General features: G+C 39.9%; 5 protein-coding genes and 1 long non-coding RNA gene across 8 annotated transcripts; 2 read left to right on the top strand and 4 right to left on the bottom strand.

Moving 5' to 3' along the window:
• Positions 1-22: 22 nt before the first annotated feature.
• enc1 (ectodermal-neural cortex 1) lies at positions 23-15984 on the bottom strand. Its single transcript, XM_033647119.2, has 3 exons — positions 15660-15984; positions 6691-8506; positions 23-1884 (listed from the first exon to the last, which is right to left on the bottom strand). The coding sequence occupies exons 1-2, from the start codon at positions 15864-15866 to the stop codon at positions 6725-6727; spliced, it is 1989 nt and encodes a 662-aa protein (XP_033503010.1). The 5' UTR covers positions 15867-15984; the 3' UTR covers positions 23-1884; positions 6691-6724.
• An 11948-nt stretch (positions 15985-27932) lies between these two features.
• Positions 27933-45698, top strand: hexb (hexosaminidase B (beta polypeptide)). 2 transcript variants are annotated; one of them, XM_033646941.2, is made up of 14 exons: positions 27933-28268; positions 28431-28582; positions 32874-32939; positions 34497-34543; positions 34660-34770; positions 34858-34959; positions 35056-35188; positions 36910-37090; positions 37184-37270; positions 37417-37489; positions 42488-42668; positions 43100-43190; positions 43315-43419; positions 45363-45698. In XM_033646941.2, exons 1-14 carry the CDS (start codon positions 28000-28002, stop codon positions 45424-45426), a joined length of 1662 nt encoding a protein of 553 aa, XP_033502832.2. In that variant the 5' UTR covers positions 27933-27999; the 3' UTR covers positions 45427-45698. The 2 variants fall into 2 exon arrangements, with proteins under 2 accessions (XP_033502832.2, XP_033502833.1); XM_033646942.2 differs by lacking the exon at positions 42488-42668 and adding an exon at positions 41726-41900 and having other exon boundaries at positions 27935-28268.
• Positions 45699-45738: 40 nt separating this feature from the next.
• gfm2 (GTP dependent ribosome recycling factor mitochondrial 2) lies at positions 45739-63207 on the bottom strand. Its single transcript, XM_033646940.2, has 20 exons — positions 62802-63207; positions 62627-62711; positions 60460-60505; positions 60269-60366; positions 60035-60160; positions 59830-59918; positions 59634-59722; positions 59477-59537; positions 59126-59314; positions 58950-59030; positions 58713-58861; positions 49202-49342; positions 49022-49121; positions 48757-48946; positions 48597-48673; positions 48379-48517; positions 46636-46818; positions 46420-46535; positions 46159-46341; positions 45739-46062 (listed from the first exon to the last, which is right to left on the bottom strand). The coding sequence occupies exons 1-20, from the start codon at positions 62808-62810 to the stop codon at positions 45934-45936; spliced, it is 2280 nt and encodes a 759-aa protein (XP_033502831.2). The 5' UTR covers positions 62811-63207; the 3' UTR covers positions 45739-45933.
• Positions 63208-63334: 127 nt separating this feature from the next.
• nsa2 (NSA2 ribosome biogenesis homolog (S. cerevisiae)) lies at positions 63335-66644 on the top strand. The gene is made up of 6 exons (XM_033647042.2): positions 63335-63494; positions 64310-64497; positions 64583-64733; positions 64915-65094; positions 65264-65456; positions 66344-66644. Exons 1-6 carry the CDS (start codon positions 63492-63494, stop codon positions 66409-66411), a joined length of 783 nt encoding a protein of 260 aa, XP_033502933.1. The 5' UTR covers positions 63335-63491; the 3' UTR covers positions 66412-66644.
• Positions 66645-68773: 2129 nt separating this feature from the next.
• On the bottom strand, positions 68774-75635 carry LOC117269755 (torsin-1A-like). 2 transcript variants are annotated; one of them, XM_033647040.2, is made up of 5 exons: positions 75287-75635; positions 72864-73129; positions 72587-72762; positions 70378-70505; positions 68774-70246 (listed from the first exon to the last, which is right to left on the bottom strand). In XM_033647040.2, the coding sequence occupies exons 1-5, from the start codon at positions 75483-75485 to the stop codon at positions 70002-70004; spliced, it is 1014 nt and encodes a 337-aa protein (XP_033502931.1). In that variant the 5' UTR covers positions 75486-75635; the 3' UTR covers positions 68774-70001. The 2 variants fall into 2 exon arrangements, with proteins under 2 accessions (XP_033502931.1, XP_033502932.1); XM_033647041.2 differs by lacking the exon at positions 75287-75635 and adding an exon at positions 74695-75006.
• A 2439-nt stretch (positions 75636-78074) lies between these two features.
• Positions 78075-81196, bottom strand: LOC144458733 (uncharacterized). The gene is made up of 3 exons (XR_013488119.1): positions 80980-81196; positions 78743-78834; positions 78075-78492 (listed from the first exon to the last, which is right to left on the bottom strand). It is a non-coding gene; the product is annotated as an uncharacterized LOC144458733 (long non-coding RNA).
• Positions 81197-103495: the final 22299 nt, after the last annotated feature.

Raw genomic sequence — 103495 nt, forward strand, 5'->3', positions numbered from 1 at the left:
GAAACGCGGTGTTAAGACATTCTTTCTTTTTGGTCTTTAGGAACTTGCAATGTTTTTTTTCTTCTATTTTTTGTGCATCATTGACACTATGGTGAAAAGCACTGCGGTGTCTGCCCTTATCAATGCACAGCTTACCGGATTCAACTCTCTCTCAACCTAATGGTGAAGAAGACTGAGTTTAAGCCCCAAAGAAGAGCCAAGTTAGCACATGTGACAGTCCTCCAGCTGTCTCAAGGACAGCTGCAAAGACTGTCGCATTCTTTAACCATGTCAGGGTTAGTTACTGGGTCACACACTGCACCATTTGTAGCAGCCTTATCTGTTTTATAGTTTATATATCTTCTTGTTTTGTTGGTACAGGTTGGGCCCCAATGGGACCATTTAAGACAAGTTTGGACCCTGGTTAGAGCTTAAACCTAACAGAAGTAAAAAATGAAAACCCCATTCAGTCTTCTTATTTGGGCAGTGACCCTGTGGCCTAAACTGCGTCACACCATCAGTAATGTGAGACATTCTCCCTCTCCCATCCACACTCTGTGTCTCTTTTCAAAGAAGTTCCTCCTGGGAAAGACTGAATTGTGCAAAATGCAGCCCAACTGAGATCAAATAAAACACAAACACCTGGCCATGCATGACATAACCTGAACATACATTCACATAAGAATGCAGGCAGAGAAGAAATAAATAGGATTAAACATATTAACATAACAGAGTAATCATTGTCATATAAATTAAGACTACATTGCAGTGAGTTTAAAAAGAAACAGATTAATTCTCAGTTTAGGTTAAGGTGACAAGATTTCTGGGACCACAGAGAAGAGTTCATGCCAGTTTTACTGAATCACTATGAGTGGACATGCTCTAGAAAGGGTTCAGCTATGACTCAGCAAGCGAACTGCCGCTTTCATCAGAACATCAGAAGCACAGACGGTCTTTTACAGCAATAAGTGTACAGCTGAATGTGACAGTGTTCTTTCTGAAGCGCTGAATCCAAACACTGAATACCACCCCTGTGTACAGTGGGCCAGTTAACCAGCGCTCAACGTATAGCTGCGAAACAGCAAACATGTAAGGTCGTGACCCCGAGGCACCTTGACCCCCGTCGTGCATGCACAGATCCCCTCCGTCCTCCTCAACCTCAGCTGGTGTTGGTCGTCAACACCTGGTGGCTTGCAGTGACAGCAAACTGCTTCATAAGAGGAACACTCGGGAGGTTTGTTTGTGTCAGTGCTGTTAGAAGCATGTCTTTGAAAGAAGAAGAAAAAACATACAAGGGGCCAAACAAAAGAGCTTATTAGAGAAGAGAAGGGGGAGATTTGCTCCTTCATTGTGCCTTTTATAAATCAGTTATATTCAGTCGAACTGTTCTTTAGCACACCAATCATTGCATTCTCCCTCCCTCAGTCTAAATAGAACATCCATCATGCTATACAGTGCAGCCTTGATGAAAAGAGCATTTTTTTCTTCTTTTTTTATCACAGAGAAAAACATCAATACAGATCCTCACAAGCCTGTCAAGACTAAATGGGGGAAAATACAGGTTGTGTGATATGTTTGCAGTCCTCTTATGGCAGCATGAAAGCACGAGCCTGATATGACTGATGTACACAAGGTTGGAAGTTTGTACCTCACATAACAAGCAGCAGTTTGTTTGGTTTGTTTGCGTGAACTACTGCACCGCACGCCTCAGCTTCTGTCTCGGAAACCAGAGATGCCGTCATTCCAGTAAAGTGTCCAGCTTTGTCCAGTTTCTGCTTTCTGCATCTTTGCAACATCAAGATGAATGCGGGTGTCTGTACATCACTGCTCAGTGTCTCTTTTAAAGGAAGATAATGTGTGCTTGTTCACAGTTGGAGTCCAGTAGATGATGCAAAATAGGGAAATCTGAGGGAGACAAAAGAATAACTCGTTAAACGGGTATATAAGATGCCTGAGAGCAAAAAACGCTAAACAGTTTAAAGGTGACTTTTTAATTATTCAAAGTACAAAGTAGGCCCGAAAACAGATAATTATGCATATCTAGGAAAACAAGGCTCAGGCATAAAGATCGTGGATAACCTCACAACCCTCTTCAAGTTTTAGTTCCTGCTTTCTTACTTTTCATTGTAAAAGTATTGCCCTTGTATCCACTCTGTATCTCCTGCTAGACTAATACATTTGTTGAATCCACCTACTCTGTTTCCTCAGCGCAGTCCTTCGCCAAACTTCTTATCGCGCCCTCAGCCCACTACACTTTGCACATCTGAATGTGTTTTACTCTCAGAATTTCACCCTGACCTTTCCGTTTTTAAAGCTGAATATGTACTTATCGGTACGGCATGGAGTCCTACAAGCTTGGCAGCCCTCTATAGGTCCAATGTGAAAGTATTATCATCAGCTTTCTCTGTTTGGACGTGGGTCCTTTCCCTTGCTGTTGCTGCCAGAGGACGTACTTGTGATGAGTGAGTAAGTAAACCTTGAAGAGCACTTTCCACCCAGTAGCAGTTTGGGTAGGATATAAATGTTTTGTTGCTGTTGAAGCCTAGATCTGCCTTGAGTTTACAATGATCATCACTTATAACTTTACCTGAAATCCAGAAACCTGGCTAAGCACTGGATTCCAGTTACTATAATGTTAGCATTTACCTAAATGCATGTATGAATTTATTTATCACTCTCTCTCTCACACTTACACTTTGCAAACATTACAGAAAATGTTTTTAGGGAACAGTTTGGCATTTTGGGAAATGCGATAATTCGATTCTAGCCGAGATTTAGATGAAAAGATTGATACCACTCTCATGTTCGTACCTTAAATATGAAGCGACAGCCAGCAGTCGGATAACTTAGCATAAAGACGGGAAATAAGCATGTATGTTTCAAGAGAACTGGATGCAATGTGGAGGCAAGTCTACGTTCATTCCTATGAAAGTTGCTCAGTGGTGCATGAAGCATAAAAAGGTCCACTTCCTGGATGTAAAACTACCAAGATCTTCCGCATCATTGGGCCCAAACTTTGCCAGCCGAGCAGGTAACCTCTGCCAGTCAAAGTGGCTACTTCCAGTTTAGCGCTCCGTTAACTTGAATGTGGGTAAAATTATTTAAATGTGCAGCTCTGCTAGACTTTCCAAGTGTTACCTGACCAAACTGATTAAATCCCGATAGTGAAAGAAGTAATTTTGGACTGTAGTGACACACAAAAAAAACGTTTCTTTCTCAGTGTACGTCTATGGGAAAATGATTTTTTGGGCCAAATGGCATTACAAGATGGACCTGAACATTGGGGTTGAAAAATAAAGCCAACCCTCAAGTGCCAAAAACTGCAGTTCCTTGAATGGCCACTTGAGGCTGGCTCCAAAAGCCAGTCAATCCCCATCGACCCTCATGTTAAAATGGTACAAAAAACTGTTTTGATCTCTATAGCTAATTTCTCCATTCATTACGCATAATTTAAGACGTGGCTGCTTTGAGTGACAGGCTGCGAGACATCATCTTGGGTTCCCAATCCGATCCACCCCTCCCTCCACCAAATATGGTCATTTCTGGCTCCAAATAGTGACATCCTAAATGCAGAACTTGAGTCTTTGAAACGGGAGTCCACAAACCAGTGGTGACGTCATGGTAGCTACGTCCATTATTTTAATGATTTTGGGGGGGGGGGGGGGGGGTAACTGGATGTTGGCTGCAGGTTCATATTTAGCTGCTGTCAGAGTTGTATTGATCTTCTCAGCAAGAAAGCAAATAATCAAATTTACCAAAATGTCAAATTAACCCCATAACACTGAGCACGTCATAGACTATACTTTATTCTTTTAACTGGAAACCATTTATACTGCCATGGGAACTGGAAACCAAATGAGGCTGATCAGGTTACTTCAGTGTATGTAATGACTGACTCATTTGTTGTGATGCCACATTTAGTCACATTCCCGGATTATCTGCAAAACATACTTTATGTGGTCATGCTGTATTGATATGGGGATATTACACACATACTTGTAATTGTTATATTCTTATACAGCTTAACAGTTACATTTCCTTGATGGCCTCGATGCTGCATCTCAGTTCAATTTCTTAGACCATTCTAGCTGAGTAAAGTACAACAATGAATGTCTGTATTTGATTTATGTTACTTTTTTGTGTGTAAGAACCTTGTAAATATCTAAAATCACCAAAAGTCATCCTGAAAATATGGCTACATTTTCAGCATAAAGGAAGTCAGTCAAAACTACTGCAATATTTGATTTTGTCAGTACCATTCATCTCTACTAAAAGCTTTCCAAGGGAAAAAAATCTAAAAAGAAGGAACCTCAGACAAGTCAGAATTGTTCCCTTGGGAAAAACTGAGAGAGAACTTCTTCTTTCTCTCACAGCTACAGTCTCCTTCTGTGAGGTCTAACATACTTCCTTCCCTTTCATTCCTAAATAGTCAGCCTTCTTTTCCATTCCTCCACATTTCGTCTTTTCACCGTGTTCAGTGAGTAGACTGTCAGTTGCCATGACAGGCAGGCGCACCAAAAAACAAATTCTGTATTAAATTAGTGGCAGGATTATATCCTTCACTGAGCACTGTGTTACATTGGCTTAGAGATAGTTCAAACCTTCAGTCTAGTCCTTCCTTTTCAGAGATGAGTCACTGAAAAGAAAGCGAATAATAAGTCTTAACAAATATTTCATCCTGCTGAGAGGACGAACATCACAGTACCGCAGCAGTGAAGCTGCTCTGAGCTGCTTCCTGGCATTATCAAATGGGAAACTGTGCTCTGCTGGACAGCTGGGGAGTCACTCTACTTCTCTCCTTGGCTTTCTCAAGAGCTGAGGGCCCACAGCCATTTCAATAAATACAGCAAAATGAAAAGGACTGCCTGCATGGGTATGTGTGGGGGCATCAGTGTAGGGTGTAGCAATTGTGTGATGTGATGTGATGGTGAGCTTGCAGTGGGCAGAAAGATCAGCTTTGCTGACTACCCATGCTCCACATACGTCTGGCCTGTTTATCGTTAGAGCAGGAGAGCAGGGTTAGAATGAGGTAAAGAAGATATAGATGGAAGCAGAGGCCGAGTTCAACAGGAAGTTTTCAGAGCAAGACCACCACTATCAAGAATGATGTGTGTCTGACTGCGCAGAGGGGTAGGGGGGTTGGTGCGGGTGGGAATCCTCTCTAGCCCTACAACTCTCCCTCCTCACTTCCCCTGCTGCCACTTCTCTCAGCCACCTCCACTTGTGACTCGTGATGAATGGTTTCCGACACTGCGTGAGTTGCTGGCTGCCTTCCCTCTCACCCTGCGTAAAGACCATAACCTCGTCAAAGGAAGGCGACTGAGAGTGGATTAGCCTCGCCGGGGTGTTGTAGCCTGCTGGTGTGTGGCTTGTCTAATTGGCAAACCCCCACAGGAGCAATAAAAGTATCCTATTCTCTTTCAATTACCCTCTCTGTCCTTCAGCCCATCCCCACAGCCACATAACTCACTTAACTAACACACACAAGCCCCTATCACCCCCCCCCCACCAATACCACCCTACCCTCCCTCCTCTGTTCTTCTGAGAAGACTCTACTTATCCTGCCAGTATTTGTCTTACTCTGAAAATCTGAAAGTCTGAGACTCCACAAATACGTATCAGAACCAGATCAATACTTTGTATCACAGATTGTCAGTATGGTCATAAAGTATGTTGACAGATTTGCAAATATAAATTGCAGTACATTATGTTTTATCGGTTGCATTTTCTATATTTCTTAACCTCTTTATCTCTGTATCTTTGCCAGATTTTGAAGCATCACTGCCAAAATGATTTTATGTGAAGTGCCTGTGTGAAAATGGAATGTCAGCCAATTAACAGTTATATATATATATATATATATATATATATATATGTATATACATAGTTTTATATATATATATATATATATATATATATATATATATGTGTGTGTGTGTGTGTGTGTGTGTTAAACTTGCCAAAAATAATCAAATACCCGATATGGCATTTCTCTCTTTCAGTGTTGTCAGGCTCACTATCAATCTTAATGCATTCTTTTTCCTTGTCAAAATCTGTTGCCTACATTACCCACAGTGCAACCTGACTGCCAACAGTTTGGTCAGGCATTTGAACATGTTATGCTAGTGTCAACTATTTTTGCCTTGAGCTGTGCACCTCAAGCAGAGATCAGGAGCAGGTTACAGAGGGAGATTTTTTTCATTTTCAAACATCGCTGCAATGATTAGTTGATTAGTCGATTAGTCGATCAAAAGGAAGTTGAATGCAACTATTTTAATATTTGATTAATCGTTTCAGTCATTTTTTAAGCAAACATTAGCTGGTTCCTGCTTCTTAAATGTGAGAATTTGCTGCTTTTCTTTCTCATTTATGATAGTAAATGAAGAGTCTTTGGGATTTGGACTGTTTGTGGATAAAAGAAGCAAACTGAAGAAGTCACTATGGGTTCTGGGAAATTATGATAAGCATATTTGATAATTTTTTTGACATTTCATAGACTACACAATTAATTGATTAACTGAAAAAAATCAGCAGATTAATCTGATTAAAAAATAAATTGGTCGCAGCCTTATTTTCAAACTTGTAGTCTTAATTCCCAACTTTGTACAACTTCTTCCACATATGCAGTAGACCTGAAAACGGACTTCGATGTGTAAAATCGTAAAATCGGTGGAGTTCCCCTTATAAAGAGACATGAGAGGTCAAACCTACCTCATGGAAAGTGTGTAGGTAGAAGGTTTGGGGCTCAAGCAGGCAAATGTTTCCAGGTGCTGACGAAAGCAGTAGGAATGAGCGAGTATGGCACAGTAGTGATGCTGTTCCAAGCATCCAGTGTGGGGTCATAGCAGTCAAGAGTTTTACACCGCTGCGTGCCAAAGTACCCGCCAACCACATACAGTTTGTTCCCCGACGCCACAGCCTGGCAGCTCATTCGCTTGGCTGTCACATCCCCCACTTTAGTCCACTGGTAGCTCTCGCTGCTGAACTTATAAGCTGAGCATGCTGAGAACTCTGTATCCCCGCCCATGACAAAGATCTGGTTTCCCAGCACAGCAGCGGCTGTGTAGCGCCACGGCTGCGGGCAGGATGCGGGCACAGACCATCGGTTCTCCTGCGGATCATAGCACTGCACCTTCGGCAGCTTGTCGTGGGTCACACTGGTTCCTCCAAATGCAAAGAGCTTGAGCTTGACGCTGACCACTGCTGCATTGCTCACACCCTCTCTCAAAGGAGCCACCATGGTCCACTTGTTTGCCACTGGGTCAAACTGCTCCACCTGTTTGAGTGATACAGACGGAGAGGCTGGGAGGCAGCCAGTTGCTGCTGTGTGACCTCCTACCACGTAGAGGCAGTGTTTCAGCTCCGCAGAGCCATGGCCAAACCTGGCAATAAGCATGGGTGCCGCCTTCGACCATTCCTCGTGGACGGTGTCATAGACCCACACATCTTTGGACACACCATTCTCTGAGCCTCTCCCACCAGTGATGTATACCTTACAGCCGATAGCGCAGGCGCTGAACTCCTTCCTGGGACTGGGAATGTCGGCCTTGGGGATGATCTCTTTGGCTTTCTGGTCCACCAGGTACAACTTGTCACACATGAACGTCTGCCCTCCCAGCAGAAAGAGGGCATGGCTGGTCTTTCTTGGCCGAGCACATGGGCTGTTAACGACGCCATCATTCTGCAGGATCTTCAGCTTACAACGGATAGCTTCATCCACCAGTTCCTTGCTCTTGGGTTGGGCGTTGATCAGCTCTTCGGTAGAAACATTCTCCATCAGAAAGATGGCAGGCAGCAGGGCCAGACGGACCGTTCTCAGGAGCTCTGGAAGGTGGCAGTGCCTCTTTTCCAGGTCATAGTTGATCCAGTTAAGGGCAGCTTCATAAACCAGTCTCTCATCTTCTGTCTCTAGCTCCTCATGTGACAAAAGCTGCACCACCATATCTTTGGGCAGTTGGAGGAAGTCCTCTGTCTTGCAAATAGCTGGAAAGTTGCTGAGGCACATACCCCAGGAGAGCTCTGACAGCTTGGTGCACTGGTGAGCATCAGACAGCAACAGCATGCCAAGGCAGTTAGATGGGTGAAGGTTTCTCTCCAGGAATTCAGCACAAGCATCCCGGATGTCCTGAAACTCCAGCATGTCCCCAGCCTCCAAAAGCGACTCTGCGTTCTCCTCGTTAATGACTACACGTGACGAGTACGCGTAATCCAGCAGGAGCTCTAAAACCTCGGGGTGGATGGAGTCACGGAAGTCGACCTCGCTAGCCTGGCTCTCCCTCAGTCCGCCACTGAACATGGCCTCAAAGTAACGGCTGCAGGCGGCCAGCACGGCACGATGGCAGGGGAAGGAGCGGCTACCGGCATGAAGCAGGACATCTGTGAAAAGCCGTTGCTGTCGCAGTGAGTTGAGGTGCATGAGGACGCTGTCAGCATAGGAGGACTTGTGGAACAGGTAGATGTTCATTGAGCCAGTGCTGGCTCGTGATTTCCGGTTCTCATGGACGCACACGGACATTTTCATTGAATCCTGAAAAAGAAAAGACAAGAAGAGTCTCTTTTTAATGCATTTCAAATTGAAAGTCCATCATTATACAAGGTTCTGCAATGTTTCGTAGAGGAAACAGTCGGTGAGTCACAGTGCAGGTGGATTTTTGTTTATGCATTTTTGTCTTCTAATTTGCATCCATGAGTGATTCATGGTGTATTTCAGTCCATAAATTCATAATCATCTACAACATTTTTCTGCTTGAAGTTCCTAACATCATAAAGCTGAGACAGCCATCAAAAGAGGCATTCTCACTGTGACTCAAAGTGAACAGCCCAATCCCCCCCTCAACATCAACTAAAGAATTTCAAATAGTTTTGAAATTCAATAAAAGGGTGCCTTTGATGTGCCAGTAAGACAAGAGAAAGGTCCTCTATTAAAAAATGACTCAATTATATCTGCTAGTTAGAGAACATTTTGTGAGAAGACCCAAGAGTTAAGCATCATAGTAATGAGCTTCCTGTAAAGAGGAGGCAGGCTTCCAGCCTGTTGCTGTCAAGACAGTATAAGGAAAGAAATTAGGTCATTACTGTTACAAGATTTTATCTTCTATCATTTAATACATCTAAATTAAATGAAGACAAAGTAATATGGTGTGCCTGATGGTTTGCTTTTTAAAAGGACAGTTAACCCCAAAATCAAAAATACATATTTTTCCTTGTTCCTGTAGTGCTATTTATCAGTCTAGATTGTTTCGGTGTGAGTTGCTGAGTGTTGGAGATAATGGCCGTAGAGATGTCTCCCTTCTCTCCAGTATAATGAAACTAGATGACACTCGCGCCAAAAAATACCTTCAACAAAATCCAACAGCAATGTCTCTTTCCAGAAATCATGACCTGGTTAGTCAAGATAATCCACAGATCTTGTTGTGAGCAGTTTCACATAGAAACTTTTTTCTTCCTGCCAAACTACACCCCCCAAACCGTATCCCTGCACAGAAGGAAGCGTGTATCTACGCATTGACAAGAGGCTTGTGCTTGTGATAGTGCAAGATTTTCATGGCGTCCTTTGTGGCTGATCTGTAACGTTGGCTAGCTCAATGGTGCTAAGTGAGCCAGCAATAGATGCATGCTTCCTTTTGCACTGTAATACAATTGGCAGGTATAGTTCAGTGGAAAGAAAGTAGTTCCTACATGAAACTGCTCACAACAAGGTCTATTGATTATCTTGAGGAACCAGGTCATGATTTCTGGAAAGAGACATTGCTGTTATAATGTATTTTTTGGCACTTTGAGCAAGTGCCATCTAGTGTCATTAACCTGGAGAGAAGGCAGACATCTCTATAGGTGATATCTTCACACTCGGCAACTCACATCAGAACAATCTACATTGATATGTAGCACAACAGGAAAGAGGGGTGAATTGTCCCTTTAAATTGCATTCTCAGCCCAGACTACTGAATAGACAATCACTGTGATATTTTGCAGCTCTTGCATCCATAATATGATGAATGATGTGCATTTTTTAGTGAGACTGCAGTCCTTCCCAAGAGATAGAGAGACATTAAGCAAGAGATCCAGTGATTACAAGTTGCAAAACAGCATACGCCTGGGAGTTATGAAGGTCAAGTAGATAACAATTGTCTTCTCACAGAGACCACGAGGCTTTTCTGCTTTCAACCCCTAGCAGCACTAATCCCCCTCTTTTAAAGATACCATGATTTACAAGTAAGAGTCCCTTTGCAGGGCTCTTAAAGAAAACAGGAAAGAAAGAGACAGCAGGACTCTATTTAAGCCTCTGAGAAATGCACAGAATTTACTCCACACCCCTCCAGAAAGTCCCAGCTCCCATCTTCACTGTCCTTGCCCTGTCCTCGCTCAGAGCTCACATTCATTCCACCCAATTTCTCGACGTGTCAAGTGCCTCCTGCACTCTGTTTCCAGAGGTACTGAGACCCTGTCGGACCTAGAAAATCCACAGCTGTCAGAGTCTTTGACCAGACATTTTAGATTGGTCTCTCAAAAATAATTTAAGGAGTGATAGAAGACAGCTTTTAAGAGTAAACCTTGAGACCAATTTTATTTAATTAAACTAATTAAAGCTAAAATCTGTCTTTTGAGTATAAAAACATGAATGAATGGGTTGTAGCACGTTTGTAGTTTCTCTCACTGACAGCAAACAGCTGTGTATTTGTCTATATTTTTTGCGGGGAAGAACTATGAGCATTTTGATACTTTTTTCTTTTCCAACATGAAAGCTTGGCACAGTTGTAATCCATTGTAACTGACTGGAGTCCAGCTGACCACAGCAGCCATTGTTTCTCTGTCAGTGAGAATATGTTTTACAAATCTGCAGGTGGTGCATGTTTGATTCTCAAAAGAAAGATTTTGGTAAATTACCACTTCAAGACCTGAAGAGTTCAAAAGTTCCCCAGTGTCAAAAATGATTCCTCTACAACCAGAGACAAGACGACAGTTTCCATTTTCCTTAAGTTGCATCATCTGCAGTTTCATGAATAGACAATCAGGTGTGAACCCAGCTTATACAAATGAAAGTCCAATGTGGCTTTCTGATGAACTGTGTCACTCAAGCCTCAGGCTTCGACAGAACAGTATTGCTTCTTGTTAAAACTTCCCGAGACATGATTGAATTCCAGTTAAACTAACTCCCCAAACCAGCTGCTACCCAGACAACCAGGTTGGCTGTTTTGATGCAGCTGTCAATGGGGAAAACACAACCTGTGTGAGCATAAGGTATTTAAACGACTTGCACTGCGTTCCAAGCTAAGCCTTCAAAACAGGAAACTGAAACCAGATGAGAAAGCTTGCAAGGATGGGAGATAACCTACTGTCATGCTATGTGATCCACACTGAGTGGAAAATACTTATGCGACTGCTTCATAAACAAACTGTGTTAATTTGTTTTCAGGTACTTTTTGTTTCATGTTTTTAGCCATGTTAGCAACATGGATTGTTTGGAATTTAGTCCAGGAATTCATGGTGCCCAGAGGATGACCGTGATTCCTGGACTTTTTGTCTGGTGCCATCATGAGGTTACTGTTTGGGGGTTTGAATGAAGTATCTCAACAACTATTGTATGGATTGCCATTAAATTTAGTCCAGATATTCATGTCCTCCTCAGGATAAATTATCACTTTGATGATCCTCTAAATTTTCATATAGCACCATCGTCAGGTCAAATACATTGCTTTGTGACCAGATACTTGCTAAATTAATGAAATTCCCATCACCTTTTGTTGTAGGCCCACTTTGTGTTTAGCACTAATTAGCTAATCCGCTAACATGCTAAACTAAGATGATAAACATAGCTTAACATAAGAACATTTGCTGTGCCTGCTGTGCCTAAGTACAGCCTCACAGAGCTGCTAGCATGACTTGTCCTATTCTCAATGACATACTGTAGATAAATCTGCTAAAATAATGAAACTAAAACACTCATATCAATGTGACATGCCTGAAAGAACCAAAAGAATAAGCAGTCACTGTACACTCTTCGTAGTGTATTGAGAGGGGACCTTTATTAACTGTTACAAGGCTGAACAGCATGTTGGACACAGCTCGCTCTCTATTGCTTGCTACAGCACATTCAACAACAGATGAAGAAAGAGACTGGAGATGTTACACTGTAGCAAAGCTAAACATTTCAAGCATCAGCAATGTTACTTCCCAATTGAAAGCTTTATATTCTCGAAATAGCCTGGTCCCAGATAGCTTGCTGTTAGCAAATGACACGTATACTTTAGCATTGCTACAGAACACGGCCATGTCATGGCGGGTGTATTGCTTAGGACTCAAGAAGTGCAGTGTTAAGTGTGAACTTGTGATGAGCACTTCTTAAGCAAGCTGATCTGGAGGCCAAGCAATCGGCTCTTTCCGAACAGACACATTTTGAGCGGGTACTGCTGCAGTAATAATAATAGAAGGAAGACTATTATTTATCACAACTTGATTACATAGAAAACCAACCACAACCTTGGATCGACAGGATTTATTGCACTGACAAAACTGGCAACCCGTCATCTTGTGGCCTCTGGCTCAGCTATAATGAGAATATCTTTGCCTGCTCTTTTACCTGCACGTCACCTCCCACACACACACACAACACACACACACACACATACACACACATAGTGCTGATACTGCACCTCATGTTTTCTAATTGGACGTTGTAAGTGGCTTGATATGAATAAGTGGCTCTAATAAATCAGGCACTTTTCAGTCAGAGGTTTTGCAGATACTTATAATTAGCTTGTTAATATATATAATCTTCAGTAGTCCAGGTCTGAGGCACAGTAGCTGACAGGCAGATAAACACTTCAGTTAATTCGACCGGGACTCAGTAAACAGTTGATAACAAATCAATAGTTGTTTTTATTTTAGATAACACAGTGTGATAATTTTAGTAGGGATAGTGAAAATGCAATGGCTAAAATTAAAAAAAAAAAAAAATTAAAAAACAATTTTACATCACTGAAGGTGTTTTGCTTGCGTAATCCAAATTTTGCATTTAATCAAACAGTAAACAAAGTTGTCCTTAGATGAACGAGCTCACTCATACATACAGCGTATGCAGGAGAGCTGAACAAAGGGAAGTGCAGTAAACCGGATACTTATACTGTTTGCATATTTAAGGATAAAGCCTGGATTACCGACTGAACCTGCAGGTTCTGAAAACCACATGTTCATATATTTGTAATTTAAATGGAAATTTATTACAAGTTTGCTTGCCTCCACCATCTCTCCAGTAAGGATGTTTTATTTCTGTGTGGTAAACCTACTGAATCAAATAACAGCTTGGATGGTATCAGAGTTTAAAATGATAGCTCTTGTAGATTTTGTATTCCAGTTCACCTTGATTATAATAACCACTTTAGACTATTGGCTGTGTGTAATGTAAAAATGTTTTGTGCAAACTACCACAGATCCCTCTGGACATTAATCCAACACATGTAAACACAGATTATTGGGGAAAGATTACTGCAACCCATATAACTTTAATCTTGGTTGTTCACAGTAAACATGGTTACAGTGTGTGTAAAAAGATCCTGAGGGGAGCAAGCTGCTGTAAAATTCCTGACGACTGTCTGAAGCTTATTTTGCTAAAACAATGAATCAATCAGTCAATTGTCAGAAAATAAGTCAGTAATTTGATCATTGGATAACTGTCCTATTGATTTTATTCAACATTCACTGATTCCATCTTTTTAAACTTGAGGCTTTGCAGCTTATATTGGTCTGTGAATGTAGACTGAATAAAATCAAGCACGTTTTTCTCAACCATCGAGGAAAACTTAAAAACTTTTGACAACTATGAACCAGCTGGTTGTCACCGACTGTCAGTCTTATTTCTGCTCTAAATGAGAACAAACAAATGGTTTATGATCTTGCCTGAGGAAAGGTAATAAACACTTGGCTGCCTCCCCTGATTTACAGCGGATTTTTGAGTATCTGTTTTCTGATGCAGCAAGTAACTGACAATTTGTTTATGTGTACCTAAAGCTACAGTTGGTAACTTTCATAAAAACATTTGAAACTGTCACTATATTCACACAGCACTAAATGGCACGGATAACCTGTAAAAAAAAAAAAAAAAGTAAAAAAAGTCAATTATTTCTTTGCTGACTCTTAATGCCTTGCAGAGCTTCTAATGGCCTTACTGCATGTGAAAGAAAACAACCAATCCTCAGCTCTGAGTGGTTGTTTTGCTAGATTCTACCAAATGCCATTAGAGGAGGAGAAGCACATTTTCCCATTTTCTGTCTTAATCTGTTTATATGTGTCACAAGTTATTTTCATAAAAGTTACCAACTCTATAGCATCAGTAAGCTTGTGTGTTTACTTTGACTTCCACTGGAGATAATTAGGTTTTATGGTGAGAAGTTTGTTACATGACTGTTTATTTAACATAATGAAAGGTTATTTGAATATTTATTGTGAGTACAACTTCACTAAATCCATCAAATAAAAACAAGCAATCGACCAACTGTAGCTGAAACATTAATCTATGAATTGATAGACAGAAAAGTGATCAACTGTTTTAATAACTGATTACTCGTTTGATTGGTTTTCTTAACAAAGATAATTCCTCATTCCAACTTCTAGACTGTTGGTCAGACATAAGCAGTCTGAAGACATCTGTGTGTGCTGTTGGAAGTTGTCATGGGCCAATTGATAATAAATAAATAAATAAATAAATCACCCGATTAAGTGTTAATTGCTAATTAAATGTAGTTGCAGCCCTGAAACTAATTACTAATTAATAATAATAACTATTATCACTATTATTGTTATTTACAATCAGTGCTGATGGTAATGTAACTTGTCCTTGGTCTCGCAGCCTATTTTCTGTGCACTCACACCAGCGTGCCCTGAGAGGATGAAAATATGCCAGCAGTGTGAGAGTGAGCGCTTGGCTGGACGGCTGTGAGAGTTGTCATCCTCATCCCCTCCACAGAAAACAGATCCACAGGCACATGAACAGGAAAGCACATACATGCACACGCCGCCTCTGGACTCCATATCTGAGGCCTGGCTGGCTGCTGGTCTGTTTAAAATCATTGCCAGGTGTTCACAGTCAACCATAGACTCAGGAAGAGGGATTGGTGGGAGAGACTTCAAAAGTAAACACCAGGCTTATATGAGCCAGTTCTGTACATCTGCCACTTGGAAAGAAACAAGATGCAAAACAAGAGGACACAGCAGCAGATACTGCTCTGCATGTGTGCATCAATCTTGATCTCACCCCAGCTGTCCACACAAACACACACACACACACACACAACAAACCAAAAGCTCTGCCACTTAGAAAATAGTTCTCATCACCAAGAAGAGTGTGTCACACCTGATGTCGCCTTTTAAACATGTAAAACATCTCGAGCATGCATGAGAATGCAGGGACAGGATGCCGAGGAGAGCACAAAGGACTGAGAGGAGATCTCATTAAAATAAAGAAATAGTGCAATCAGTATGCTGGGTAAATGATAATCTCACACAATACTGACATAATCAACAACATTATATCTATTAGTCTGTTTTCTGTTGCGCTTTTGTCAGCCACAGCGCCGGAGTTTCCTATCATCAGGTGATCAAAGAGACTCGCTGTTACAATCTAACAATCTGTTGATAAGCCATACTGCTAAATGTGATGTAAGGATGTGATTTATTATTAGATTTACCTCTTTGGGTGAAAGCAGGAGTTCAATTGTGTCCGCAGTATCCCTCGAACATGCCACTTCTGAAAGAGCCACGATGCAAGCCTTGCGCTCGGGGAGTGTAACAACTCCTTGGTTATTCCCGGTCAGGATGAGGCCGTTTCCCTCGGATAAAACACTACAATGATTTGCCTGCAAATTCCGGAAATTATCTATATAAAGGCGACGCATAAAATCAACGGGCTTTAACGTAAAGGATGAGATGTTTGGAGGCGTTCCTCCGGCGCTGCTGCTCTGTTCCTTTGTGACGGTCCTCCTCCTGCGCTCCCAGTCCTCTCTGGCTGAAATCAATGGGTGTGTTTACACTGAGAGAGAGGGGGAGGACCGCCACTGCGCGCAGGAAATGGAGAGAAAGACAGAGAGAATGCAAGGAGAGTTGGTCTCCCAAGGCAGGAGTTTCCTCCCTTCACACACAAACACTTCACAATTTGATTTAGATCCTTATGGTTGAAGTACTTCCGTGAGCTTCTCCATTTTAAACTACTTTATATGCTTACCTCTTCTCCACTATATTTTAAAGGGAAATGTGGTGCTTTCTACTTCAGTACTACTACTTCACTATGCCTATTTGACAACTATAGTTACTAGTTACTCTCAAACAGTGGTGCATAAGAACTCAGATCCTTAATCTAAGTGTAAAATGTAAAATACTCCCTCACAAGCGACAGTCCTGTATTCAAATTCCTTGAAGTATTAGCAGCAAAAGTAGGCTACTAAAAGTATCAATTTAAAGGAGCAGTGTTCAGGATTTAGTGACATCTAGTGGTGAGGATTCTAGATTGCAACCAGCTGAAACTTTTCCAGTGTGCCAAGCATAAACTCTTTCTGTGTTCATTGTTCATGAGGTTTTACTGGGATCTTAATTATTTTCCTCTCATAAACAAACAGACCAGGTGATTAAAACGGGTATGAACAATGAATGAAGCAGTTTCATGTTAAAAATCGCTCAGTGCGTTTACATGCACAGTTAAGTGACTCTTCAGTTACAGTTTGACTAGGCCATTTAATTGGATTACTGTCCTTGTCCCATTGTACAAGCATGCAAGGGGAATCAATTTATTAACCAAAGTATATCCGACTATGCAACAATAAGTGGTGATGCACCCCCTTTTAGCTTGCTAGTATTGGACCTTTTTCCATTGACCTATTACGTCACAGACCAAACGTCATGGTTAGCTAGTGGCAAACTGGTACCATGGACATCTTTGGCTGTCCAGAATTGCACAATTCTGGATGTATATGTCGCCATGTTGTTTCCGGCTTCTTCTTCTGTTATGTATTAAATGCTTTTTGACTTGTGGGTCAAAGCCCAGGGCAGAAACTGCAGAGCATTTGTAGAGCTCCTAGGCCAGTTTGACCAGTTGACTGAATACACGCATGAGTAATACGACTCCCGATCGTATTTTCTTGGTGTGTTTGTTGAACTTTGAGAAATTCAATTTAGAACAATTTCAGTCAGACTAACATGTTAAAATGTATTTTAAAAGTCCAGTTTAAGTTGTACTAACACAATAAATCAGTTTTCTTAAATGTCATGTAAATGTACTCACAGGGGAGTAAAGAAACCAGAAAATATTCAAAATTAAGAATGTGGAATCAGAAAAGTTTGACTTTTTTGTAATTAAAAAAATACTCAAACCAATTATTTGATTATGAAATGAGTTGGTAATTAATTTACTAACTAACTGATTAATAGATTAAACGTTGCAGCTGTAGTGAGAGGCATTTACTGCTGTATCTGGTCAGGATTTTTTTATTTTAACCTGCTTTATATACAGTTTGGTAGTTTAGTGTGGTGGTTCCCAACCTAGGGGTCGGGCCCCTTCCAAAGGGTCACAAGATAACATTTAGGCAATGTTTGTCTAATGACTCAATCATATAGAAATATAACACTACCTGAGGCCATGCTGTAGGATGAGCACTTTTGGTTTTGACACACTTTAATTTTAATATTTATGGAATTTTACTAGAATATTGTATGCATAACTTTTATTTATAATGGAGTATGTTCTTGCTACTTTTACTGCATATGAAAACTCCTTCCACTACTGCTTTTTTGGAGGAAAGAAAATTAACATTATCTCATAGCTCATGTGTACACACTTGATATGAAATGCTGTGTGAAGTAGGTTTGTATATGTGATCATTATCATCCCCATTAATCTCCTTTCTTGTTATTCTTCTATGTGACTTTAAAGGTTGAATATGTGTCATCACTCTAACAACAAATCACAATAAAATTATCTACTCCAGTTTGACTGTTGTTTACACACTGTAAAAATCACTGGGCCAAATATAAAATTGACCCATTTTGGGTTAATGTACCACAGATGCAATTCTGGGTTAACTTCATCATGTAACCATGGATTGTTTTGACCCAGTGTTAGTGTTGTTTTAATGTTATCCTCGGGTCATCTACCCAAATGAAGAGTCTGGGGTTTTGACCATAAGCTCAAGTTTTACCTTAATTGTTACAAATTTATTTTCTGTTTTACAAAACTATGTTCATATGACATTCATAGGATATATGTAACAATCAGTAACAAATGATGTAAGTTTAAACACTTTAGAGTTTGCAACCATATCATATGTTTAGTTTGATACCCCACCCATAGTACAGAATAAGGCTAACACAGAATTGCATTTGATACATTTTGTTCCAATGATTTTTAGAGTGTAACTTTAGGGTTAGGCTGCATTTGTTATTCTTAATCCAGCTAAAAAAAAATATGAGGTAGATTTTAAATCAAAACATGGGATGGATGCATCACTATGGTACAGGAGGTGATGGTCACACTGTTATAGTCCAGGCTATCCAATTATTCCCAACAGGATCCAGCATTGTGATCAGGGTCCAAAAAAAACAACAGCGATACATTTGAAAACAATACCATGTAGAAAATACCATAAAGTTTGACTGAGTCACAGCAAACACACCACTTAACATCACAGGCACAGTATAAATCCTATAGGATTATAAAGACATTGTGGTTTTTGGTTGGGGTAGCTGGGAACAGGAAGTCCAATTATAACCCTGGACATCTTGTGTGAGTCACATCTGTGGTCCCTGTTGACGGGACTTTTGGCTGTGAGTAAATTCTTCACCAGACCCTCGAGGCTATAATGTTATTATTTTGTTTGTTTTCATGCACTCGTGTTGTGGTGATTAGAGCTGTTATGTACTCACATCTGCTTTCTTTTCCCATCAACTGTTTTTATGAGGACAGAAATTACACTATTACTGTAGCTTCATATCAAGGCTAGTACAGCAAAGTGTTCCTTAGAGAGGTGTGTTTTGTTGTGAAGGAAAACTCATTATGGCAGCAAATGTTTCATATATATGACAAGAGAGACATCTAGTGGGCAAAATGTTCCTGGGTCCAATAGTGCCAAAGACAGCACTTGAACAGACAGAGGAAAACAGACTAACACAGTTATGAGAATAAAAAGACACAGAAGATAGTCTATTTGATTATTAACCTTCTTGTCTGGTTGACATTAACTTTACTTCCTCATTGTCTGGGCTCTCACAGACACCACTGCTGTACTGTATGTGTGAAAATAACAATATCTGCAATTCAGCTCCTTTTTTTGTCTCTTTACTCCAACAAGTTTGATGAAGGTGACAAGGTGGCACTGTACTTCATAAGGGCATATATAATGTAACATGGGCTATGCATGAATTAACATATGATGTTTCCATAAAGTCAATTACAGACAAAGAAATACATGTTACGCTGATGTTTATTTGAGCACATTTTGAGTCACTATATTGTATTTGAAAATATGTTGAACCTTTTACTTAACCTGATTGAGCCATTTCTACCAATCGGTGTAGACACATAATGCAAAAAAATCCATATATATATATATATATATATATATATATATATATATATATATATATATTATAAAATATTACAGTTTCAGAGGTTTACTGAGCAGAACTATGTACCTTATGTAATTATGTAACTTATTAAAATTGAACATATACAAAATTGAATATATATATAAAATATTTTAGAAAGCAAAAAGTCACACTTAAAAAAAATGTATATATACGCTGAAATAATTTTTAAGTGTGACTTTTTGCTTTCTAAAAACATGCCCTATCAAATGGTTCAATTGTCATTTTAAAGTAAAGGTAGTGAGGCTATGCTGATGTTATTAAAATTGACTATTTGTTACTCATTCATTGTTGTTAATATGATACATTTAATGTTTATAATTATAATATATATTTAATTCCAATATATATACAAAAATAATGTTATAAGTGTGTTTTTTTTACTGTCTTTAAACTAATCTACCAAACAGTTTGTTTGTAATTATATGGTAAAGGTGGTGATGATAAGATAATACATTCACAGTTAAATGTTAATTAAATGTTTTCATTCTTTTTTAAAATAAAACATATGAACAGTTATTGTTGTTCATCATTATTCCATTTTAGATAGATAGATACATAGATAGATAGATAGATAGATAGATAGATAGATAGATGTACTTAATGAGGTTCACCTGTTCAACTGCTTGTTAACACAGCCAATCACGTGGCAAGAACTCAATGCATTTAGTCATGTAGACATGGTCAAGACGACCTGCTGAATTTCAAACTGAGCATCAGAATTGTTGAGTATTTACTGGGATTTTCATATACAACCATCTCTAGGGTTTACAGAGGATGGTCAGTAAAAAAAGAAAATATCCAGTGAGCGTCAGTTCTCTGGGCCATAATGCCTTGTTGATGTCAGGGGTCAGAGGAGAATGGCCAGACTGGTTCAAGATGATAGAAAGGCAACAGTAACTCAAATAACAACTCTTTACAACCAAGGTATGCAGAAGACCATCTCTGATGAGGAGGTCGCCTCAACAAGCTCATTTTCTAAACCACTGCCCAGAACAGGAAAAAAAACTCAGATTTCTTGACAGAGCCAGAGGACACCTCTGACCTTAGTTCACCCTCAGGCCCAAACACAGGCACTGAGAGAATCTGGAATCTATTTTGATACTTTTACCATGAAGCAACGTCTCAACTGGTAAGTTGAGGGCTGCATTTAAAAAACTATAGGGTCTGTAAAAGAAAAAAACATTGACTCTTGTCATTGTGCCCTAACGAAATAAAAAATGTAAATAAAACAAATTCCTTTGCTTTTTTTTTGTCTTAGTGAGGACATAAAAGGTTTGCAAATGTTCTAAATCCCTGTTAGACTTCTTATGAACAAACTGTTTTCAAATTTTAATAAGAGAAACTCACTCATCATTTGGTCATTTTGGATTTTATAGGGGTCTTTTTTTATGTGATCAACTTTTTATGAACACCATTTATTCAGTACAGGTATTTAATGGATACAGAGAAGGTAACAAATGGTGTGAACATTCCCTCCCACTCACAACACACATACTCAAAACCAAAAACACCCACCCACATAATGCCTTTACGAACACCCCTGCACACCCACCCCTACGGTCTCTAGTCACATTAACATCTCACACTTTACTACTGGAGCACTGGTTCTTGAGGCATTGAGATCATTTAGATAGAAATCTGCAACGCTGCATCTTTCCAAAAGCTGAGGGTTGAGGACTTTGTTGATCCTTGCTGTGGATAATTCAAGCATCACTATATCACTAAAATAAGCTAACCACTGAGAAATGCTGAGTGAGTGAGGAGGGAGTCAATGTTGGGCAATCTTGTTGCAAACCTTGTTGCAGTTGAGCCAGCAAGCCAAATTTTCCTCTGTTTTTCAAACAAGTTCAGTTTAGAGTCATTATTATCTAAGAGAACAACTGGGTCTATAGGGGTTTGGTGACCAGTCGTGTCAGATATCACTGTATCATTCTAACCCAAAATTCATACACTTTTTTCACATTCCCAAACCACATGTAAGAAAGTTCCAATTTGTTCAGACTGGCAAAAAGAACAGTAAGAATTAGGAATGGCTTTGGTGATGTATTTCCTCTGGGGAGTCCAATATGTCCCACGGCATATGTTGAAATGGATCAACTGATGATTTTGGTTCTTTGAACATTTGAAAATATTACTCCAAACTCTGTTCTCCAACCAATTGGATTTTCTTCAGAGGTCAAATCTTCTTCCCATTTTCTGACTATTGGGAGTTCTCCCACAAGAGAATCTGTTAGATTGGCATAAATCCTAGACACTAGTCCTCTAGAGGGGTAATCAGAGAGCCAATTGATGACTGGGTGTGCCTCCAGACCCTTTGCCCATGGGGCTCCATAACATTTAAGGGCAGAACGTAAACACAGGTTAAGGAAAAAGGACATTTTGGGGACGTTAAAGCAGGATCTTAGGTTCTCAAAGGTGGAGTAATAAAACTTTTCTAACTCCATTGCTTACAAACAAAGGGCTTATTCCAGATAGTGTGTGCATGTTATGCCATAATGGGGTTTAAAGATAACAATTATTGGTATAAAATAAATGCTTCTCCATTGTAGGGATGTTTTTTTTTAAATTTAACAGTTCATTAATCAAGTTTATGATGTTTTATCGCTCACTTAATTTACTTGTTTTTCAGAGTTGCTTGTATACTCCCTGTTGAAAAGCTTTTAAACAGTGAGAATAACTGTTTTTTTTCCTTGTGTAAAGTCATTTAATATATGACGGATAGAGGTGTGGAAAAACATCTCTTTATGGCCGTATATGCTCCATATACATGACAAGAGAGACACCTACTGGACAAAATATTTCTGGGACAAATACTATTCATTGACACAGTGTGAGCAGATCTGGAAAGACAACATGAGAAGGTGTATTTGTTAGATTAGGAGTAGGGGAGACCGGGGTAGCCTGGTACGGCCAGCCTTATGATGTGAGCTCAACATTCTGTTTTGCATCAGTCTGGACTAAGTGCCACCCCGAACACTTTAAGTGGGCGTCCTATAGCCTTGACAGATAAAGTCCTGCAGCCAATCAGCCAGCATATTTTGCCATTTCTCATACAGCAACCAGGCCTCTGGACTGCCAAATACCAGCTGGCAACGTCCTTGTTGTACATCTGAAACATTGTTAACACCGATCTGCATGGCCCTGGTCCCCAGCTTTGAAGCCTCTCATTTCTGGTCCTCCATTAGCACTTACAGTGGCGAATTAACAATGAACACTGGATTTGTACTGGGGAATATCTTCTTCATCACCAACAGACCCGGCTGCCAGATCAAGTTCTTGCCAAATCCAGTCAGAAGAAGGACAAAAACATATTTGCATACTCTTGATCTTGACTATTTCTGCAATAACTTCACTTATTGCTGTGTTTACTAACCTCAGTGCTTGTTGCTATGGGAGCTGCCATTAATGTTCTGCAAGTGGCGGTCTGCATTTTGCAACACCAATTACAATGCAATCCCCAATTTGCTGCTTACATTGTAGTGCAGATCACTGATTGGCCCCAATAGATTTTAATTGCCTGATACGAGGCAGGGTGGTACAGTGTCCAGACTGATACAGAGAGTGAAACAGAATGTTGAGCTCACATCATCAGGAAGGTCTTACCAGGCTAAGAATGGGGTTGGCTGGCACAAATTTCAGTCCCTGCCATATGTCATAATACTCTAACCAGCAGCAAATGAAAGGTTAAGGTCTCAGCTATAATAATAATAATAATTTAAATTTTAATGTGCACGTGTTTTCCTAAACAAGGTGATTTGTGATTAAAGTCATGTTGTGTATTTGTGCTAACCAGCCCATTACAGGGTTGGTTGGCACACATTATGTGGTTGGTTGGCATAATGTTAAAATGCTATAGTTATAAAAAATGAAGCAACAGTAGGAACAATTTCAACATCTAAATTAAACAAGAGTCAGAAAACATGAACATTTAATAGAATATCTGATGATTTTTAAAGCCAAACGGCATTTTTAGGCCATACATCAATATGATTGTCTAATCACTTTTGCCATTGACCATTCAAAATATTAAGTATTAACTAGCAATAGAAACATTGTTTATAAACTTTTAAAATACTTTTAATCTCTGAAAATGCAGTTACAGTAATAACTGGTACAGATTGCTTACATTGACCCAACTTTGTGATAAACCATCACTCCTCATAGACTTTCAAATCTTATATAATCTTATACTTAACTTTTGACACAGTAGAACTGAAATGTTACCCTCACCTAAAAAGTGTGTGCTTTTCAGATGTTTAAACATAGTAGATGAGTGAGGGTGGAAAAAGAAAAAAAAGCAAACATTTTGATGTTACTCTTTTGTTTCTGTGACCTTCAAAGGACTAGAAAGTTGCTGTGTGCCAACCAACCCCGATCTCCCCTACTTTAGAAGAAAATTATTATGAATTTGCAAACTGCACAAACCATTTTGTCCTTGTCTCTGTTTGTTGAAGCCTATCAAGATATACCTACGTTATGCTTAGCTTGTGTCCATTTGTAGCATTGTTTCAGTTTTCTTACTTATCATATAATTTTGTTAATTCTGTCTCATGGGGAAAACAAACTTCAAGGATGACTATTTGTTTTAGATCAAGTATAGAACATGCAATTAAATATGAGTCAAAAAGGAGTGAGTAAACACACCCTGTACTAAAGAAAAGGTTACATTTGCTCTAGTCACACAATGTAACAGGAAGTGATAGCTGGTTTTGTGCATCCTCTAGTGATAAGGCAGCTGTGAGAAGTGACACAGATGCTGCATATCACAAACTAAAACTTGTGAATCCATGCAGCATATTATTTTGCATTATTGTTTATACATACCTCAAGTATGTTATGTATACTTCTGATTCTCATGAATGTAAAAATATGCTGATTAACCGGTTGGTTTTATAATGTGAGCGGGAAAATTATATATTATAGATGCAGCATACTGTGGTATATTACAGAAATGACATGATAAAGATCCTTAAGCTCTCTCACTTACTGTCCGGTTTATCCTGCCCTGAGCTTTTACCGTACACCACATACCACGCAACACCCTCAGAAACAGGTCAAGCAGAGTTACACACAAAAGAAAAATGCAAGAGGTTCTCTACTGGTTCCTCAGCTTAGTTCAGTTTACTGGGGAAAGAACAAAAATATTACATTAAAATAAAAATATAAACAAACTGTATTTCCACAGGATAACTCATTAAAGCAGTGGCTCTCAACCTTTTAGCTTCCATGTGCCCGAAATATTCCAGTGCCCCCACAGAGGACATGATAATGTTTCTGTCATCATCGTGGACCTGTACTCACACCAGTGCAGATAGCACAGCTAATTGTATCTGAACTCACTCGAAGTGGTTGAGGGTTTGTGAGCAGTCTATTGTAACATCTGTGTACCAATATATGCAATAATTAAGTTTTAATCACACATAAATTATGCATGGACTATAACATATATTCAGAGAATATGAACAGGTGCTATGATTTTGTCCATTCTGAGCTACTGGCGGTGCACCTTGGCTCGCTCCTTGAAGTAGGACCCGCTTCCTCTGTCTATATAAAGGGCTTATTCTAAAGTAACAAAAACACAGCAACAATTATTTTCATGATTCATGCATCTTGCAGCAATGAAGCCATCATTTTTTGTTGTTCCGCCTATGATAAGATCTTCATATCTATCCTCATATTTATGCACACTTTGTAGAATGTGGTTTTCTTTCCAGCTCAGCAGGAATAATCCCTTCGTAAAGATTCTGATGGTCCAGACAATTATGAGACTTTAAACAAGGATGCCCAAACCAAAGGTTTTAGCCTGAAAACTGGAGCAGTCACTAGATACTATCTTACTTAAGAAAACAGAAGTCAGTGTCTGAGGCAACTCAGGGACATGACAGGCAGTGAGTTTCTGCATCGTTTCAGTTATCAAGATCTACAGTAGCCCAGGATAGAGATGAATAGTGATGAATAGGGAAGATGTACCTTTGTATTGTGTCGTGCGAAACCCAAACAGGTTCCCATATGAACCACTTCTAGGTACTGTTTAGCACCTTTTGTCTTTGAAGCATGTTGCATGCTAGGACATAATGAAAATAATTGTTTCATTGTTTCAATGTTTCATTTGTTTATTTATTATGCGACATCTGAAGACAAACCTTTTAACATCAGTTTCTTCAGAGGGTCTTAAAGTATTTTTATCTACCACATATTTTACTATGTCTTTTTAAAATTTAATGTATCTTATTTATGGTATTTATCCTTGTTTTTTATTTTTATGATTATATGCTTTCATTTAAAGCCATTACTGTTGCATTTCATGTATGAATTGTCATTTCATGTATGAATTGTCATAAATGAAATCAATAGAAAATAAAAAAGATAAATAGAAAATAAATTTCACTATTGATTTCATTTATTTACTTTTTTATTTCCTGCAGATAACATCAAGATTAAAAAGCATTTATACATACATAAAAATATGATCAAATTACTACTTTAAAGGTCCAGTGTGTAGGTTTTAGGGGGAAATATTGGCAGAAATGGAATATAATATTCAATTCATTCTTTATTTCAGACCCAGGGGGATCCATGTCACAGTAAAAAAAACCCAACAACTTATAACATTAACCAACTGGTCATATTTTTTATTCCACATTGTGGCTACTCCCCCTGGTATCCTCCCCTAGACAACTTTAGCACTTAGGTCAGTTGCTGATTCACCCGCCCCATGAAAGTCCCTATGAAAAGAATTTAGTCCTTCCAGGTCTTGTTTAGCCAGGAACGTCTCCTGGACACCCAAAATGTCACATCTCTCCATCAATTTGTCCACAACGACCCGGCGTGATTTATCAGTTTCACTGTGGCCAACATGCAGCCCACGCGCATTGTAAGACACGACACAGATGTTCATAGAGAGGTTAATTCATATCATAGCAGCTACTATGCAGACTGACTCTCGTGTGGAGCTGCAGGTGTACCATGGCAATTCAGTTCACTCCCCCCCTCATTACCAAAAACCTTGGGACCACGGGCCTCATAATAGCGGCGAACATAAGTCCCGGGGGGCCAGAGTTTTGGATCGTACATATCAGCAACACTGTTACATTCAGAGGTGATGTGAAATGAGCCGTACTTACAGCGGGCTGACTCGATCTTTCGACACGTCACTGTTTCATTCTCTAATTTCTCAGATAAATAGTCACGTAGCGTGTCTGCATCCAGAGTGGGAGAAAACCTAGTGGCAAACACATTCACCAGTTTTGTTTTCACCACTCCAATGTTGCTCTCAGTACCGGTTCCAATTATTCCCACATTCCTCTGCTCACGTTTCAAGTGAGCATAATATTTATAGCTATGTCTATGTTTTCGTTAGTGTTTAATTGCCTGAAACTAAAAATCGTTGTGTTTTCGTTACCTGTTTATATCTACATATGGAGCAGGTACTCTTCATGGATATATAAAGAGAGCTGGATACAGCGTTGGAGGTGGAGCCCCGTTCATTATCACTTACAAAAGTCGCTCTGTGACGCATGAAGCCAAAAATGTAAAACTGCTGTGTACAAAATTATCAGCACTGCTTTCACACTGTGTGGCTCATAGAGCAGGCGCATTATAGAGACTTCTGTCAGCATCGGCCAAGCGGGCTACTTTGAGTTGAGCTTTCCACTGTCTTGAATGGGGATGAAATGATTCAGTCGTGCTACTCCTCTAGACTTTCTAAATGTTTTCAGACTGAATGAATCATGAGTCATTTTGTGAGAGTTGTGATGCATAACAGAATGGGATTTACAAACTCTTTGACCATGTAAGTCAGATGGAAAAAGTCTTTTTGGGCCACAAGGCATCACGTGACGGATGTAATTACAGGGTTTGGCCATTACGAAAATTGGCCTCAAAGCCCGACACACTTCCTGGGGGCATGGTGCTCTACCACAGAATTCGCCATGTTGTTTCTACAGTAACCCCGATCGGACAAGCCAAACACTGCCTCTAGATGGGGCCATTTGCACGTTTGCATTTTTGTGTTCGCCATCGTAATTCTCCTACATGCTTAGCACAGGGGAGAACTTTCAGTTGGTTGCAATCTGCAACTTCACTACTAGACGGCACTAAATTCTACATACCAGACCTTTAAAGTTTAAATTAATTTTATGAATAATTACATATAGCTAATTTCAGATGTATTGTCTTCTGTTGTCTTGTATTCTTTTGCACTTCACATTTAACTTCATATGTTAAATAACGAAATATTGAATACAGTGGTTTTTAAAGCAGTAAGGTTTGTGGTAGTTCCCCTTTAAATCTTTGCACAACCTGTACTTCCGCATGAGAAGCCCCGCCCAGCTCCCGCCACATAATGCTGCTGTGTGATCACTCGGTCTTGTGACTCTGCTGTCTACGACTAACATGAGCACTATTCTGAAGTTTACATTATTATTGCTGGCCCTTGCCTTGTCCCAGGGGCTGCAGCACAACTACATCGATGAAGTTGACGAAGAGGCCGAGACTGAACGCGCCAATGAGGCCTCAAAATACGGCTCTCTGTGGCCTCTGCCGCAGAAAGTGCAAATCTCCGATGTTTCATTCAAGTTAACCAGTATCAGCTTCAAAATAGTTGACGCCAAAGAGTCATCCGCCGGGCCGAGTTGCAGCCTCCTGCAGGATGCGTACAGAAGGTAAGAAGATCTATTGTATGCTGTTGGTATGTTATTTTCAGCTCTGTACTGTACGTGACGTTTTCAGTTTCTCTTTCCAAATTCGTTATGAGAAAATTAAGCACCGTGCTGCGTTCAGGGAAAAGTCACAATATGATAAACATTCTCTGCCCCACTCAACAGGTATTACGAGTACATATTTGGCAGTTTTAAAAGGCAGGAGCTGAGCAAAGGCAGGCGAGCAGGTCCCTCTGAGCTGACAGAGCTGCAGGTATGGATCACATCACCTGACTCTGAATGTGACGGATACCCCACTGTGGCTTCTGACGAGTCATGTGAGTCTCATCTCTTCCTCATTGATATCACATGGAATCATCATATTCACTGTGGTGCTTTTCCGCAGTGGTGACAAGAATATTTAACTATGAATTTACAGAAGTATTTCTATTTATGCAACTTTACTTATGTACTGTACTACATTTCAGAGGGAATGTACTGTTTACTCCACTGCATTTATTAAACTGCTGTAGTTAGCCTTCTGGTTACTTAGTTTACAGATCAGGACAAAAATATGATGCAATGTTAAAAATGAAACTACCCAATGACATATAAAGTTGTTCAAATTAGCATCACAGGGACTATTTTCCATGCAAGACCTTATTTGTAATGGAGTATTTTTATATTGCAGTAGTGCTACTTTTACTTGACTGAGGGGCTGTTCTTTACTTATCAGAGGAAAGGGTTGCTGGGGTGTGACTACTTTTTTTTTTTGTATTTTGTATTTTTTACAACAGCAGTTAAAACAAAACATAAATCATGATAAACACAAAATAAATATTTTTGGCTTTTTTTTCAATGAGACATGTAGAATAAAGTGATTTTGATGAAATGCACTATTCTAAGCCCAGAGTTGGTGATGTTTTTTTTCTGACGGGGGCATTCGTCCCACATTATGTGTACAAGGATTGTCAGAAATTTTAAAATGCACCTATAATTCCTGTGTTTACAGTTTCCTTCTATGATAAATGGTGGAATTTTTATGATTTTCTTTTAAGGAAACATGCCTACCAACATGCTTTCTTTAAAAGTCGGCATTAAAAAAAATACAAAATATAACCATTTAAAGTTGCTTGCCCCTGCCCTAACATAAAATAAAAAGTTCCTCCCCAGTGCTTAAAAATTATTTGACATGCCTCACCCTTTTTGCACCACATCCTCCCCTCTCATAAATAATGGACAGTCCCTGATTGATCAGAATATTTTTTCCACCATTGCTTCTACAGATATGAAAGTTGCATACTGTTATCCCCAGGCTTCTGCAGAATGATTATAATGTGTATCTGTTACTGTTAAAGTTATAACCAAAAAACAGTACACTTCATACAGTGGTGGGAAGTAACTAATAAGTGTTTACTCTGTACTTGGGTACAGTTTTGAGGTGCTGCTTAATGCATCTCCACTACATTTCAGAGGGAGACATTTTACTTTTACTCAAATACATTTATTCAACAGCTTCAGTTACTTCACAGATTAAGATTTTATAGACAAAACATATAAGGCACTGTTAAAAGTTAAACTGCCCAACAGCTTATTAAGTAGTTAAATTTAGCTCCACCTCAAACAACATCTAACAATACTTACATGCTTCTTCTGAAGGGACATTTGTCATGTGGAGTATTTTGATAATGCAGCATTGCCACTTTTACTTGACTAATTTATCTGAACACTTCCTCAAACCACTTCTTCTGTGGAAATGGTTGCGTACTGTTATCTACAGGCCACTGCTGATTAATTATCACATTCATCTGTTGCAATTTCTAGTTTATTAGCTGTTAACAGTACAACTGCAAAAATCAAAAAGTCTGCTTTATACAAGATATGTGCCGGTCAATACTCAGGGCAAAAGAAAATTATAATCCAATTCATCCCATTAGCCCAAACCAGGGATACTCAACTTGTTTTATTTGGGGGCCACATCCATAAAATAACAGTAAGCTAAGAGCCAGTTAATGAACATTGATAGTATTTATCAGTATAAATGAATGCCCTGTTTTTAACCTGTCAATGTTTGCTGTCCTCACTCACTCAGGTCAGGTGTACGCAGGGATTTTCTAGGATTTGAGGACATTTAGGGCTTAGCCTGGACCTCTGTTGGGGATTTCCTCTCCTCGCGCTTTTTTGATAAACAAGCACTATTTTGATGCCTTTTTTATGCATTCTGGCACCTTATTTACAGTCAGAGTACAAAAAAAAGTGAATCAATGTGTTTTTATTGTGAATTAGAAAATGGTTGGTGGGCCACCCAGCAACCCATCGTGGGTAGGTTGAGTATCACTGACCTAAATTTTAATATAAATGGTTAACTAAACTTTGTGCGACATGCCATAAAGAGATGTGTGACATGATGAGTAACACAGATCAGCGGCATATGTCATGTGAACAGTAGTTACTTTAGAGCTTGCACTGTCTACATATACATGCATTTCCTTTTCTCAGTGATAATAATAAAAGTAATAATAGCCAAGAGTTAGTTGTGAGTGACTTAGGCTGCTCTGTCTACCATATTGTGTTCCACTGTACATTTTATACTGGAGATGCTGTCATTTTTATATTAAGTTGTAATGATTATTTAAGTACAGGTCTACCCCTGTTTTGTTTTTCTACATCATGGTATAGGCTACATTGAATCTTGACTTCTATCCAGTAATTTAAACTGGTATTGTAGCTCCTTTGTCATTTCAAATACTCAGGTTTAAACTTTTGCACACAGTTAAACCTTTAAATTTCATTTTGAGTTCTTGAATGATGCTTACCACTCAAAAATACTGCTTAAAGTTCTCTGTGTGAAAAAATTTGAATCAAAAGCATCAGCAGTAGTTCATAACTGAGCCATGTGGGCTATATAGTTCTTTTTTGGGGGTAATAAAATATTTGTTTCACGGTTTGAGCAGGATGTTTTCAGATGGCTAGGTTAAGCAAGGTGCATCCATACAAAAGTATTATTAACAGTGTTGCTGTTTAAGAAAGGGGAGAAAGACAATATTGGATTGGTTTTGGTATTGGCAGATAAACAAGGTTACAGTATCGACTTGATATGGGCATTTTTACTAACTTCCACATTCAAGTACTTGCATTAAATTATTAAAGAGTACTCAAGTCCTCGTAAAAAAATAATTAAAAATCTAACTTGATAATAGGAATGTAAATTGGCCAACAACAAAAAACAAGTGCAATTTGAAATTAATTTATTGAACAACCAGGCTTCAATTAGCCTATTAAACCATAAATTCAAAGTCAACATAAGAGAAATGACTTTATGTTGCTGCCATTACATAAATTAAACGCAGCGCTGAGGGACTGTCTCCGGTCATTAAAACTTTTAATAATTGTTAGGTGCCATTAGCCACGTGATGCTAACATTTAGCTCTGTCACTGCGTATGTAGCCATTCTAGAAAGTAAAAAAGAATTGTATAAAAGTCATGTTCACATGGGGGAGGTTGGGCGGTGATTACTGTATGTGTTGAACAGATACTGACATCCAAATTGAGTACTCCAAAACTCATGCCCATCCCTAGTATCAGTATCGGACATGAAAAAGTAGTATCGAGCCATCCGTACTTTATACAATGGTAGAAAGTAACTAGTAACTCCATTTACTGAAGCACTGTACTTCAGGGCAATTTTGAAGTGTTACTTAACACTTCTTCTCCGCTACATTTTAAAGGGAAATGTTTTACATTTTACTCCACTATAGTTGTTATATTTCAAATGAAGTTTTTACATTACAGAAACATATAAGCTTCTAAAATACAACAGTAGTGTTAAGCCAGGGTTCTTTGTCACATTTCAGAGGTCTATGATTGTTTGTAGTTTCATCAAAGAGAAATTTCCTCTCTGTACTTCTCGTATAGTGTAATTTAAATTTAGTTTAAAACTGTTTGAGGCTCAGAGGTAAAATTATCCAAAATGTCATTAAAAAAAAACAGAACAGCAAAGAGTCCAAAAATTGAAGATAAATCTGTGTAGATGAAACTGCAAAATCTGCCAAAGAGTAGTTAAAACCAGCTCCACCTCAGCCAGCTATGACAGCAAAATGCTGTCATTGAGGTATTAATAATGTAATTATATCTAGTGTTGTCAAAAATGTCAATTTATTGAGACATATCGATTTTGTATATTTGAAACGGTTTCAGTACTAATTTTCCACAGTATTGATACACCAGCACCAGCTGCACTTTCTCTTATTGTTGATGTTTACCACAGTCATTCTGCTCTTGTCTGTTACTCACCAAGAAAAGAAAAGTCATTGTTATGTTATAGCCTTGTCATATTTATTATATATATATGTGTTTTTACATTGTTGTATTGATACTTTTACTGATCTGAATACTTATGTCACATTTATCTGATTGTACATACAACATTTTACAACCACAGACAGGGTGATTACTTATGACTAAATTTAGAATTAGAGATTACCTGGATGGTAGATACTAGGATTAACACGGTCAGTATAGACTAAATGTTTAAAGCCCCCCCCTAAGCATTTAAGACTATGACTTTAGTATCTTAACCACCTGCCAAGCTCTGACAACACTGACTGTGCACATGTCCACTGTCCACAGATGAACTGTCAGTGGATCAGCCATATGCTGTCCTGAAAGCACCAAAGGTCTGGGGAGCCCTGCATGGTAGGTTTTTCACATTATTTCACCTTTTCAAAGCAAACAATACAGCTGTAATCCACAGCCAGGAAACGGTTAGTTTAGTTCAGCATAAAAACTGGAAACAAGGGAAACAACTAGTCTGGCTCTGTTCAAAGGTAACAAAATCCACCAGCAAAACTCAATGATTAACACATTATATCTTGCTTGTTTAATCTGTTTTTTGGTGTTACGCAAAGCTCAGATAAAGTCTCCTCTCTTTAGCTTTATATTTAACAGACACACCTGAAAGTGATATCCATGTTCTTATCTAAGCCTCAGCAAGAATCAGAGGTGTGGACTCGTGTCACATGATATGAACTCAAGTAGATGCGAGTCACATATTTGATGACTTTAGACATGACAAAATCAAAAAAGACTTGCAACTTGACTTGGAATTTAACATCAACGACTTCACTCGGACATGAGCCTTTGACTTGAAAATACTTGACACCTCTCCCCAAAAGCCCAAAGATTGTGTCTTATTTTAAAAGTGTGCCACAAGTCAATTCATTTCCTTAATCATCCAACATTAACGCTATTCATTCCAAGCACGTAGACACAATTCCCCAGATCCACTTTGTTTGAAGACAAAGACACAAGAACTTTCTTTTTTGTACAATATTTGAAGTTGCACAAAGCACAGTCAGTCAAGGCTCATGTAAACATAGTCAGTGAGCTAATGCTTAGCAAATGTTAGCTTAACAGCTAATTACCTTTGTAACAAGCTTTTTTAAACAAATAAATACAAATTTTAAAAAGCACTTATGATATTGTAAATTTCATGTATTATTCTGTTGTTAAAATGGCATTGCATTTGCCTAAGAGTGCATTATGACTTGGAACTGCAATTGGACGTTGAATCTTCCCTTTTATTAGTTATTTTTAAAGGGGAGACTTTTTACAAGTACTTCCATTACCAAATTGGTTTCAAGTTTGGTAAAAAAGTTTGTTCAACCAACAATAACCCTTCCATTTTCATTCCTTTAAGAGTCATTCTGACTGATGATAGTATCAATTCTGTAATACCATGATACTGTGAAACTGCAATGTTTTCTGAGACGGTTATCGTACCGTGAAAATCTCATACCGTTGCAACCCTACTTGAGACTTGCATGTGACTTTCAAAACAATGACTTGGTCCCACCTCTGGCAAGAACCAAATAAAAGTATTTCCCAGAATGTCAAAGCTATTCCTTTAAATGATTAATTGTCAAGCTGTTTTTGGTTCATTTCTGTCCATCAAATGCATTTAAATACTTATGCTCTTCTCTGAACCATTAAAAAAAACAACACTTGAACACAGATTTAAAATGGATGTGTAACGTATACCTCTTGCGTGTATTTGTAATATGTGCCATCAAAAGCTGTTATGTTGACAAAATGCTGAGTCTGATGTGGCGTTACACTTTGCATGCTCTTCCCTGTGACATAAAATTATAGTATGTTAGTTTGTCTCTGTGACTTTGACTTTATGAGCATATCATAAAAAGGTCCAGGGATTTGACCTGATTATCCAGTGTGTTTTATTTGCATCACATCTAGGTCTGGAAACTTTCAGCCAGTTGGTGTATGAAGATGAATATGGAGCTGTAAGTGAAGGGCGATATGATCATTTTTATTTTTTTAAGTCATAATGAGGATCAAGGGTCAACTGTATGTGAGTCAGGTTTTCACTCAGACTGATTTTTATTTTGTATGTTTTCAGAAAAGCATCAATTCAACAACAGTCAGTGACTTCCCCAGATTTGCACATAGGGGCATCTTACTGGACAGCTCTCGGCACTTCCTGCCCATCAAAGTCATCTTGGCTAATCTGGTACATCAATGAGAGCTTTCGACTTTTGTTTTCACAATTTTAACTTTATTTACAGTTTTAAATAACTTTTTTTCCCCATCCGTTCAGGAAACAATGGCGATGAACAAATTCAATGTTTTCCACTGGCACATTGTGGATGATCAGTCCTTCCCGTACCTGAGCCGAACATTCCCACAGCTGAGCCAGCAGGTCAGTAACACTGGTTATTTGTGTTAAATCTCAGCCAAGTGCAGTTTTAAATACCAAGACATTGCATTTTTCACAATGCAGTAAAACTTTTCACAGGGCGCTTACCACCCATACACACACGTCTATACACCTGCTGACGTGAAGATGGTGATCGAGTTTGGCCGTCTGCGAGGCATTCGTGTCGTCCCGGAGTTTGACACTCCAGGACACACACAGTCTTGGGGCAAAGGTGAGTTTTACAAGTGTTACATCGGACTGGGTAATATATTAATATTGTGATATGAGACTGGATTTGTTTTTTGATATTGTAATATTCTAAGTGCTGTCTTTTCGGATTCAAGGGGTACATTAATCAGGGTTCCCACACTGTATGAAAAGTATGTAAAAATATAGTAATTGATTTTAGTAATTACCAGGTTTGGATAAGTATATAAGAAAAGAAAATTAGAATATAGAAAACATATTTGTTTCCAGACTCTACTTTGTTTACTAAAAAATAAATTCAGAATTAAAAAAAAATGCTGACCACTGTGGTGGAGAGCGTGGGCCAGAGAAGACTAGATGCAGTATAGCATTGGACTGACTGCACACTTGTATGCTGAGCTGTATATCACAGCCTGCAAAACACCTCAGCCCCAAGTGCCTTGTAATTGAACCACATGTGGACATCTACAACCAAACTAGTAAAGACAAAAGTGCATTTGCACATATACACAGCATCACACATAACCAATTATCAAGCTTGTTGTAGTTATCAGAAAAGTAAATGGACTATTTTTTCTGTGTTAAGATATATCTTTATAGCTGTTTTGCATTTGGGTCTTATTTACAAAAGGGGACAATAATATTATAATATTTATTTAATATCTTAAGGTGAAATAATATGAATATAGGTAGTACCGGTTAGTTTACTTCCTGTTGGGTGGAGATGAACTTCTGGGTTTGGTGTTAATTGATCTGTATGAGCTACAGTAACTGACTATAATCATCTGGCAATTATTTTGCAACATAATAGTGTACATAGTCAGAATGTAACATACATGTTAACAGTTGAATTTGAAGAACAATTTTTTACATGATAAACATATTTGTATTTACATGTCAGATATGCCTGAAGAAATTATGGAATTTTGAAATGGATAATGTGTAGGAATGCTGATTATTTGCCTTTACCCACTTGGTCATTATATCCACATTACTGGTGATTAAAATTGCATCGTGCAAACATTGTTGCATACAATATTGACGTATTTTGTCAAAAATATTTTGATGCTTTATTTGCTCTATATTTCCCAGCCCTAGTGTCACCACTTTTTATGTTTTCTATATACCTCCACACTGGCAACAGCCGTATGTTTTCCAGGTAGCCCATCTATCCGTCCGTCCCATTCTCGTGAATGCAATACCTCAGGGACACCTTGAGGGAATTTTCTCAAATTTGGCACAAACGTCGTCCTAAAGTCAAGGATGACCTGCTTAGATTTCTGTGGTCAAAGGTCACTGTGACCTCACAAAATACGCTTTTTTTGGCCATAACTCAAGAATTCCTACACTTATTATGACAAAATTTCACACAAATGTCTAATAAGATAAAACAGTTAAGTGATGGCATTTTATCCCCAAAACGTCAAAGGTCAGCTTCATTGTGACATCATGCTGTTCTGCAAAAACATTTTTAAGACCATTATTCAACACCATATCTCAGGAGCAGAAGGGAGATATTTGATCAGAAGCAAATTGATGACACAAATCTTGGGTGTCATATGAGTCTGGACAGACATGGATGTAGAGTGCAATATTACTGGTTGGTGCAGGCATACAACTGTGAGGCAGTAATTCTAGTTTCTAAGAAATTTCTTTTTTTTTTTTTTCCTAGAAACTTACCTGAAAGTGTTCAGCAAGGATATATCTGAAAACAATAAAGCATGACAAATGTACTTTTCCTCTCAGGCCAGCCAGATCTGCTCACACCCTGTTACTCTGGCTCCAAACCCTCTGGCTCCTTCGGACCTGTGAACCCCATCCTAAACACCACCTATGACTTCATGAGCCAGTTCTTCGAGGAGATCAGCACCGTGTTCCCTGATGCCTACGTTCACCTGGGAGGTGATGAGGTGGACTTCACCTGCTGGTGAGACTGTGTTCACAATGTCTACAAACTTCTCCTGAGCATCAAAGATTACACAGCAGTTCATTTTTGGCTGCTGTTTTTTTTTCCCTGCAGGAAGTCCAACCCTGACATTCAGAAGTTCATGGAGCAGCAAGGCTTCGGACAAGACTACAGCAAACTGGAATCATTCTATATTCAAAGGTATGTTGCTCATTTTATATTCAAGTAATTTGCTTGTTCACAGTTAAACTGATTAGCAGAGAAACATCACACTTCCCAAGTTCTATTTATTATAAAGAGAAAAAAACACATTTATTATCTTTTTTTTTTTTTTTTTGTTCTGATAGACTTCTAGATATCGTCACCACTACCAAGAAGGGCTACGTGATCTGGCAGGAGGTCTTTGACAATGGTGTTAAGGTAACTAAAGATTCATTTCCATGTTAAAGTTAATAATTTAAGACTTCATAGACAAATGACCAAGATTTTGGTTTGATTGATTCATCACCATTTATAGGTCATTTCTGTTGTTTTTCATTCTATGTTATTAAAGGAATAGTTTGACATTTGGAGAAATAAGCTTGTTTGCTTTCTTGTGAAGCTGTGCTAATATTTTTCTATGGTAGCTTCATATTTAGCATACAGACATGAGAGTGGTATCAATCTAATTATTGAACTCTCAACTAGAAAGTGAATAGAAACACATTTCCCAAAATGTCAAACAAAAAAGAAGGAAGGGTCATGACGTCATGTGACTGCATTCAGATTTTGTCTAGGTGCCAGACTTTGACACCACTTCTATTTAAGTTAATGGGACAGGCCGGCAAGTCCCACTATAACCCATCATATCTGCGCTTGCACCTTTGACTGAAAAAAGGTTCTACAAAATAATTTTAAAAAAATCATTTAAAAAAACACATTACAGTAAGAGTGGGCATTGGTATCCTTGTTATTGGTCTCCAAAGAGATCATGGCTTTGTCCAGCAGCTGCATATAGTTTAACTCAAGCCACTGTTTGGTTGTGTATCATGATGTAGCTATCTTGTAACAAACGGTGCAGATCTGATAGATTATTGTTGACCAAAAGAGATCAGTTATTAATGGCTCTGATTATGACTGGCTGGACTCAGTAATATGGCCTTTCAGAGTTAGGTAAATATCCTTATATAAGTATTAACTGCTGAAAAGATGGTCTTTTCACCAAACTGGGCTGTCTGTGCAGTAGAAAGACGCAAATACCTTTGACATTTGTGCTACACGACCAGAGAAAACAGAAAAAGGCCTGTGTCATTTGCTGTTGCTCAAGAGGTTGAAAATGTAAAATGTTGAAATCTACCAGAATGCACTGCACCGCACTGAACCAATAAACCTTCCAGCTGGTGGGTGACGTAATGCAAGTTAATCGTCTGAAAAACAACATGGCAGCCGGCCGTTAACAAATGATCTGAAATTACAGTTAAATATTAAGCAAAAATATGTTTTTGAAAATACATGAGGCTAAAAACAGGCAACAAGCAAGGTTTATGCTTCTGCATACCTACGACGCACAGGGCTTTGCGGAGGCGTTGTGTCCCTCTGCGACCGACCCAGAGATGTGACGTGCACCTCCAAAAAATTGTAACCACACGTTGAGGCAATGCAGACCCAATGCAGACCCAACGCAGACCGCAAGAGCTATGATTGGTCCTTCAAACTACATCATTTCCGGCATTTCGCAAGGTTTCACTTCCTGCTGCAGTACAGTATTCGCCCATAGTCTGCTTTGAGCCATTCAACGGGCGTACAGACCATCGGCGCAGTCGCCTCTCTCTTCGTCGTCGTAACATTTGTAATAAGAGCATTTATTGTTCAATGTCGATCATTTCGAGCTCCAGCAACAGTCCTTCTCTCTCAGTCGCCATCTTCACTGTCACTAGGGCAAAGCCGGAAGATAAACAAACAATGAACAAGCAATGACCATAGACGTCACAGAGTCTAGGTAGGTATGTAAAAGAACACCGTGCCCCCAAGCACTTTAGCAGGAAATTGCATAGCGACATCTCCGGCACAGCGCCGGATTTCCGGTGTGGCGAAGTTTCTGTCCGGCACGGGCAGAAGTGCTCTGCATTGCGAGCATTTCACTCGCATTTGCCCCTAAAAACATATATATGTGTGTGAACCGGGAAAATGATTTAGGCGCACAGTGTGCGAGTAAACACAACCTACTGTTTACCATAATCGGCATCGGATGTTCTTTCATCGATAACCGATCAAATAAATGTATTTTAAAACTCGCTCCTTTGGCTCTGACACAGCCGTCTCTCTCCCTGCCTGCAGTCCCCACTGCACTGGGCTTTGTAACAATGTCCTGCCTACAGCCCCCTCTGATTAGCTACACGGCACAAGTGATAGCCAATCAACACTGATGCCTGTGCGTGCTTTCACATCATGTCACATTGAGACACAGAGCTCAGACGGAGCAGGAGAGGCTCCGGTAAGCCAGCAGTAATTTTGAAGGTAAGGTAACAGAAAACAGAAACGAAAGTTGCAATAAAAATTCTCTATGCTGAAGTTTTAAAGTCACCACCACAACATTATATGATCCATTTCAATGATGATATGCTTGCCCAGAGGCGAAATTTCGACGCAACTGCCTGTTTAATTCACATCAAGCGCGATACAATTTTGCAAACAGCCTAAATGATTTAGCTTCTAAAAATAAATAGCACCAAGGCAAAAAGAGATGTAGGAGCTATAAGTCAAAAAGTCTGGTAACCACTGAAAGTTTAATCTTTATTTATAAACTCATTATGCTATAAAAGTTTAATCTGAAAAGTAACTACTAAAGCTACACTGCCTGGCCAAAAAAAAAGTCACCACCAAAAAAAAAGGTCATACACTCTAATATTTCATTGGACCGCCTTTAGCTTTGATTACGGCACGCATTCGCTGTGGCATTGTTTCGATAAGCTTCTGCAGTGTCACAAGATTTATTTCCATCCAGTGTTGCATTAATTTTTCACCAAGATCTTGCATTGATGATGGTAGAGTCTGACCGCTGCGCAAAGCCTTCTCCAGCACATCCCAAAGATTCTCAATGGGGTTAAGGTCTGGACTCTGTGGTGGCCAATCCATGTGTGAAAATGATGTCTCATGCTCCCTGAACCAGTCTTTCACAATTTGAGCCCGATGAATCCTGGCATTGTCATCTTGGAATATGCCCGTGCCATCAGGGAAGAAAAAATCCATTGATGGAATAACCTGGTCATTCAGTATATTCAGGTAGTCAGCTGACCTCATTCTTTGAGCACATACTGTTGCTGAACCTAGACCTGACCAACTGCAGCAACCCCAGATCATAACACTGCCCCCACAGGCTTGTACAGTAGGCGCTAGGCATGATGGGTGCATCACTTCATCTGCCTCTCTTCTTACCCTGATGCGCCCATCACTCTGGAACAGGGTAAATCTGGACTCATCAGACCACATGACCTTCTTCCATTGCTCCAGAGTCCAATCTTTATGCTCCCTAGCAAATTGAAGCCTTTTTTTCCGGTTAGCCTCACTGATTAGTGGTTTTCTTAAGGCTACACAGCTGTTCAGTCCCAATCCCTTGATTTCCCTTCGCATTGTGCGTGTGGAAATGCTCTTACTTTCACTATTAAACATAGCCCTGAGTTCTACTGTTGTTTTTCTTCGATTTGATCTCACCAAACATTTAAGTGATCACCGATCACGATCATTGAGGATTTTTTTTTCCGGCCACATTTCTTCCTCAAAGACGATGGGTCCCCACTATCCTTCCAGTTTTTAATAATGCGTTGGACAGTTCTTAACCCAATTTTAGTAGTTTCTGCAATCTCCTTAGATGTTTTCTCTGCTTGATGCATGCCAATGATTTGACCCTTCTCAAACAGGCTAACATCTTTTCCACGACCACGGGATGTGTCTTTCGACATGGTTGTTTAGGAAATGAGAAGCAACTCATTGCACCAGTTGGGGTTAAATAACTTGTTGCCAGCTGAAAGATAATCGCCCATGCAGTAATTATCCAATAGGAGGCTCGTACCTATTTGCTTAGTTAAATCCAGGTGGCGACTTTTTTTTTTGGCCAGGCAGTGTATAATCTTTTTGTTCGTTTTGATAATAAACACGTTCCTTTGCAACACACACATTTCTATTTCTTCATTTTGTGACCGCAACACCAAGCCCCCCGCTCCGGAAAAGATTTCAGATTTCAGGCACACAAATCTTCGATGCTCGACATTTCAGGCACAAAATTTTTTCTTGCTTTAACCCCTGGACATAGGCCAACAGGACGCAGAACTATGATAGGCACACAACAATGGCGGAGCAACTGCGTGCACGTTGCATCAAGTGTACGCAGAAGCATATAGAAAGCAGGTGTAAAAAATTGAGGGAGTATCTGTTGTTTGAGCAACAATCCCAAGCCTTTAATATTAGCTACCACACACATAAATCACCACAATGATCAGTCTGGAGAGGCTGTAACACTTGCTATCACTCACCAACACCGCAGCTCTGTTTCTTCGGAGAGAACAAGATGCTGCACAGTGACATAATGACCCTTCCTTTTTTTATAGTGTCCTTGACCAAAATCAACACATCATGTAGTCTCTAACCTAAGTACAGTAGCATGGTCTGTAACTGTTCCAGTTAAAGCCAGACACAGTAGTGCATGTGTGGATCGGCAGCGGGGCTAATGAGGAGATGAGCAAGGTCACGGCAGCAGGGTACACCACCATCCTCTCCGCCCCATGGTACCTAGATTACATTAGCTACGCACAGGACTGGCAGAAGTACTACAAGGTTGAGCCGCTCAACTTCAACGGTCAGTTTCCATAGAAACAACGTCTTATGTCGAATCAATTTAGAATCAATCATTTGGTGGAGGGAAACTATGATTTTGGTTGATTTAGGCAACAAATGGAATTCTGGATTTTATTCAACAGGCTTACGCTTGAAAACTGCACAGTTGTGACAGGGAGAGTCAGACAGACATGAGGTGAAGATGAGGCCGTGTGGTTGGTGGTATCGCATGTTTCTTTCGTGGGTTGATGTAGTTCACTGTTTTGGAGGACCAATCCTGGTGTACTAGAGACAAATACCCAGTATGTTAAAAAATAAAATAAAAAAAAGACATGGTTCAAACCCAATAAGTCAAGTTTGGTCCTCTATAAATCTGGACCACGACGAGAGTGGGCTGAACCTTTTTTTTTTTTTTTTCCAGACACTAAAATGTCACCATACACATTATATCATGTCCTGCAAATAGTTTAAACCTAATAGAAGTAAACACACAAAAGTCACATGAATCAGAATCGAAATAATAGAAGGCTCTGACATTTTCGTCTTCGTCCCCCATCTTTCTTCTTTATCTTGCTGACACTGATACATGTATGTATGTGTGCTGTGTAGCTGAAACCAGACACACTTATCCACGTTTGGAAAGGAAACCAGGAGCAATACCAGAATGAGATGGCAAAAGTTACATCCTCAGGGTACCAGACCCTGCTGTCCACTCCCTGGTACCTGAACCGTATCTCCTACGGCCAGGACTGGCGGGGCCATTACAAGGCCGACCCACAGGATTTTGAGGGTTTGTGTCTGCATTAATTATTTATTTAAGAACGTTTTTTTCCCCTGCCCATTACGATGGGTCATTTGCTGTTTATGGAACTTTGTTTTTTCAGTATTGACATACTGGTGTTAGGACTTTGGCTCAGTCATATGATTATTTTATTGTTCTGTTGTTGGTCTGACTCAGATTTTATTATCTCTATTGTTTGACTCTTGACACACATCTAAAATGTCATGGAGTTGTTTGTCACTCCTGTGCAACTATGTGTAAGCCTGTTGAATGAATAGAGGAAAATGATCTTAATGTTTTTCTATCTGAGAATATCACAGTATAATTTTAAATTAAATCAGATCAAGTATTTAATTTCTCAGTGTAGTCCAGTGGAGTTTTACATTCCCTGGACATTGCCTGGCCTGCCTAAACTTATCAAATAATACATTTTAAAACAGGAACTGAGGAACAAAAGCAGCTTGTGATTGGTGGAGAAGCCTGTTTGTGGGGGGAGTATGTGGATGCCACCAACCTGACACCCAGACTCTGGTATGTTATTTCATAATAAACTCGTATCAGAAAAATAAATGTACTTTAAATCAGTGACACATCACATGATTGTAGACTGACATTTAAAAAATAAATAAATTCTGTTGACTTTGATCACTCACAGGCCTCGCGCCAGTGCTGTGGCAGAGCGACTGTGGAGTGCCAAGGATGTGACAGACATCAACGATGCTTTCAACAGGCTGTCTGTACACCGCTGTCGTATGGTGGAGTAAGTATCTGAAGTCTGTTTGTACTATTCACATCTACATCAGTTCCTATGGAATCAGGTGGGTCTCAGTGTTAATGCATGGCCATAACTTAAGGGCACCCTGCTGTCCTGGGTTCAGAAAAAAATGATCAGGGGAGATATTAACTGGAATCCTGAAGTTAAATTTAATACCTATTAAAACCCTTTCCATACATTTTAAGACCTCACCGCCACTTCGGGTTCAAACCGGTTACATCAGCACAGTCCAACTTATGTTTATTAAACACTGACTGAAAGACAGTACAATTAACGGTCGAAGTTAGTGATAAGGATAATTCATAAAGATAATTCAGATAGACAGATTGGGAACCAAGGAAGAGAATAAATTAAGTGACTAACCCAATGCAAGGTTTATTTGAGTAATATCAGTATGACACGTGAGCTAGAAACACAATCATACTATAGTTTGCCACAAAAAGTATAGCATGTCATAATTAGGGCTTAGTAAAGTGTCAAAGTCATAGTAGAGTATGTCATAAAAAAGTTAGTCATATATCAAAACGTGAAAATCACAGTATAGTATGTCAAAAAATGTATATATGTCAGTATGTCATAGTACAGTAATTCTTTAAAAAAAAAAAAGTTTGTATAGTATGCCATAAAAAGCTCATAATATAGTATGGCATAAAAAATGTCAGTCATAGAATAGTATGTAAAAAAAAAATGCAATAGACATGAAGTATTTCATAAAATATTTGTATAGTATGTTATAAAGAAGTCATAGTATAGTATGTCCAAAAACATGCCCAAGTCATAGTGTAGTATTTCATAAAAAAAGTATGTATAGTATGCCATACAAAAGTAATAGTATGTCAAAAAATGTTATATGGTATGTAGAAATTGTATAGAATGCAATAAAAGCCATGATGTGAAAAAATAAGATGTAAACCATAAAAAATGCTATAGTGGTGAAAAGTCATGGTATAGTATGTTTTAAAAAAATGTCCAAGTCACAGTTTAGTTAAAAAAAAAAAAAAAAAAGTCAGTGTAAAAATGTCATAGCATAGTATGCCATAAAGTGTAGTGTCAGTGTAGTGTCACAAATGTCATAATATAGTATGTAAAAAAGACGGTATGCAAGAAAAAAATGCCACAAAGTCATAGTCAAAAAGTCATAATATGTAAAAAATAAAAAATGTCATAGTATAGTATGCCATTAATAAATCATAGTATAGTGGGTGGAAGTTCGCTGCAAAGATCAGCCTCTCATTGGGCGGAACGAGCCACCCACTGAAGTCCCGCCCTACCACCTCCAGTTGTGTAGCAGTTTTCAACCGTTTTCAACACGTCCTTTACTAACTTTTGCGGTGTTTGATCTTGCGGGGATGTAGCCATTTTTCTGCCATGGTTTGTGTCCTGTAGGCGATATTTTTGTGGGCGTGTTACACCAAAACCTGTTTCCCCCCGGCAATATTTTTGCAAGCGCACCGTTGCTGTGGCACTGCCAAGAATGATTGTGATTGGCTGAAAGAAATACAAGCAGCCGGGGCGGTTTTTTCTCCAATCTTAAAGTGAGAGTCGGCCCAGCCAGACCTTTCTTTTCTAGAGAAAGGTCTGGTGAGCGAGACTAGGTTTGCCATGAAAACATTGTCATAGCATATACCATAAAAATGTATAGTCTGCCATTTAAAATAAAAATAATTTAAAGTCATAGTATAGCATTCAAAAAACAAGAGTATAGCACATCTAAGGCAGTACTTGTGGATTCCTATTTAAATCAAGAAATATTGTTGTGTGCATCAGAAATTCTTTTGTTAATCCTTAAACCCATTAATAACCCATCTGATTCCATAAGTACAAGCCTCTACATGCCTCTACATGCCTCTAACGGCTATCATCTAACAGCCGTTAAAGGCTACTACATTAATACCAAATATCATCTAATCTATCTTTTTCAATCTAAGGCGTGGCATCCCAGCTGAGCCGCTGTTTTCCAGCTACTGTCCCCGTGAGTACAAAGGTATCTGAAATCAAGGGAAAGGCTGGCCTTGGGAACAGAAAAAGGGAAACGAATCCACACACAATCACCTCCATGCTTGTATTTTAAACTAAGAAATCAAATGCTAAACTGCCTTTGTAGAGTTGTCACTGTACTGATGCTCAGAGACACATCATCCTTTTTAAATCTTCTTACAGAACTCTTGATCACATCTAATGTCATAAACACCTGGAATTTATGAATGCACTGTTTTTTATCAATGTTTGTAAAAAATGATTGTGAATAAAATGTTGACATTTTAGGTGTGTCTCATGTTTCATTTAAAAAAACAAACAAGGGTATGAAATATTTAGCTATAAATTTATTTTGCATCTTGCTTAGAACATGGTACACTATTGTCCTCTTCCCTCCAGTGGGTATTCACACGAGAAACAGCATTTTACTTACTTAGTCTCATATTTACTTTAAGTCCTTAAAAAGTCTGTTTGGGCCCTAGCCATGCCTCTCTTCACAAGGCCATCATTAAGAATGGGGGATCACAGCAGCCCAGCCATACTTTTAAGGAGGGTGCTCTGGTCCTGAGGGCTCATATGCTCATAGGTGTCCAGCTCCAGAGAGAAGGTGGCACTGCCGGATGTTAGTGTTCGCAGGATGGTGGAATAGCCCTTTAGGAGGAAACAGGTTTGAATAGTAAACAATAATCAGGATGACCTGTTAAACCAGAAACTACAGACAAATGTTTGAACTGCGCATCCTCTCACCATCATCTCAGCTAGGGGCACAGTTGCTAGCAGCACCTTGTTGTCGTGACGACTCTGGATGTCTCGGACGGTTCCTCGTCTTTGGGCCAAGTCCCCTAGCACAGAGCTGAGGCGTTCCTCCTCCACAGTCACCTCCAGGGACATCACTGGCTCCAGGACCTGGCCCTCTGCTAGCCTCAGGGCCTGCATCCAAACACAACTGTGTTGTACCTATTTATAATCCTGTAGTTGACGGTTATACGGAAACCTGTAATGGTTTACCTTAAGCATGCAGCGGGACACACAGGCAGACACCATGGCAGGAGATGTTCCTGGTTCCATGTTGACACTTTGGATCAGTGTAGATACACCCTGTAGAGGATATCCTAACAATGGACCTGAGGGTGGAGGCAAATATTGAGAGTGACTTACAACTTATAAAACCATCTGGCAATATAACAAGAGTGGCACAGGTTTACCAGTTTCACTCAGTGATACCTTGATGATATGAGCTGTGCACTCCATTCTCCACCGCCTCTTTTATTTCTGGTGATAGCTGACCCCTCAGTTGCTCTGTGAAAGCTAATTCACATGAACCACCAGCAGAGATGTCCAGAGGTGCGACAGCCAGCTGCACCTGCACAACATGTCGTCTCTCCCCAACAGTACGGTCCAGCATATCTATATTATCAGATAAGCAGGTTAATTCATACATGAACAAAAACAGGGGGCTGAACAGTAGATAGAGACAAAACTTTATTTATCCTGGGGATTTCTGTGCAGCACTTCAGAGACACTGAAATGATGAGGTGCAAACCCAAAATATATGTATCTATAACATACAATGCCAAATCAGATCAACAGTATGGAGACTAAAAATATAAACAGGTTAACAGTAGGGACCAGACTAGGAGAGGCTGCCTATAGATAAAGAATTATTTCTCCCTCTACTATAACCTAATGCAAAAATTAAAGGGTAACTTCAATATTTTTCAACCTGGACCATATTTTCCCATGTTATTGCATCTAAATGACCAAAGGAGGCAACAGTTTTTGAAACTGGGCCAGTGTTGAGCAAGAGTGCTGCAGACGGCAGGGGTGAAACAGGATGAGAATGTAACAACTTAAGCTGAAAACACACCAGCGCTGCACCGTGCGACACATGTCAAGTGCCGCCCCTAGCACAAACAGGACACGACACGCTGCAGCTCCTCAACAGACAACCATACAAAGTTATAACTACTTTTACTGAAAGCTTTGTACTTCTTCCACCTATGCATTAGCCAAAATTTACATGTTGACACTCCCTAATTAAACTTGATGTCTCACCTGAAGAGCCAGTCTCCAGCGTTATGACTCGCCTTTCTGGCCATTGTCTTTATAATGACACACTTGTGGCTCGTACAGCTCGGGATATTTGTCAACCTCAACAACGGGTCTCTCCTCATCCAGTCTTGGTCATAAACAAGACACAGCAACAGAGTTCTCTTTATGCATCAATGGTGACGAGGGAAAAAGAGCTGCTACGGGAGCTGGTATGTACAAGCTGAGAGCGAGTGATGGAAAATGCATTTAATTCAGGGTTGGCGAGGCTGGAAATATGACAGTGGCATGAAGTGCTGCAGGGTAGCACATCCAGGAGCGTCGACATGCATCTAGCCACTGCCACTATAGGGTTGTACATAAAAAATAATAGGGGCATATTCTTTGATGTGCAGTGTTTGGCGCCAGTGTGTTCTGGCCTTTAGGGGCATTTGTGCACCGTCTATTTATGTCCACTAAAAGTGGAGGGGCCAAGACATTTTTTGTGAGTTTTATGTTGTGTCTGTCAACTTTGACTGAAGTGTGTTTTACAATAATAAAATTACTCTTTATTTAAATGGAGTCTGGTGGGTTCGGCGATGGCGATTTAGGGGCTACTTCTGGTTAAACAAAAAGGATCTTACTTTTTAACAGAAATGTCTATCTCTGTATGGTACTTTCTTAATAAATAGTCACACTCTTAGAAAAATAATCTGAGCCTGTCAGTGGCAAAAACAAGCATTCCTAGTGGACATAAATTGAAGGTGGAAACTTGCCCCAAGTTGCAGCCTGTTTAGCTGCTGCCATTTGCAGCAGTCTTGCTCAATTCTGGACCAATTTCTAATTATTCACATATTTTAAAAAAAAACACATAAGAACATAGGCTTCAGGTTGAAAAAATTCTTAAGTTACCCTTTAAGTTATTATTTTTTGTTATACCTGTAGTAGAGACCTCACGGAGAATGGACTCCCTGTAAGCCACCTGTAGCGGTCCAAGGTGAGTCTCAATGCCATACTCTCTTCTGATCCGATCATGGATGATCTCGATGTGCAGCTCTCCCATCCCACACAAAATGGTCTGAAAATAGCGACAATTAGTAGACTCACTCTTACAGATGGTCTGAACAGACTCCTGGATAATCCAATGATGGTATTACCTGGCCAGAGTCAGGGTCGACCCTGACTTTAAGGCTGGGGTCTTCTCTCTGAAGGCAGTTCAATGCATTCTCAAGATCTGTCAGGAAAAGAAGAACTACGTGTAAGTACCTACAAGGTTGCTGGAGCATGAGTAGTAAAACTGTAATCAGTGTCACTGACCAGCCTGTTTGGTCATAGTGGGCGGTTCTATGGTGCAGAAGAAAACGGGATCAGGGACCTCCACCCCTGACAGAACCACACTGGCACGTTCCCCATGCTTCTTTCCTGCTTCTGCGCCATCACTGTGGGCTCTGCGGGCCGCAGCTGCTGCTGAAGCCTTTGAGGAAATGATGGTGTCTCCTGTGACTGTCTTGAGTCAAAGTGGAAAATATAAATACCCTTTTTGGGGGGGAAAACAGCAAAAAAATAATCCATGATGCTCTACCTGCTTCAGCCCAACAGTCAGAGCGATGTTTCCCGCTGTCATCGAGGGGATTTCTACATGCTGATCAGCAAACGGCACCAGCAGCCTGCTCATCCTCTCACTACAGGCAATATCAAACAAATAAAGTTTTGACATATAATAATAATGATTTGGGTCATAACTGTAGTGGAATGTACGTACATGCTGTTCCTGTTGATGTTGTGGACAGCAGTCTGTGGTTTCAGAGTACCAGAGTAAATCCTGAGAAATACCAGCGGGCCACGCTGCTTGTCATGGACAACTTTGAAGGCCAGAGCACATAAGTCATCCTTGTACCACCGCCTGCGGGATGATGAACAAAGCTTTTGGTCACTTACTTCAGCCTTTAAATACGGTGGCCCTGAGAGCTTAGTGCTCTGCGAATACAGAAAACAACCAAATACAGATTTGTGCTGTAAGTAGTAAACACAAAAGCAGGAGCCGTTTCCAGGGGACACTAAAAGTGATGCACATGGCTGAAATTAACCTAGCATTAGCCTCTTGCTCATTATTAGCCTGCAAATTGAAATAATCTAACACAATATACACAATTTATTATTTTGAAACAAACTGTCATTATGCTTGGGGAGTATTACAGTACGGTATATCGCAGTGTTTAGCAATACCGAAGGTGTCATTTTATTACTGTCAAAAATACAGATGCTTCTATTGAACTAATACAGAGATGCTGTATTAAGGCAATGTATTGTAGTGCACAACACGGGCCACTAGAGGTCAGTCTCTGCTGGTGGAACAGACAGCTGACCTGAGCAAGATGGCTACTGTGGGGGACGTGGTGGGGATAACGTTACAGGAGTTTTTAAACCCAGCAAGACTTGTCTATGTAGGATAAGTGCATATGAAACGCAGCATTGTAGGATAGACATTGACATGTGTAGTGTAATGTACTGATTTACTGAAGACATATACTGTACCTTTTAGTTGACCTTTAAAAAGATATGTGTTGAAGCAATATAATCTGTGCAACTGACAAATTACACACTGGTTTAATATTTCATGTATTCTTATGACACACACACACACACTTATTGAGCACTTAAGCATTGTGGTGGAGAAGTACCTAGGACTCACTGTGAATCATTTCTAAAAATAGCATGAGAATGGGTTCAGAAAACACTAGTGGAAAATTAGGGGAATTACAGCTTGTCCTGAGAATGACCCTAGTAAGAGGAGGCGGTCTTAGATCTAGGAAAAACATTACTCAGCAGAAATATGACACCAATATGGTGGAGAAAAAGTGACTCAGCAGAGGTGGGATATGTTACGATCAGAGCCAAGTGAGAAGGATTAAGGGAAAGAGATGACTCAGCAGAAATTCTACGATAAAAGAGCGAGCGCAAACAAAGAAATTCCAGCCTTGCTCCGGAGCTTGGCTCATTTGGGTTGTGATGTGTTTGTTGCCTGCGAGCACATTAAACTCAGTTGCATCTGATTCTACGTGTCTCCAGTGATTTTTTTTGACCTCTGAGTATCTGAGTTTTTGATATCTAATGGAAGATAAAGAAAGTCCGTTTGAGAGGAAAAGAGCGAGGTCGCGAGCTAACTGGCCCGGCTCGGGACCTTGACTTTTTTGCTTCTACATTATTTGGCGAGCCAGCCAGGAGGACGAGGAGGTCGGATCCTGAGATCGGGGGGCGCTTGACTGCACATCAGACATACAGGTGGCCACCAGATAAGGTAAGCAGAGCCTTTTTTCTGCCTAAACCGGGTGCGTCTGGGGTGCAGTTGGGAGCCGCCAAGGTCGGAGGTATTTGACAAATTCCTCTCCTAAAGAACCTAAAATGTGATGTAAAAATTACTAACTAATAACACAACATTGGAACATAGCTGATATATTGCTGGAGACAACTGAATCTAGTGCAACACAGTGTGTGTGTGTGTGTAAGTTAGAGAGATAAACATGGAGAGTGAATGTGGGAGGGAGTGAGTGAGTGTGTGTATGTGTGTGTGGAATGTGGGGAGTGAGCTAGAGTAACCAAGCAGGCAAAAGAAAGAGTGAATGTGTGTGTGCTGAATGTACGGTAACAAATGTAGTGAGGAAGGTAGTAAGAGTAAAGTATTTAAAGTATTAAGAGTATTTAAAGTATTTAAAGAGACAAAAGTGCACAATAAGAGAAGAAAAGAGTCAGAGATACTCAAAAGCATATCCGTGGTTACCGCTATTGACTTGACAAACGCATCCTTTAAATCTGTGAAGGCAGGGGCGTTGAGCCAACCAATAGGCTGCTCGGGCGGAATGCAAAAATAAGAGAGTCAGAGGTACTCAAAAGCGAATCCGTGGATACCGCTAGCGACTTGCCACGCACACCTTTAAGCCTGTAGGGGCAGGTGTGTGTGAGTCAACCGTTGGGACAGCTCAGACGGAGAGCTTAGGGAATAGAGATTAAGAAAAGGCCTAAAGTAAAAAGCTTCTGTGGATACCGCCGTTTTGAGGAAAGTGACCTCCCAGCCAAGAAGGAGGGGGAGTCACCGTAGACAGAACGGGACTGAACGGGCAGAACGCTTAAAATGTTGCAACCAAAGAGATAAAGGAAAAGTAAAAAAGACAAAAAACAAGTCAAAACAGTTAACAGATCGATCAAAAGTGTAAAATTGTAAAAACCTAACTGTAAGCTATAAAGTTGCTGTAAATACATTGTAGTATATTTAGAAGTAAGTTGTAGTAAACACAGTATAATCTATTTAGAGTAATGCACGAAGCGTTGTATAAAGTGTTGTAAATACAGTAAAGTGTTAAATAAAATGTAACTGTAAAAAGACTGACAAATCATTGGGAGACTGACTAAACAGAGAGCACAAAAGGAGGGGGTGAGGCATGCAGCCAGCATAGAGTGAGGAACACAGCCAATAGAAGTGGGCTTATACAAAAAACAAAGCTTTGTTAAAATTTGATAGTTTGGTTCTGACCTCTATTGGGTTAAAGGTCATTACAAAGAAAAAAGACATTTTGGGGCCTGAATGTTTTATCATAATCTGGTATCTGTGTGTTTGTTTTATGTGATTTGTTTCACAGTTTTGTTACATGAGGTAGTTATTAACAGTGTCTCAGTGAAACAAAACCAGACAAGGGTAACCTAACGGTGCCAACAAAAAGTCCACATGTTTCACTGATTGAACCAGTTGCTCGGGTGAACTCCATACAAACTGGTTGGCTGTTAAGGGGAGAATAAAAAAGAAATATCTGTTATTTTAATTTAATAGATAAATAAAATAAGTGATAAGTATAGTCTCATAAATGAATAGAATAAGTAATAAAATTGTAAATTATAAATGATAAGTAGCTTTAGTTTATATGTATAGTTTTATAATAAATAAAATAAGTAATAAAATAAAGAAAAAGAAGTTGAGATCAAGCTGTTAAGAGTTGGATGGAAGAGGGTGACAGCAGTAGTAATGAAATTTGGGCTGAAGAATATTGCATGACTGATGGTTCAGTGGACACTAGAGGCATAAAAAACACATTTTGGGTTGGAAAGAAGCTACATAGACAGCGAAGGGGGTGAGCAGATAGAGAGAATCAAACTAAGCTGTTAAATAAATCAAGTACACGGGCTCGCTGCTGCAACATTGGGAGATCAAATTAGGCTGACTTCACTGGTACAACATCGTGGACCAGAGATAACACAAATAGGGAGAGTAATAAGGCAAACACATACATTTCACCAGTGACAGGTTAAGAGGTGAGGTTATACATAACTCACAGAACACCTGAAATAGATGGAAGAGGGAAATGAAGGGAGAGTGAGAATAAGACGCAAGAACCAGGTCAGTATGATGCAGAAGAGGAAGCAGACGACGAGGGAGATCAGATATGGTCAGACACAGACTCAAGGGAAGAATACGAGGAGAGAGCAGTGAAGCTTACAGGATTAATGAAGTCATATACAATGCCATCAGAAAAAGGCAGAGAAGGATAGTACAGAGTCAGCACAGGTTCAGCTGTTAAAACTCCAATTGGAAGATGCACGACGTAAAACCAACGATGCAAAAAAAAAAAAAAAGCAGAGAAAAAATCAACCAATCAGATGGTTCGGCAGCTTCCGCCCTTCCCCATACACACTCCAGATCTATTTCCGACCCCAGAGTGGGTTGATCCTCGCCCTCCCCATTGGAGTGGCTCGAGAAGAGGTACAGGAGGATTCAGAGGCAGGGGTGGGGGTCGTGGCGGCCCAAGAGGGGGTCAGGGCGGTAGAGGGTGTTTTATTTGTGGAGCCACCTTGAATCTCCCTGTGTCTAAACACCAAATATCATCCTCAGCAGTTGAACTAACTGGGTTCTCGGGACAACCACAAAATCTGCCGCTCACCAAACCACTCACTACCACCATACTCCAGGCTGAACAGACATTTTCACGCAGATATGTTTCTTCTTTGTCATGCCCTGTGAATCTATTGGGGAGAGATGTGCTGCTGAAGTGTGGAGCTTCCATACTCTGCACCCGGATGGGCTGATAGTGACCTTCCCAAATGGCTACACTGTGAACTGCTCATTAACAACTGTGCATTCCTCCTCGCAAATGTTGTTATCAGCGGATACCTCCCCCATGGCTGAAGGACATTGAGCTGATATCTACTGGGGCCTTCTCGAGCCAGAAACCATGGAGACGCCTGGCATTGGCACTCTCTATCAGTCTTGGCGTCCCTGGGTTCAGTCATTAAATCCCTACACGCCTCCTCTCGATCCCCTCCATGTAACTCTTTATTATGACAGGAATGGCAACGAGTTGTATCAACAGGCATTTTATAATGAGATAGAAGGGAAATGTGGGAGATAACATCCACCTGCATACTGGTGGGAAATGGGGGAGTGGCTGCAGCTGTTGAACTGACCTCAGAGCAATTGCAGTGGTATGAGGCGGCGGAGGAAGCCTCCCCTCACATATCTTTGGCAGTACATCAAACATCAAGCCAAAGACTTGGCCCCTATGTGTAAAAAACATTATTCACAGATGGATGTTGTTTTAGACATCCAACGGAGGGACTGAAAGCAGCATATGCAGTGGTAAGACAGACAGAGACAGGGTTTGAGGAAGTGATTACAGAAAGTGTAACAGGAAAAGAATCATCTCAATTGGCTGAACTCCAAGCAATGATTGCAGCATTAGAATGGGCTGAAGGGAAAAGAGAGAACATCTACACAGACTCTGCCTATGTCGTAGGAGCGATCCATGTGGAAATGACACAGTGGATCAGATCTGGCTTTTTAACAGCAGCAAAGACCCCCATTAAGCATGAGAAGGACATGAGGAGACTACGGGAGGCTCTGATGAAGCCGGCACAGGTAGCAGTGATTAAGTGCAAGGGTCACGACAAAGCAGGGACAGTTGTCTCCAGAGGGAATGACGCAGCAGATGTGGCAGCCAAAAGAAAGGCAGGATACAGTCAGCAGTATGTAATGCTACAAACAGAGAGAACAGTGCATGACCTCCTGCCGCCCTGTGATGTAAATATGTTAATAGCAGAACAGCAGAAAGCCTCTCCAGAGGAGCTCACAGTATGGAGAGAAAGAGGAGCAGTAAAGACAGAGGGTATGTGGGGGTCTCCAGACGGGAGACCTGCACTGCCCCCAGGGCTGAGGAGATCAGTCCTTCAAGAAGCTCATGGTGTGACTCACTGTCGGAAAACGCAAATGGCGCGATATCTCACTCATTGGTGGCACCCGTTTTTGCCAGCGGTGATTGAGAATCGCATCCAAGAATGTAAGATATATACAGAATACAATGTTAGACCCGCGGTGAAACCACATCAGGGGAGATTTCCCCTCCCCAAACTCCCAGGTCAAGAGGTCATTAATGACTATACAGACATGCTAGAGAGAGTGGGAGGATACAGGTGTCTTCTGGTGGCAGTGGATGCATACACTGGTTGGCCAGAAGCCATACCTGCCAAATCAGAGGATGCAAAGACAGTAATCAAATTTCTGATCAATCAATACATTTCCACGCATGGGTTTCCCGAAAGAATCAGATCCGACAACGGAACCCATTCCAAAAACAGAGATCTACAAGAAGTAGAGAGAGCATTGGGACTAAAACACACATTTGGCACAGTCTACCACCCTCAATCACAGGGAGCTGTAGAAAGAGCAAATGGTATTTTAAAAACCAAAATAGCAAAAATAGTAGTAGATAGTGGAAATAAGCTCAATTGGGTGGATGCTTTACCGCTTGCACTAATGTCTATGCGTTCACAAGCCAGCCGAGTCACGCATCTAACACCGCATGAAATGCTTACGAGCCGGCCCATGCCGCTACCATATCCATAGGGCTATCTCCCAGCAGGTGAAAGGCACCACAGAGGACAGAAGGGTCGAAATCCCAGAAGACCTTCAACGCATACTTCCTGGAGAGTGGGTGTACGTCAAGGTGTTCAAAAGGAAGTGGGACCAGCCACGCAGAGAAGGTCCATACAAGGTCATATTAGCTACACCAACTGCCTTGAAAGTTGAAGGTAAGGACGTTTGGTTCCATCTTAACCACTGCTGCAGAGCTAACAACCCAGAGAGGGTGTCGACAGAGAGCACCTCAGAGGAAAACACCCCTTCCTCAGTCGCCACCTGGTAGCCACAGGGCTGAGGATGAGGGCCCAAGCGCAGAGAGAACAGAGAGAGGAGAGAGAGCAGAGGCAGAAAGAGAGCAGGGAGAAGAAAGCAGCAGCTCAGAAACAGGTGAAGATGGTAACCTGACTCAAGTTTACATACGTATGTAGACAGAGACCAACAAGTACAACATTCCAATTGAAACACTAAAAACCTCATCAATTCTTGATTGGTTAGAAAAGTTCTCTGTTGGAAAAATCTTACAGACTATAGGAGTAATATTTGGACTCGGCGTCCTTCCCCTAGTACAGATCCTGATAAGAAGGGCCATGAGAATGGCCACGGGACAATTTATTATGCTGATACAACAGCAGGAAAAGCTCCCCGAGAAAGGCAAATTGTGGAAACTAGATAAACCGTGGGTAAGATCCTATGCACCCAAAAGATTGAACAACAATTTATATGAAACCATGATTGACAATATGGACGTATGTGAGAATATGGCTGACAATATAAACTTATATGAGCCAATGAAGGGGAACCTGGAAGGGGAATACGAGGTTGTATAGAGAGAGAGAGGGAGAGCCGATTCAGGGTAAGAAATAACCAAATAATTGGCAATAGATTCAGGAAAAACCTTGCTGTTACCAAACCCATACTAACAATCGACTGATTAACATATATAGGTTATCTATACCACAGGGCAATTAGGAGGAAAAGGAGGGAAGTGAATTGAACTAAACAATGTCCTTTCTAACACAGAGATTGGTGCAGAGCATGGCCAGCATGTGGAGATCCCTGTATCCAAAGCAGCAGAATCCAGGGTTGGCCTACCAAGAGCGCCCAGCCATGTCAGAGGACCAGCCCCCATTTGAGCCCAGGCTAGGGATGACCTACAGCGGCAACTGGTCAACCACCACGTGCTGCAACAGAAGATTGAGATGCTGAGGGGATCAGGTGGCGTCCTACTGGCGCCTGCGGATGACTGGTACATCCGCCTATGTGCCCGACGGACAGTAACTTGGCAGCATTAACAGCAAAGATAGCTATGTACCTTGCTTACTGTACTCTGTATATGTGAAGTTATCATGTATTCACTGAAGAAAATACCAGTAATGACTGTAGTCACAACCACTGTATAAGAATGTCATTATGATTAATCATGCAACAAGAAAAACAAAGATATTATTAGGCTAGCTCTTATACTCTATATACATACGAATTATTCGAGGTGATAATCATGAATTGTGTGTGATACCTACGGATGACAAAATGTGTGACAGATACTGCTGTTAATCAATGAAGTATGACTTATGTGCAGCTCTACTGATGTTGATCACTGGAAAATGATTCGTGTGTGATAATAGCCAATCTAAATCTTAATGGTATGGGACTATAAAGTCCCAAAGGGGGGATATATATATTTCCTCCCCCTTGCTGTGATTTAAGATATTATATGGGACTATGGAGCCCCAAAGGGGGGAATGTAGTGTAATGTACTGATTTACTGAAGACATATACTGTACCTTTTAGTTGACCTTTAAAAAGATATGTGTTGAAGCAATATAATCTGTGCAACTGACAAATTACACACTGGTTTAATATTTCATGTATTCTTATGACACACACACACACACACTTATTGAGCACTTAAGCATTGTGGTGGAGAAGTACCTAGGACTCACTGTGAATCATTTCTAAAAATAGCATGAGAATGGGTTCAGAAAACACTAGTGGAAAATTAGGGGAATTACAGCTTGTCCTGAGAATGACCCTAGTAAGAGGAGGCGGTCTTAGATCTAGGAAAAACATTACTCAGCAGAAATATGACACCAATATGGTGGAGAAAAAGTGACTCAGCAGAGGTGGGATATGTTACGATCAGAGCCAAGTGAGAAGGATTAAGGGAAAGAGATGACTCAGCAGAAATTCTACGATAAAAGAGCGAGCGCAAACAAAGAAATTCCAGCCTTGCTCCGGAGCTTGGCTCATTTGGGTTGTGATGTGTTTGTTGCCTGCGAGCACATTAAACTCAGTTGCATCTGATTCTACGTGTCTCCAGTGATTTTTTTTGACCTCTGAGTATCTGAGTTTTTGATATCTAATGGAAGATAAAGAAAGTCCGTTTGAGAGGAAAAGAGCGAGGTCGCGAGCTAACTGGCCCGGCTCGGGACCTTGACTTTTTTGCTTCTACACATGCATGCTACAATGACTTCTGTCATCAGTAGCTAATTTGTCATGTTTTTTTTTCTTTCACACAAATATTGTGTGATTTTATTTTATAAATGTCGGGAGGGTATGAAAAACAGATACCGCCCAAGTGTAGCTATGCTGCTACTAATAAAATGAAAGCTTGAACACCTGTAAAAAAGATAGACAAGTGTCTTAACCTCCTCTTATTGCTGCTTTAATTTGTGTATTTTACTCTCAAAAATAAAACTTCCTAGCAATAGCTGTCTCTGTGGTTAAATTCAACTCCAACGCTGTCAAGAGACATCAAAAGATTCTTTGCTCTCCAACAGTTCATATGATTAAATTGAAGCAGAAAATAAAGCCTGACTTAACTTAATTGCAGACCTTGTTGTGGGCAGTTTCTACATGAAACTGCCCACAACAAGGTCTGTGTAACTGTCCTGAGTAAGCGGGTCATGGTTTCTAGAAAGAGACATTGCTGTTGAGTTTTTAAATGTATTTTTATTTATGCTTTGAGCACCACAAGCAGAGTGCCATCTAGTTCCATTACACTGGAGAGAAGGCAGACATCTCTACAGCCCTTATAACCGACGCTCAGCAACTCACACCAAAACAATCTAAACTGATAAACAACACTAGAGGTAGGAGAAAAAAAAATGTTTTTTTTAATTGTGGGGTGAACTGTCCCTTTAAGATTATCACCCTCTCAACTGGTAGGGTCACACAGCTGTGGTTGTTTCAATACTTCTTTTGGAAAACAAATATGTGTAAAGATGAAAAAGGCAAAGAATAATGTGACAAAATCAGTGAAGAAACATTATTGATACACAGAGCCTGGTCAGAGAAATGCTGGAATAGCCCTTTAACTGGGTGTCACAGTGGCTCAGGTCTGAGTTAGTTATAGGTTAATGAATTCACTCACACTAGGTCATGGTGTCGTTCATTGGGGGCAGGCAGGTAGGCGGTGATGGCATCTAGAAGAGGCTGAACACCTCTGTTTCTCAGAGAGCTCCCACAGAGCACCGGGACACCTTTACGGGCCAGAGTCACCCGCCGCACAGCCTCCTGCAGCTGGAGACACATCAGCACCGTTTAATCTGTGTTCACAAGTAACTGTGCTGCTCTACAGGCTTATGATGGTATACAATACAACGCTTACTTTGCTGGAGGGCACAGCATCGAAATTGTCACTATAATCAGTCAGCAACACTTCAGCAAACTCATCATCCAGATCAGCAACCTGTGATTGACAACAGAAATATTAACTGGAAAAGACATCTGGAGCACTTCATCATTTCAAATGGTCATGATTGTTGTAAAAGTTCTGACATGTACCTGCTCTATTAAAGCTGTCCTCGCCTCATTGACCTGCTGCAGCAGCTCTGGCTCGTCCGACTGGTCGAGAGGTTTGCTCTCAAACATTCGTCCATCATCATCTCTCAAAGATTTTAGGTTCCATATCAGCTTCTGGTTGGTTAACAAGTCAACCACACCTGAGAAGTTTTTGCCACTGCCGACAGGAATCTGGGAAACAGGATGGTTCTTCATGAGGCGACTACATTACACAGTGACATACTCCCATTATGGTTTTTAGGTACACTTTTTCTGTTTAGCTTATTTTTCGATTTTTGGTGAAGTATTCCTTTAATGACATGTAATGGTTGCTGTGTTTTTCTAAAGGCCTACCTGCAGGAGAACTGGATTGGCTTTTAACTTCTGCCTTATGCTGTCAAGGGAAAAACTTAAGCTGAGGGAAAAAAAAGAAAGACAGTTCCAGTTAAATTTTGTGGAAAAAAAAAACATGTATATGGTCAAACTGTTACACTGATTAATAGTCACTCACTTTGCTGCAGGCTTATCCATCTTATTCAGGAAACAAACACTGGGAACATGGTGCTTCTCCGCTTGTCTCCACACAGTCAGAGTCTGAGCCTGTTGGTGTTTTCAAGGCAACAGAAGCGACTGTGATCAGAGTGCGCCCAATTATTTGACACAAGAAAGTATTAAATGGAAAAACAGGAAGCTGTTTAAAAGCGAACCTCAACACCAGCAGAAGCATCGATCACTGCAACAGCCCCGTCAAGAACACGCAGCGCACGCTCTACCTCCAGAGTGAAGTCAACATGTCCTGTGATCGATCACACACACACACACACACACACACACACACACACACATATTAGTGTGACTGCTCCTTCTCATTGCCATTGGTATATTTTATTTTCACAAGGATGTTATTTCTACCTGGTGTGTCTATGAGGTTTATTCTATGAGTTTTCCAATCAAATGTGACTGCTGCCGACTGTATGGTGATGCCACGCTCCCTCTCTTGAGCCATAAAATCTGTGACTGTATCCCCGTCGTCCACATCTGAGAGCAACAGATTAACAGACAGAAAAAAAAGAGACAGACATAAACAGTTAATCCTCGAGTAATTGAGAATTAACAATGCCCATGTCTTTTTACCGTCCTACTCACCTCCTAGTGCTCTCGTATATCCTGAGTAATAAAGCATCCTTTCTGTGGTTGTTGTCTTTCCTGCGTCGATGTGGGCCATAATGCCGATGTTTCGGATCCTGATGCAGAGCACAAAGTTAACATGGGGCTCAGAACACAGCTGAATCTGAAGAACATTCAAAAGAACTGACTGCAGAATGAAATGAACTTACTTGGATATATCCGGGTTGGCCACAGCTCGCAGTGATTTGACATCATCTATGACAGTGAACAAGAAGTAGAATCATGATGATCTGAATCACTGATGCTACTGGTGGAATGTAATTATGTACATTTAATTAAGTGCTGTATTTAAGCATAAAATAATGATATTTATTATTATACAAATGCATAGTTCTGCTCCGCAACATCTCAGAGGCAGATATCGGCAGCTGTAGGTACGAGTTACTTTTCAGATTACAATTTTTCTTACCCTTCCTGTCCAGTAAAACAATGTATCTCACCTGTTCTTGAAAATTGGGACAATTAAAAAAATAACCCATAAAATTTCAACTTGTCATCACACTAATTCTGTTTCTGGGGTGAAACATTATTTTTAAAGGACTGATATATATTAAATAATATGATTTGTACAATATTTTGATCTGCTTTCTTTTTTTCTTTTAAACTTCTTTACTTTTACTGTTAAGGCCTTTAAAATCTAAAACTAACAGTACGTACTGATTGGTGTAACAGTGTACTGCTATAATCATCTTTGTTTTAAAATATATGTATTGTACAAATGTTGGCTCTGTAGAGATTTGTCCCAGATTTTCATCAGCTCTGTAAAATTTCTACAAAAACATCCTTTAATCAGGCATAAAAGGGGTTAGCTATATCACAAGGACTCCTGTCTCACTTCCTGGTTTCCAAAAAAGTGGGAATTCTGATCAAGTACAAATAAGCTCTCTAATTAAATAATATTGCTAGAGGGTGTGTCTAAACTACAACAGGTCAACTCCATAGCCCTTCTAAATCAAAACAAAATAAGAATTATGGCTTAAAAATTACTCTTTTGCTTTACATTAGGAGAACTCTCAGCAAAATAAAATGGCCTCATTACAACTGCAGTTAAATTAATAAATACTTTCTGTCAACTCTAAGACAATAACTCCACCAGATCTTACCTCTGACATCCATCAAGTATGGTGTTCGAGAAAAAATTCAATCATTAGGCCGATTACATGGTTTAATAGTCAAGACTTTGATCTTTTAAATATAATTTCCCAGTCTAATTGAAAAGTAAAAATCTAAAAAAAAAAAAAAAGTTTTATCCCAATTCTCAAGACTGAGTGATCTCAAAATTCAATGTTTTTCCTTTATACATTGAGAAAATTCTCCTCCTTTTTACGCAAAAAAAAAAAAATCTTTAAAAACCCTCTTGGATCTGCTGGAAATTGTCACAGAGCTGACACCAAAAAGGTGATTTTTTTTTTTTTTTTTTTAGAGATACAAGGTTCTCACGGAAAGGTGACACTACAAACGTGACGATTTCATAGAATATGATGCACTGATGTAGATTAAACTACCCAACAGTATATAATGCAATTAAAATAAACACGATCTTAAACCGCCACAGCAGTAAAAATGCAGCAGTAATAAGATACAATAGTAAAACACTAACAGGGCATATTTTACTGCACAGTGAGTAGTTAAGCTTGTAATACTTTATGTAAATTTTGCTGATAATACTTACATTACTTTAGTAATAGTTTAAATGCAGGACTTTTACATGTGGTGGAATATTTTCACAGTGTGGGATTGCTATTTTTTACTGTAGTATGGGACTGTTTATTGCTTATGAAAAGTGAGGGGGTGACGCAAAACAGGGAGGCATGTCAAATACTTTTTTAAGCGGGGGAAGAGACTTGTGGGGTTTTTTTGGCTCATACAACTTTAAATTTTTCTTCTTCTTCTTTTTTTTTTTTTTTTTTTTTTTAATTTCTTTTTAATGCCCTGCGAACCCCCAAATCCCTCTGGCAAGTTTGACAGGCATGTTTTCTTTATCATAGCCAGAATCTGTAACAACAGAGATGATCGTCAACGTTTCAAATTTCCGACGTTATTTTTGAGGAGGATTTGAATTTTGTTAAAGACATTAGCAGTTTTTTTTGTGATGACTCTCACTCCTGTGCTCGTTGCACTGGCTCCAGTACCTGAATTTGGTGTGCCTATTAAGGAAATTTGGTAATTCATGGTGGAGGGCATGCATTATCCAAAACAAAGTCACACCCCAGGCACTCCCCTCCTCTGATCAGTTAAGTATAGTCCCTAAAGGATGTGAAGAATTTACTTTTTCCACCATTATTTATAACTGATCTACTTGTGAAAACAACGTACCTGGAAGAAAGCTGTAATGTCTTTTAACATGCCAGCTGACTCTACATCTGCAGTACTGGAGGCCAGCAGTGAATAAATACCTCCCCTGTGAATGAAAAACAGCCTGTTGTGAAGTCAACGTGATATTAAAATAATTTATCACCTACAGCGTTTAGTTTGGCAAAGTATATCTTACCGAAATCATTCTGTTTAATGTCCCAAAGGCTCCAACATGTATCTTTAATATCTGTTTATCTTCTAAGCTTGTTCCTCATAGTCAGCCTGAGCTGTAGACGAACCATAGTGCAGCAACATTACGGTAGCAAGAAGACAGAGCGATGTCAGCCCGCTTGTGATGGCTGCACCATGACAATAAAAAAGAGGGAGGGTTATGTTTTAACCCAGCAGATATACACTAAATTTATCCAAGAGAATGGCATTAAAATGTCCTACAAAACACCTAATCGACGGTGCTAAAAGTCACGCTTTCATAAGGGACAGCTCCATAATACATCCCCAGAAACAAGCGTGTGGCCTATATTTCCGGGTACGAAGATAAATATGCTCTGTCAATATTAACAATAATTAAAAAAGTCAAATACACGTGCATAAAACTGTGCATTAGTTATTATATCGATTTTTTAAAATCATAAATTTGGTCTTTAACGCGGCTCAGTGTCAAGGGAAACTTTTGTACGTCGTTCACATTAAACCAACGGACAACTCGTTGCGTCAGAATGACGTACTTCCTCTAAGTATCGGCTACGGGGAAAACAACATCGAAACGACCCCAGCCCCAAGCGAAAAACACCAAATAATCTGCGTCTTTACCAACTGCTACCATCTGAGACGTATTCGCCGTAACACCTAACTCCTTACACACAAAATGGTAAGAAGACAGCCGGTTTTAATGTTATAATATGACTTTTATCAGGCTTTCTACGGTGTTAGCAATGTTGTGCTAGCATTAGCATTTGTTAACATGTGGCAGGGTGACGTGCTGCTCTGCTCTGGTGTTTTGAGTTTTCGTATTGAAATCATCGCCCTTCACATAAATGTAGTTGACATAATAGGTGTATGAGCAATAAAGTTGGATTCGCTCACTATTTTACCAACTATTCGCTCACTTGTTTACTAATTATTATTTTCATTATTGCTTAATTTGCCAATATATGATATCTCAGTGTCTAAACTGGTGATTTGAAAGTGCTGGATTGTCCAAAAAGCAACTCTAAACCCAAATGTCTTAAACTCTGAATGATATTAAACAGAGAACAGCATAAAATTATCACTGGATCCAGAGAATATTACGCATTTGTTACTAGAAAAATAACTGAAATGTTGTCAAACAAGTAACTACTACATTAGCTCTATATACATTTTTGGCTATTAGGAAAGTACCAGCTTAAATAACGAAACCCTGTAATATTAATGCAGCATGTAAGGGCCACTGTGGGTGTCCTGTTTGCTACATAAGACCAGTAAAATGTGAAATGTAAAATTTGCAAATATAGCCTGACTCAAACTTTGTCAAACGTCCACCAATCAAGGAGGCTGTTGTGTCATATAGTTTCTATATGATGTCCTCTTTGCTGCAGTTTTTAGTTTAAACTAAAAACTAGATTTCTGCTCCAAGACAACCATGAACATTTACTATACAGCATAATCAAGTTGAATTAAATGGCTTTCTTGTTTCTTTTGCAGCCCCAGAACGAGCACATTGAGTTACATCGCAAGCGGCATGGCTACCGCCTGGACCACCATGAAAAGAAAAGGAAGAAGGAGAGCCGTGAGGCCCATGAGCGGTCCCACAAAGCCAGGAAGCTGATTGGGTTGAAGGCCAAACTGTACCACAAACAGAGACATGCAGAGAAGATCCAGATGAAGAAGACGTGAGTATAGAAGGAGAAAATTGTGCAGACCCTTAAGAATAAACCCCAATAAATAGTCAGACAACTCTGACTTTTCTCTTTGCAGCATCAAAATGCATGAACAGAGGAAGACCAAGCAGAAGAACGATGATAAGACCCCAGAGGGAGCAGTGCCAGCCTACCTGTTGGACAGAGAGGGACAGTCCCGTGCTAAGGTCCTCTCCAACATGATCAAACAGAAGAGGAAAGAGAAGGCTGTAAGTACCAGATGTAATCTGCTTGTCAGCTTCCACTTTTTTCTGAGGTTGTCAAGTAGAATGCCACAGTCAAGATCTCCTGCTTTTATACAAAACATACTTTTTTGTTAATTTACGTTAATGATATGTGTGGAAATAATGTGTTTGGTTTTAAACAGCAAATGTGTAATGTTTTCTGTAGGGCAAATGGGAGGTGCCCTTGCCCAAGGTGCGTGCCCAGGGAGAGACAGAAGTTCTTAAAGTCATCAAAACTGGAAAGAGACAAAAGAAAGCCTGGAAGAGAATGGTCACCAAAGTTTGCTTCGTCGGCGATGGCTTCACCCGTAAACCTCCCAAATATGAGCGTTTCATCAGACCCATGGTAAGATTGCAGTACAGTTTTAATGGAATTTTTTTATATGTCCTCCTGCACTTGAACTAAACTGAACACTGCTTCTTCACATGCATCCAGGCTTAATGTAATAGGTGCATTTCTGTTTTGAATAAGGGTCTGTCTCCTAATTGACCTCTTTTTCTGTATTCTACTTCAGGGCTTGCGTTTTAAGAAGGCTCATGTCACACATCCAGAGCTGAAGGCCACATTCTGTCTGCCCATCCTCGGAGTGAAGAAGAACCCCTCCTCACCACTCTATACCTCTCTGGGAGTAATCACAAAAGGAACTGTCGTAGAGGTCAATGTCAGCGAGCTGGGATTGGTTACACAAGGAGGAAAGGTTATCTGGGGTGAGTGCTCATCTGTGTGAATCCATAACTACATTGATCAGTGTATTCACATTTGTGCTGGGTTTTGTTTAAAAATTATGATACTGGTACCAATACTAGTACCCTAAAATTAAAACTAGTACCAATAGAGTACTTCATTTGATACCCACAATGTGAATGGCGTGTAGTGTAGTCAGACTTTTAAATGTTCTGGTGGCATCTCGGCCACTGAACTGCCAACTCCATCGAATGCACTCGACTACACCACACCACAGACTGTATGGGTTGTTACGTTAGCTGCTGCTGTGGGAGTTTGAGTACCGTGTCGGGGGCAGTTGTGAGATTCCGCCTGCACAAACACACTGACAGAGCTAACCGTTAGTGTCACATGGCTAATGTTACATTACTGGTTATTAACAGGTTTAACGACAGAGTTGAGCTGTTAGTTGTCAGTGTGAGTTTGTTGGGACTGTTTAAGGGCTAGGTGTAAACAAGCAAACAATTGGTTGCCTGACAGCAGACATGTCTTGATAGGTAAAGCCACAGCGAAGAAGCATTACGTCAACAGCGCGGGCTGTCGCTTTCAGAAGCAGTGGAAAATTAAATACCTTTTCACTGAAAGATGAAACAGTTGCTTTTGTCTCGGTTCAGATTTTTTTTAATCATATGGGGAGAGAAGCAACTTGCCCCTTGGTATTTTCACATTATCTAATCTGGCCCTTATTAAAAAAGTTTTGACACCCCTGCCTTAAAGGTATCGAATACCAATACCCAGCCCTAATTTACATTGCAGTACAGTAATGTGTCTATCTCCCATTGTAGTAAATGATTCATAAACATCTGTGCAAGCACTAGATATGTGTTATATGTGATAAAAGTCTAACTAAAATATTTCCTTTACTCCCCAGGTAAATATGCTCAGGTGACAAATAACCCAGAGAACGATGGCTGCATTAATGCAGTCCTGCTGGTATAAGACTCTTGACCTTTATACAGACTGTGCCCGATAACTGTAAATGTCCACGAGGAGTATTGATTGCAACAAAGAACAGGAGGATACAACAAGCAACGAATGAGCTTCAAATCACAGGAGTGTCAGGAAGATCACTGATGCTGCTCTTGGCAACACAACAGTTTTTGTATCTGAAGACACACATGGGGCTATTACTTTGTGAAATGTGATTTAAATAAACTTGATATGACACCAGATGTCTGGACTTTTATCTTTGCTTACCTGTAAGATCATAATAAAGTTAACCAGGATTAAACTGCTATATAATGTGAACGCATAGCTTATGTTATCATTATTGGTTTAATAACATCCATTCATTTATGTTCAGGAATACAGACTCAACACATAAAGCTGAAGAAAAACTGAAGATCTGAGTGGTAACACAAGCTATTACATTTGGTCAAGACATTGGAAAAATGCTCAGCATATAATTTAGCCTGTTTCATAAGAACAGTTGCATGCTTAACAGAGTGGTCAGCAGAAAAACAGTACAACAGTATTACTGTAATCATCTTAAATGTTTACTGTAATTTTTCATAGAAAGTCACAGCTCACACAAAAAGCGAAACTGCACTTGTCTCTCAAAACAAGCTTTTTCCTCTTCCTTCCTGTGTCATTGTGTGCACTGTGCTGTGTTCTTTGAGGGAGAAAAGAGCAGGAAGCACCTTACAATGAGTTTGTAGCTTCTAATAACACAGGACATCCAGAGCAGCAGGATAAATCTCATCAGAACCAAACAGTCTACAGATCTGGGCAACAGGCACCAGACATGGCCCCTGACCATGTCATTTATTTTTGGGTGCACTACACTTTTAACTATGCACATTTATGAACTACAATGAATGCGTTTCAATGTGAGGGCTTTCCAGGTGCAGTAAATATGCACCAACAAAACAGTACTGCCCATCCATCCTTGTACAAGTTATATAGTAGAGGTACAGCTGGTATAAAAATAAGCGTCATACAGTAAATTAAAGCCTCATGCCTTCATTGCAACCCTGCCCACCTGCAATATCCACTGACAAGTACCACATGTGTCATTACTGTTTATTTTTCTTCTTTGTTTTAGCCTCAGGCCTGACGTTGCACTTTGTTCAGTAGTGTTTTGCAAGCTATTTGATTATTACATAACCCCTATTTCAGTCCAAGATTTCAAGCTGCCACTTCAGGCGGGTGTTCATCCATCACATTTAGTGAATGGAGGAGAACCAGAGCTGAATGATTTCAGTTTAAAGGGAAGAGAAATGCTTGTGGAATTCACTAAGTTTGGTACATTACGTGACACAAACAGAAGCACGAGCATCACACTGGTGTGCTGCTTATTTAGCTTGTCTGTTCACAGACACTGGCTGTCTAGCTTCCTTTAAAAAAGACGGTACACACTCAACGTAAACATTCAGTGATGTTCTGTAGTATTCCCTCTTATTTTAAAACTTCACATGGACACACCTATTAGAAAGGAAAATGTTAGGTCAGCATAAATCACTTATGATCTAACCTCAATTTGAGGGTCAGCTCATTCAGATACACTCAGTATTGGGAAGGATACTTTTGAAATGTCAAGTTACACATTACTAGTTACCCTGTTAAAAATTTAATGAACTCAGGATTAACATCAAGCTTTTCAATGTTCAGTTTTTGTACTGCTGGTAAACAAGCTTTATTACAGTTTATGGAGCCAGTTGGAGCCATGTTCAAATTTCAGAAGAAAAATATTGTTGAATTTCCAGCACTAAAGGCATGCTTGTCTTATAACATGGCCACCCGCCCACACAGCCAGGTAATGGCAGACTCACACTGCTTAGACTAGTGTGTACTATTTTGATAGGCAGACGAGAGGCGGCGCAAATTCAAACGAGAAATAAATAAATCTCAAAATTTGAGTGCACACTGCTAAATAAATGGAGCCTATCTAGACATAGAGACAGAACCATGTAAGCCGTCCTATACTTGATGCTGTTGCATTTAAATTTGACCCAATGGCTTCACTGACCCATGATGTCTGGCAGTACACTGAAAGAAATGATTCCAGCATGGGAACAATGCAAAGCAACAGAATGAATGCTATACTCTACATATAACCTTTTTACTTTAAAGAATATCTTGGGATGTACTAGTTTGAATAGTAACTGTAATTTAATAGCATTTTTTTTCTCTGTAACAGGTCACAATGACATTTATTCTGTAATTTAATTAGTTAACTGTGTTACATGTAACTAGTTCCAACACTGGATAAACTGTAGCTGCTTCTGTTATCTGTCACCCTGTGGTTTAAAGGTCTCCTCAGCCTGATGTGAAGCATGTATTCAAAACAGCGACACCAAAAAAAAATTCATTTTTTATTTGTGATTTGTTTGTTTTTTTGCATTTGTGGTGTGTTTACAGCAGAGAAGCTGGCAAACGTTGGCTTTCCATCCAGACCAACAATGTTCTTTCGCAGTCCACTTAAAAGCTCCTTCACCTGCAGGTAGCTGTGAGCAACTGTATAGAAAAGATATCATTATTTTTTTTTGTTGTGGTTGCTCAAACTCAACTGACAGAAGATTTCCTTCCACAACAATATTCGGGAACAACCATGTATGACTTCCTCCTCTTTGAAGACAAAATATAGTACAGAATACTGTGTTTTAAAGAAACATCCTGGCTGAATTTAAAATAAAATTAACAGAATAATCAACCACTTTGTTATATACAATTTCATTACAATAAAGAATCAAAAAAAATCAAGTTTTGGTAAAATTTGGTGTTTGGTGTGAGATCCTGAGATTCCAAATTCAGCTACAGAGTCCAGTCACGGTGGAAATAAAATTATAACTGTAAGGCAAAATTACACCTGGAAATATTTCACTATGCACACATCCACATGAATTACAGTGTATATTACTCATATAACAGAATATTTTGTAATATATACCAAATTATAAATTAAAAGCATGTGGCTGCACAGTATATTTTGACATGGTGTTTTCTGCATTATGTATTTGAACAGTGACCATGAAGGCAAATTTTGACAGCTAATGAACTCATGTACAGTTGACATATGTGTAAAATAACCTTAATAGATCTAATTAAAAAAAAAAGTGAAATTAAAAAGAATTAAGGCAGGTGTTTCCTGGAATCCAAATATTTGGAGTACACATTTAAAAAAAAATGCACAACAGTGACATGCCATAGTTTTACTAACACAAGGACGCCCTGTTAGCCATTAAGAAGCTCTCAGGAAAACAAAACTCTCTGAGACTCTCACTGTGGTGTGACATAAAAGTGGAGATCAAGCCCCTTAATCACTTACAAAGGATCGCTTTCCAGTCTTATTATTTTTTTATTCAACTGGCGCTGTTGTCTTTCATCAGGCTCCGCATCCTGTGTAAGCGATATGCAACATCGGAGAAGGCCTGCTGAAATCCTCCATAAGGTCAGACAGAGAAACCTCTGCAGGGACCTCTACAGAGTTCAGTCAGCTTCACTTCCTCTCTTTAGTCATTTGGCTGAGAGCGTTGTTCTTTAAAAAAGTGCACATAGTGATCGAGCGCTGCGTCCATCGGATGCTGGCATTATGTGTAGTAGTCCAACTTGCTCTCTATCGTCTTGCAGCCTTTGACAGAGAACACTCGCTCAGTTTTGGGGAAATAGACTAAATCTCTGGCCACCTGGTCTGCCACGTTCTGGTCTGGCTGAAGTCCTCTGGCTTTCATCTCGGCCATGGCACACTGGATGACGTGTCGGTACTCCAGAGGCAGAAACGGGACGAAGAAATCCACCAAGTTCTTGTCAATCAAACTTGTATGCCACAAGCCACCTACAGGAAGAGATTAAGAGATACTTTGAGTAGTACACGAATCAATGTTTTTCATCCAATCTAGATTCTGAATGATAATAACAAGAAGGGATTCAGTAAAACAAATAAACATCTGTTTAATTTATACTCACTCTTCTTATTGTTGAACACTGACAGAGAGAGCACCGTTTCCAGATCTTTGAGCTCGATCTCTTCTCGATCCCGTCCTGCTTTCCAGAAATCTAAAGCAGTCTGTATGATGCTCTCCCCTCCTGCATTACTAAAAGACCAGACACAGGTAACATATTAGAATTTGCCTCAGACTGCAGCAGTCAATGACTGTATTTTTGTGTCCTCATCAAGTAAATCTCAGAAATGCTGCAAGATTCAAATATTAAATTGTTTCTATGTGTCACTGCTCTATTGGGTCATGGAAATAGTAGCTTTAAGCCCCAACACACCAAACTGAAACCAAGTATATCTCAGAGGCTGCAAACTGGTGCAAAATGTTTCTACAGTGAACACATCACAGATGTATTCATTATTGTCAGACACAAACTTGTGGAAAACACTGACAAAACATCTCATCAGTTACATTACATTAAATATCACTGAACTTAGGATAATATTTCTGCACATACATTCAGCTATTTGTGAAAGGAATTGCAGAAAACTACAATTTAATAACTACAATTCTCCTTTCTTACTGCATTACTAAAACTGAAATGTTTTTTCCCTTTCAGTACTTGCTATAAGGGGTGGGGGGAAATGTATTCAAACAAGTATTGCAATGTTATTTCTTTATTTTTCTATCAGTTCACTTTTTTATTTTCTAATTGATTTTTGTGAATTGATGTAATTCAAGTGGGGGAAAGATGTTGCCGCTTTTATTGTGGTCATCTATGAGTAATGAGACTTCATATTTTTTTCAAGAAGGGAAAAAACAAAACCAGATGCGAGAAAGCACAAAATGGCGGAAAGTTTGATGACACGGAACTCCAGCTGCTTAAATAGCAACTCGAATTCAGCCAGGCCAGCGCAAACACCCTTTCTGTTGCTGAGGTTACACAAATAAGGCCCTGCCCACTGTGAAGCCCCTGCAATGGAGTTTGCGCCGGCTGAATTCATGTTACTTTGGTTGCTACTGAAGGTCCATTTCCGTAGCTTCTGCCTGCTCTCCTCTCAGCAACTAGTCTCCTAGAGCGGGGAGTGAGGCGCTTTTCAGCTGCGGGTTGGCTAGCTAGCTAATGCTTGTCTCAATTATGGTCTGATAAACAGAAAGAGATGCAAGGAGGGGCTGGGCAAATCAACTGACTGCAAGCAGCTCTACCATGAAATAAGATTTTACTCATTTTAAATAATAAAAAAAATATATAGAGAGAAAATAAATATGTGGCCATCAATATTGACACTGTATCAGATGCCACAAATAAATCAATGTATGGAAATCCCTGCACTAGCTTCATAAGCAGGGACAAGTAAATGTAGCAGCTTAAATGAATACTTCACATGTAAAATGACCATTTATCTATCAGTTACTAACAGCATGTTACCTTGCGCCCAGGCACACTATACTCGGCTGTGTAATATACTGTTTGTAGTGACGTGTTTTAAATCATGTTTTGGCAAAAATGCATGTGTTGGGGAAGCAGTGAGCATGTGACTGGTTAAATGTGACTTGGATTATCCTGCACGAGTTGTGTGAGAGTGTGTAAACGGATGCTTTGATACTTGACTGTTAAACAAGACCCCTGTTTAATTCAATTCATGAGTAATGTTTGCCCTTTTTTTTCAATGTAACACACAACAAGTAAGTGCTATAGAAATGATAATTTTGCATGTGAAGAATTATTTAAAGTTTACTTCAAAATGTATACATTTTTTTACTCTATAGTACATGTACATCTAAGTAAGTAAGCAAGTCAGTAGTATATAGTCTTTCACAGAGCAAGGTCACAAAGAGCTTCACTGGAGTGACATTTTTAAAAATTAACACCATTCAAACAGTTATTAGTTTATGAAAACTTTTCTGTATGTGATGTGCACTGTTTTTGAAATGATAACCAGTCTCTAGAAGGGTATGATTCAATTTTTTCCCATGGTCTAGTGTTTAAAAAAAAAAAAAAAAGCAATAAATATTAAATCACAATACTTGTAGAATTGCAATACATATCAAATCGACACCCAAATATTTCGATAGCATCGCATCAGGAGATAAGCATATCGCTGCAGCCCTACTTGCTATTAATGTATCCATAAACAGACAAGTGGTATGCTTTCTTTTCCAGGACTGATACTCTTCTATGGTTCCGATGAAAATATGTGACAGGTCAGACTTATGGGATGCGTTTAACTTCTCACCTGAGGAAGATGAAGATGGCTTTCCGATAAGAAACTCCATCCAGCTTGTCATAGTAGTCCAGGTACGGCTTTATGCTGTCAATCAAGCCAGGATGCATCTTGTCCATCTCATCAAAGATGAACATGGAGTGTGCACAGTTGGTGACATTGCCTTTGATCCACTGCTGTAACTGAGACTGAGGAGAAACAGTAGCACATTCATATAAAAGGTCAAACAGTGCACTGTGTTTCAAATCAAAGTAATTGGATTCTTACTGATCTGGATTAATCATCATACCTTGTAGGTATCAAATTGACTCGAATGTGGGAAGTGAAGTTCAGATGTGAAAACATGAACGAAGCTGCTGTCCATTCCCTCCTTGTAAATGTTGTCAGCAATCAGCTGGCTGACAAAGTTCTTCCCTGTGCCGGTCCATCCGTGCAGAGAAAGCACCAGAGGCTTCTTTGGGTTGTCGTTGCTCATGAATCCATTCACAGCTTTCAGGATGATGCGTGACGCAATATGCTGTCCGAATAGTTTGCTGTCCAGGTCAGCTTTGAGACCTAGAGAGAGCACAGCAGAGAGTCAACAGGATGAACGGCTGCAAACATCTGACTGGATCACCGTTCTCAGCATCACCCCCAGGAAACTGTTGGGCTGAGGCGGTAAGCCATCAAAAGCTTGACCAATCTCACATCACAAGCCATTTAATGATGAGGTGACAGCTTAAACAATGGCCACAGTCATTAAATACATCAAATTAAACCTAATTTGTATTAAAGTGCTTTAAAGGCAACTGATAGTAGCTTATAATAAGAAAGTATGAATATTAAAAAAGTATATGTATTAGACACTAATGCACACAAACACAAAGATCATATCATTGAAAAAAATAAAACTCATAAAACCGAGCACTAAAAAATACGAAGAGGACAAAACATACATATAGCTCCACTTCAAAAATCCAAAGTATCCCTTTACTCAAGGAAACATTTGCAAGTATAATCAGCAAAATTCAAGTATGAAGTACTCACTCTGCAGTCAAATGGTCCCTGTGTCTGTGTTTTACAGATATATAGAGTATTTGTTCATTTTTAATGCTGCATTAATGTGTATGTTGCATTTTACGGCTGTAGCTGCTGAAGGTTGTGCTAATTTAATTTAACTCCTTAATATCGGGCTTGGGCAATATTTCCCTGGTGTATCTATATCATGATATGAGACTAGATATTGTCTTAGATTTTGGATATCGCAAGTGTCTTTTACTGGTTTTAAAGGCTGCAAAGTGATGTCATTTTCTGAGCTTAGCAGAACGTTGTTTTATTATTTGCCTTTACCCACTTTGCCATTATATCCACATTACTGATGATTATTCATCAAAAATCTCATTGGGTATATATTGTGAAAGCACCAATAGTCAACTCTACAATATTGTCGCAAAACTGAGGTGTTTGGACAAAAATATTCTGATGCAGGGTTTGCTCCAATATCACACGCTGTAAGGTGATATTATTCTTGTAGTGGCACTGTCATGTGACAACTACATACTAAGTGAAAAGTCAACTTTTAACGTTGTCAGGGAAACAGCCCTGTTCTCAGCTTTGTAATGATGCATTTTCCAGCAGATCCAAAAGAGTTTCTACAGTTTATTTAGCTAAAGAAATTAGAAAATGTTCTCAGCAAATACAGGAACATGTCATCCTTCACTTTATCAAACAAATGTGGAGTGCAGAGTATAACATTTGCCTCTGAGATGTTGTTGAGTAGAGGTATAAAGTTGTTTAAATTTGAAATACTCAAGTAAAGTACAGGTACCTCGAATTTGTATTCAAGTGCAGTGACGTTACTTGAGTAATACAATACAACACTGTAAGAAATCCCTGTATCTGACTGAAATCATGGCCTAGAAGGATGTGAGTAGTGTCTGAAATGGCCCAACGTTATTTACTGTTGAAAAGAACATTTTACTCCGTTATTTAGGTTTCGGTTTTGACGGTAAAACACTCCCAAGTCTTTTTTGACGTTTGACCACTGACGTCCAGACTGCTAGTTTATGTAAATAATTACCGCAGCTTTTTACCCTAAGTCACATGAAATAGACACTATATATACACATGTGCATGCTCACCTGTTGCATTGAAAGCTATCCATTTAGGATCGCAACTTTCGTGTAAATAATTGTAGATCGTCCGCCCCAGAGCCGCACCGATACCTAAAACCACTGTTGTTGTGAACGGCTCAAACGTGTGAACCAGCACACTGGCTGACGATAAAACGTGTAACATCAAATACAAGTGTGCCGTTTTCATCGTCGAAACCGTTCACTTCCTGGCATCAGTCGTTCTTATGCTTATTAAAAGCAACCATAATACCAACGGTGCAAACCGCGCTTCAAACAAGCAGGCTAACTAGCTAGCTTCTTTCCAACGGGGAACTTCCGTATGCGTCATAAACACGCGACAAACACGACGGGCTCTGTTCAATACAAGCAAATGTTTGGCAAGTTTCTAAGAGATGCGATATAGATACATTAAAAGTATGAGAGTGGTTTATACACACGTTTTTACAATTTGCGTACTTGTACAACTAACTTACGATGTAACAGATGTACCCACTCGACTAACATTTTACAGTTCGTTGATAATAAGCTAGCTAACAGTTTTTAAGTATGAAGACATCACAAAGGTGGCTAATGTGTAAGCTGGACACCCATGCGTTACCTGTCCTGTTGAAGGAAATCCACTCAGGTCGACAGCACTCGTGGAAATAGTAGAAAATGTTCTGGTAGCTAGCTAAGAACCCGGTGAGAGCCGCTGCCATGCCCACCGCTATGCTGGTGCTGATGGGCTCGATCGCCTCCGTCATGCCGGAGCAGACCAGCATCCACAGCAGCAAGACATGTCTCTTCCTCGGCTTCATTGTGTTGGGGGCACCGCTTCATTAAACTTAGATTGGCCAAAATTAAAAAAGAAAGAGTAAGTGTGTCCGCGGTCGCGTGAAATTCTCTGCCGGAGCGGACTGAGTCCACACGGTGGGGCGCTGTGTGCGCTCGTCATGCACTCGGAGTCGACGTTACGTCAGAGTCCAAAGGTGACGTTCAGCTGAGGATAAATGAAGTCCCGCCACGGTGCCCAGACTTTTTATCTATTTAACATGATAAATATTCTCAGGGAACAGCTTTTACTGTTGTTTATTGCCCTTTACACTTTACTGTACATTTATTTGCACTACCTGTGTTAATATTTGCAGTATTTCTGCACTGAATGTTTCTACCTTATCTTGTACCTTGTTCTGTAGGCTACCTGTTTTTGTATCTTGTCGTCTGCACCTTGTGTTCATTCCTTTATTCTTTTGTTTTGCACCAGGAAAACACAATTTTCTTCCTCTATGTACTGTACTGTACTGAACTGTACTGTACTGTATGTAGATGGATGACAATAAAGTGCCTCTTATCTTATTTTGCTCTTATAGGTGTACCAGAGTAAGGATAAGGAGGAAGCAAATGCATCACAAATATTTTCAGGGGGATATTATGTTCTTAAACACCTTTATCTGTGTGAGGATTAATGTATTTATTTGTTATTTTATTTATTTTGGGAAAGAACATTAGATTTATTTGCAAATTGGATTGTTGCACACTGATTGTTTTGTATAGTAAAGAATGACAGTATGACAAAACACTCTTTTTAAATTTCTCCTTTTATTGAGTTTGAACAATCATCAGTCATGCTCATAGGACTTAATAGCCCTATATTTCAAGGCCTTCTGTAGGACATAGTTATGGCAGACGGTAACATAAAAGTGAGTTACAGTTTGTAATACAGAAGCCAAAATGAACCGATTAAGTAAATGTAAATACAGGTATGAACATGGATAAACTAATACGAAAAAAGAAACTGAACTCAATATATAGAACAAAAGTGTTGGGGTGTTTTCATGGAAAAAACACTTTGGCTTGACAAGGGTATATATATATATATATACAGTACAGGCCAAAAGTTTGGACACACCTTCTCATTCAATGCGTTTTCTTTATTTTCATGACTATTTACATTGTAGATTCTCACTGAAGGCATCAAAACTATGAATGAACACGTGGAGTTATGTACTTAACAAAAAAAGGTGAAATAACTGAAAACATGTTTTATATTCTAGTTTCTTCAAAATAGCCACCCTTTGCTCTGATTACTGCTTTGCACACTCTTGGCATTCTCTCCATGAGCTTCAAGAGGTAGTCACCTGAAATGGTTTCCACTTCACAGGTGTGCCTTATCAGGGTTAATTAGTGGAATTTCTTGCTTTATCAATGGGGTTGGGACCATCAGTTGTGTTGTGCAGAAGTCAGGTTAATACACAGCCGACAGCCCTATTGGACAACTGTTAAAATTCATATTATGGCAAGAACCAATCAGCTAACTAAAGAAAAACGAGTGGCCATCATTACTTTAAGAAATGAAGGTCAGTCAGTCCGGAAAATTGCAAAAACTTTAAATGTGTCCCCAAGTGGAGTCGCAAAAACCATCAAGCGCTACAACGAAACTGGCACACATGAGGACCGACCCAGGAAAGGAAGACCAAGAGTCACCTCTGCTTCTGAGGATAAGTTCATCCGAGTCACCAGCCTCAGAAATCGCAAGTTAACAGCAGCTCAGATCAGAGACCAGATGAATGCCACACAGAGTTCTAGCAGCAGACCCATCTCTAGAACAACTGTTAAGAGGAGACTGCGCGAATCAGGCCTTCATGGTCAAATAGCTGCTAGGAAACCACTGCTAAGGAGAGGCAACAAGCAGAAGAGATTTGTTTGGGCCAAGAAACACAAGGAATGGACATTAGACCAGTGGAAATCTGTGCTTTGGTCTGATGAGTCCAAATTTGAGATCTTTGGTTCCAACCGCCGTGTCTTTGTGAGACGCAGAAAAGGTGAACGGATGGATTCCACATGCCTGGTTCCCACTGTGAAGCATGGAGGAGGAGGTGTGATGGTGTGGGGGTGTTTTGCTGGTGACACTGTTGGGGATTTATTCAAAATTGAAGGCACACTGAATCAGCATGGCTACCACAGCATCCTGCAGCGACATGCCATCCCATCCGGTTTGCGTTTAGTTGGACGATCATTTATTTTTCAACAGGACAATGACCCCAAACACACCTCCAGGCTGTGTAAGGGCTATTTGACCAAGAAGGAGAGTGATGGAGTGCTGCGGCAGATGACCTGGCCTCCACAGTCACCGGACCTGAACCCAATCGAGATGGTTTGGGGTGAGCTGGACCGCAGAGTGAAGGCAAAGGGGCCAACAAGTGCTAAACACCTCTGGGAACTCCTTCAAGACTGTTGGAAAACCATTTCAGGTGACTACCTCTTGAAGCTCATCGAGAGAATGCCAAGAGTGTGCAAAGCAGTAATCAGAGCAAAGGGTGGCTATTTTGAAGAAACTAGAATATAAAACATGTTTTCAGTTATTTCACCTTTTTTTGTTAAGTACATAACTCCACATGTGTTCATTCATAGTTTTGATGCCTTCAGTGAGAATCTACAATGTAAATAGTCATGAAAATAAAGAAAACGCATTGAATGAGAAGGTGTGTCCAAACTTTTGGCCTGTACTGTATATAAAAATAAATATATATGGGGGACCTCTCCTTCCTCTCTTTAGTCATTTGGCTGACAGCATCCATCAGATGCTGGCATTATGTGTAGTAGACCAACCTGCTCGCTATTGTCTTGCAGCCAATTTTAGAGAACACTCTCTCAAATTTGGGGAAATAGGCTAAATCTCTGGCCACCAATTCTGGTCTGGCTGAAGTCCTCTGTCTTTCATCTTGGCCATAACACACTGGACGACATGTTGGTACTCCAGAGGCAGAAAAGGGATAAAGAAGTCCACCAGGTTGTCATTAATCAAGCTAGACTGCCAAAAGCCACCTACATGAAGAAATTAAGAGAAGTCAAAAGGGCATTAGGGGTGCCTGAAGGGGTCAAAGATTTCATTTTCAACCTGTCCTCGACAAGTCCAGATTAAATTGTATAGACCAGAGTCTGCATATTGAGTACGTGGGCTCCTGACTAAATGTGAAAGTAAATGATTACAGATGTTTGTCACTTAAATTGGGTTCAAACAAATTCTAGAAACACAGTGCAACTCTCTTCACAAGTACGTGTCTCACATACTCACCCTCTGCATTGAAGGATATCCATGTTGAGTCACAGCTTTCACTGTTGATCTGCCACAGATTCTTGAACGGATTAAACGAATTTACCAGGACACTGGTCGAAAAAACAAAATGGAACAACAAATATATTTGTACTGCTTTCATTGTCAGAACTACTAAATTCCTGAAGTCAGACGCTTTTATCTGATAAAACAATAATAAGAGTGGTAAAACCTCACTGAATCACTGACTAGGTGCTTCTTTATGGCAATAATTTCCACAGGGTGAACTTGTCAAGCAACTTTTCGCGAGCTATTGTCAGCATGTCATTTAACTGCGTAGGCTGCCAAACAAGCTGATGTTAAACCAGTTGCCTACATACCACCAGAGGCCTCAAAAGGTCAAGTTCACGGGGTGGTTTCTGGTGCTGTGATTAATTGCATCTTGGTTTATGTAAATGGGAATATGTATTTCTTAAACACAATATAAACTGGCATAATGAGGGCCTTTAGGGTGAGTGCTGATCAGGTAGGCTTGTGAATGGGGGTAAAGAGATGCCCATCAACTTGTTTTTGCCCCTGGACCAATGCAAAAATCATGATTTGAGATGTGATGATTTGAGGTATGGACTGTGGACTAGCAGCTGGAGAGTTGTCAGCTTGCCTCCTGAGCACAGTCAAGGCCCCCTTGGACAAGACACTGAACCCAGAAACTGCTGTACTAAAGCTGACCCTGTGTTACCCTCCTCATTAATGCATGTGTGTAAAAAGAAAGTGCAGAGATACATTTCATGTGTCATTTTGGAAAAGATTTATCTTTTTGGTTGCATTAAGCTATAGAGTGATGCAGGGATCACATTTTTTGGAGGCCAACATGGAAGTTAGTGTCACACTGGTTTCCTCGACAAAAAGCCTATAGGATTTTGATTCTTGCAGAAAATAAACTCTGTGGCAATCAAACGTTTATGGTACTTAAAAGTTTTGTTGAGCGAATCAATCTTCACAAATGAACACCACTTTTATGACCTTTGAAGTAAAAGGCCATCAGAGACCAGAAGCAAAAAGCTAATGTTAGGTTATAAAGGAACTACACCACAGTCACATGACTTCAACCACAACACCACAACAAGGCTGTAAAGCTGTGTTCGTTGTGATGATTGTGACGACCCCTCCGCTCCACTGGGTGTGCTTTTTTCCTGGCCGTTCTTTCTGTTCCAGGATACGGGGTCAAGGTCCTGGCCCTGGTTACTGACTACTGATTAGGGGTGCAACGATACACAAAATTCACGGTTCGGTTCGGTTCGGTTCAATATTTTAGTGTCACGGTTCGATATTTTTTCGATACAAAAAAAGAGAAATTTCCATGCCTTTTTTTACTTGTAGTTTATTAAAATTATCAACATTTTTGTTTCAACTCAAAAGTACAGTTTTTAAATTAAATTAAATGTATCTGGTGCAGCTATACCTGCCCCATTTTCTGCTGTGCATACTTAGCACCATATAAAACAAAAAGAGCACCTTGTAAAAAATAATAATCATAAAATAAATGCATCTGATAAATCACCCATCTTCTGTGGTGCATTCTTAGCAGCAGAGTATATATTACAAAGAAATAGCTCCCTATAAATATATTTTGAAACATAATCATTAATATTTTGAAACATTTGAAACATTGTAACAACACAGTATCAACCAACAGTATGGTGTACAATTCTATAAGAATATAAAAAAAAATCAAATGAAAAATTAAATGTATCTGGTTCAGCTATACCTGACACATTTTCTGCTGTGCATACTCAGCACCATATAAAACAAAAACAGCACCTTGTAAAAATAATAATAATAATAATAATAATAAAATAAATGTATCTGATGGAGATATCAAATCGGGCTTTTGTCTTGTTGTACAAAGCAGGAACTACGGTATCGGTGAAATAGGTTTGTGAAGGAATCTTGTAACGGGGCTCAAGTGTCCACAGCATGTCCTGAAACCCGGCGTTTTCCACAACAGAAAAGGGTCGCATGTCGACAGCAATAAAAGTAGCAATCGCCCGGTCGATTTCTTTTGCCCTCTTTGAATCATGTGCTAATGGCTCTCTAAATGCCCCGGGTAAAGTTTGTAGCCTGTGTGTTGTTGTCGCTCCTTGTTTTTGTTTGGTTCCACCTATTTTCGCATCGGGGTGATGTCGGCGTAAATGTGTTGTCATGTTTGTTGTATTTCCACTGTTGTAGTTTATCGTTGTGTGACACTTGCGACATACCGTTGTATTTTTGTCCACGACGCGCTTGCCATCAGGGTCATACTTAACACGAAAACCAAAGTAGTTCCACACGCCAGATCTGAAGGATGGTGGAGGATCTTCGATTTCAGGTATATTTGAGGCATTAGCCATGTTGCAATGAGCTAGCTTCGCATGTAGCTTCTGTCTCAGCAGCTTGTTTTGGTCTGAATGAATGTGGGAGGCGCAGCTTAGTGGATCTGCGCTCGACTATGCCGCCTTAGGCTGCATAGTCGAGCGCAGATCCACTAAGCTGCACTGAGCTTTCAGCATAGAGCGCATCGTCAGAAGTTGATAAAATAAATAAATAAAATTGCGTATTGTTCGTTTCATAGTGCCTACCGAACCGAGACCATTGTATCGAACGGTTCAATACGAATACGTGTATTGTTGCACCCCTACTACTGATCTATCTATCTATCTATCTATCTATCTATTTAAAAGAAAAATGATAAATAAATAAAAAAAGTGTCCCAGTTGACCCTGCTCTCCCTTCCTACTGGGTAAACCTATGATATTACATCATAATTTACTGGTTGATTATATTCTGTGTTGATAATTGAAATCTGCAAAGTAACTAAAGCAGCCAAATAAATGCAGTGGAATCAAAACTATTTGCTTCCAAAATGCAGTGGAGTAGAAGTATGAAGTTGCATAAAATGGAAATACTTAACTTAAGATTATAATCCTCAGTAAGTTACTTAAGTAGCCTACAGTACTTGAGTAAATGCACTGAGTTACATTCTACCACTGCTGACTGCATAATCTTAACAGTGACCAGTCTATTACACATTTGTAACCAAAAATAGAATTGCATATCCTGAAAATATATGAAAATAGAATACTGTTATAACTGAAACAGAAATGAAATTAGCTTTTCTTGAATTATTATTATTATTATTATTGGTCTGAAAATGAATTCTTATCTACACACAAAGTACAGCTGAGGCTGATGGGAAGGGGATAGTTTTGAAGACTTTTGGTCATAAAAGTGTTGGAGAGATTTAAATTTTGACCTGATGATGGCGCCAGAGACAAAGTTAATCACCAAAGTCGTCTCAATTCATCCTTAGCGGGGATTTTATTGACCATCCATGTTTTGGACCTTTGCATGTGTCTGTAACATGTTGCTTTCAAGGTGAAAGTCAAATTAGAATAGGGGCCTTTCAAAACCATAATATTTGAAATTTGCCTTACAGAAATATACAAAAGTAATCTATAGGCCTACAAAATAAAATAGAAAACAAATAGAAATAGAAAACACAACAAACAATTAAAGATTTGTTGTGCAAATGTACAGTGGTGGTGACCATCTGTTATGATTTTGTATCATAATTGCTACCAGAATATGATCAAAAATAATTTAGGGTGGAAAAAAATGCTTGAATAATGCAGGAAGCTGCTCTTAAAGGAAACTAATAAAATATAACACCATCCCTCTATGAAACAACATCCTTAAAGCAATGCACATCTCTGGATCCGTTTGACAAGAGGAACCTAAGAAGCCAAATATGAACTTTTCACAGACCGGGTTGAGTAAGGTTGAGTTTGTGACTTTATTGATAAATTATCATGGGCGTATAATGAGACAATGGGCCCTTGGGCAGAGATATACAAAAGGCCCCACCACCTCTCTGACAGAGGAGCAAGACACACAGACTTTGTGGTTTTGCCTTGTTGCTGTTGTTTTGTGTCTCGTTGTAGCTCTTATGCATCTCTTTGTGGTAACTTTGTGTAGAGCTCTGAATGGGCTAAAAACATCAGTCCCAACTCTATGTTTACCTGCATAGTTTCTGTCCAAGCCCACCCCAGCCCAACCAAAGGCAGCAGAGGTCTGTCGTCTCATGAACGACAGGTTAGGCAGACCGGGCTGCGTCCTTTGATGCATCTAGTGTGCATGGTGGTGCATAAAGATGTGGGTCGCAGATGATGATCACACCTTTGTGCTGAATGTTATGCCAATCTCGCCCACTGCTGGAGAGGCAGAAGCAAACACCGCCAACCAAGTCGCCATGCAGCCCCCCCTCCCTCTCTCTGTCTCTCGTTTTCCGTCCATCTCTGGTGCACGCTCTTTCTCTCTCTCTCTCATCCATTTCTCCACAACATTGCTCTCTTGTTCCACCACTCTCCCTTTTTCAGTCACAGTCGCCTCCACTTTCTATGTCCCTCTTGATTCAATCCATTTGAATTCCTGCCATTTACACACCAGAGCTGCCAGTTTCATAACCACTGGTAAATTGACGAGAACCCAACCAATCGGGCTCAGACAGAGGATCAGAACTTGTTTCTCTTTGATTTTATTTTCTGTCTCTTTTGGTTGTTTTTGTCTCTGTAACTTTGTGTCTCTTTGAGAACACTTTGTGTCTTTTTATAGTTTTGTGTTAGTTTTAGGTCCTTTTCATGTCTTTTTGACAAAAAAACAAAATTTTGAGCAATATTTTGCAGGTGAAGGCCAAGGAACCCCTGATACTTCGGGCCCCTGGGCCTGGGCCCGCTTGGCCTGTTCATTAATCCATCCATGTGAATAATGCCCTCCCTTATGCCCAATTCTATTATAGCATATGGGGCAGGCTTGCCATGTAGATAAAATAAGTCTAGAGAAAATATACATCTATATGAAGTTGTGCATGTGCGTACATGTCAGACTCAAAAGGGTACGGCCCATTGAACCAGAGATTTTAAATCCACTAGGAGCAGAGGGGAACACTGTATTGTAGTTTTGACATTTCACTCACATTTGACTCTTGACCTAGCTCATATTTGGGGAGATTGTCCTCTTAGAGAACCTGGGCTGGGTCAGGAACTGCTGCTGCTGTGGCCTTTAAAGCCCATTGAGACAACTTATACGATATCAGGCTATAAACACCGTAATCTTCACTTGATATATTTGAAATGGCAGACTCAAAAAATGTCTAGTATTTTGACAGTATGAGGTAATGCACTCTTTTTTTGCTTCGGGAACCCTTTTATTTCATGATAATGTTTTTCTCTTAAGATCAGGTTCACCTATTATGAGAGAATGTAGTTTATAGATACAAAATGTTTCCTCCACTTATTCACTTCAGTACTCTTGACAGCCTCTGTAGCCCCTGGCTCTGCTAGGTTTTGGTGCATTTTGAGGATAGGTGGTGGATGGTGATTCAGTGTAACTGAGAATGGGTTTGAAGCTAATCTCACAGCTGGATACAGCTGGATAAATACATAGACAAAATAAAATGTGTTTTAAGAGAAGGAGCCTTGTTGGACAACACTGGACAGACAATTTACAGGCTCTAACAAATAATCAGTGCTAATTTAAAGTTCCCACCTATGTTTTAAACAAATTCAAGACTTGCAAGACAGGACTTTACCTAGAACTCCCTCCATAGCAATCTGATCCCAACCTCTGTGGAACTAACTTTTGATCAGGATGGTGGCCGTAAATCTGCCAACACACTGTCTCATGAGGCACAAGGCAAACAAAAGACCTTCTTTTTTTTGCTGCTGCTGCTGGTGTTTTTCCTTCCTCTGCTCCAGCCCGTCATTGTGTCGGTGTGTCCTTCCTGGTGTGAACGGGGTCAGATGGTATTTCTTATGTTCCAGGATCAGGGCTCTTCCTCAAGTTCCTCAGGGTGGCTCTTTGGGGAGTGGAAAAGGCACAGCGAGGGGACCGTGACTCCTGACGAAGCCCAGACTCCCTCATGGGCCGAGATAACTCTGAGGAAAAGAAGGGATTTGAGCTTCTTTTCATAATGCTGTGAGAGCTGTGAAGAAAAAGTGCAAAAAAGCTTGAAAGCAGCCCTACACCTGTCCTGTTGGGGGGGCTGGAGCCTATCCCAGCTGACACTGGGCGAGAGGCAGGGTACACCCTGGACAGGTCGCCAGACTATCGCAGGGCTGACACATAGAGACAGACAACTATTCACACTCACATTCACACCTACGGACAATTTAGAGTCACCAATTAACTTGCATGTCTTTGGACTGTGGGAGGAAGCCGGAGGAAAAGTTATGCTATCATGGGGAGAGCATACAAACTCCATACGTTCGGGCCCCAGTGGTGAATTCCAACCCAGAACCCTCTTGCTGTGAGATGACAGTGCTAACCCCTGCATCACCATGCCAACCCACTCCTACTTTATGTAATTAAAATGAATAGTATTTGATTACAAACCAAAGTATGGGACAAATTACAATTTAACTTAATGGTTTAACTTAATTGAGAAGTTAATGAAAATTATTACACTTCATCCTTAGGGAGACATGAATGTCATCCTCACGCTGGAACCATAAGATTAATCAGAGGAACACCAAAGTCATTAGGCTCCATCCACTGGACACCATGAATGTCTGAAAATCATGCTAATCTATCCAGTAAGTGTTGTGATATTTCATTATGAAACAATGGGCCCCTGGGCACAGATATGCAAAAGGCCCCACCACCTTACCTAAAAAAGAGCATACAAAGCCTTTGTGGTGGTTCTGCAATTTTATTTATTTATTTTTTCGCTGTTTTGCATTTTCTGAATCAAATTTGTATCTCTTGGCAGTTTTCTTTCAACTCTTTTTGGCCATTTGGAGTCATGTGTTGATTTGAGTGGCCCATTCAGCATTCAGTCATTCGTTCATGGTCAGGATTAAAATAACAGATCGATTGCCTGGGTCCAGATCTTAGAATCCCACTCCACAGAGTTTGAGTTGACAGCTCTGTCTGAATTTTAGGCAAATGGTTTGACTGACCAGCCACCATCTCCATCTCTAGATGGCTAAAAAAAATGGTCAAAATAGTTTTATAAAAGATCATTGTGAAAATGTGTTGAGACAAAACATGAACAGACAGGGCTGATTTAACATCACTGTTAAAGTTCTATGAAACTTGGTGATATATTTCTGATACATTTTTGCATTGCTTTATTGTTTGATCTTCTTAAAAACATTTCTATAATATTCATTTTTTTCTGTTTGGTTAGCTGTGTTCTGGAGCTAGACACAAAAAAAATCTCACTATACGTTGTCTGTAGGTTGTGTATGCTACAAATAAACCTAATTTGATTTGAAAATGAGTGTAGTGTTATGTGACAGGTGTTTCCCATCACTAACTCCAGGGCCTGAGAAGTCTGGGCATTTTCTCAATGATCATCAAGTGGGAAAGAATAACTTTGCCTGCAGAGTAAAATGTCTACTCACTGTTGATGTTGGAAAATGATTTGATGACTCTGACAGTGCAAAAACATTTTGCTTGTCTTAAGATGTTTAACTCGGCTCTCCCCAGGTGCAAAACTCATATAAGTGCCTGAGTGGAGGTCTTTTCTGCTCTTCTATTCCCACTGATTTCTCCAGTTTTGGCTCATACGGGGGTTAAAGAATGGGAGAGGGCACTTGTGGCGGAGTTGGAGCTTAGAGGGGGAAACAGAGGGGGCAGGTCAAAATCTAATCTTACTATGAACAGAGGACACTGCCACCACACACTGACCCCCACTCCCTCCTCTGTTCACCTCATCTAACCCCAGCCTTAACCCCCACCCTGTGGTGGTTTGGGCCTGATGGTCACTTAAAGAATCAAACCAGGACCAAAGCACCAAAGCACATTCCTGAAAAGTCAGTAATGGGGGATCTGTGGTGAGATTAGGAGAACTGATTACAAGGATAGAAAGATAGAAGTTATAGCAATGAGTGTACACTGAAGCCACTTGTTTGCATTTGTAGTGTTATACCTCTTACTACCACCAGGAGGGGCTCACTGCTTTTGTCTGCCAACAGGTTTCCTCCTTACAGTGCAAAATGAATGTCCTTTGGGAAGTGCAGAGCAGAAATATAACAGTTTACAGTAACTACAAGAGCTCCATCCTCTGTAGTTATGGAAATTACAAGAGAGAAATAAACTGACACAATACTTAGCCCACCAAAAATATTAAGCCATGTACAGTGGTCACGTAGAAAGCATTTTTAAAACCTTTTTTAGGGGAGAACGGGGTCTGTTGTCACACTTTACACTCTCACTTGAATCCCACAAAAACTGTATTCTATCATTATATTTTAATTTGAAAAAAATAAAGATTATCTTCAAAATTAATATAAAAAGTTTAATTTCATTGAATTACTATTAAAAAGTAACTAACACATCTCCTGCATCAAGAGAACACAAGCAGAAAACATTACTTTGAGTGAATATGTTATGCTTTATGACAATATAAAGAACAATAAAGAGAACAATACATGTGAAAGTCAACCCTGAAGAGAGTTTGACAAGCATCTCCACCTGGGATGTTTTGAAATAAAGACTTTTTAACTTAGAAATACATCTGTGCCTGAGTGCCTGAAGCTCATTTTTTACTCCCATGTGCTGACCCATTTCTTCAAGAGTATCATATGATAAAGACAGTCCGGTCCTCGAGGACACTACTATCTCGCTCTTCAAAGTGGGATTTTTTTTGCTAGTGCCTAAGCTAACAACCACATGCTTTAGCCTAGTCAAGATTTTTTTTGATGGTAGTAATTGTTTTATTGTGTAAAATCCTGAAAGAGCTGGATATTTTGACATAAATGAAACACTAAAAGTCCTCTCACTTACTGTAAAATTCTCAAAATTTCTCATTCAACACTTTCTGACAGCATTCTCTAATAAGAGTGATCTAATGAATGCAACAACCAACCCATGTGATAACCAACTCGGTCTACAATACTTTTCTATAATTTTCTAATAAAATAAGGCAATGGTCTAAAAATCTATTTTTCTGTCAGCACCCTCTGTTTTCCTGTCTTACAGTTTTCCCTCCAAAATGTATCCTGTTATGATGCATTTAGAGCATTATGTGATGCTCTTAAGTGGGACAGTTCAATGGTAATCTTCCTGTGGCTCTTGTTGCCATGTAGTCAAGCTCAAACAAAAGAACTGGCATGCTCAGCTCAAAAGTCTTTGAAGTATAATGGGTGTTGACCAGAAAATCACAAAATAGTAAATTAAGTTCTTAGCACTCACAAATGAGTATATGATATTTTTAATGATGCATGGCACAAGAAGACAACGGACGAGTTTCAGCCCTAGGCCTTGCTGAGAGTTACTGTAACATTTGTGGGTGTGACTCTATTTAAGCATCAATTGTGGACCTGCCAGTGATTATCAATCAGCTGATACAAATGATCAAAATAACATAATCAAAAACCACAAATTAAGAAAAAAGGTAAAGTGAAGTCATAAGAAAAAGTTAATCATATGATGTCCTTGCAACAATCAGATGAATGGCCAATAGAAAACTCAAATATGTATATTCGCAAACTCATTATGGGCAGGCCCTCCATAAAACCTACAAATACATATACAACAATTATACATCATCAGAAGATAAATATTAATAAGAAAGGGTTAATTTACACACTTAGAATGTAAGAAAGCATATATCCATGTACATTCGTCATGAGCACAACTTTGAAAGAAGATACATATACATTAAATCTATTCATCTGTATTCATAAAAAAATATTTCTGGAAAGCTTGTTCCTCCTATCAGCTGGTTAAGTGGACTGAGGGGTCAGCAGTCAATACGTTTTAAATCACAGCAACCACGAGAGGTCCTTGGGAATACAGTCATACATGTGCACACAAAATATGAAGCTGATAGGTCCAGTAGTTTGTCAGATTAGCTGCAGACAGATGAACACAGATGTCCCTATAGGTAACCAATTGATTTACATACTTAGAATAAAAGAAAGCATGCATGTATCTATGTAAACTCGTTATGCGCAGAATTTCAGAAGAAGATACAAATACATATACAGTACAGGCCAAAAGTTTGGACACACCTTCTCATTCAATGCGTTTTCTTTATTTTCATGACTATTTACATTGTAGATTCTCACTGAAGGCATCAAAACTATGAATGAACACATGTGGAGTTATGTACTTAACAAAAAAAGGTGAAATAACTGAAAACATGCTTTATATTCTAGTTTCTTCAAAATAGCCACCCTTTGCTCTGATTACTGCTTTGCACACTCTTGGCATTCTCTCGATGAGCTTCAAGAGGTAGTCACCTGAAATGGTTTTCCAACAGTCTTGAAGGAGTTCCCAGAGGTGTTTAGCACTTGTTGGCCCCTTTGCCTTCACTCTGCGGTCCAGCTCACCCCAAACCATCTCGATTGGGTTCAGGTCCGGTGACTGTGGAGGCCAGGTCATCTGCCGCAGCACTCCATCACTCTCCTTCTTGGTCAAATAGCCCTTACACAGCCTGGAGGTGTGTTTGGGGTCATTGTCCTGTTGAAAAATAAATGATCGTCCAACTAAACGCAAACCGGATGGGATGGCATGTCGCTGCAGGATGCTGTGGTAGCCATGCTGGTTCAGTGTGCCTTCAATTTTGAATAAATCCCCAACAGTGTCACCAGCAAAACACCCCCACACCATCACACCTCCTCCTCCATGCTTCACAGTGGGAACCAGGCATGTGGAATCCATCCGTTCACCTTTTCTGCGTCTCACAAAGACACGGCGGTTGGAACCAAAGATCTCAAATTTGGACTCATCAGACCAAAGCACAGATTTCCACTGGTCTAATGTCCATTCCTTGTGTTTCTTGGCCCAAACAAATCTCTTCTGCTTGTTGCCTCTCCTTAGCAGTGGTTTCCTAGCAGCTATTTGACCATGAAGGCCTGATTCGCGCAGTCTCCTCTTAACAGTTGTTCTAGAGATGGGTCTGCTGCTAGAACTCTGTGTGGCATTCATCTGGTCTCTGATCTGAGCTGCTGTTAACTTGCGATTTCTGAGGCTGGTGACTCGGATGAACTTATCCTCAGAAGCAGAGGTGACTCTTGGTCTTCCTTTCCTGGGTCGGTCCTCATGTGTGCCAGTTTCGTTGTAGCGCTTGATGGTTTTTGCGACTCCACTTGGGGACACATTTAAAGTTTTTGCAATTTTCCGGACTGACTGACCTTCATTTCTTAAAGTAATGATGGCCACTCGTTTTTCTTTAGTTAGCTGATTGGTTCTTGCCGTAATATGAATTTTAACAGTTGTCCAATAGGACTGTCGGCTGTGTATTAACCTGACTTCTGCACAACACAACTGATGGTCCCAACCCCATTGATAAAGCAAGAAATTCCACTAATTAACCCTGATAAGGCACACCTGTGAAGTGGAAACCATTTCAGGTGACTACCTCTTGAAGCTCATGGAGAGAATGCCAAGAGTGTGCAAAGCAGTAATCAGAGCAAAGGGTGGCTATTTTGAAGAAACTAGAATATAAAACATGTTTTCAGTTATTTCACCTTTTTTTGTTAAGTACATAACTCCACATGTGTTCATTCATAGTTTTGATGCCTTCAGTGAGAATCTACAATGTAAATAGTCATGAAAATAAAGAAAACGCATTGAATGAGAAGGTGTGTCCAAACTTTTGGCCTGTACTGTACATCAAATCTACCTATCTGTGTTCATAAAAAACAAGATAAAAGCAATTCGTCATTTAATACCCCTGGGTACTCTGGCAAGCTGGCTAAATTAGTTCCCCAGCTAAAGTGATACATGAGACCAACGATTTCTGGAAAACTTGTGCCCCCATCGGCTGGTTTAAGAAGAGTAAGGGGTCAGCAGTCAATGACGGTGTAAAACAGACAACAAAACAAATGATCAAAAATTATGAATCACCTTAACCATTAAAGGTCCTTGGGAATAAAGTCATACATGTGCACACATACAAAGCTGATTGATCCAGTAGTTTGCTAGATTAGCTGCACACAGACAGATAACGATGTGACCCTATAGGTAACCACTTACAATAAAAGAAAGCATGCATGTATCTATGTAAATTCATGATGTGCAGAACTAGAAGTTAAGAGCTATTTATCATCCCCTACATACCCAGTCTATAAATGGTGTCTCTAAAAAGGTCTCTGTCTGGAGAAGTTTCCTCTCCCTGTCTCCTCCCTTCAACAGCAGCCCAACAGCCCTAATACCCATGAACCATAGACTACAAACTCCATGGCCAGCAGAACAAAGTGTCTGTCTACAGGGGACCTATCAGCACTGTTTCTGAAACTACTGTCTTGCTCAGAAATCCTTATTCTCAATTCCCTTTTTGTCTTGCCCACATAGCAAAACCCAACAGGACCTATAAAATAGGTTGACTAAATGTGTGGTCCTACACGTGATTCTACCCCTGACTTTCCTTTTTGGCCTTTGTAGGGATGTACAAAATGGCTCCCTTTGATCATGGCATTGTAACTCACACAGTTTGAACAAACAAAATCTCCTGGGGAAAGAGAGCTGAACGGTCCTGTGTGTAGGATTTAGGAGGACACATTTGCAGAAATTGAATATAACCTAATAAGTATGTTTTCCTTAGTGCATATTTACCTGTAAATAGGAATCATATTTTCATTACCTTAAAATGAGGCGTAGGGAGCGGATCCTAATCCACAGAGATTGTCATGTTGCACTACCATGTTTCTACAGAAGCCCAGAATACACAATGCAAACAAGTTTTCATGATAGCCATCAAAGTTAGCAGCCCCTCCATGACAAGCAGTGTCAGAAACACACCACATGGAACTGTTTTAATCATTGTTTTTACCGGTTTTAATCACCCTTTGTTTTGGAGAGGAAGAGACTTTTGTGGATAATGTGGCTCCTGATAAATGCCTCCTTAACGTCTGAATCTTAAATTATCAGAGAAAATAGGTGAGCAGATATTAGCAGATGCTAGGCTGGTAGCCCATTCCCCCGACATGCCAAACAGCGTCTAATCACTGATTCTTAAAGTGAAACTGCTTTATTCTGTGTTTTTACTTCTTTTAATCACCTAGTCTGTTTGTTCTGGAGAGGAAGAGACCTCCATGGATAACTTGGCTTTCGGGTGAAAACCTGAAAAAACTGATGAAATTCTAACTGGCAGAAGTTTCAGCTGGTTGCAATCTGCAATCCTCAGCACTAGATGCCACCAAATCCCCCTAAATCTTACTCACTGGACCTTTAATTGTGCAGGGTGTCTTTATAGTCTATGTTTCTTTCTTTGTAAAAAGAAATGTGTAAAAAACTCTTGACGAAGGTCAGAAAGACTGAAATGTTAGTATTTCCAATAAACTGTGAGCAGTGTGTGGTATCTTCTTTTCTCAAGACTGAAGTGGTATAATTTAAAAATGCAGCTGTGTTGTCTCTTCGCACTCGACTCATCTCATTGTTGCTGATGAATCCAGAGAGAGTATGCTGTTCCTTGAATATGTTATTTGTGTAAATTTTAAGTAAAACTCTATGTCAGTTGAGGAGAGTGAACTTCCTGTTGAGGCATATCTGAGGAAGAATTAAATATGGCAACATGTGCATCATTAATTTTATCATCACCATTTAGCAACTAAAGAGCCAGATATTTCCCTCAGGAACTAGCAGAGTGCAAAACACAACTAACAGGGGGGTGAATATTGGATTTCTTTTGGTGGACACAAACACTAAATGAATGCTTAAGATGCTCTATGTTTGCTAGATGTGTAAGCAAGGCTCTGTCTTCAATGTTATATGGTTATTATATGTTCTTACCGCATGCTGCGCCACTTCCAAGTGGTGAAAAAGTGTGTGTGTATGTGTGTTCTGTCCTCAGTTTGAGACAGAGTGGATAGAAGAGAGACCTTTATGGATGGCAGCCCAGGAGAGTGAGTCTATCAAACACACCAAGACACGGCTCATAGAGGAAGGAAGAGTCCATTTGACACAGATAACCTGGAACACCTGCTCTCAGATCTGTATTACTACCAGCACGGCAAAACAGTGTGCTCAAATGATTGAGTTTTGTTTATATAAATGTTAAAGGCAATGCTCGTCCTCCAATGTTCCAAAGCAAAACAGGTCACACAGATAGCCCAGCATGCTACAGGACAATTAAGAGCAACAAAAGGTGAACTGGAAATTTACTTTAAGACTGAGCTGTCTACACGTATACTTATATTTTTGAAAACTGATATTTTTCTAATAACCAATTGCACACTTGTAGCTATTTTGCACATTTTTCTTATAACCTCTACCTCACCTCTAACTGTGTTGTGTATATAATTTGATCTTTTTTGCTACTGCAATTTGATATTTTTATTTTAATCCTGTATATTTCTCTTGTATATTTAAAATTTTAGTAATACTCATTCTGGTACAAATTTTATATTTCTATATTCTAATGTCCATGTACTGTTTGATTACTTGCTGCTGTAACACAAGAATTTCCCAGTTTGGGATCAATAAAGTACTATCTATCTAGCTATCTATTTTTAAAATGAGTAGGTCCTCATCCGCGAAAATCACCATGTTTCTACAATAGCCCCAAACAGCCATTGGCTCTAAAAAGGGCCATCTGTGTTTTCTCATTTTCATGTGGACACCATAGTTAGAAGCCCTTCTGTGACAAGCAGTGTCAGAAAAACACAGATTTTTAATGTGAAATTGCTTTATTCAGTGTTTTTACCAGTTTAAATTACATTGTTTTTGAGAAAAGGAAACCTCTGTGGATCATTCAGCTCATGGTAAAAACTTCCTGAACGTCTGGATCTTAAGCTATCAGAGAAAAAAGGTGAGCAGACATTAGTACATGCCAAACAACATTGGAGAAACACTGATTTGTAAGATGAAACTGCTTAATTCATTGTTTTTAACAGCTGTAATCACCTAGTCTATTTGGAGAAGAGGAGACCTCTGCTGATAATTCAGCTCCTGGTAAAAACCTCCTGAATAATGAACACTGAAGGAATTCTAACCAGGAGAAGTTTCAGCTGGTTGCAATCTGCAATCCTCACCACTAGATGCCACTAAATCCCCCTAAATCTTACACACTGGACTTGTAAGTGTTAAGTTGTCATTAGACCAAGCAGTGTGAACAAAAGGTTAGCAAAGCAGCTGTCTGACGTTGTTGTTGTTGTTTCTAGCGTATGCTCATTGTACAGAGAAACAATAGGCATGCAGGAGATCACGTCATCGTTTCCCAAATGCCCTGTTTTACATGTCCACACAGATAAACAGTAACTGGAGTTTTGAAAAATTTGCACCTTAGAAAGCGTTTTAAAAGATCCTAAAACTCTGTTTGCATGTGAACAAGAGGCTGAAACTTAGAGGAAGATATCAATTTACAAAAATATGTGTATACGTGCGGACAGGGCCTGAGAGAAAGAGAGAAAGAATACATTTCTACAGTACAATGCCTGCCGTCATCCAACAAACATGCTGTCCCTATTGTGTCAGGAGCCCCTGCAGTCCACTCTTTAAACATCCCCTCTGTACCCCATCATGACTATATTCAGCCCCTGTGCAGGAAGTGATTTCATATCCAACATCCGCCTCAGCCTTCCTCTCTTAGGTGGTGAACATTCCCCGCAGCCGACCTCCCCTACCAACGGAGGGGGGGTGATAGAGGGCGGGCAGGGCCGGGTTCAAAGGATAAGATCTGTGATGAATCAATTCTTCTTCAGATTAATTCTTGATATCCTGAAAACATTTATATGTGTGACCTGTGACACACTTGTGAGCTACACTTATTACAAGAACATTTGTTTGTTGTACTTGTACTGTAATCCCACTTTTATGTACAGGAACAGTGTTTAAGATTTAAGGGGCTTTAGTGGCATCTAGTGTTGAGGATTGCAGATTGGAGAGGTCTCTTCCTCTCCGAAAGAAACGGATCCGGTGAGTTAAACCAGTAAAAATACTGAATAAAGCAGTTTCATGTTACAATTCAGTGTTTCTCCTACCCTGTTTGGCACGGTGCAAACAGCCCAGCACCTGCTAATCTGTGCTTTTTCTCCGATAACTTAAGTTTGAGACAAAAGGCCCTATCTAAAGCCAGTGTTTTGTTTGTCTGGGAACTGACCATTGGTCCGACAGCCCATTGGTTCGACATCCCATTGTTCCGACCATATTAAACCCATTGTTCCGAAGTCCGTTCCAAAATCATCATGATGCCCTGTGGTTAAGGTCTGGTTAGGTTTAGGCACAAAAACCACTTGGTTAGGGTCAGGAAAAGATCATTGTGTGGGTTAAAATCCGCCTCCGCCTCAAGCCTTTCCCAGCTGACCCAGAGCCGGTCGCGGCGCACCATACCCCCGCCGCGAGCCATTTAGCACCGCGGACAGTCAGACTAATGGGATGTCGAACCAATGGGCTGTCGGACCAATGACATGGACCCGTTTGTCTGCTCTGGGCTTCTGTAGAAACATGGCTGTGCAACATGGCCATCTCCTTAGACAAGGACCCACTCCCTATGCAGATATAAACAGCTCATTCTAAAAGTCCATTCTCACTGAGGGCGAATATCCACGCGGATTATTCTTGTGGAAAAATATAAAAGCTGATTTCATGGGTTCTTATGGAAGTTTGCACACCGGGGCGGAACTTTTGTGCGGTGAAAAAAGTTTCTGCCCAGACTTTGACCCCCATGGAATTTGCCGGCGCAACTACACAGCTGGGCCAATGAAACTATTTGTTTATAGTGACTTCGCGCAGACCCGGGAGAGTCCAAAATCCAGTCAGGCAGGACAGTATAAGAGAAAGGTTGATAAACACAGCACCCTGTCCTTTTTGACAAAAGACGGGATGATTTTATGAATAATGAATTAAAGGACAACATCTGGCAGTCCATTGTCCAGCTTGGTGGCTGCAGTGAGAGTGGTAAGCGCTAATAAAGTTGATGTTGACTCTTGTTAAACGTTAACTTGCTAGCTCGCTGCTGCTGCTACTCTCATCCATGTTCACCCACACCTGTTCATGCAGCATGGACTTGAAACACAACATTAAGGCAGGCATGTGCACAGATAGATCTCAGGTGTTGCTCAAGCACCAGGCCTCTGATTGGATAAGTGCCCTTTTTGCAAGGTATTTTTTCCAGTTCTTTTTCAGATTTTATATTTTGGTTATTTGGTTATCGGCACATGGCATTAATTCTCAATAAAAAGTGTGTTGCATTTGAGTTTTAAGCCTGCAATAATGCAGACTTCCCTTGTTGTCATAGCCAACAAACGCAAACATATCGAGCGGCCTGCAGAGCACCATCACATCTGGCTAACCTGCCTTCATGGACAGCCAGGTAGCGATAGTATTTGCCCAAAGCCTCAGCCTTGTTTGTCACTGTTGTCAATTTAAACCACTATTAAAACATCTCAATACAGCCAGACTAACTTAGGCAACAAAGCACCAAAGCACTACTAAGCTTAACAACAAGCAATCACAGTCTCACTCAGGTTCACCAACTGCCTGGTGCGAGATAGGTGGCAATCTCGTTCCCACTTCTGTGCATCTTTATAAACCAAAACTTAACTTGAAATAATGTTTGCATCTCCCAAATCGTGGCTCTGATAATTCATTTAAATAAATCTGACATGTGGTTTGGTGCTGGAGGAGCATTGCCTGCCCATAGAGAGAAGAAGGAGGAGAAGAAGAACACAGAGCTGCAGCCGCTTCATGTGTCTGTAGCATATTTAGAAGATAATTATAAGAATGAATGCAGTTTTTTTCATTGTTCACATATTCTAAGGCAAATGTGAATTTAATTTTACTTACGAACTAGCAGGTAATAAAGCAAAGGTTAACTGGATCACAGGTTAAATTAAAGGGTTCTGATGGGAAAATAACAACAAGAGAAAATTTAAAAAGAAGCCCTGCAATAAAGTCTTGTTCACATTACAACGACTGGCTTTCTTCAGCACTCTTTGCACATCATATCTAATTCAAGACCTTTCACACAGAAATCATCCTCAGAGTGTTTGTGTGTCCGAGCAGCGTCAAGACATTTCCACCTAAACTGATGCAGAAAAATTTATCAGAATGCAAGAAATCAAATGTTTGATGCTTGAAATTTACCAGAGGAGACCTTGCCAGACCCTACGCTTCATATGTGTCCCCACCAATGATCAGACAAATTAACACCCTTGTCTGCATGACTGTAATGGTATTGAAATAAATAGCCTAAATACATATAAGTACAAGATTTGCCACTGTGTGTAACTTAATGTTTTTTGTTAAAAATTATGAGTGGGTTGCCAATTTTTTTTGCTTGAGCATCAGCCCCAAAAAATGTCTGTGCACGGCACTGTTCTAAGGCAACAAAAACACAATGCTTCTGGTGTTAAGGTGATAATTCACTAGAGAAAACACACTTATAATATTAAATTCCATTTCCATATGAAAGGGGTATAGCTTGTAGTGATGATTCTACAGAGAATTATCACCTGAACCTGCACGTTTGCAGATTTGTTGTTACAGTATGAATAATTTGAATGTCTCGGTGTTACAGTCATTTTACAATATTAACCTTGAACCAACATAATATCCACTGTGGACTTGTCCAATTGGCAAACACATTCAACTCCACAGATCACATAGACATATGAGGCAAGGAACCCGCAGGGAGCTTAGAAGCTGACAAAAAAGGACCGACATGCTTGGTTAACATTAGTAAAACCTTATGAGGGAGCTATAAAGTTTAAGCTGGGCCAAAGCCAAAAGACATTAATTGTGGTGTATTAAAACATACACAACCACAGACAACTGTCTAACACTTACGGTCTGTACACACACACTTTTGCACACGATTTGTAACTTTTATTTTGAAAAACACTTTAGGGACATAATGTGTTTGTGGAAGAAAATGAATCACTCCTCCATTTCCAGGCTAAGGGGTCAAGCTCCAAAACAAGCCTTAAGTTGGTGCGAGCTAATCAATCCAGTATGTTTGCAATGGAGCTGAACAGTGGTATTATTTATTGTTTTTAAAATGCCTCAAAACATGACAAATTCCTCTTAAAATCCATGGACTGTGACCACAATGAAAAAAAAACAATGTTGAAATGCATTACAAGCATAAAACATGATAAATAACTAGTTTTATGACTACATGGCCAGGAAATGTAGCAGAGCTTATAAATGGGTTTGATTCCTTTGGACGACTCTGTCTGTGAGGCACCGTGAGGTCACACGAGCAAAATTTATGAACCAAACAAAGCCTGCTGAGAGCTTCGAAGTGACAGCTGAGACAAAAAGGCTGTTTTATCCAGAAAATCAGTGAAAGGACAGGGACAGCTAAACACACCTGTGGTGACCTTCAGGGTAACTGGCCCTTTCAATCTTGTTTGCTTGGGTGTTTGTATGTAAGTGAGTGTCCTTCTGGTCTAAAAGCTAAATAAACACATTAAATTGGGGTATCAGATTATTCAAACAGGTGTCTTAAAGGCAACTTGAGCAGAGACGTTGAGTCTGCTGTTAAATTTAGTGGCGTCTAGCAGCGAAGATTGCAGATTGCAACCAGCTGAAACTTCTGCTTAGGAATCCTTCAGTGTTCATTGTTCCAGAAGTTTTTCTGAGAGTCGAATTTTTCTCCACAAACAGACCATGCCATAAAAGAATAAAGCAGCAGTTTCATATTACAAGTCAGTGTTTCCCCACCCCCGCTGTTTGGCACATTGCAGACAGGCTGCTTGCCCAGCACTTGCTAACGTGGGTTCACCTTTTCTTCTCATCCAGATGTTCAGGAGGTTTTTATCGTGACTCAAATTATATGCAGTGCAGAAGTGTCCTCCTCATTCCTGGTAATTTTACCCATAAAAACACAGAATAAAGCAGTTTCAGGTTACAAATGAGTGTTTCTCCAACACTGTTTGGCATGTTGGAGACAGCTACTAGCTTTGCACCTGCTAATGTGTTCTCACCTTTTTTCTCTGATAACTTAAGATCCAGATTTTTTATTTTTAAAACAGGAACAGGTGATGGCTGATGAGAATATGTGAATGGCCCAACTGTAGAAACATGGCGGTGCAACATGACAATCTCTGTAGACATCTCCACTACCTATATGTAGATAAAACCCGCTCATCCTAAGGAAGCAAAAAACACAATGATTCATATTTCAGGTGATTATCCACTCAAGAAAAAAACATAAATGTATACCCCCCTAAATCCTCCACAACAGACCAAGTACAATTTTAAGGGAATTTGCTCTGCACAGAAGTAGTTTACAAATCTATCTAAAGCATGTGATAAGATTTTTTGTTAATTAGATAGTTTATTTTATTTTATATGGACATCACAGAAGCATTAGAACTGTAACATACATTTAGGGTACAGTCACACGTACGCACAATGAAACCCGCGAATGTTCTTCTCCAGTTCACTCCATTCAATGTGAGTGAAGAGGCAAACATTAGCTTCTGATGGGAAACATAAATTCATATGGGAAGGAGTTCAACTTTGGTGAACATTCATCGGCATAGCCTCAACCAACAGCACAGAAGCATCTGTGGAGGAGATGTTGATTGTTGCTGTTTCTGAGCAGCCGATGTTGTTTGATATTGGCCATGAGGAACAAATTGCCCCACATGAAAGATGCTGCCTGGCTGGAAGTGTGTGTTTCTAGAGAAATTCCAATTTGCAGCGCCTGCTTTTTAAAGGTTAAAACAGAACAAAGTAAATATATCCACAAGGATACACAAATACACACACAGAAAATCATCCTCAAATCCATACACAGAAATACATGACAGATACACACATGAAATACACAATGTAAGTGTCTCCAGAGGCATTAGGTGTGAGAACAATGTTTTTTCTGTTGTGTGACTGTGTCATTGCAATAACTACTATGAATGTTAATAAAGCTGAACTACAACTGGATCAGACACAGAGGTGCACTTTCTATCCACCATCTGTGAATCCCTGCTGTGAGAGGGGCTTGGGAACAACCTGCCACAGACAGAGAGGTGAAGGATGACATGAGGGGAACCCAAAATAAATGAAAGGAGGAAGCAGCAGCAGGTGGGGGTGAGAAAACAAACAAACACAGGGCTTGTTTTACACCCACCTGCTCCACCGGCTGTCCTTTATCAGCTACTGACAGAACACACAAGAGTGACTAGAGGCAGCAGTGTTGGTCAGTCGGTCCAACACTTTGGTTCAGACTGAAATATAGCAACAACTTTTGGATGGATTGTCATGACATACATATATCTGTGGTTAAATCACTCCTGACTGTGGTGGTCCCCTAACGCCATCATGAGGTTGACATGTAGTTTTGAGTAAAATATCTCAACAACTATTGGATAGATTGCCATTTAAGTTGATACACTTATTCATGGTCCCAACAGGATAAATTGTTTATCACTTCTGCATATCCCTTAACTTAACTCCTTAGTCGCCAGGTTGCCAAACAATCTGCTAGTGCAGGTATATGTAAAAGTAATAATATGTTACAGTATTACAAAAAAATTGGGGCGGCACAGTGGTGCAGTGGCCTCACAGCAAGAGGGATCCTGGTGGGGGACCCCGTCTATGCGGACTTTGTATGCTCTCTCTGTGTCAGCGGGTACTCCAGCTTCCTCCCACAGTCCAAAGACATGCGGGTTAGATTAATTGTTGACTCTAAATTGACCGTAGGTGTGAATGTGAGCATGAATGGTTGTCTGTTTCTATGTGTCAGCCCCATGATAGTCTGGTGACCTGTCTAGGGTGTACCTCACCTCTTGCCCTTAGTCAGCTGGGATAGGCTCCAGGATAAGCGGTCACGGAAAATAAATAAATTCATTAATTTGAAAAAATCATCATCATCATCAAGTCTTGCATTTCAAATATGGTTAATTAAGATAAAAGCAGCATTAATGTTGTAGCTGGTTGAGGTGGAGCTAAAACTGACTGCTTCATATACCGTTTGTATGGACGATATGGTTGAAATCATTATTACAATATTGGAATATTTTCTGATAATCAAGACGATGTTCAAAGCAATAAATTGCAGAGGTCTGGTCCGGTCATTATGCTACAGTGTTTTACACTAGTACTTAAGATATTAAAATATGAAAAATAAAATAAAATAACTAACATAAGAACTAACATTACTGAGCACCAGTTGGAAAAAATGACAAAATTAAACATTTTTTGCATACAAAACTATGCGGTGGTAAACAAAAAACAAACTGCTATTGTGCACATTGAAAATTACACACAGAGACACAACAACTTCTAACAAACAAGTAAACCTTAAAAAAAACAAACATTTGATATGTTTGTAATTTAACATTTTATTACTCTATTATGATAATGGCATTATGAAGAGTGCAATATGACTTGCTTGGGACTCAAAATTCAAAGATTAGGACTTCAGTCGTGGCTTGGGACTTGAGTGCAAAGACTTGAGACTTACTTGGGACTTGAAAAACAATGACTTGATCTCATCTTTGATAAATGGTGTTCCATTGCTGCCTTAGGGTCTTAGCATTGCAAACATGAATATCTGGTGTGAATACACCACATGGCAATTAAAAACATCCTGCCCTATTCATATTGAATCCAAAACTTTTGTTTTTCATATTGGCATAATAAAAGCTTTTATTTATTCTTAATTTCATGACTTATTATAACTTATAGTGTCATGACTAATTATTGGCGTAGCTTAGCTTTTATTTCATCTTACTGGTTGCAATTATTAAAAATTAGAAAAATAACATTTTTAGCCCTGTAACAGCTCAAGTAAATTAAATATTTCTTAATTGCATACATCTGAATTTTAGGAATACTTTCTCCTTTCTGCTATTATGATTTATAAACCTATTAATGGTTAATAAATAATTTAGATCAGTAACAATCCATTTATGATAACAACTTTTGGGTTGCTACACTGTGCAAAACGGGCTGGTGTATGCTCCAGCATAACTTGTTTTGTTCTAAAAAATATGATTTAATAAAACAGTACATAGGGCCTATATACATAAAATTACATCAAGTACCAGAACCACAGAGGATTTTCATGCTCAGGTGGAGGAACTGTCTCAAACAGACAACTACTCTCAGCACACACACAGCACATCACTCTCCCCCTAAAAGCTGTGAAGTGACACTGAGGGATTCGATGGACGGTACCAAAGGCTCAGCTGTGAGATAAGACTTAATTGCTTTAAGTTTTCTAAAAAAGACGGAGAGCGAGAGGTCGCTAAAGCCATCTGCAACCTTTATACCTTGCAACTCTAGGAATCCTTTTCATTTACTCTCCCTCCTTTGCTCTTTGACCCCCACTTCTCTCTCTCTCTCTCTCTCTCTCACACACACACACACACACACACACACGCAAACAGAGATAATAAATGCAGTTCCAGAGAGAAAGAGTCACAAACACAGAGTGCTGATTGAACTGTGAAAGTGACTCTTCACAGACAGCCGACGGGCCGAGACGCTGATAAGAGCTGCTGGTGAGGTTGGTGATTGGTGGTCAAACACCATCTGCGCAAGTGTGTGTCTGTTTGTGCTCTGTTTACACTCACCATCCCCCTCACTACTAAGATTAACTGCCACCCACACCACATCCGCATGAATACATGTTAAAACTTAGGTCTGATGCAAATATGGAGGCATCAGTATTAACAAATTCTATATTTGTTATTTGAACCATTAATGTGCTAACATGATAATAAGGCTGAAGGCAATCTGGCTGGGATGAAAAGCAACATATTCATTTATGTGTTAATGTGCAGTGGTGGAAGAAGTACTGAGATCTGTTACTTAAAGGTTCTGTTTGTAACTTTGTATTTAAATGTTTTATTGCCAGTGGATGAACAGGTTGAAACAGACGTTTCCCTACCTTTGTGGCTGTCTTACAGCCTGTGGACTAATTTCTGTTTAAAGGACTTGGGACGAATTTTGCAGGAAAAGCCAAAGGATATGATGTTAAACGCACTCTCAAGTGCCTTTCCTCTCTTCAGCTCCTCTACAGCTCAAACAGTGAGCAACACTAGCTGACGTTAGCTAAGAAATGGAGTCTGCTAACATCAACAAATGACCGACACCCACCAAAACAAAGAGTCTGCTATAGGCCTATTTTTTGTAGTGACAGCCTGGCAGAGACAGACCTTCAGGAGATGTAGGAGATGTGACTCGCCCACTCAGCATTGTGTTTCTCCACCTGATTAATAAGCCTAAAGGAGAGGCCCTCATGTGCAGTCACAGTACCCAGTTGGGAGAACCACACCCTGGCTGGCAGTAAGGTGATTGCCTTTCATTCTGTTAAAATAAGTTTTCTCCCCAGCATGAGGGATGTCTGGACCCAGTCTACCTGGGGTGCAGGCAAAGGTTTTCAAGGGACAGGATCACCTAGGACAAACAAGCTTGGGCAAAATGGAATGTCTAATTTAAAGATTATTTTTATATGTACGGCAGATCAGAATTTTTGTGCAGCAGGACAGGACCAAAACATGTGGAGGAGTGTGTCAACACTCACCCCACACCTCCAGCAATTTGGGCTGTCTCCTAATTTCACCCTAAATAACCTTGAGGGGGACCAGTATACCCTGTTCATTATTTCAAACTGCACTAGTCTCGTTCGAAGTTCTCATGATGTTTTCTTGTAGCTCTATAATATGTTTTTTTCCATTCCTGCTCTGTGAATGTCAAGTTAAGATCATTCTCCCAGGTTGAGTTAAGATTATAGATCAGCAAACTTTCTGTTGCTGCTGTTACACAAGTTAGATCCAGCGTTGCCTCTTGCCACTAGCCTGCTGTGAACTCCGGGGCTGGGGTTTGCACTGG

Source organism: Epinephelus lanceolatus, chromosome 19 (assembly GCF_041903045.1).
Source record: "Epinephelus lanceolatus isolate andai-2023 chromosome 19, ASM4190304v1, whole genome shotgun sequence".
In the NCBI taxonomy this organism is placed as follows: domain Eukaryota; kingdom Metazoa; phylum Chordata; class Actinopteri; order Perciformes; family Serranidae; genus Epinephelus; species Epinephelus lanceolatus.

Excerpts from the sequence above, each read along its gene's own strand:
- hexb (XM_033646941.2), top strand. The coding sequence starts at position 28,000 with ATGAGCACTATTCTGAAGTTTACATTATTATTGCTGGCCCTTGCCTTG. Across the intron at positions 34,960-35,055 it reads TCCCACAGCTGAGCCAGCAG|GGCGCTTACCACCCATACAC; the intron begins GTCAGTAACACT and ends AACTTTTCACAG. Across the intron at positions 37,271-37,416 it reads GAATCATTCTATATTCAAAG|ACTTCTAGATATCGTCACCA; the intron begins GTATGTTGCTCA and ends TTGTTCTGATAG.
- gfm2 (XM_033646940.2), bottom strand. Across the intron at positions 60,506-62,626 it reads ACATTACAGCTTTCTTCCAG|ATGATGTCAAATCACTGCGA; the intron begins GTACGTTGTTTT and ends TCACTGTCATAG. Across the intron at positions 59,315-59,476 it reads CCAATCCAGTTCTCCTGCAG|ATTCCTGTCGGCAGTGGCAA; the intron begins GTAGGCCTTTAG and ends CCTGTTTCCCAG.
- nsa2 (XM_033647042.2), top strand. Across the intron at positions 64,734-64,914 it reads AGAAGAGGAAAGAGAAGGCT|GGCAAATGGGAGGTGCCCTT; the intron begins GTAAGTACCAGA and ends TGTTTTCTGTAG. Across the intron at positions 65,457-66,343 it reads AGGAGGAAAGGTTATCTGGG|GTAAATATGCTCAGGTGACA; the intron begins GTGAGTGCTCAT and ends TTTACTCCCCAG.
- enc1 (XM_033647119.2), bottom strand. The coding sequence starts at position 15,866 with ATGCGTCGCCTTTATATAGATAATTTCCGGAATTTGCAGGCAAATCAT. Across the intron at positions 8,507-15,659 it reads TCCTGCTTTCACCCAAAGAG|GATTCAATGAAAATGTCCGT; the intron begins GTAAATCTAATA and ends TTTCTTTTTCAG.
- LOC117269755 (XM_033647040.2), bottom strand. The coding sequence starts at position 75,485 with ATGAAGCCGAGGAAGAGACATGTCTTGCTGCTGTGGATGCTGGTCTGC. Across the intron at positions 72,763-72,863 it reads GTCAATTTGATACCTACAAG|TCTCAGTTACAGCAGTGGAT; the intron begins GTATGATGATTA and ends GTTTCTCCTCAG. Across the intron at positions 70,506-72,586 it reads GCCATCTTCATCTTCCTCAG|TAATGCAGGAGGGGAGAGCA; the intron begins GTGAGAAGTTAA and ends CTGGTCTTTTAG.